The sequence below is a fragment of the Globicephala melas genome, chromosome 2 (genome assembly GCF_963455315.2).
Source record: "Globicephala melas chromosome 2, mGloMel1.2, whole genome shotgun sequence".
Lineage (NCBI taxonomy): Eukaryota > Metazoa > Chordata > Mammalia > Artiodactyla > Delphinidae > Globicephala > Globicephala melas.
The window spans coordinates 141,114,802-141,258,980 of NC_083315.2; the positions used below are offsets into that span (position 1 = coordinate 141,114,802).

The following is a 144,179-nucleotide window of genomic DNA, read 5'->3' on the forward strand; positions in this document are numbered from 1 at the left end:
AATCAGCTATCCTGTTGTGGCCTTTTTCTTCCAACGGGTTAGTGAAATTCTGAGAAGCCTAAAACTCAACCCCTTGTCCAGCCAATATCCTGGAGCCAGGGACTGGCTCTCGGGGACGTCCCCTACCCCAGGGCTGGCTCGACTGTTTGCTTCACACTCCATCTCCTGACCAACACGGCCGCAGCTGCAGCTTGGTTCTGATGCCCAGCCTGACCAAGCCAACTGTGTGTAATATGGAATCTACAAATAAGTCCAGATATACAAAGGGATGTAGTAAAGCGCAGTGAAAGGGGAGGAAATCATACTAACTTTGAAGGCTTAGGAAATCACCTGACCTCTCATTCCCATTTTTTTCCCCTTATTCGTGTCTCTTTCCATCTTAAAAAGAATGACTTCCATAAATGGGATGCTGCTCTCTCCCAGCATCCTTGTTTTCCTTATCGCGATCATGGTTTTTGGGGGTTGATCACGTTACAAAATGCCTCTTATAAATACGATAAAGAATATATATATATGTAACTGAGTCACCTTGCTGCACAGCAGAAACTAACACACTGTAAGCCAATTATACTTCAATAAGATAGTTTAGAAAATGCCTCTTATGGAAGCATGATCCACCACCACCTGTCAACTCCCATTAACCAAAACGAGATACCATGGATTTGACATCCAATTGATAGAAGCCCCAGCACCACCACTCTAAAGAGTGACAAATCAAAGAACTGATTTGACTTCTCTCCCTCCCTTGGACTAGGAACAGCAGTATTTCCTGTCAGCCAGACAGGAAAACCAAAGCTGAGCTGTATTCTGGCCATAAATCCTTTCTTTCAAGGTCAAATGAGTTCAGGCCGGTGTTGGTCCCTAGCCCAAGTAGAGCTAACTGGATGCTGTTGAAGCCTCCTTGACTTCCAGCCCGTGGCAGCACTGCTGCCTCCTATTACCATGTCGGAACTCTCTAGAAACTGAAAAGTCCTAGAGCATACCAGCCACCCCTGGACTGGACGTTTCGTTACCAGGAGAAACCCAAACTCACAGCTCTGGGCTACCAATTCCCCAAGGGTCATTTATTTAGCAGGAACTGGATCCAGAAATGTTGCCCTGGGTAACCCCATCCCTGTTGGAGCCTTAAAAGCTTCTATCCAATGAGCGAAGTCACCACCACCGGGTTAGCTACCTTCCCCTGCCCAGGCTGCACTGAGCCCTTAGAGCACAAAGGGAACCACTTTGTCTTACGGTTGCTCCCAGCCTGCAGGCTCCTCTCTCAGGCTCCCACACAGGCCCAGCGGCCCTCAGGGGGTGCTTCCCTCTACCAAGATATCTTGGCCTCTGCCGGGGCAAGAAGACACCACCACCAAGAAGGATAAAATAAGTTTTTATTTATAGTCTTATAGTAAAGGGGAAGCCTTAACTTGCAAGACAATTCTTCAGCAGTATGTACAACATACTTTTTATCTCCATGGAATGGAATCAAACACGGACTGAGACTACAGAGTATACACTAGAAATCAGCAAATGCCAGGAACAGAGTAGGAAAAAGACAAAGAAATGAGGCCTAAACACACAAAACCCTTCACTGGGATCTGCGGACCGCAGCCAGAACCAGGGCTGGATCACATAATGGGGACAGGTTCCAGGACAGCTGGAAGGGGAGAGGGACGAGGGTGGGGAGGGGTCTGCACTGGGGTGTGGGTTTAGTATGAGGTGAACCGCTCTTGGTATTTACATAGAAAATCAGTTGGCTCTATTTCTTAGAAATACACACGGAAAGAAAGGAAGATTTGATCATTACTTTATGAATCTGTCGTTTTGCAATACTGACATCATCAGAAATAGGGACAATTCACTCAGATTCAAATTTCAGTAGCAGGAAATAAATATCAAAACATCATCACTGGCCCTCAATACAAAACCTCTACCCCACCCTACCCTCCCTCCTCGTCCCACCCCCTCCCACCCCCTGGTGGCTACCGCCTCACTGCTGCTGTCCCCCAACAAACCACACGAGTGTCACGCGGCCCTCCCTAAGGCTGGCTGAGAGAAGCAGGAGTGAAACAGGCCAAAGACTCTGCGCTGCAAATCTGTCCCCACTTCCTTTTATACCACAAACTTCTTCAAGGATCTCTGGTCTTTCAACAGGAGCGATAAATAGCCTTTTAGGGGAAAAAAAAAAATCCTTAAAAAGAAGGGGGAATAATTCTGATTACTCCAAACTGGTCATCTTCTTAAAGTAGAGCAGTCCACAGATTCACAAAGTCTATCAAACAGAGGTGAGGGTGGCCCGGGAGGAGAGGCCTGGGAGGGGCAGGAGTCCCCGGGGCACATGCGCCCGGCAGGGCTGGAGGAGCTGGTGGGTGGTCAGGACACCATGTGCTCAGAGGTCTGGCCGGCCGTCTGTCCTCCACAGAAAAAGCTGCCAAGTTGGGGTGTTTTGGTTTGAATATTCCTGGTGGGGACAGGGAATCCCTGAAGGGAAACGTTAAAAAAAAATAGTGGAAATGGGGAAGGAGAATGAGAGCTGTTGTCCAAGAGCTTCTACGTAAAAATAAAATTAAAAAAAAAAAAAAAGGAGGAGAAAAAAAAGAGTCTCTTAAATGGTTCTGAGGGTTTTAAAGATGAACTGAAAAGAGGATAAGACGATGGAGGAGACAGACAGTTTTTATTGCTGGCCTGCCCCGTGGAGCTTAGCTGGCCTCCATCCGGAGCTTCTTCCTGCTTTGGGGCTCTTCGGGCTCCGACTCCGAGCTGGAGTCTGAGCCCCCATCGAAGGCAGAGATGGTGCTGCCCTTGGCGTTGGTGTAGAGGCTGTTGTCTGAGGAGGGGTAGTTGGTCTGCAGTTGGGCACTCGACCTCGCCTTCTCCAGTGCACGGACTGAAAGGCAACCAAGCGAGCGGGTTATAGCCTTCTGGAGACTGGGGGAGTAACCGAGTCTCAGGTTAGGGTCCAGCCTGTTCTTCCGAAGGGCTTGCTGGCCCCCGAGGCTCAGGGTGGCTCATAAGTAACTCCCTTCTGGTGGCTGTTCCACCTGCATACTTCATTTCCCTCTGCCTTTCCCAGCCAGAGCTGAGCGCTCAGTGGATGTGGCCAGCCACTCTGCAATGCCACCCAACCCTAAAGAGAAGGCTTGTGATGTCACTGTCCTGCTGTGGAAGCCCAGTACAGAGACAGGAGCACGAGCTCCCTGTGGGACCCAGTGGTGCAGTAACAGCGAAGCTGGCCTGGCAATGCCAGGCTCCACAAGGGTGTGAAGGCCACACATCAACAGGAAAGGATGACAGAAGATGTATCAGCCAAAGAAAAGTTTTGGCTTAGCTCTCATGTACAAGATCCACTTGGAAAGACAAGCTGGACACTTGGAAGCAAGTCACCAATACACACAGAATACCTGGGCTTTCCGACACACGGCCCCTACATGCAGGCTGCTCGGCCCGGTGACCAACCCGCTGCCGCCTCCCACTGCCCAGCCCTCGTTTCAGCTCATCTTGAGCCTGGAAGGTCAGCCCATTTATTTTAGTTTAGTTTATTTGAGGTGTTCTAACCCAGGTGGTTACTTGCATTTCCTTTTACTTGCATCTTCCATGAGGGAGGAAGAGAAGTGAATTCCCCAGGAACAAAGAACTTGATCAGCTCTCGCTTTCCCCTGTGGTTGTAGGAAAAGGCGGATGTGAGCATTGGAGAACAGCATGGGCCTGGCCCATAGGCTGCCCTGATTGGACTACCGTTGACAACGGGGAGCGCTCACTGTCCCTGAACACCTGGAGTCTCTGTGGCGCTTACACAGCACACTCCAATTCAAGGACCTCACAGCTCTTTTGAGACACCTGATGCCAGGTGTGACCCCTACGACAAGCAGAGCACCTGAGCCCCAAGAAGGGGAGAGAGAGCAGGTCAGAAAAAAGTCTCCAGTGTCTAACCCCTATACTCCACTGTTCCCTCACCGAGGGCTCAGGTCCTTCCTCAGGATGGCTCTACACTTGACTACTCAGGCCCAAGAAGCAGGGCCACAGCTGCTTAGGAGCATACGCTCCGTAACTGGTTCTGACTCAGCAGGCCTGGGTGCGAAGCCCTGACCTGGCTGGAGCACAGCAGGGCCAGATGCCCCACAAGCTCTGCTGCTCACCTTGCTGCTCCAGAAGAGCATTCTGCCGCTTGAGGTCATCAATATCTTGCTGGTGTGTGTGGTTTTTCCTTCGCATATACTGGATATACTCTGTGGCTTTGTCTAGGATTTGGGCCCGGGATGCCTGTTGCAATATGAGAAAAAGCAAAGGGGACAAAATAAAGACCTAGTCCACGCAGTGAAGAAACCATGCCTTTCAGCAAAGACGGCATGAGGGAATGGAAGCAGGAGGGTGAGGGGGCACAAGGCTGAGGAAACGGCGCAAGTGCTATCAGGAATCTTGTTTATACCAGTCAAGGCACCAGCTGCTTTACATAGCTTACCTCACTGGCTCTCTCTGAGAGAGGGAGCTCCACCAGGAACCCAAGGCTCAGAGAAGTTTACTGGTTTATTCAAAATAAAAGAGTGCAGAGCCTGGATTCAAACGCAGGTCCAACTCACTCCTGAACTTGTACCCTGCCCACCCGCTTTGGTTCTTTAGGTTGCTTTCATGTCTTCAGCCAGGCTATTCTGAAAACATTAAAATGCTACTTAACTGAGACCTTAGGCCATTCACTCTCTGCTAGGGCCTGGCTACAGGCAGCTGGTCCAGAAAGACAAGATCAAGATCTCAGCTGGAGGTGGCTCAGGATGGGAATGGGTACAACGCTGTCAGGATGCGAATGGGTACAATGTTGTTCATCAAGGTCCTAGATTTCAGACAAGCTTTCAGACCGTTGTTAACTAGTTCCAACTGAGCCATGCTGCTTTGTCATGATTTCAGCGTAACTGGCTAAAGAGAATTTTGTGAAAGCTGTCAGAGCTTGATGTCAACACAGGAAGGGCATGAGATTGGGCCATTTCAGGAAGCAACCACACCTTTACCATGGCTGTGAGTAGCCTAGGCACTGCCCTGTCAGAGGAACAAGTTAATGAGCTAATAAAATGGATGTCAGGTTACTCGGCCCCTGGAGGTCAAAAGTACCTGGAAGATTCCCTCCAGGTTGCAAACATGGCCAGAGTTACTCATGGCCAGGCAGCCAACCAGCTGAACTGGTGGAATGGTACAAAGCCAAGAGAACTGAAGCTCAAGGCAGGGTAGTCTAGTAGCCGAAGTATGGTGGTGAGGCATCTCAGGCACCTGAACTGCAGTAAAGCTTCTTAAGTGGCAAAGAAAACAGCCGCACTCAGGCGAGCAAAACTAAATCCACCTGTAGTATATTCTGACAATCTCAACTCATGGACTTCAGCAGGGCTGGGTATCAGAGAGGTTTGGAAGGCCTGGGTTTATTCACCAGTTCTCACAAGTACTAGAGTTTCCAGGCTTTCCTCTTATAGCATCCTTAAGGCAACTTCCTCAAAGGGAAATTGTTCATATTCAACCGTTTTTATCTGGTGCGAATTACATACAAGGCACGGAGCAGACACTGTGGGGAAACAAAATGTATTAGTCGTGGCTTCTTTTGCCCAGAAGCTAACTTACTATCTAGTTGAGGAGATAAATGTATTTATATACAGACAAATCACAGGGCAGTACCAACAAGTGTAACTTGAGTAGTACAGATTAGAAAGGCCATGGGAAAGATGGCTTCTGGCTGGGGTGATCACCTTCTGAGTGCCAAGCATTAGCCTCGGCTCTGCACACACAGGCTCCTATCTGAACCAGTGAACCCTGGGTTAGACTGAGGTGGAATCTGTGGGAAAGGGTTGCTCTGGGCAGGGAGAATAGCACAAGCAAGGGCATGAGGGTGGGGACAGGACCAGGCCTATTTCTTTAGTTGAGTAAGTCAGCTTATGTAGAAAAGAATGAGAGCACCTACCAACGGGGGCTTGCAACTCTGGCTACAAGGTCGCTTCAGAAGCTGTTTCCCATTTCTGCCAAAGGGGACTTATTAGGGTTAATTACTAGGTGATAAAATGAAAGAAAAAAAAAAAAGGTGGGCACATATTTAGAAGGGACTAATTAAAATACCCTGCCTCTCTGGATGCTAGAGATGGGATTAAAAACAAGTATTGTAGGATAGGTGGCAGAGTGGAGAGAAGAGTTTAGGAATCCAGGAGACGGGTGCCTCCTAGGTCCTGTCTGTAATGGGCTCTGTGACTGCAGACACAGTACTTCTCTCCGTGGCTACTCCTTATCTGACAAGAAATTCTCTCAGACCCCACCCAGCCTTCCAAATTCTATGCACTCCATCACTGATCTAATTGTTATGCATATTTACATCCCAGTCTCTATATTTGTCTATTTTTTCAACTGTTGTTCCCAGAAAGCAACATTAACCCTTATTTAACTCCTCATTTGCATCTGGCACAAGGGAAAAAAGCAAAATCTCTGAACAAGAGAGCACTTGCGGACTTCCCTGGTGGCGCTTGCAAATGTTCAGAGATAATTTTTAACAAATGACCACACTGAGTAGCAGCCTGAGCGCTCCCGGTTTCTTCTTCACATATTTATACATGAAACCACGAAGTGAAAAGGGAGAAGCAAGCACAGCACAACAAACCAAAGAGAAAGATGCCATGAGAGATGGAAGTTTTTCCACCTCAAGGCAGTTTTTGGATGAAGATAAAATTCACAGATGCTCAGAAAACAGTGTCTTGGGATCAAGAGGTCTCCACAGAAGGCTAGATTGGAATAAACCCAGCACAAGGCCTCCAGAATGCTAATCAGCACCGCCCTTCCTCCACACAGCCCCTTGCCTAAGTAGAAGCACCTAGGCCACTTGGGGTGTCCCTGACCCTCACTTACTAGTCCAAAAGCATGGTTCATTAACTTTATTTTGCCCCCTCCAGGGTACTCAACAAGAAGTCCCACAAGAAAAAATTTAAAGTACGAAATACAGAATTCCCCCAAATTTACATGTGCATCTAGTCCAGCGAAGAAAAAGCAAAAGGTTGAAGGTAGAAAATGCTAGACTCAACTAAAATCCCCTCTTCCAGTTTTACAAACCATGCAAGATCATGTGACCTGCCACAGGGTTAAGGTGTGGGCAGGCCCTTGCCTTTATGAGTTTATACTGTGAACAGCAGACATGAAGCCAGCAAGAACCCTGGGCTTTACAGCCTGGACTATGGAGTGGCCCTGGGCTTTTGGTTTCTGTTTTCTAAACCGTGCCCAGTTGGCTAAGTCAGCAATCTTCGTGTGAGTGTCCCTGAGCAGATAACACTTGGTAGGTCAACATGTCCACAGATTGACTGTTGCCTTTGGGTACCCAGTAAGGACCTGAATAATTTCTTTCCTGCTAGTTTTTACAATTAGAAGGTACCAATTCTCATTCTGCCTTTCTAAGCAGAAACATATCTCTTTAATGGTTTGGACACAGGATGGCCCATGGCCAAGGGCACTGAAAAGGCATTGGGCCTTCTGGGTAGTAGTTTAACGCACAGCGGCAGTCAGGCTTCTCTTTCCCTCTGGGAGCCACGCAAAAGGACATTGGACCCCTTGCCCAATCGCGTTCCAGAGCCACGGCTGCACAAAGCGATACAAATGATGATGATAATGGCAGCAGCTGAGTACTTACTAAATGCCAGGCACCCTCATACAATATTCTGATGTGTTATTTCCCCTATTTTATAAAGGAGGAAACTGAGGCACAGAGCTGTAACTTGCCTGATATTACATAACCAGTGGGTAACAGTGAGTCAAGATTTGAACCCAGGCCTCCAGAACACCCTATTTTGGGACCACAGAGGAGGCTGTGGAACTAATGAAGAAGATCAATGGAATTTGGAGAGTCTGAGCAGGAAGAAAAGGACAATGAAAGAGTCACCCAATTTGTCTATAAGGATGTCAATGAAGAGCCTGGTGAGGGTGATTTCCTTGAAGGAGTGATTTTAGGTAAATCATCTTCACACAGGTAATGGGTGCAGGAGTGAGTTGAAGCTGAAGCAAAGATGAAGACTGGTTTTTAGAATGAGGCTGAAAAAATAAGAAATGGAAAAAAAGTAGCGTGTAATAACAGCAGCATTGAAGGAAGACTGTTTTTCTTTTAAAGGCAGGTGAAACTCAAAGTGATCCCTAGCAGAGAAGAAGCAAATACAGAAGAAAAGCCAGAAGATGCAAGTTAGCTTGAAAGAACTGTCTGAACCTGGGCCTGGGCCCCCCGCACTGCTCTGGCTTCATTACCTAAGAAGGGGAAACCCGAAATGGACAGCGGAGAAGACCCAGCGTGGCAGAGGGACCCAGCGGTTCCTGTGCCACCTCTCCTGCTCGTACGCAGTTGCTGGCCTGTTTGCATCCCTGCCCAGAGCAGCAAGGAGATGGAGGAAAGGGCCACCCCAGCCTCCAGAGGCCCCCACTTGAACAGAACTCTGTTTGGGAACAGAGTGTACTCACCTGGTGTGCTGCAGCAAGAATCAACTACCTATTTCACGAGAGGCCCCAAACCCAAGAGTTTGATTCTAATTAGCACCTAAAGGTCCCAAATGATTCTTGAAGTAGTTAACACTGATATTTAGGATGACATCCAAGGTCATTAAATCCCATTTAAGGTAGTGGTTCTCAAAATTTTTCATATAGGGCAAGAGTCCCACACATTTCCGGAGCTGTAAATCTTTGTTTAGACAAAAATCCAAGTTGTTTAGAAAGCAGGTGGGGAGAGGTGAGGAAGAGAAGAGTCGTACTAGCTTGTTAACATTAGGAACACCGTTGCTCTTCCCTAGGGTCCTAATGCTGACCTGAGAAACAGTCACCTTTGCTGTATTTATCATTTTTTCCTCCTGTCAAAATCAGATCCTACCAGGCTGCCCTGGTTCTGCCAAGAACCAAAACGCCACATCCTGGGGAATGAAAAAAGAACTACTGCCTGACTCACCAGTTGACATGTTTTGTTATTTTAAAGAAAATAAAACCATTATTTTCTGAAACCTGCACAAAATTCTATGCATAGTAAGGTAAAGGGAGGCCTAGGGCAAAGCTGGTGTACATTTTCAGTTGAATAAGCCATGTTCTGGAAACAAATATCAAAGCACAATAAATTCGGGTCTGTATTAAACTAGTTCATTCCAAAATGGAACCACCATCAATGCCAAAAAGGGAGGCTGGAAGGCTGTGGGCTCAGAGCCAGCACAGCCATGTGGCCCCTCAAAGGCTTCTTGTGCCTGGCCCTTCCAAGCCCAAAGGATCATTTTCTTGATTACTAGGGAAAGGCAAAGCTATCATGCCCCATTAAGGGCTTAAAGCTGGGAGCCAGACATTTGTTTAAGGGTCAACACAAATCATGTTTCAAACTTTGTATTCTTTTATCTTGAGCCCTTGGTAGTCTGAAATGAAGGTGTGACATTTCCCCATCAAACTCTGACCACAAGGGACGGGAGCACAGGGTTTCCTCAAAGAAGAAATGCAACTAGTAAATAAACATGCGGAAAAGGATTTAATCTCACAGGCAATAAACAAAATACAAAATTAATTACTACCTTTTGCCTATTAGTCACCCCCTCCAAAAAAAAAAATTCCAGTGGTGGTAAAATTGGTACTCTCAAAACAATACCAAAAGACTACTCTTTAGAATTTGCTTGAAAAAGAAAGAAAAGAAAGAAGACATGAAAACAATCCTCCTGGAAAGCATTTTGGCAACATACAGCAAAAAATCAGATGTTCTTACCACTAGACCCAGCAATCCAACTTCTGGGAATCTGTTTTATAGAAACAGCCACATGCACCAAGATGTTCATCACTACATTATTTATAAAGTTAAAAGACTGGAGGCAACCTGAATGGTTAAAAGAAACATGCCTAATGGCTAAATATGAACACTCTATCACTTGGGGAAAGGGCACGTTATGTGAAAGCATCAAGCTATAGCCTTTACCCATGTAAAGCATGCGTATGAAGAGACCAGAGGGGATACACAGATTGATAACACCATTATTCTCTTGTCTCCTAGACTCCATCAATAAACACATGGACTTAAGAGCAGCCTTTGCCGGGGGAGGGAAAAAAAAGGGGCGAGCTTTGTTTAACATCCACTTTAAGATGGCACCCAATTTCAGTCATGTTAAAATGGGGTGTGGGATGGGGAGAACCGCAGTGTCCAGCACAATAGCCACCAGCCACAGGTGGCTAATAAGTACTGAAATGTGACTAGTCTATAACGCACTGTGGTATCCTAAATGGGCGGGAAATCCAAAAGGGAGGGGATATATGTATGTGTATGGCTGATTTGTTTTGCTGTGTGGTAGAAGCTAACACAACATTGTGAAGCAACTATACTCCAATAAAAATTAATTAAAAAAAAGAAATGTAACTAGTCTGAATTGAGATGTGCTGTAAGTATAAAACACACACTGGATTATCAAAACAGCGCAAGAAAATAATATAAAATATCCCACTAGTAATTTTTACTATACTGATTATATATGGAAGTCATACTTACTTCTGTATATTAGGTTAAATAAACTATATTATTAAAATTAATTTTACCTGCTATTTGTGGCTCACATTAAAATTCCACTGGACAGCACTTGTCTTAGAATCTTAGAATAAAGGAAAGGTTGTAGTTGTGTTAGAGGAATGGAAGTACTGTTTTTCTTCTTCCCATTTTTCCAAAGTTTCTGCAATTTTGTTAGAGGGGAAAGAAAAGAGAAATGCTGGAGGGAAGGCCCAGTAACCAATTCCTCTTCTTTCAAATCTCCAGATGGAAAAGCGGTGGGTTTCCCGACTCTCTAGTCTTCTCTATGGGAGTGAGCCCTCCCCTACTCTGTAGTGCAGAGACTTCCAGAAGGATGGACAAAGCTTCTGCCCTCAAGGAGTGCACCCTTCAGTTAGGTGATAAGAACTGTCACAGAAAAAAGGAAGACACAGGAGAGGCCCCATAAAGGGCCAGCGGGGTGTCAGGGAGAGTGATAATCCAGTGTTCTCAGGATGCTGAGGCATTTGATACAGCCCTTGAAAATGGGCAGGTGGAGACTGGCAGGGGAGGCCTCATTGGGGAGAAACACAGGAAGGCAGGAAACATGGGGAGCTGGGGAGCCCTTGTAAGTGGGTCTCTTCATTGTGAAACCCCAATGTCATCTGGGTGGTGAAGCTGGAGTTGAGACCTTGGTGGAAGGAAAGAACTAAGATAAACCTGAAGATGACATTCCTGGGGAAACAGAGGAGGGTGTACACTGCTTCACAATAAGGGAAGGAGCAGAAAAAGCAGGAGGACAAGTTGGGTACCTTATTCAGAGAACATGGAATGCCAGTCCTTACCTTGATGGGCACTGAAAAGCCCTTGGAGGCTTTGGCAGTGCAAAAATACAGTTAAACAAAGAATTCAATGAATCAGTACATTTACAGTTGCTGAGCCTGGAGCTTAAGGGAGACCTGGACAACTATGGACAACAACTTAAGATGTAGAAAATTTAAGAATAAAAGAACTGCCCAAGTTGGAGTCTGGCCAGGTAATAACACTGTTGAGTAATAAGGTGAAATGGGTAGGGCTGTAGTTTACATTTCATTTAAAAGACAACCCCTTTAGCAGCCCAGATATGATGCAGAAACACTGCTGCTGAATGAACTGCCTGCCTTAAAGGGTGTCCACTAGAGTGAGCTCCTCCCAGTGTAACAAGGCCAGGTGGAGAGAGGGCTTCCTTCCTTCAGTCAATAAACACTCGCTCTGCTCCCTACTGTGTGCCAGGCACCAAGGGAAGAAATATGACCAAAGATATTCTCCCTGCCTTCAGTACTTACTACAGTGTAGTATGGAAGACGGGTAGACAGTCATCAAGTAACCACACAAATATGTATACAGTTACACCTGGGATAAGCCCGGGTCACAGTGCTGAGTGAGTTTAACAGGGAGACTGACCTTCAGCAGTAAGAACTACTATGTTCCCTGGTATAAGGGGCTATTTGGTTTCAACATCTACCTGTTAAGGACACTGGGCTTTAATGAAGATGAAACAAATTAGCTCAGTGTTTTAACCTCTTACTTGATGCTCAGCATGTTATCTTATTATTGTTAATTGTTAGGTATAATCCTCTCCCCCAACAAGAGAGCAAGATCCTCAAGAGTGGACACCATGCATTAAACCTCTTAAATCTCTGCGGTGCTCACATATAAAAACGTGAGCACAACCATGTGGGCTGTGGCGGTTTTCGTCAAAGAGCTGAGCAAGCCCACCGTTTCCTCTGGCACTCTCACTCCTCAGCTCCTTTCTGGGAACCTACCACGAGCTGGAGTCTGTGACAGCAGCCGGCAGAGGCAGTGCCTTCATAGTCTCACCTAAAACAAAGGGACTGACTCACTGACTATAAGAACTCTTACTTGCTGACTAGAAGAAACACTTTTCTTCTTTATTTTCATCTTAGGTTATAATCTCTTTTTAACATAACATAGCTCTATCCAGAAAGGAGAAATTCAGAGCACAACTGCCTGAGAGAGCAATTAAGTATGATAAATAGGCATTTAGGAAGAGACCTAGAAGAGGAAAATTTACTATACACCACTGTTCAGCTACACATGGCACTACTGAAACAGAACCTTCTTTCACTAAAGTCAGCCATGCTAAGGAGACACTGTGATTGGATACAGTCACTCCGGTGCAGGTGCTGGGGCTAACTCACCGGGGGTGGGCACAGAATTACAGCCCCACGCAAAGGCAGACTGATGGGCTCGCCACCACGTTTGCCCCCCACATAACAGCGTGAGCTCAGTGCCAGCAAGCCACTGGGCAACACTCCCTAGCACCCAACCAAGGACCCTCAAAACAAGGAATAATTCTGTTCAAGAACACTAATGTCTTCCTTTGAAAAGTGGGACCACAGCCGTTCCTGCCCTTGCTCCCTTACTCTGGTTGACTGGCTGACGGTTCTAACGCCATTCCATCTTTCCTGTGGGCTCCATGTCTAGCTGAAAAACTATGGGAAACAAAAGGCTCAGGCAACAAGAGTTCAAGAGTCTACTTGTGAACAATGTGACCTACGGCAAAACCCAGCTGGACTGCCAACTATAATGATCTATTTCTCAGAACAGCTACGTGGACTCAGACAAATTTATAAACTTTCAGTGACCCTTAACTCTGCACTTTGGTGTTGTCTACATATGCTACTTCAGGGGACAGTATTTTAGTAGCAACCCTAGTATGACATACTGCCAAGATTACTGACTCTATCCAGGGGAAGCTCCCAATATAAAGACAAGATATAAGAATTGAAGCAAGATTTCTTTAAAATATCCTTAAATTGTTTACCCCTACGGTGTGGTAGAAAGATTGAACTTGGCAACCAGCAGTCCTGAGTTCTAGTCCCTGGCCAGCTATAGACTGATCTTGAGCCTGTTTCCTCATCTCTGATACATGAAGGATGGCAGGAGCCCTAGCAGTAGTAATTGTCCAATTATAATAGTGTAGTACTCACCTCAGAGAACTGGTGTGCAGATTTCATTTTACATTGCAATACAGATATTAGTTAATACTGAATTTTTTACTTAAGCAAAAGGTGACCATTTTATAGTAGAAATATAGGGAACAAAGGATAAATAGAGTTTGAGTCTCACGTTTAAAGGGGTTTTTTTTGTTGTTGTTGTTGTTTTAGTACAAGTACACCCCATTCTTGGTTAGGATCCAATTCAATCAGTATTAGTTTCTCTTTAAAAAACAAAAGGCTTATTAGAACACATAGGACAGATAATCCAAATACTAAGTGAGAAGTCACCTGGAACATAAAGGTGAACAAGTCAAAGGAGACTGGGGGCCTTCGCTTCAAGAAACTGATCTAAGCACCCCCAAACCTCACAGGGCAAAATGATCATTTCATGATTATTTACATAATGTCAGAACCTTAATTACTGCAATCCAAATCAAGAATTACTCAATTCCCTTTGGTTCAAATACCACTTTAAAAAAAACTGCAACATTTAGGGAGAACTAGGAAGTCTGAGGGACCAAAGTATTCTGTTAGACTCACTGCAGCATCTGTGAAACAGTGTTGGCAGGGAAGGAGAATAATGAAGATTGTGGAACTTAGTGGGAAGGGGTTGGGGTTCAACCAGAGCTAACAGCCACTTACTTCCTTTATTCATGCTCAACATGAACATTTGCACTGCAACACACAAAAGCATTCTGAAATCAGAAAGGCACCTGGTTAACTTCCACTGGGGCCTTGATCAGCTAGAAAGAAACCTGGCCCCTCAACCACTCCTTTCCCCTAGTCGTGCTACTTCTCTGACCTCATCTCCTGCTATGGTCCCTTCACTCACTCTGCTCCAGCCACTCTGGCCTCTGTCTCCTTGAAAGGCCCAGGAATGCTCCCAGGTTCCTGCCCCTGGACTATTCCACTCGCCTTCCCTGGCCTGGAATGCTAATCACCAGATAGATGCATGGTTCTTTCCTTCACTTCCTTCAAGTCTTTGCTCAGATGTTGCCTTGCCAGTGTGTTTTTTTGTCTGCCCTAATGAAAACTGCAACCCTTCCTTCCCTGTTTTTCTCCATAGCACTTATCTGACATACTATATATATATATTTATTAGTTCATTTTCTATCTTTTCCTCACCACACTAAGAGCTTCTGCTTTTGTCTACTTTGTTCACTGCCGTATTCCTAATATCTAGGACAATGACTAGTATGTAGCAGACCCCCAGTAAGTATCTGCTGAATGGAGTAAGTGAACAAACGAATAGGCCACAAAGAATGACAACTGTTTGGTTTGTAAGGTTACCAAATTCAAACTGTCATCTTCCTTGAAGAAAGGAGACAACAGGATTTAGGGTAATGTGATTTTAAGGACTTAAGGAAGAATGTTATGATAATGTAAAATAGACTGGATAAAGAAAAAGGTATAGTTGAGCTCTTAAGACTGACCTCTCCCAAAGTGTTCTTGAACTTAAGAAAGCCTAAGAATCACCTGACTGCAGGTTATAAATACAGACCTCTAGGCCTGCCTCCAGAAAGACAGATTCAGTAGTGATTCTGATGGGGGTGATTCACAGGCCATTTCTTGGGATACGCTGCCCTGGCGCCACTCCTGATTAGATGTGAGACTTAGAAAAAGGTAGCTCTTGTCCATTTACTTCACCAAAGCCATTTTAATTGATACCATGGCATATGAATAAGCACCTACTGTCAATAGTTCAGACAAACACAAGAGATAATCCTTTGTACATGTGTACTCTGACTAAAAGCGTTAGCCTCTCCCCCCATCATAAAGATTTCCCGTGGTGCTTAACAGTGTTGTACCCAGGAATGTTGTTATTCCAGGTAAGCACGTTGGTCCAAGGCCATTAAGCCAAGTGCACACTAAGTAGGCCTAACCTAGGGCAAATTCTGGTTTTGCAATGCTAGGTATTTACGTGGCCTATTTTATGTTTTGCATAAAGGTCAGACCTACCCCATCCTTTATAGCCACACAGCCACACCTTAGATAACATATAAAGCAAGTGGCTTACCAGACTGGCAGTATAAATAAAATGAAACCATAATGGTCCCAAGTTTAATTCCGGATAACCAAACAAAACCAGGACTCCTACCACAGAGCTAAATCTGGAAAGCCATTCAAAGCCCACCTGAAAGCAACAATTTTTCTTAAAACGGTTGCTTTTTTTTTCGGTTGCTTCTTTAACACTGTATTATTGAACCAAAAACCAAAAACACACAGGTCTTCTTCCAAGTTTCCCACTTATACACTGAATAGCTGCAGAGAGCAGCCAGTTATATTGTGTGTCAAGGATGGAACGAACTGTGCAAACACATATTTTCTCCAAATTCCAAGGAGTGACCCTAACCCACAGACTTTTTACTCAAAGCTTCGGACTTTGTTTTGCAAATGTAGAAACAGCTGGTGCCTACCTCTCCAGGGAAAACAGTTTCTGGAAGGCCACCAGTGGGGTAGGGGGATGGTGGAAGAAGAGTAGTTATTTTTTCTTCCATTTCGTATGAACACGTCTCTTTACTCAAGTCCCACATTAAAAATGCTCTTTATATGCCTTTGAAATAATAACTGTTGGACTGGGAGATCACTGGTGTCCAGATTGGTTCACATACATTCCTGGGAAGTTTCATTTAAAATAAGTACTCACTTCGAACCATATAAAAAGAATTCTCATGGAGGTCCAGAGAATCACTGACCTCTGGAATCCTTAGCATTATCCCAAACGACTATATGCTACTCTCTACATTACACTGTATAGTTATAATTTCTTGAATGAGTAATTTATTATACATAATACTAATTTTAAAAGAGAGCTCCTACTGATGTCTTAACAAGCAGCTCCATTACATCTGACATCGTTTGCTAAGGATGAACTACAGTAGGTAAGGTGTGTGATGACTCTCTGAAGAATCAAAGATTAAGGAAACCATGTCATCCAAATATCGCTGACTCCATTTCTTTCCAGAATGGTGAATGCCCTGCTAAGCCCCACAGTGAGTTCCAAGTTAGTGGTGGCTAAGCTCATCAGCTTTCTCAATAAACTCACCTTCTCTCCTTGGAGTGATGGGACCGAGTCCCGCAAACTGTGAAAGCTGTCTTTGATGTGGTCCCTACGTTTTCGTTCCAGTGCATTATGATGAGCCCGTTTGTCAGCCTGGAAGAATGGGAGAAAGAGCACGTTAGTGATGTCAGTCCTTCTGCTTGGTACAGGTGAGTGGGTACAGCCTGGAAGTATATGCTGTCAGCGCTGTCCCAGGTGACTGGACTGGGAAGGATTTGTCGAGGTGGGCAGTTAGGAGTCTCCAGAATTAGGCTCTGCTAAAGGGGGAGAAAGGGGTGAGCAAGGCTTTCGACAGGAACATCCAAAGTAGCTCGATGCATCCAGTTCATGCATAAGTAAAATAAAAGTTATTCATGGGGACAAAGTGTGGCTCTCCTGCAGCATCAGTTTTCTCCCACAACTTACTTATGTGACACAACAGCTGCCAGTCCATGGCTGGGAGGTGACCAGGGAAAAGCTGCAGTGGGCCCCTTCGTAAGATGTGATCACCCCCACTGTAAGAGATTCCCCACGGTGGGTACCCAGAAAAGGAGTTAGGTCAGTGGTGCACTGTTTCTTTCCATGTGAAACCATCACCATGAGTCCGCTCTGGTCTCCAGCTCGCTAAGAGGTACTAGTTTTAAGACCTTCTTGCCAAATCATACAATAGAAACTAAAACCTCTAGAAAACCCAGATGCATGAATCTGCAATCATTATGACAGAGCTGATATAGACACCAACTGCATTCTGAGCTCCTACTTTTTAAAGTGCATCTAAGGTGATATTCAGCCAAGGGCTTCCCTCACACAGGCTGCCAGAAAGGCAGCTCTCAGACAGTAAACCTCTGACACTCACATATTCTCAATACACCTCCTCAGGCACCTGTGGCGGTCATTGGCGGTATCTAAATACCCACAGACCAAACTCCTTATCCTGTCCTGCTTAGAATCACAAAGAACAATCAGCTGGAGAGGGACAGGGATGCCAAGTAATCAGTGGCAAAATACACTGGCTTCAGGTGGAAGTGACAGTGCTGGAGAACACTGCAAGAGAGTTTCGGCAGGTCCCCATTAAAGGGGTGGTCCCTCCAATGAAGCACAAACGCTCACTTAACCTAAAGCAAGAACTTCACATCTGCACTCCGGGAATTATGGGAAATACTATACTCTGAGAATTTACCCCCAATACACAAGGTTGCACTGGGCTAACCTAAAGAGGAAATCTGTACAGAGGAAGTTCAGGTAGCTTTAATCTACCCAGACACAGCACCAGGAATTTTAAAAATGAAGCAACAGGAGTAAATAACTTGGCTTAGCACAAGAATGCCTCAAATGAATCTTTATACTAGACAAGATGTTCGGACAAAAGTCTATAGAGACAAGAGTTATAGGAATGAAAGGACTTGAAATTCTAGTATCTAATCCTAAAAGTCTGAGTCATTACAGAGGAAGAGGCTGTGAGCAGCTGTGGTAATTTTAGTCACTTCCTGGTCTCTCGAGCACAACACCTCACCTATAGCTCTGCTGAACTGGAAACATGGTTCCCATCACAGCCATGATTCTCCACGGCATAGCACTCATTTTCAGGGCAGATGCCTGGAACACTTCTAAAGCTCTCCTAATCTTACGCCTGGATTCTCTGTAAAAATGTGTATCTGCCGAACTCCAGGGATATGTGGAATTTACAGGGAAACTGAGGGAATGATCAGATAACCTGAGGCTAGAGGAAGGTATCATACAGCATTAGAGCAGGAAAAGTGCAGGTTCCTTCTATCAGCAGTATGAAGAGCCTGAAAAAATTAAACATATTTAAGTATCTAGTCCTTTTCTAACTTACCATTCCCTCTAGTCATCTGTTGATACATAGGTAAGTTGGCTGGGTCTTAGACTAAAGACTTAGAGGGCTGAGAGATGGCATTTGGCACCTATCTGTCTCTCCTGTGTTTGCTACACACTCCCCAGGATGGTTTATTTACATGCAAAATAATCGCCCAGCTTTGGTATCCAGCAGCAGCCCAAGATACTCCTGTCTACTAAATCACCCTGATTCCTGGCCCTCCTCCCAGCTTAAGAGCTGTGCACAGAAGCAGTGACACCAGTTACCCACAATCCCTCTTGTTGATACAAATAAAATTCTAATTGTCTGTTTTCTTTCTGGGAGAGCCCTGCAAATCTCAAATGGCTAGAATCAAGTTGGACTTGGTTTCACTCACGCCTGCACTAGAAGGGTGGAGCTAAGTATAATCTAACACCAAAATCATCCCCACAATGCACTACCCCCTTCCCATTCACTGAGCCCTGAAAGGACTCAAATGGACAAGTCTTCGGTTAGAGGATTGTAAGTGAACTTGGCTGTGGACCATCAGCAGAAATCTTGGCTTCTCATCTGGGAAGCCAGCCAAGTTTGAGAAGTTGGCTCAACAAGGAAAGGCAGCAGTCCACTGCCTGGTAGAAAGCCTGGGCTGGGGACTGTTGTTCTCAAAGCAGTGGATGGAATTTCTGTGGTGGTTCCAGGCCCAATTTAACCAGCAGAAGAGCGGAATCTTAGACCATTCCCTGCTGCCATGTCCATCCCCAAGCTGCTACACTTAACCAGAGTCCATTTTGAAGCTCTCAGAGACAATGGCAATGAGGCATTTTTCTTCTTCTCCAGCCTCATTTGAAAGAGCAAGTTAAAAACATGCAGAACTAACATGCCTAATTCCAGGCAACTCTGAACTAACTAATACCTCTAGTGGCTTGAAAGACCTTTACACGTATGAAAAACCTTTACACAAGACTGAGAATTCTGTTTGGGAAACATTTCCAAACGTCCAGCCGGATGAATTCCCTTCCCCCGCAACTCATCCAAATGGAGGGCCAGTTGCCAGGCTTATCACTGCTTTGTTAACTATCTTTGCTTGCTGGCAACCCTTTTTGAAAGGGACAAGATTTGAAGACTCCCAGTGTAAGGCACCTGAGATCCTCCCACAAACTCAAAACTAGTTTAAAAAAAAAAAAACAACAGGTGGGGAAGGGCCAAACAATTGCTGTGTCTTGAACAAATAAAGCTCAACTCAGATGAGTCAGCTTTCTCTCAGCTATACTGAGAAAGATGTTTGATAATGAAAACGGGTGATACCAAACAAATTCTAGGAGACAACAGAAACATTCTTGGGCTGAACAGCAGGCCCACAAATACCTCCCCTATACATCCTACAGGAGCAGTGGCTGGATGCTGTCACTCTTTAAGTACGCTGGATTTGCAGTTTCCAGCAGACAACCCTTCCTTCAGGGCATCCTAGGCTAACAGAAATACTAAAGAGCCGTGTGATCTTAAGAGTGGCCCACAGATGCTCAACAGGAACTCCGACACCAAATCGATTCCAGCTTTGACATCTCTGCCAAGGTTTTTATTCAGCCTCTCAGTATTATTTCCACCAAACTTTCCATACTGGCAGCCAGAATAAAAATCTTCACCTACAATTTGTCCATCTCTGACACTAACAAGCACATGTTATCTTAAGTGTTGTTAAATATTGAAGGCAAATGTTATTTTCTTAGCCAAGAAGTTGCTAAACTGGCAGTAGGTCATTCAAGCTAAGGAGGGCTGTTCAAAACTGAAGAAATCTCTTTAAATTATTTCCTTCCAACTTACTGCATAGAGAATACGTCTTCCTTAAAGGCATTACATCAGTCAGCAGCATTATTTCCTGCAAGTTCTAGGTAGGCAAATCACAAGGGGAAATGAATGATCCATTATTCAAGTATGACCAAGGTTCTCCAGAGCAATGCCCTCTCTTGCAGGTCACGTGACACCTAACCCCATCTGTAAGGGGAATCTTCTCAATTCCAATATAGAAAATTCCCACCATATATGGAATTAGAGTTGCCCAGTAAACATTTACTGCCTTTAAGAAATTTAAAGGCTATATTTTAGAAAGAAGATAGTGTTGCTTACGATTACTTAATAAGCTACTCTTATTAAACACTAACACTGGAAATACACAGGCTCAAAATTCTCATCAGAAAAGATCTATTTACTACTTCTGATGGGAAGCAAATAGGATAAATAAAAACTGAATAGGAGATACAAATTGCAACTTCCCAACACCTCTCCCGTTTGAAGCCGACTGCCTGGTATACATTTTTAAAATCCAATACACACATGTGTTTTCCAGGCTATTCAAAAAAATCACTTGGTGCCTAAAAAAACTTGGGAACGCTATCATCCAAATATGCCATCATACTATACCCATTTTCCTTGATCAACTATTTTACCATTACTGGAATCTTGAAAAAAGACTTTTAAATATAAGAACACCCTTCAACAGGTATTTTTAGGAACCAAACCTGGCATCCACATCACTGTCAACACTCTAAGCAGACACAAAGTACATGTATCATGTAGCACTTCTGCCATGCAACTAATTCCGGGTAAAAGACAGTAGTTTCCTGAGTAAATTCTGATCTCAAAGATGACCAAGCTCATTCCCTTCTGAATACATTGCAATTTCTAAAGAAACAAAGAGCTCTGAGAAGTTAGAAATATTTCATACCAGAAAGGTCCAGAAACAGAATTGTACAAATCTGTTTCTAACCCCCCCAAAGATATACTGTAACTGAAACACATGCAGCTGTCATGAAGGATAAGCTGAAAAAGGTCTTAGGCTTCCGACTAACACACTAACCCTACGTTTCTTGTATACGTTCATTCTTTAAAAAAAAAAAAAAAATCTCAAGCAGAAATAAAACAAAGATCACCTTGCATGAAATATACCTGCCCCAGAAAACTGTCTTTGAAATGCAACTTTTTCCCTCCAAAAAAATAATAAAAATAAAATAATATCAGTGGGATTCTGAGACATATTGAATTTAATAATATAAATTATTGTTTGGGATTACTTCCTTTAACAAAGCTTACTGGTCACCGGAGAAGTTGTTTTCTGTTCACACTGAGGCAACAGAAAAAAATACTCGTCAAATCAGTTTCACTTTCTGTTACTGTTAGCCTCACTTCCTAACTCTGTTATTGCTGAGTATCCTACATTTCTTATGTAGTAAGGCTGTAGCTATTGTAGTGACATTATAAAACATGAATGAATACCTTTTTTTATATTAGGACCCACAGGACCGTTTCAAAATAACTTTTTAAAAGTTCTTTTGCAGTTCTAAATATTTGGTTGTTCACAGTCCACACCCTTTTCTGAACGAAGGCAAAGCTTAAGAACAGTTTCCCCAAAATTAAAAAATATATATATTTATCTATACTAAATGTCAGGAAATAAACATAGTCACACAGAAAAAAAAAATCCTTTTTACCCTACGTGTTCACAATAATTGCTTGATATGCTATGAAATTTGTCTATTGCTTCTTCTCTCTACGCCATTATGATTATCTTGTAACAGATAATATTTAAATGTCTCAGCAAGTAGATGTGTCAAATTAAAAACAAAGGGTCAGAACCACTCCCTGTGCCCACCCTCCAAAATCAAAGGGAAAAATCCTAAGTACCTTAACAGCGAACTGAAAGCCTCCATACCAGACAATGAGATGAGCACTCTAGGAGAGTGGGGACATTTTCATAATTTAATAAAACGATTTACATCAACAGCCATGAGGACGAGCATTCTGAAAAGCAGAAAGCGCTCAAGAACTGGAAGCCAAAATTTCACAAAGAAAATCCTTATCTCACTGGAAAGCCAATATAATTCCAATTTAAATAATGATTCTTCAAAGCAAGCCTAAACAATCCCTACCCTCCAATCCTGATCAAGCCCTAGGGCAGATTTTACAACCGGAGACTTGGAGGAAAAAAATGTTTTAAATAGACTGTGTTCCAAACATGAAATTCCATGTTTACATTATTAAGGATAATAGTAACTGAAAAAAAGGAATTTAATTTTCAAACGTATGTATAAATATTAAGTATCTGACAATACTTCAAATATTCAAAGTATTGTCTTCAAGGAAATACTTCAAGGAAAAATAAAACAAAACAAATTCTTTTTTAGTGACTAGTACCCAGGGATAATTTTAAAACCCCTGGAACAACTGCATTCTTGGATTTTATGGAAATATCAGCATTCCATAAGTAAAGTTTTTCTAAATGCCTAATTCCTTTGACAACCTTAGAATCTGTGCTCTAATGAAAAGCAGGTACAATTAAGAGGGCTTGCTTTTATCCTGTGATAATGAAATTATTAGACCAGAGGTCTCAAAGTGGCATCTGGCAAACTGTAACAAGCCCCTAATCAACTTGATTGTCTCATACATTATTTTAAAAATCAGAAAAATAACATCAAAGTCTGGATTTGTAATCTTTCTTTTAAAATAGGAAGATAAGACAACACTAAGCCCTCATTCCCACATAACAGCAACCCACTGGACTTTAGTGGCTGCCTTTTCAGAAGAGGCATGTGCTCTCTAGTACCCCAGTCCTCACCTCTGCTCTCTATTCCTGACTATCTCACTGCCTGGGCCCCCTAGAGACATCTAAATTTTGGACCCACACTTCCTACTGCTCCCATCTGTCAAATGTTAGATGCTATGGTTTACTCATTTCTCTTCTCCTCTGATTCTGATTTATTTTGTCTCTATTCCTTTTTCTCCCTCTAATCTATTCATGGAACACCCATAGTACTATCTCAGACTCCAAGGACATGAGATTTGTGTCTATCTTAATCCACAGAACCATCCACTGAGAACATTAATATCCAAACTCTGAGAAATTACTGACAACACGGTATGGTCTCAACCATCACCTCTTAGCAAACCTCTCTCTACAGTGCCACTTTTCTTCAACAGTTCTTTTTGTCTTTATACTGCTCCTTCAACTCAAATAGTCAGACCACAATAAGCAGCTGAATGTGACACGTTCACATTCAACCTTTGGCCCCTCTACATTTCCAATTTCTGCATTAGAATAATACCAGGTTGTGCTAGATTCCATAGGTCTAAAGCAGTCACGTGACTTTTGGTTAAAGGTGATTACTGCATGGGCCTTCAACTTCACACAACTATGCAGATATGGTTTAGAACCTACTTGTTCCTAAGTAAAGCTGGCCACTTTTCCCTGAAATAATACTACAATTTACTTCAACATGATGTGTTTCTCATTTCCCACTTCTATAGTGACAGCTAGAGCCCCCAGTGGAAACCTACAGAAGGATTCATTTCATTGCATACAAATTCTCACTCACCTACAGTCACTGAACCTCACCACCTGAGAACCTAGAATTATGAGGTTCGCAAGCCCGCCGCCCCCACCTAGAACCCCAGAACAAGGCCCCACCTCACCTTAGCGATAACAGGAGAGTTTACTACAATATTAAAAGTAACAGAACGATCTCTTTTTCTCTCTGACCCCAAAAAGGACTAGAATTGAACGGAAATGAAAATGAAACGGAGAGTAGGAGACGTACCGCTGATTGAAACCTCGGTTGCTCTTCCTGGAATAAGAGAGAAAAAAAAATAGAAAATATAGAAGTTATTTTTACACTTCACATTCAATAATAAGAAAGAAAATGCCGGCGGCAGAGGAAGCGGCGGGTGGGGAGTCAGCCCTACCCCCCCTCCGCATCCCACGCCCCCATCCCCCCTAGCGGGATCCGGTAGCGGGGCAGGGGGGTCCCGAGCGCCGCCCCTCCTTCCGGCATCCGACCCGGGACAGAGGGAGGGGGTCCAGAGCACTGTCTCCTCTCCTCGCACCCAGCTCAGGGCGTCTGGGCACTCCCAAGCCCTCTCCGCCCTCCTTCACCAGCCAGGATCCACCGCGGGTCACGGGAGGAGGGGGTCGCGGGCCGAGAGAGCAGGTCCTAAGCGCGGTGCCCTTCCCCAGGATCCGGACAATGGGATCCCGGGCGCACCCCGTCCCTGTCCCCCGGATCCTGAACTGGATAGGGTGGGAACGGGAGGCCGCAGCACCTTCCTCCACCGGGGGAGGTGGGGGTCCCAGAGGCCGCGTGTCTCCTCCCCACCTCCAGTCCTGGAAGGCCGCTCCGGCCAAGAGCCCGGAGGAGAGCGAGCCGGGAGCGCGACGGAGGCGGTCCCGGCCCAGGGTGAGGAAGGGGAAGGAGGCGGCGGCTGCCCGGCCCCCTACCGCCGTCGCCCTGCTGAGAACCCCGGCCGCTGTCCCCGCCTGACAACCCGCAAGGGAAGGAAGAAGCCCCAGGACTCACGTCGCTCTCCACCTCGATGTCATCGTTATCGCTCATTTCCTACGGCCCAGGGAGCGGCCACTGCAGCGGCGGCGGGGAAGGGGGAGGGGTGGAGGGGAGGGGGAAGTCACCGACAACAACAAGCCGAGTCCCCCCACACACACACTCACTCACTCGCTCTCTCACTCACTCACACACACACACTCACACACACACACGCACGCACACACACACACAACACGGGCGAGAACCACCTCCTCACTGCAGCACCGGATCAACGGCGGCACGCACGCCCGGTCGGCCCCCTCCCACGTGACCAGGCTCGTCACGCTGGGGCCGCCGAGACTTGTAGTTCTTGTCCCTTTGACTGACAACCCAGCTAGCTCCAGAAAAACTACAAATCCCATAAGGAACTGTAAACAGTCGTCGCCAGCCCGGCTTGTTGACGGAGCCCAGAGCGCCTGCGTGCCCCGTGGAGGGGGGCGGAGAGAGAAGCGGCGCGGTGCCTGCTGGGAGTCGTAGTCCGCAGACCGCGAGTTGTCAGGAGATTTTCCTCTCGAGGCAGCAGAGGTGGCTGCTGGGAAGACAGGACACGTGGAGGGAGCTGGGGCTCTTGGAGCCGGGCACAGGCTGAGCGCCGGGCGCCGGGCCCAGGGGACAGGGTGGAAGCTCTGGAGGAGTAGCCGCCTGCCTAAATAACGCTGCCTCTCCTTGGTGCGACTGGTTTTACTCTGTCTTCTAGATGTGTGAGTCGCTCTGCCTTGCGCCCTGGGGCGTAACGCCCCTGCTGGGGGGATGCTGCTGCGGCGAACTTGGGGGCGCGGCTCCGGATGCCCACGCGGACCTCTGGGATCTGGCTATGGGGAGGTGTCAATAGTAGGTGTTAAATGGTATTACAGGATAGGCAAGATGACCGGCCTCGCTGAGGGATCACTCCAGCCACGAGAATCGTGTCTTCCATTCATCCGGGAGTGACCATCTTGTTACTCACGTGAGGGTCGTCCATTCACAGACAACCGCCCCTCAACAATCGGTTACGTGGAAATAAAAGCTCCTTCTGAATTTGTTGTAGCCTAAGCAGTTTGAGGAGTGCCCCAGTTCAGAGCACCATAATTAAGAATTGTGAAAAGTATCAAAATGGAAAACTGGTGCAGCTCCCTATCCAGTTAAAATCTTATTTAAGTACTGTGGCACGAGGTGTGATCGTATCCATTTCACTAATATATATTGAACGTCCAACATGTGCCAGCACGGGAATGCCATAATATCTAAGACTGGAACGGACCCTGTCTTCATGAAGCTCACGGTTGTGGAAACAAAAGTGAGACTGCCCTGCTGCCATTTTAAGAGTGTACATCAAGTCCCACAGGAGGAAGAATACTACTAATAATAAGACACTTTCAACCCTAAGACAAAGTATCCGAACTACTTTTTTAAATCTGCTGTCTAGAATGAATGAAATCTTGAGTTTTTCCCATCAGTTACTGATTCCCTAATGAAAACTATTTTATCCCTGACTTTTGAATACAGAAATTTGGGAATATGTCATTTGTGACATATCTTCCCATGTGAGCATACTGTCTGCTGAAGAGATAAATGTAAACATTGGTAATCTTTACATTTTTCCTTTAAATATCTGTGGTATTTCTTATTCAGTGGTCCAGTCCTACTGAAGTCAGCACGTCTTTGCAAGTAAACTTATCTTTTCTAAATGCTTTTGTCTCAGTCTTCCTTTTACACTAAGTGGGGGAGAGAGACATAAGCAAATCATTATAGGAGCTGCTGGGCTAGAAGGGAGACAGGGAAGGTAGTTCTTGAGTGAGTTAATTAGCTGGTACCTAGGGCTAATTCATGATTACAGCAATTACTGAGTGGCAGTTATGTGCAAAGCACTAGAAGGCAACCCAGGCTACAAGTTAAAATCCCTCTGGGGGCTTTTACAAATTCTGATGCCCAGGCCACACCCCAAACCAGTTAAGTCAGAACCTCTGGGGGTGAGAACCAGGTAGCAGTATTTTTTTTTTAAAAGCTCTACAGGTGATTCCAATGTGCAACCAAGATGGAGGACCCCTGCTACAGAGGGTGCCAAGATAAATAAGATAGTCTTCCACTGAACTGTACACTTTACAAGAGTGAATTTTGTGGTTTGTCAATAATTTTAATGCAGCAGTTATATAGAAAATAGGAAACTCTTTGCTCATGTGGAGTATAAAAGCTGGAGTAAATTATGAACACAAATAATTGCAACGAAGACAGAGTGTTAAATTAGCTACACAGGCAGTGAATGACGTAAGAGCTCAGAGGAGGGAGAATTATTTCTAGGTCTGAGGTGAGGAGGGGAGGTGTTGGTGACCAGGTAAATCTTCTTAGACTGTCAGCTCCACGAGGGGAAGGACTGGATCTGCCGAGATTGGGTCAGATTTTGGTCACCATGAGTCCCCAGTTGTTGGACGGAAGACTGGGCAAGTAGGAGAGGTGAGGAGGAAAGGCTTTCCAGGTGGAGAGACAGGTGATTTTAACACATCTTTTCTTAGTAATTGATAAAATATGAAGACCTGTCAATCCAGTTAATGAGCACCCAATGGTAGAGTATGTTCTTTTCAAGCACTCATGGAACATTGACAAAAACTCACCATGCTTTGAGCCATAAAGCAAATATTAACAAATTCAAAGGACTGTGATCTTAGCATGTTCTTGGGCCTAATGCAATTAAAGTAGAAATAATAACTAAAAGATAACTAGAAAACCCTAATAAGTTTTAAGTGACCCAAGTGAAGGGACCTTCATGAGGAAGGCACATATGTAGGACAGAGCTAGACATATGAGTGAAGAAATTTCCTTTAGTTTTCCTTGTTAGTAATTTTCTGATGTGAATAATAATCTAAGACCCTAAGAATTCATTTTTATATCTGTACACTTGAGTGTCTTTGGTAAAGCACTTATCAAGACCGGGGCTTGGCACTGGGCAGCCCAATCTAACCCCTTGCTTCAAGTTTGGTTCAGTGGTATCCACATCACCAGGGAGCTTGCTAGAAATACAGAGCCCACCCCAGACCTACTGAATCAGATCTGCACTGTAACAATATGCTCAGGTGATTCATACACACATTAGAGTTTGAAAAAGCTCTGATGAGGGAGGAGGGGGACAGCAAATTGGGGGGCAGACTACCTCCATTTTCTCCTCAGCTCTTTTACAATTTGGCTTCCACTCTACCACTTGACTAAAATCACTGTTTTTTTTTGGCCATGCCAAGTGGCTTTTAGGATCTCAGGTCCCCAACCAGGGATCGAATACAGGCCCCCGGCAGTGAAAGCGCCAAGTCCTAACCACTGGGCCGCCAGGGAATTCCCAACTAAAATCACTCTTATCCAGGCTACCAGCTACCTTTTTACTGCTAAATCCAAAGCCCTTAGCTCCCTTGACCTGACAGTGGCCTTCTTCACCGTGGACCACGCCTCTTTCTCAAAGGCCAAGAACTCTCCTTTCTCTTACTTCCTTAACTGTTCCTTCTCTGTCTCCTCTGGTTCTTCTTGAACTGTCAGTATTTGAGTTCCAGTGGCTCTGTGGTGGCCCTCACCTTTTCCCCTCCCACCCTCTGCCTGATGGGATCCTCTGCCTCATGAGGCTTTCATGACCATCTCTCTCTGATGGCGACCTCAAGACTTGAACTCTAGATGACTATATTCAGTTTGTTTCCTGACAGGTCTACTTGGATTTGTCCACCGGCAACTCAAAACTTGAGGCTTCTGGATGAGAAAATGTAGGTTTGATTCAGCATTTGGAGTATGATTCATTCATATGAAGTCTAACGTATCTGTATGAGTATATATGTATAGAGAAATGTGTAGAAAAATATTCAGCAAAAATGTTAACAGCATTTGTCTCTGGGAGGTGAAGTTTCCAAAGATTTTTCTTTTTCTTTCCTTTTTAAGTGAGCAGCATCATTCTCACCAAAACAGTAGGGCTATTAAAAGACAACCACAGGGCTTTGCTGGTGGTGCAGTGGTTGGGAGTCCGCCTGCCAATGCAGGGGACACGAGTTCGAGCCCTGGTCCGGAAAGATCCCACATACCGCGGAGCAACTAAGCCCGTGCACCACGTCTACTGAGCCTGCGCTCTAGAGCCTGCGAGCCACAACTGCTGAGCCCGCGTGCCACAACTACTGAAGTCCGCGCACCTAGAGCCCGTGCTCCACAACAAGAGAAGCCACCGCAATGAGAAGCCCACGCACCGCAATGAAGAGTAGCCCCTGCTCGCCACAACTAGAGAAAGCCGGTGCGCAGCAACGAAGACCCAACACAGCCAAAAATAAATAAATAAATTTATTTTAAAAAAAAAAGACAACCACTATCTCAGTAAGACCATTATCTTTCTTAAGCAGCAAACTTTTCCAGGCATAATCCTGAGGAAGATGTCCCATCCTTTCCCCATGTCACTTATACTTGCTTTCTCTTTTTCTGAGGGGCGCAGGGGGGATGTAACCACAAAGATACCAGCAGGAACCATCTGGTGTACTCAAATTAGGATCATTTGAGGAGTTTTAAATAACAAAGTTATTTATAAATATGTGGGCAGGGTATAAAGAAACTACAAGGGATTGCACACTACCATTGGGACTCTGTGCCCGCTCCTCGGCCTGTAGGGGAGAGGGAATGAGTGGTTATTAGAGCTGGGAGGGGGGCTGTATGGAGAGGGCCCTCTGACAGGAGCTCAGACCCAGGGCCCAGGACAATTCGACCTGGAGGGCCAAAAGGAAGATCTCTAGCACAGCAAAGGACCCTTTCCTCCTTTTATCACATTTTCAGAGAGGGCTGGGAACTTCCAATCCTTCTTCTTTTCTCTACCCTGCAGCCAGATTGATCTAGCAGGAATAATATATCTTCACTCTCTTGATTAAACCTTACTATCCCTCTCAGTGCCCTCAGGATAAAGCCTAGACTCCATAGTTTGGCACATAAGGCCCTTCATGATCTGGCTCCTTTGCTAGCTTCATCTTTCAGCTGCTGATCTCTCACCCTCTATACTCCAGCCATACGGAAATTCTTGCCTTTCCCCCAAAGGACCATGTTTTCTTTTGCCTCCAGGAATTTCCACATTCTGGCACCTCCCCCAAACTACTCTCTCTTACTTCCCTTTTATTTTCAGCCTTTGGGGCTTAACCATCACCTCCTCTGGGAAGTCCTCCTGGATTCTCCAAAGCTGGGTTAGTGGGAATGGGGTGAGCCATGGGCAATCAGTTTCTCCTCTTGTTCTCCAGGCTGATGAGTCACTCCTCCTCCATGGGGTAATAAAGGAGGGAGCACAGAACCGGAGTATTCCTACTATATTTTTTTCTCTCTGAAGAGTAGACTGTTCAGTGCCTTGAACTTTCAGCCTGCAGAACTGTAAGCAATAGATTTCTGTGGTTATAAATCATCCAGTCTTGTGGTATTTTGTTATAGCAGCACAAATCAACTAAGACGATCACCATCTGTTTTTATTTGGTGTTTATTTGCTTATTTATGGACAATCACCCCACTGGACTGTAAGCTCTGTGAGGTCAGGAACCATGCCCATTTTGCTCCTAATCATATCCCTGGCACGCAGCACGGTAGCTAGCACGTGGTGGGTACACAATAAACAGTGTGGGACTGAACCTTGCAATTGTTTATTTCCATGCCATCATACTTTATAGACTGCATAGATAAATGTTAATTCATTCTTAGAAGTACCTGGAGAAAAAACACGAAGATGGTTTTACCTTTGCCAGAGAGCTGAGTAGCACTTCCCTACCTGACCTGAACACCCAGGGTCGATAGAAAACGATGAGGCTATTTGTTTAGGTTTTGCTCCACACATTGTGCTTGGCAGGGCAGTCCCTGCTAATAATGCCTGGCTCTGAATTCCTCTCAAAATGTGTTTCAACAATTCTGAGGACTTAGGGGTCAGCGTGGAGAGGAGGAGATTATGTCAAGGGCCAATCTGTGTTTAGCCATGCCTTACTTGTAGTCCTTGAACTAATTTGACTCCTTTGTCAGAAAACGAAAGGCATCTGTTCACAGCTTTCTTAAGAAAGGGCCAGCAGAGGATGTTTTTTTGATAGGGTTAGTTTCCTTATAGACTTTGGAAGTTTGTTGATGGAATTTGTTCCACTGATCACTTTGGCTACTGTTAGTGATATACAATAGTTTATATTAGGTAGGAGAAATTTTAATATAATGGAATAATGTTTCTCTATGTTTGATCATATGATCAAAGCTCAATTTAAAAAGGGTAAACAAGCAAAAATCACAGATCTTCAGTGGAGATGTTTGAGGTTGAATGGGACAATAGCTTTTATTTAAAATAATAATTCAATCAGAGTCTTCATTGTGAGGCTCTCCAAAAGCAAAATGCATTCCTCAAGGCACTTTGGAAGTCACTGCTAAGTGTGACAGATTCTGCGGCTTTGATCTGTCTTCTTGCTTACCATGCCAAGAGTATTTTGCCTACCAACCCCAAGTTCCATATGTATGCCCCAGGGCACGTGGTTTCTTCAAAGAAGTGTCCTTTGTCTCCTCCCTGTGACAAAACTGGGGACCTTGGAAGGAATATGGCTCTCTGAAGCTTCGTGGAATTCAGATACCCACCACTAAACATTTAATTAACAACTTAATTGATTAATTCTTGGTGTTATTTAAACATATGGCTCAAAACATTAGACATTTATGGGAAAGGAAAGATGGGAGAGAGAAATGACTGCAGGGGCTATAATCTTGGAGCACCTCACAATCAGAGTGGATGTAGCTCTAAGTAAGGGGGCTTGTCCTGATTCTACTGGAGCTCCACGTCCCTCTACAAGCCTCACCTTCCCAGAGCAAACAGGAGAGAACCCGCCCTAGGTGATGGAGCTATGCAGATAAAATATTATGCATGTGCCAGTATTTCCTTTTTTTTTTTAAGAATTGAGGTATAACTTACATAAAGTAAAATTCACCCTTTTAAGCATGCATTTCTGACAGTCATGCAACCTAGTACCACAATCAAGCTGTAGAACAGTTCTACCACCCTCTAAAATTCTCCTGTGCTGCTTTCTATCTAGTCAACCTCTCCCACCGCCCCCAGTCCCTGAAAACCGTGGCTGACCTATTTTCTATAGCCATAATTTTACCTGTCCTAGAATATCACAGAAACGGCATCATACAGTATATAGCCTTTTGGGTCTAGCTTCTTTCACTTTGCATTTGGGATTCATCCAAGTTGTTGCATATGTCACCAGTCCATTCTTGTTATTGCCAGGTAGTATTCCATTGATGGATATACTAGTTTGTTTATCCATTCACCAGCTGAAGGACATGTGGGTTGTTTCCAATTTTTGACAATTATGAGTAGAGCTGCTATAAACATTTGCATACAGGTTTTTGTGTGAAGATAAGTTTTCATTTCTCTTGGATAAGTACCTAAGAGTGGGATTGCTGGGTCGTATGGTAAGTTAATGTTTAACTTTATAAGAGACTGCCAGGCTGTTTTTCAAAGTGGCGGGTACTATTTTGCATCCCCACCAGCAGTATATGAGTATGTATGACAATATTTTGAAAAATAAAAATTTCTATGCATCACATAAAAGCAGGTAGAGAGTAACTTTCCCAGGATTGTGAAGGGCAGCTCAGAGACAGCTCTAAATTTGTGTGCTAAACTAGCGAACAGAGGCCACAGGAATCAGCTGAGAATGTTTACTGAGTATTTGGAGCAATGCTGCAAAGGAGAGTGTTTATTTAGAATAACAGTTAATACTGGCAGACATTTGTTGAGAAATGTCTTTCCGTGCCCTGGGCATTGGGCTTCCTGCTTTACATGCCTCTTCACAAAGACTGTTGTTATTTTCCCACCTTACAGGTGAGGGCACGCGGCCCAGAGAGGGTAATGACATACCAATTGCAACCCAGCTCATAATAGACCTGACAGGAAATAAAATCCAAGTGTGCTGGATTCCAGACACTGTACCCTTATAACTGCTCCCCTATGCTAGCCTCTTAGCTACTAACAATTACTACTAGTTATTAATGCTCCTCAGATTGTACCTTCTGCTTTTCTTTGCACACAGAAACCAGGCCAGAACATGGGCAGATATAAAGTTTTCTGCCAGGTAGCCCTGAACTTTTCTGCTGCTGCTCCTTCAGCCCAAACCTACAGGTCTTCCCTGCCAGGCTCAGCTCTCAACTCTCAGCCTTACTGGCTTCCTCTGAATCATGCTGTAAGTCGCACATCATGTCTTTGGCGATTTGGAGAATATTCTAGGAAGAAAGCCTCTTGCCATTGAATGTGGGGAAGTCCAATGGAATGACGTTTCTCTTTCAGTTTGAGAAGGTCAGGCTGAGAGTCTGCTGCCAAGCAAAGATCAGGTTCTTCCTGTCTAGCTCTTGCTTTGATGTGAGTCATTCCCACCAACACACGGAAGCACAAGGAGGCAGAGTTTTTAGGGGGATCTTCTTGTGCTCCAAATGTTGGGTGCCTCAGAGTACCTTAGAATCTTAAATCCTCAGATCCCATACAGCCGTGATTCAGAGCTGACAGGGACCCCGTCACATTCGGACCCCCTTGGACCCATGAATTAAATTGCTACCAGAATTCTGACTCTACCACTTACTGGCTGTGTGACCTTGGGCAACGTGATTAACCTCTCTGTGCCTAAGTTTCTCTGCCAGAAAATAGGGAAGTGATACTTACACACAGGGTGTTTTAAGGACTGAGTGAACAATGATTCGAATACAGTGCCAGGCAAATTGCAAGTGCTTAATAAATGATAGCTTAATATTAATACAACCCAGAGACTCTGAGTGACACTTCTAATACCAAGGTATCTCAGAGCACAGTTAGAGTTAGGCAGCCTGGTGTCGCAAGCAGGATGCTTGACTGGGACACAGGAGAAATTTGAGGTTAGGAACAGATTGGCAAATTAATTAGTTTTGTGACCTTGAACAGTCATTTAACCTCCCCTCTCACTTTTCTTCAGTAATTACCTCTGAGAACCATACCTTATGGTAATCACTCTGACCTTTTAAAGTAAAAAAAAATAAAAAGAACCGTCTGACCAGTCCTCTCTTTCAGATTGTCACATCCTCGTTTATTCTACTCAGTAACAGTTTCAGAAGGAAGGATCCTGGTGTCTAGAAAAACTTTGTGTGTTTTCCCAGAAAGAGACATTTCTTAATAATGATAATAATAATAATGGTAGCACAGTACTGTGCATTTTTGCTGTGCCAGGTGTTGTGCTAAGTCCTGCATCATCACAGCCCATTGAAGATGAAGAAATTGAAGTTGAGCAAGGTCAAGTGACTTGCCCAACATCACTTAGCTGGTAGATGGCCGAATCAGGATCTGAACGCAAGCCTCTCTGATGCCGAAATGCGTGATTTTAACCACAGCACTGCTGCCTTGGCTGGGAACATAATAGAGAACTTTAGAATGGGAGGGAACTTTGGAAATGACCTAGCCATATGATCCCAAACCACTCCTTTTAATCGAGCTCAGCGTAGTTGTTGCCACCTCTACCAAGTTACATAAGCTTCCTGCCCGCTCCAATTGGTAGCGTAGTGAGTTGGAGAACCCCGGCTTGCAGATTCCTTATGTGGGGACCCTTCTGTGATCAGCACAGTCTGAAGTTGCCACACACTTGACTGAGACGGGAGGTCAAGGGTGTCAGGGCAATGAAAGGCAGCAGACGGAGATGCTCAGGCTGTGACGTAGACAGTTATGTGTCTAGAGCACTTGGGTGCTCTCTTTTAGGGCAAATAGGGAAAACGCTGCTGAAGCTGTCCTTTACCTTTCCAAAATCTAACCGTCTCTTCCAACTGCCAACACCGAAACCCAAGCCTCTGGCATTTCCCTCTGGGTTTGAGGGATGGCAGCTCCTGGCACAGCCTTTCTGCAGGCTGAAGTCAGCACAGCCACCTTGCCCCCTTCCTTCCCATCAGTGCCAGTGGCTTGTTTGACCTTGAACAAGTCTCTCAAGGATCAGTTGACTTGTTTAAGCTGTAAGCATGTTGATTCAAATAAATAAATAATTAGGAACGACGATGTTCTGTGTTCATAGGAAAACTTTCTTGCGGGGCCACACTCCCCCCTCCCCCCACCCCTGCAGCGCAATTACAGGCCAAGTGCTGTGGCCATTCAAGAAGTACGAGAGGAAATTTGCTTTGAAATAGGAGGAGAAACTGACCTGGCTGGTTTGGTAATAGGTCCAAGGAACACAGTGTCCTCTGGAGGCTGACAGCTGCTGGTATAAGTTTGTTCCTCTTGATGGTCAGGACGACCCTCTCTGGCCAGTTGACTAATGGCAAGAGGAAATGGTCCACAAACGTTATGGAAAGCCTACTGCATCCTGGACAGCGAGGTATGCTGAGGTGGGAGATGAGAGAGATTTTTACGTACTGATAAACAACAATGAAAAGTGACATGCATGAAGCAGGTTCCAAAACAAGGCATAACATGGTATCACATTTCCGTATTTTTAAAAATGTAAGTGAGTATGCATAAAAGTATTTGAAAGAATATACACAAACTCTTAATAGAAGCACGATGGAAGAAGGCAGAGAGGGGATTTTCATTTTTTATTATGTATTCTTTGATATTATTTGAATCTTTCTAAAGAGAATGCATTGTTTCCCTCCTCCAATATTCTTTGGTATTTATTACAATATCATTGTTTAAAGTCAGGTTTATTGAAGTGAAATTTACATATCATTATATAGTAATTATACATATACGATAGTAAGATCACTCTTTTTAAAAGTGTATGGTTAGATGAGTTTTGAAAAACGTACACAGTCATGTAAGCATCACCACAATCAAAATATAGACCATTTCCACCACCCCCAGAGAGTCTCTTCTGTCCTTTGGCAGCCAATCTCCTGCCCTTACTCCCAGACCAAGTGACCACTGCTCTGATTTCTATCGGTACCGTTTAGCCTTTTCTAGAATCTGAATAAATAGAATCATACAGTAAACACCTAGTTTTTTATGCCTGGCTTCTTTCATACAGCATAATGCTTTTGAGATTCATCCATGTTGTTGCTTGTAGTAGTTTATTCCATCTCATTGCTGAGTAGTATTCCACTGTACTATAGTTTGCCCATTTGCCAATGTGGTTTGTTTACTGCTTTTGGCAATTATAAATAAAGCTGCTATATACATTTTTGTATAGTCATCGTGTAGACATAAGTTTTCTTTTGGGTAAATACCTAGGAGTGAGATTGTTGGGTCGTAAGTTAAGTATGTGATTAATTTTTTTTTTTTTTTTTTTTTGCGGTACGCGGGCCTCTCACTGTTGTGGCCTCTCCCGTTGCGGAGCACAGGCTCTGGATGCGCAGGCCCAGCGGCCACGGCTCACGGGCCCAGCCGCTCCTCGGCATGTGGGATCTTCCCGGACCGGGGCACGAACCCGTGTCCCCTGCATCGACAGGTGGACTCTCAACCACTGCGCCACCAGGGAAGCCCATGTGATTGCTTTTTATAAGAAACTGCCAGACTGTTTTCCAAAGTGGCTGTACCATTTTGCATTCCCGCCATGCATATCCCAGCTGCTCCACATCTTCTTCAGCCTTTTAGATATGGGCAGCTTTGGATCTGAGTCATTCTAATAGGTGGGTAGTGTTATCTCATTATGGTTTTAATTTGCATTTCTCTAATGACTAATAATACTGAACTAATAATATTTCATGCACTTATTGGCCATCCGTATATTATTTTTGGTGATGTGTTTTTTGTCCACTTAAAAATTTGAGTTTTCTTTCTAATATTGAACTGTAAGAGTTCTTAACATATTCTGGATATAAATTCTTTATCAGAGGTGTGCTTTTGCAAATATTTTCTCGCAGTCTGTGACTCATCTTTTCATTTTCTGAACAGTGTCTTTTGAACAGTAAAACATTTTCATTTTGATGAAATGTAACTTATTTTTTTAATGTAGTTTTTCCTTTTTGTGTCATATTTAGGAAACCTTTGCCTAAGCCAAGGTAACAAAGATTTTTTCCACATCTTCTTTTAGAACTTTATAGTTCTAGCTCTTACATTTAGGTCTATGATTCATTTCGAGTTAATTTTTTAACAGCTTGAGATAAAATGCACATGCTACACATTCAATCTATTTAAAGTGTACAAGTCAGTGGTTTTTAGTATATTTAAAATTGTGCAATCATCACCACAATCTAATTTTAAACATTTTAATCAAACTGAAAAGAAACCTCATACCTACCAGTAGTGACTTCATATTTACCCTCCCATCCCTTCAGCTCTAGGCAACCACTAATCTACTTTCTGTCTCTACAGATTTGCCTACTGAGTTAATTTTTATATATGATAAGTGTAAGGTTCATTTTTCATTTAAAGTTCATTTTTTGTACATGTATGTCCAACTGTTACAGCATCACTATTTGTTGACAAGACTATCTTTTCTCCACTGAACTACTCTGTCAGCTTTGTCCATAATCAATTGACTTACATGTGTGAGTCTATTTCTGAACTCTTTATTCTTTTCCATTGATCTACATGCTATCCAGATGTCAAAATCACCCTGTCTTGATTACACAATAGATCCATAAAAAAATTGAAATATGGTAACGTGAGTCCTCCAACTTTGTTCTTCTTTTTCAAAATACTTTTGACTATCTTGTGTCCTTTGCATTTCTATAAGTCTCAGAATCAGCTTGTCAGCTTCTAAAAAAAAAACCCTGCTGGAATTTTAATAAGGATTGCTTGAACCTTCAGGTTAATTCAAGGAGAACTGACATTTTAACATTTGAGTCTTCTGATTCACGAACATGGCATATCTCTCCATTAATTTATGTCTTCTTTAATTTTTCTCAGCAATATTTTACAGTTTTTAGCATTAAATCTTGCATATGTTTTATTAGATTTATTCCTAAGAATTTCATGTTTTTTATGCTAATGTGAATGTTATTTTTAAAATTTCAATTTGTAATTGTTTACTGTTAGTATGTTGAGATATGAATTTTGTGTAGGGACCTTGTATTCTGTGACTTTACTAAACTCACTCATTAGTTCTCTTTGCTGTTTTATGGATTCTTTGGGATTTTCTACATAGATGATAGTATTTTTATTTTTTCCCAAACGTATGCCTTTTATTTCTTGCCTTATTGAACCGGCAATGAGCACCAGTTCAGTGTTGTATAGAAGGAGTGAGAAGAAACATCTTGCCATGTTCCCAATTACAGGGGGAAGATATTCAGTTTTTCACCATTAAGTATAATGTTCTTTATCAGTTTGAAAGTTCTCTTCTGTTCCTAGTTACCTGAGTGTTTTTGTCATGAAAAGATGTTGGATTTTGGCAAATGTTTTTTGCCTTTTTTTTTTTTTTGCATCTATTGAGATGATCACATAGTTTTTCTTTTTAGTTTGCTGATAAGGGGAATTACAATGTTGATTTCTTTAAAAGTTGAACCAACTTTGCACTCCAGGGATCAACTCTACTTGGTCATGATGTATTATGCTTTTTATATATTGCTGGATTTGATTTGCTAATATTTTGTTAAGAATTGTCACATTTAGCTTCATAAGGATATTGGTCCAATATTGGTTCTATTTTCTTGGTGAGTTTGTGTAAAATTGGTACTATTTCTTATTTTCTTCCTTATTTTTTAGTTTGAATACTTCTATATTATTTAAATTTCTTCTAAAGAGAATATAATATATTTGACCATTGAACACGTGGGTGTGAACTGCCTTGGTCCATTTACATGCAAATATTTTTCAATAGTAAATACTACAGTATTACATAGTCCGTGGCTGGTTGACGCCACAGAAGTGGAGGAACTATGGCTACAGAGGGCCAGCTATAAGTTATACATGGATTCACATCCGAGTTGTTCAAGCATCAACTGTACTTAAAAAAATTTCTATATTGAAATAATTTTATACTTATAGAAGATAGTACAAGAATAATACAGAAGGTTCCCACATACCTTTCACCCAGATTCCCCAATGTTAATATTTTACATAGTCACAGTACAATGATCAAAATTAGGATATTAACATGGATATAAAGTTACTAATGAATCTATAGATCTTATTCAAATTTCATTGCTTGCCAAATAATGGCCTTTATCTGGTCCAGGATTCCACACTGCATTTTGTTGTCATGTCCCCTCAATCTCTATTCTAAAAAAATTTTCCTCAGTCTTTATCTTCAATGATATTTGCATTAATTTTTTAATTGAAAAATAATCAGGGACATGTTTTCTTTATCTCCCTCCTTCCTTCTGAATAATTTTCGCCTATTAGGTTGGGCCAAAACAAAGTATGGACGAATGGAGAGTGGGTAGTGGTAGTTTCAGTGGCCTGTCACAGGTATAGGGACCCAAATGGAGTGAGGCATCATCTATGAATAGGGGGTAGTGATTGCCCAACAGGGTTGTCAGGATCTGAGTTGAGCGAGAAGGGCCTCTATGCCAGCGTATGGGAGAAAGGGGGCCAGGTGAGGTGATGAGGGCATCTGTGAAGGGTTGTGATGGCAACAGAAGATTGGTTATATACAGGGGTCTTGATCAAATAAATGTATCAAGAATAATGAAGGACGGGCTTCCCTGGTGGCGCAGTGGTTGAGAGTCCGCCTGCCGATGCAAGGGACACAGGTTCGTGCCCCGGTCCGGGAAGATCCTACATGCCGCGGAGCGGATAGGCACGTGAGCCATGGCCGCTGAGCCTGCGCTCCACAACGGGAGAGGCCCACAACAGTGAGAGGCTCACATACTGCAAAAAAAAAAAAAAAGAATAATGAAGGACAGGTGTCGCCATATCAGACAGAGAAGTTATGATATATCTATATCTATATAGATATATAGATATAGAAATATAGGTCTCCTTGGCTCTATACTCTGAGAAATTCAGGAAGGAACAACGCTGTAACAGCAATGAACATACCAGTACCCAGGTCTCGTCTTCTAAATAACATTCTCCACTAAAAGAACTCTTTAAAGAAATGGCTAATTTCAGGGCTGGGGCAAGGAAAGTACAAGAGGAGCCTAGAATCCTTTTTGTGTCAGAAATTAAGGAAGATCTAGAAGAAGAATGGAGCTATGTCAAAAGAACAGAGAAGCCAGTTTGAGGGACCCCAACTTCCCAAATCTGGGATAATTTGAGTGTCAAGGTAAATAACAATAGTTACAGATTATAACCCACTTAATAAAATGAGAATCGATGAGTCTATACTGAAATAAATGAATAATAAATGGAGAGAGGAGAAAGCTTTTTTATTTTTAACCATGAAATGCTAACTAATGAATATGAAATAAAGATAGAATTAGAAAGTCACTTTGGCAACTAAAATAATAAAAATTCAGCCAAAAAGCATGAAGCGGGGACTTCCCTGGTGGTCCAGTGGTTAGAACTCCTCATTTCCAATGCAGGCGGCAGGGGTTCAATCCCTGGTAGGGGAACTAGGATCCCACATACTGCGTGGCGTGGCCAAAACATTAAAAAAAAAAAAAGCATGAAGGGATGTTTAAGTAATGGATGAAAGTCGAATGAGGAATGGATATTTACATAACTTCAAAGTACCTCCCAACAAATATTTGATGATTACAAAAAAAAAGTGTAACTATGGTGGGAAAGATGGGCAGATACTACCTGATCAAGTGATCAAGGTTAACATCACAAGCAATGGGACAAATCAACATCGAGCACCTCTTGATAGAATGTGATGAGAAGCACACAGCATCTTTTCTGTGATATTCCTGACAAAAGTTCATAAACTAAATTTAATCATGAGGAAACAACAGACAAACCCCATAAAAGGAACGTCTTGAAAACAACTGCCCTATAATCTTGAAATGTTTCAAGGCCGCTGAAGACCAGGAATGATTGGGGAACTATTTCAGACTGAAGCGAGTTGAAGACACATGACAATAAAATGCTATGCATGATCCTGGATTGAATCCTTTTGCTACAAAGGGTGATATTGGAACTATTAGTGAAATTTGAATGGAACATGAGGATTCAATAACAGTAATGTGTTGATGTTGGTTCCTGATTTTGATGGTGAGATTACTGTAAAGAGAAATAATCAGAGAATTATTTATCTATCTACCCAAGATAGAATAATCTATCTACCCAAGACCTGCTACTTCTCTGGTATTCTCTATCTTAATTGGTGTTACCACCATCTATCCAGAATTACAAGCTTGTAATAAGGGAGTCATCCTTGGCATCTTTCTTATAACCTAAAAGTCCATTTGGAACAACCTAAGTATCTACTGATAGACTAATAATATTTTGAAACATCTATGCCTTGGAATATTATATTGTTATTCAGAGGAATGAAGTACATCTGTGCAACATAAAAATAAAAGGAGAAAGTTGTGAAATAGAATAGATCCCCAATCTTGTCAATTTTTATACCTGCAAAGACCAAGTGTGGTAAAGGATATATTCCAAAATGTTAAAAATATTATCTCTTTGGGATGAAATTATGAATTTTCTTCTTTACTGTTTGGATTTTTTTAGGGTGATGCATTTAAAAAAACACAATAGGGACTTCCCTGGTGGCGAAGTGGTTAAGGATCCGCCTGCAAATGCAGGGGACATGGGTTCGAGCCCTGGTCCGGGCCACAGCTACTGAAGTCCGCATGCCTAGAGCCTGTGCTCCACAACAAGAGAAGCCTCCACAATGAGAAGCCCGCGCACCACAACGAAGAGTAGCCCCTGCTTGCCGCAACTAGAGAAAGCCTGCGTGCAGCAACGAAGACCCAGTGTAGCCAAAAATAAAAATAAATTAAATTAAAAAAATTAAGAAAAATTTACAAACACAATAAAGATATTTTACTTTTGAAGAATCATTTAATATAAGTGATATGGTAGAGATTTAAAAAGGAGATAGAAGCTATTCACCTTCAAGGAACTTCAAATCTAATAGAACAATGTAAAAATTATGTATATGGTACAGAATACTTATAATAACAAGAGGAAACACAAATTTACAGGCAAACTGCAGCCATAAAAAAGAAGAGGACATAAGAAAGAAGAAAGACTGGACTTCCTTGGTAGTCCAGTGGTTAAGAATCCGCCTTCCAATGCAGGGGACACAGGTTCCATCCCTGGTTGGGGAACTAAGATCCCACATACTGCAGGGCAACTAAGCCCACGCACCACAACAAGAGGGAAGCCTGCGCACCACAACCAAAGAAGCCCATGCGCCGCAACGAAGACCCAGCACAGCCAAACTAAACTAAACTAAACTAAACTAAAATGAAATAAAATTTTGAAAAAAAGGTAAGAAGGAAGACTGATACTGGCAGACTTGGACAGACTGAACAAATGGGGCACAACTGGGAAGGTCTTGGCTATGTGATGATTTTGAAGAAAAGAGGCTCATGGGAGGCAGAGGGAAGGCTGTTTCTGAGAGTGGGGAAGTCGGCACCTGGTTCAGAGTTTTGAGCCAGGGTGAGGAGCTAGAGGGAGAGGCTTAGCTGGCATGAGAGGCAGTTTTCTTCCTGAGTTTTTGTCTTTCCTTTAATTTCTCTCATTTTTGATTCCTCCTTCCCTACTGTTCAGGGCCCTGGGGGTAAAACGTACCACCTATTCACTCCAAGGAAAGCATGGACAATACTCCCTTAATAGAGTTGAAAGAGTTAATGGGAACAAAAGTTATTTTATGAAAAACCAAGGGAATATATAAAGAAAATAATGTCTGATAGTACAACGTAAAAACAATTAAGCCACCTATGTCTGGTTTTTTATTCTAAAAAACTCTGTGAAAATATCTAAGACCTGTACCTAGCCCTAAGTTTCTCTGCTCTTGAAATAATTTCACGCTAACTCTTCAAGGCCTAGCATAACTTTGCAGGCACCTGGTCTGTTTTCCTATCCTCCCAGTTCCTCCGCCTGCCTCTTAGTCACGTGTTCTCTGGGTGCCATCTTGTTTCCTAGTGCAGGGAAGCTGGTCCAACACATACATCTTGCTCCACGCAGGGACAAACACCAGCTCCGTTAAAATTCAACCTGCTGGAATCTCCAGAAGCCTCTCATGTTCTCCTAGTACAAGTTAGTATCCGGGCACACCTAGGTCACAGCTGAGCTTTCAGGCAATACGGATGGACATCTTTAAGCCCTTCCTACTGAAGTCTTTGGCTCTACCTACTTTAGAAACATTGATGATTCACTCAAATGAGTCCCTACACACAAGGAAGGGTCTTGTAAAATCTGCCTATTATAGTTTCACAACCTGATAATAACCACATAGTAAACATACCATTCATAGAGTGTGAATTAGTACATTTACAGCACGAGGAATGTCATTCTCATTTACTAAGACAGGTGGTAAAATCTTGCCTGGAGGGCACATGTTGGGGAGGCTTGGGAGTAGCTTTGCAAGCAGGTAGAAGCCGGAGATCCTCTTTCCAGCTATTCTCTCAACTAGGTGGTTTACAGATTAAAAAAACAATTAAGTGAATTCCACCTCAATAAATTATTTTAAAAAATTGTGTCTGTATCCAACTCAACATAGGGATAGCTATAAAACCCACCTCAAAATATAAGTAGATTAAATTCCTTTGGTTAAAGTAATTCTGTTTATAATAGTTTCAGGGGAAAGTTCATTTTGTACTGGGCTTATTGGAGAGTGGTTTTTGTAAAGATTTTTCTAAGACAAGGGTCTACAACTGGTGTAACCTCAGCTCATGATAAGTTTTTGAGCTTCTGTTATGCAAGACCCTTGGGAAATACCTTATGGGGCCTGAGACCTTCTAACACCACCAAGAAATGATTTTATGTCTTTGTGGGAGGCATATGAGATGAATAGACTTTATTTACTTCACAAACTCTTTTACTTACTAAGTGCTTAGTATTGCACGAGTAGTAACTCGTGTTAGCCTTCTAACAGCCCTCTGAGGCAAGACTATCATTAGTCCAGTAAAAACGAGGCCCAGAGCGGTTGAGTGATATACCTCAAATCTCACTGCTATTAAGTGGCAGAGTCAGGATTTGAACCCATCAGTACAGTCAGGCTTCAGAGTCGATGTTCTTTACACATCGTGTTGTGGCGCTTATCTACTGGGATTAAGCAGTGGAACTCCAAGATCTGAACACCCTTTCCAGAAGATAGGCTGACAGTTGCAATAAAGGAAGACAACAAAAAACGTATACACATTTCCTGTTAAAATAGGTCTTTGTGGGCTTCCCTGGTGGCGCAGTGGTTGGGAGTCCGCCTGCCGATGCAGGGGACACGGGTGCGTGCTCCGGTCTGGGAAGATCCCACGTGCCGCGGAGCGGCTGGGCCCGTGAGCCATGGCCGCTGAGCCTGCGCGTCCGGAGCCTGTGCTCCGCAGTGGGAGAGGCCACAACAGTGAGAATAGGAATGCACATCCTCTCAGGTCCCGATGTGTTCCCCCGTGACAGGATAGTGCCATGGGAGGACTATTTCTGCTCTGAGGAAAGAGGTAAACAAGAGGCAGACCGTCTTCCCTCATCGACAGATGCCCCACTACGGGTATGGGCTGCCCCCTCTGTCCTCTACCCCAAGTCCCAGTGAGCTGCCCAGTTTGGGGGCCAGGGGTCATTCAGATAATGGAAGAATCCTACCCTCAGGCAGAGGATAGGGAACACTGTGGATATTGCTTGGGGCTGCATTTAATAGGAAATGAAGGGAAAGTAAAATTATTTTGGTCAGTCTTAGTCTTTAAGGCTCTATAATTACCTTATTGCTATAAATGGAAATGGAAGTACCATCTGGACCAGATGGAAAAGTAGTGTCTAATTTTGCCAGTCCTTAAGAAAGCCACGCTGAACGTATCAGCTGACACTTAGAAAAGTCTTTATTATGACGTGGTATACTCATGCGCACAGTCTGTCTGAACACACTTCAGATACTATTCAGAACGTTTAGAGTCATCATTTTTGCCCTCCCATTACATCTTACTATGGAAATAACATGTATGTATTAAATATGATTATTGATAATGCCTTTGTCATAAAGGTTTTTCTATGGCTCCACAATTATCTTCACCTGTTCTCCTCGCTACTGAGCAGAGGAGTTTTTAGAGCAGGTGAGTTGAGTTTTATTTGAGAGATTGAAGTAGAGCTTTAAAGGCATTTGATGAAGACACAGGTATCAAAAGAAGAAAAGAATGAGCTCTGAAAAGTCTGACTACTGCACTAAAATAGGATCAAGTGCATGGTTAGGGATACCCAGTTCCTTTAATTTCCCCTTATGTGGTCGACCACACAAACTGTCCCATAAGCAGCAGAAGTCCCATGCTCTCCTGCCATCAGCAGAGATGGCTGAAGTAGCAGCTCCTCATTGCTTCTGACCCACACTCTCAGTTTCTTGGGAAAACATATGTTCAGAAGGGGCTTCCTATTAGGGGCAAAGGGTTGTATCGGCCCCTTTTGAGGGCAACCAGCAAAAAGGAAAGATCTTCTCAGTAAACGTGGATGAGAAGGTAAAATGGGAGTCAAATCACCACATTGTGGAATGACACGTGACCCCCTTCATAATCCAGAGACGCTGGCATCTTCCTGGGTCTGTCTTTTAAGAGATGTCACTGCAGAGGTGGGTGAGACTTTGATAGATCCCTACAGCCTTTTTCAGGTTTTAGTTTAAACCACTCTTTCCTTTTCCCAGATTCCTTGACAACACCAAGCCCCCAGTAGCCATTAAAGGCCACATCCATGTCCCAGTAGTGCCTGCCTGACAAGATCCCACAGTGCCCAGCACACAGAGGAAGGAGAACCTCTCCAGGTTGGAAGGCACAGATAGCTTTTTCTGTGTTTATTCTTCTCACGTCACCTACTGCTTGGAGGTAAGCACTGGCACTTTCTGGGCCCAAGATCACATTGTCTGGGGAGAGGCGACCAGAGGCAGTGCTGGGTGGGCGGCTTAGGGCAGGGATGGGGTCAGTTTGGGAGAGCAGCCTTGAGTCCAAAGAAGGCTGTGCCTGGGGCGGTGCCCTCCACATCTCTGCCAGGGAAGGGGCGCCTGCCTGCCCCAGGCTTGGGCGAGCTCACCAGCCATTAGAGGACCGCGTACCTGCAGCAGGCCTTACTTTTCCTCTCTCAAGACAGGGAAAACCTGGGGGACCCATGTGTGGCCCAGTTCAGCACGTGCCTCAGAACCACCTGCCGCGCCTGGTGAGGAGGGCGGGGCAGACAAGGTGCCAAAGGTATAGAGTTAAAGAGGCGCTTGCTCTTAGGGTCGGGCAAGTACCCCCTTCCCTGGGCTCTGGCCCTTCTCCCAGCACTGGGCTGAGCGGTCAGGAGCCAGCCTTTCTTAGGCTTAAGCTTCATTGCCATCCTGAGGCCGCTGGCCAAGCTCAGCCTATCAGCTCTCCCAGACCCACTGCTCATCACTCACCCCTCACTTCTCCCTCCTCCGGGGGACTGACTCCTCTCTCTCCACGTGCATGTCAATAACCGTACCCAGGTGTTTTCCTTAAGTGTGTTGAAACACTTTAGGATGACAAGGAATGTGATAAGGGTTCCTGCCGGGCACCTTCTCTGCACACTCAGGGCAGCTGACCGCTGACAAACCTGTCTCAGTCTCCAGGGTTTGCCAGGCATATTATCCCTTCCATAAGTAACACGGGCTGGTGCCCATTCAGATGCCTCACTGGACTTGTTATTCTGAGCAATTTACCTCCCATCTCCTCCAGGGCTGTCGACAGGTTCTTTAGGGACAGAAAAAGGAAAATGCTTTGAGCTCCCAGCCAACAGGTGCTTTCCACATGTATCTTCTCTTCACACTAAGAAAAAGCCAGGGCTGCTTTCCAGCTGCAGGGAGAAGCCTGCCTCCCTCCTCTGTTCCTAGACTAACAGTGACCGCCCCAGGGGGAAGCAGGACTTTTCATCACCTTTTAGCTCCTGTGGGATATCACTGAGTTGTTCACCCTTCCTGGAGAAAGGTTTGGTTCTCTTGCCCAGTTCAGTTAACTTGGAGACTAATGGTTTAGCTTTAATGTTTTCACCTCTAGGAATCAACACAGACTTTTTTGCAAAACAAGGATGAGTTGATTTACTTCTTAGGTATAAGCAGGAGGGGAACTGCACATTCTGCTCCCCAGAAGTGGCAGCTGGAGGAGAAGGATGCAACCTAGGAACAAGCCCTCCCCTGACATTTGCAAGGCCTGGGGGGAAAGGACAAATGGAGGCCCACACACCACATGTCTACATCTTCAAAAGTTATAGATCAAGCCAGGGAACTGCTTAATAAAATAAGTTGTATCCTCCTACTTTGACATGTATGCTTTCATAATAACCTAGAAGGTCAAGTTCAAATTGAGAATTCTTGGACTTCTGCCCACGGACATGGCAGTCCAAGGAGTGCCTGCCCAGCCATTCCCACCCACCTTCTCTTCCCGTTGTGGCTTTGCTCTTTACCGAGAGGGGCCTGTGCACACACATGTGGACACACCAGTCTGCATGTCTGAGCTCCATCCATATGTTGCCCTTGGCCACCCTTGGGTTTTGGGAGCGTTAACCAGAGAAGGACACGATGCAGTCCCTGGAAGTAAGCTCAGGACTGTTTGGGCAGGAAATTTGGGGACTGTTGTCTAGAAGATGGGGCTGGGGCTTCGTTGTGTGTGTGTATGTGAAAATATCACTTTGGTCCTGAGGGAGGGCAGCTCCCAGTGGAGGGCCAGAGAGGGAACTGCTATTACTGCTATTCTGTAAAGAAAACAAAGAGGGATCAGGTACTCCCCAAATGCCGGCCCAAGTCCTGAATGAGACTCCATGACTTTTCCTAGATAATCCACAGCTTCCTTAACAAAGTGGACCAGCATTCATCGTGCGCTGTTGTTTCATAGGCTGTTTTATGACTGGAAAGAACCTGCTTATTGTGAATCTCTCTTGTGGGATTTACAGAGGTGGTGTCTGTTCTATTTTCCTGACTCTTCCACACATTTATTTAGCTTCATTTATTACTTGGCAAGAACATTTTGTATTCTAAACCTTAATCATATAAGAAAGAAATATTGTCCAACAGACACAGCTGTCAGTGTACTTATTACGGTTTTATTCATTTAAAAGGTGGGGTTTCTCCCCCTTGGTAGTTCTCCAGCTTTTAAAATACATTTTCTCTGTGAAGCCCTAGAAATGGCTCATAAAATTGGTGTGTTTGAGTTTGTGGGCTTCCAAGGGTGCAAAATGCTTTCTTCAAGGAATAAACTCAAGTTTGCTATTGCTCCGGAGTTTTACAAACTATCTTCTTTGCAAGGGAGGGACAAAAGTACATTCTAATTTTTGTTTTTCTCAATTGCTGACTCCTAGGTTGGTCCCTGATTTCCCTATCCGTCTTTGACCTCAGGGAGTTTTGGGGCCCTTCCAAACTCTCTCCTGGCACTTTTTTGTTGTGTGTGTACATAAAATCTACATAATGCATAATTTACCATTTTGAACATTTTACAGTGTACAGTTTGGTGGCCTTCACTACCTTCACAATGTTGTGTAACCACCACCACTATTTCCAGAACTTTTTATCACCCAAACAGAAACTCCGTACCCATTAAGCAATAACTTCCCATCTCCTGGAATTTTGATCCTTAGCTTGTGTAGTGTTTATGCTCCTTAGAGCCAGGGAACCTGACTTGAAATATTTGCTCTGCCCCTCACTAGCTCTGGGATGTTTAACAACTTGCCTGATCTCTTTAAATCTTGGTTACTCATCTGCAAAATGGAGCTAATTAGGGCTTCCCTGGTGGCGCAGTGGTTGGGAGTCCGCCTGCCGATGCAGGGGACATGGGTTCATGCCCCGGTCCGGGAAGATCCCACGTGCCGCGGAGTGGCTGGGCCCGTGAGCCATGGCCGCTGAGCCTGCGTGTCCAGAGCCTGTGCTCCGCAGCAGGAGAGGCCACAACAGTGAGAGGCCCACGTACCGCAAAAAAAAAAAAAAAAAAAAAGGAGCTAATTAGAATCAGAATAACAGCCTTCACAGAGTTGTTATGTGCACATAGTACCACACGTAAAGGAACATCATCACCCCTCAAGAAGCATGTTGACTTCTCCTTGTTGTCAGGGCCTCATTGCATCAGATGAGGATTCTCTGCTATTATCCCTCAAATCCCTAGATCCTCACTGCCACCTGGGCTAGACCTGGCTCCCTCTCTACCCCTGAGGCAGGGCTAGGAGGGGATAAGGGCATTTCTTAATCTTCCCAATAATGACTAACATTCGTCAAGTGACATTTGTCAAAAAGAGGAAACTTAACACAGAGACAGGTGCTAAGGAACGTCAAGAAGGTCTACCAGCTTGTAGGTGAAAGACAGGATTTGAATGCAGTCTGGCTTCAGGGCCCATGTTCTCAACCACTGGACTCTAAGGCCTTGATGTGCTTCTAAGCATCTGGTGACGATGGTGGCAGAAGCAGAACTTGGAGAGGGAATTTCAAACTCACCCAGCAAGTCAGTGGCACAGCTAAGAAGACAGTCTGTATCTTCTGACTCGCCACCTGATGCACCAGCCACTGGCTCTGGCTGTGCTGCAGGGGTAAATATTCTAAGAGTGTTATGTCAAAAGTAAGCAGGGAATCAGGTAATCAACTTCCCCTTCCTTAGAATGAGGCCTGAGTCTTTAGGGAGCTTTTAGACATGAACAATGGCTTTCCTCCTGGAGTATTGCTTTGATGGCTTCCCTCATATATCTTCCAAACCGTATGGCTGGAGTTGCCTAAGGATGAATGTCACCAGCCACCTACCCACCCACTGCCACCATCCTGATGGTCAGTTCTCCAATACATCCCATCTTTAAAACTTTATTGACCGAGCTTGGGTAGTTGAGGAGTAACTTCTCATTTAAGACATTGTTTATATTTTCATGTTTGTTTCTTAAAATGGTTTTGTTGAAGTCTCTCAGTTGGGACAGAAGACTTTTTCCCTTATCCTCTAGGAACTGATAGAGTTTCTCAAGCTCACAGGTGACTTTCTGTCATTCAATTTCTGTTTCTAAATTAGATAGAGACAAGTGGTCACATGAACACTGAAGTAATCACATGCATTCTTTCCTTTTCATCATTTCCCACAGATGCTGCTCTATAATTTCTTCTTTGTTTGATTCTATTCCCATCACATACCCACTGTAAAGGAATTTAAAAAGGGAGACAAAACACGAATATATTTAGAACTTTAAAGTGTATATCACGCAATGGAATTTCAAACTGAGTTTTTGCAACTCCAAGGCTACCTTCAGTGATCTTAAGTGATAATCTTAATAGCTTCTCAGAAAATTAATTTTGATACACCTTAGTTCAAAAATAGATGTGCCCATGTATTTCTAAGGGAGAATGGGACATGTCATGAAGTCAAGAACATGTGTCTGTGGGTGTAATTATGAAAAGACTGGGAATGAGTAAGTTATTCTGTAAAGCATGTGGGTGTCTGCTTTGTGGTTCAGTTCCTTGGCTCTGGAGTTGGGCTCTAGGGAAGTATATGTATCTTAAAACGTGAAAATGGAAAGAGTTCAAGGAACATGACTGGTTCTACTGCATCCAGACTCTATCCTTGACAAGTATCAGAGTGACTGCAGAATGGAGAATGAAGAGGGAATACAAAAGACAGAGGGCAGGTGCTTCGGAGAGCTAACCTGCTTGGATCAGGAGGGTGTGTGCTGAGAGGTAATTAGTAGATAATTAGCAGCAGACATGAGATAATTATTTATCACCAAGAGCTGACGTATTGGGAGCAGAACCATTTGAACCACAAGTGGTAATAACACTTTTTAAAAATAGCCCAAATATAAAACGCTCAATTAGAAAAACTTCAGAATCAGTAACCGTTAAGGTAGAGAAACGGTACTCAACTTGTGTTTACAAGTAACTTTTTTTCTTGGGCTTCTTCTAAGTCAAGAATTGGCAAACTACTGCCTGCTGGCCAAGAACCACCCACACCACCTGTTTATGTTTGGCCATTGAGCTAAGAATGGTTTTTACATTTTTTAATGGTTGAAAAAAATCAAAAGAGTATTTTGTAACATGTGAAAATGATAGGAAGTTCAAAGCTCAGTGTCCATAAATAAAGTTTTATTGGCACACAGCCACGCTCAGTAATGTATTGTGTGTGGTTGCAGAGGTCAGTAGTTGCACAGAGACTAAACGGCCCTCAGAGCTTAAAATATTTATTAGTGGGCCATGTTCAGAAAAAAGTTTGCCAGCTCTCAGGCAGTTCTTGCAAAGTGGGCAGTTAGTAGCTCTTCCCCAAGAAATGAGTTCCATTGATAAATAAATTGGGAAATGCTATTTTAAATAAAATCAAACCAGTTTCTTTCTTTTTTTTTCTGCTGCAACGCTGGGCATGTGGAAACTTATTTCCCAGACCAGGGATTCAGCCGGCGCCCCCTACAGTGGAAGTGTGGAGTCTTAACCACTGGACCACCAGGGAAGTCCCCAAACCAGTTTCTTTAATAAAGTAATGCCACAAGGACATCTACAACAACAACAACAAAATAGTTGGGAGGAGGGAAGCAGAGTATTTGGTGTTTCCCAAATACTTATTGTCCCTGGAATTCTTTTCTTTTTCTTTTTCAAATGGGCTCTTCTGTGGGACTAATGATCCAGGGAATATGACTTGGTAACTATTGATGAAAAGAAAATGGTGATTTATACACACACAATCGAGGAAAAAAATCCTGCTAATTAAAAACTGATGGTAGGGCTTCCCTGGTGGCATAGTGGTTAAGAATCTGCTTGCCAATGCAGGGGACACGGGTTTGAGCCCTGCTCTGGGAAGATCCCACATGCCGTGGAGCAACGAAGCCAGTGTGCCACAACTACTGAAGCCCCAGCGCCTAGAGCCCGTGCCCTGCAACAAGAGAAGACACTGCAATGAGAAGCCTGCTGCACTGCAAGGAAGAGTAGCCCCTGCTCACGGTAAATAAAGCCCGCAGCAGCAACAAAGACCCAATGCAGCCAAAAAACCCCCCAAAAAACTGATGGTAGAATTTCTCTCAGAGGGAAACCTGTTTTTTGTTTCACAAAACATTTTCTAGGTTATTTGGTCATGAAAAGTTAGGTTTCAGGAATTGGATCTGGTAGGTGGAAAATGGAAACAAAGAGTGTTAAATAACTCTGCACAGCACAGTGAGGACAACTTGGGGTTTGGGGCCGGGCACGGAGGAGGGATTGAGAGGTGAACAGGAAAAGACGGAGATGAGCAGGCTCCATGGGAGTCAAGAAGAATCAAAGAAACGTGGTGAGGAATGTTGACGGTCAGAAACGCACTGAACGACAGCCGGGACCGACTGTAGAGTTTGTGGAGCCCGTTGCAAAATGAAAACGTTCAAAATGCAGCAAAAGTTTACGTTAGAGGTACTAAAATATAAAGCCTTTTTTCTTTCAACTGCAGTCTCTCTCTGTCTCGCTGGTTTTAATTTGCTATTTAACCCGTGTTCCCTCATGCATAGGGGACTCCACAAGTGCAGATCCTTGTGGGCGCCCGGATTCAGCTGCGACTCGGCGCATGCGCATGCCGCCCACCATCTGTAAGCTCCCCGCTCCGGACCCGGCCTGGGCCAGGAATTCAGACCAAACTTCTCCAGTTCCCACGTGCCCACCATCCCACCCCGCCGTGGACATGTGAGAGGCTGGGTGTAGGTCACAGGGTGAGGGTGGGAAGGGGGGCCTGGGGCACCATGCAGAGGTGGGAGGTAGTTGCAGGGGATGGGGATTGGAGTAGGGAGTGCAGCTGAGAACCTGCCCCAGGAAGGCAAGGAGTTGGCGGGAGGACTGCGAGTGAGTCCCAGACGCATGCTCTGTTGATCAATCAGACTTCACTTACAAGAGCACAAATTCAGAGATAAAATTTCAAGAATTTGGAAAGATTTTCAAAGACAAGTGACCACAAAGCATGAAACCCTAAGTGCAGGCCCCTCTGAGCACCGGTGCTTGTGGGACGGCATGAGTTGCACACGTGTGAAGCCAGGTCTGGTGCTGCGTAATCACGTCTACTTTCTGAAAAGAAATTACTCCACACCCTTGGTAAAAAGTGTTGGGTCATCAGTTGCCTTGGCAAATTAAATGCAAAAAGGACCGATTTCCTTCTTTGGGTCCATGCCAGCAAAGGGAACAAAACAGTAGTAAGGAGGCAGGGCTAGAAGGAGATTCAGATTTCAGCATAAACAAGAAATTGGACCAGAGGTGGCCATGAGAACACAGTCCCAACTCGGAGCATGCGGACATTTTTGGTTTCCAACCATGCAAGTGACCAGAGCCAGCTGGAAGGCTTGGAAACAGACAGATGGCCCACACTTGGGCTTCCCATAGTATGACTGATGTTTCATGGGGAACGTGTTGAAAATATGTAAAAATCATCTGAGGATATTTAATAGTCCATTTTTACTGTGTTCATTTCCCTATGCTAGAAGTAAATCTAACTGTGGTCTTGTGCTCCCTGAATTTGTCACTATTAATCACTGGTGACAGGAATCAGCAGAAAATGATGGTGATAGATCTTAGCTCAAGTGCTGGTTCCTACTTCATGCCTCAACTCCCATGTGACTTGGGGGAGAAACTGCCCATAGGCCAAGAGGCACTCTTCGCAAATAAAGAATACGTAATGCATCTTTTCCAGAAAAAATTCCAAGACAAGGGGGAGCAGAGCTGCTTCTACCCAATCAACCTGCCTTTGATCAGAATCGAATGATGGAGAATATGGGGGAAGAGAGGCAGTGACCATATCTAGCTCACTTGCCCAGCTGACAGCATTGAGTAAGTCAGTAATGAATAACTGATATAAGCCACTATTTTTTTTTTTTTTTGGCGATACGCGGGCCTCTCACTGTTGTGGCCTCTCCTGTTGCGGAGCACAGGCTCCGGACGCGCAGCCTCAGCGGCCATGGCTCACGGGCCCAGCTGCTCCGCGGCATGTGGGATCTTCCCGGACCGGGGCACCAACCCGTGGCCCCTGCATCGGCAGGCGGACTCTCAACCACTGCGCCACCAGGGAAGCCCTAAGCCACTATTCATTGAACACTTTCCAAGTATCAGGCATTCTGCCAAGCCATTCTCATGTACTATCTCACTTAATTGATTCTACCAGGTAATTATCCCCTGTATTACAGGTGAGAAAACCGAGGCTCAGAGAGGTTACACTTGTATACTATAATGCAGCCATAAGTGCCAGAACCCTGATTCAAACCCAGGTCTGTCTGCTTGCTAAGCCCAACCTATTCAGTCATATCTAAGAAAGTGAGCTTCTACTGGCTTTTGCTGAGAGGTGAAACTCCTTTTACTCTTTCTTAAGTGTACATATCCAGAAGGTCCTGAAGCTGCTCAGATATTTTGTTAATCGTAGTAGCCTGAGATAAATCACTTTTCCAAAACCAGACATGAAATAGTAGAGGGGATTGATGGCATTGGTATCTAATGTTATTTGTTTGATTTAAAATGTTTTATCTCAAGGATTGAGGACTGAGGTCATATTTCTCATGCCTCGTTTTATCATCAATGTCTTACACGTAGCAGTCGCTCAGTAAATACTGGAGAACATAATGCTTTGACAAGAATCTTAAGATTGTTGTTCATCTTCTTGAAACTTTTGGTAGCTAGTATGATAAACAGCTGTTTTAGGCCAGCTGTTTAGGACTCATCGGTTTGCCCCTTTGCCCTTTTCCTATCCTCATTTTCTGTGGCTCACCACTCCACACTCTGAGCTCCAACTGAACTGCTTGCTTTTTTCTATATGCACATACTGTGTTCTTTCATGCCGTTTCTTCTCCTGGAATGCCCTATCCTGCTTTATTTGCCTGGCAAAGTTCCTACTCAACTTACAAGATTCAGCTCAAATTGCTTTTCCTCTGTGAGACCTTCCTGTACAACTTTAGGATAAATTCATATTTCTCCTCTGGGCTCCCACCAGGGCCCTCACACAACTCCAGGGGGCACCATTTACACTGGAGCCTATGTGAATGGCACCTTCTGGATTTGTGCAGTGCATGGTCTATGCAGCCCTCATGGTGGTCAAAGTCCAAACTTATATACATGTTGCTATTTTGATGCAATACTTTTATTGAGGACATTGATTTATTCATGTCCTCAGGCACTGGGTTTGGCTTGCATATAACTGTAGTCTTTTGTTTCTATGTCCTATTCCTGTGCCACTCTGTGCGTCCTGCAGGAAGTGATCTTGTATCCTAAAAACCTGGCTTAGTGCCTGGCACATAGTAGAAACTCAATAAATCTCCTTCAAAGCGGGGGCTGGCAAACTACAGTTTTTGTATAGCCCGTAAGCTAAGAAGAGTTTTTACATTTTTAAATGGTTAGAGAGAAATCAAAAGCAGAATACTATTTTGTGACATGTAAAAATTATGTAAAATTCAGATTTCCATGTCCATACATAAAATTTCATTGGAACACAGACACATCATTTATTTAAGTATTGTATGTCCCTGCTTTGGCCTCATGCATGCAGACTCGAGAAGTTGCAACAGAGACCATGTGGTCAACAAAGCCAAAAAGATTTACTGTCTGGACCTTTACAGAAGAAGTTCGCTGACCTCTGTGTCAAAGGAACACAGAAACAGACTCCTTCCCCCTCAGAGCTCAGATACTCCTTCTCCTATCTTTTCCTCCTCACCACCTGCTTCAGAACAGGATGTGGCCCTGGTGCCTGCCAAGCCCCACATTACAGGTCCTCACTCCCTGGCCTCCTCTGGTACCTTGACCTGTCACTGGTGCTGCTGTCTCTTATTCCAGGTTATTCTTGCCTCCCACTGTATGCTCCAGAAGTATAAGATGGCTCGAAGTTCCCCCCCAACATGTATTTTCGGCCTTTCTTTGATAGTCTTAATACACAAGATTCCTCTTTTCCCTCCTCCCAGTTTTTAATCCTCCCCCGCACGGCAAACACATATATATCTGCCCGGGGATCTTCTGGGAACCAGAGCAGATAAAACAAAACTCCAGAAAATCTTTCTCAGTCCTTTGCTCTCTTAGATTTAATCACTGCTCTCTGCAAGTTCAGACTCTTCACATACTTGGCCTAGTAAATACCACACTATGTCCTAGTGAATAGTGTGTGTCTAACACGCTTCCTGCATTTCATTCATGAACCGACTCATACACATGTGCCAGGCCCCGTGCTACGTGTTGTGGTTGAGTCAGATGTGGTCCTTGCTTTGTCTGGCTGGGTAGACAGTGATTAAACATGAAAACAAGTGCCTGATTATACATTGTGAGAAGCGTCATGGAGGAAACATAGGGTGCTATGAGCAGCGTTATCTGGCAGGCGTCGGAGACATTCAGAACTGTTGCCTCGATTGGTGCTGAGTTGAAAGAGATGGGCCGGTCAAACCCTTTCCTTTCCAGTGAGGAACTGAGGCACAGAGATGTGACGTGGCTTGCCCAAAGTCATCCAGCCCCTAGCAGTCCGTATAGCCACATGCAGCCCATTAATTAGTTTCATTTGGGCCACTCCAGGTCTGATGGTCTTTATGTTACCCTGTTTACATTATTGTCCATGAATATTCTTATCGATAGTCATCATGTGCCTCTGTGAGAACTTTATATTCGTGTTTTAATAACTCGCTAACCTAAATTTGATCCCAGCTAATCAGACATATTGATTAATTGGTGAAAGGTGCCCAAACAGTGACAGTAATAATTTCCAAAGGCTTCAAAGTGTGTACCAAGCTATCATATATTCCCGCAACCTTTTCTTCCTTCCACATTGCCCTAATCCTCCTCGAAGCAGATGTGGATATATTTTGTTGTAGTCTTTCCCGGCAATGGTGCTGGAGAGCAGAATGGCCCCAGAAGCTCATTCCACCCATACCTCATTTGGCTGGAGGATGTCGTTCCTGTCAGAAGGCCTTCCTCTGACTCTCGCACGTGATGACAGTTTCACTGGAGTCAGGTGGACATGGACTCATCAGCGGCTGATATCGAGAAGCCGTTGGATCGAGGCAACCAGAGTGGTTTTGAGCAACCTCAGGTGAGCAGACGGTGAAGTGCAAGGCTGCAGAGAAACGAGGACTTGGCCTGCTTAAAAACAGCTCTCTCACTGTGCCCCTGAGTGTGTTCGCACTGTGCAGGGTGGTGGCAAATGCGCGTGTCTGGGGGCTGGGATTGAATTCTGGCTCCTCTGCGTCGGGTGGGTGACTTGGGCATCTCACTTAGCTTCTGCGGGTCTCAATTTCCTCACGTGTCAAGTGGAAGTACTGAGGGCCGCTGTGGAGGTTAGATGAACTCGTGTGTGTAAAGAGATTAGCAGCCAGCACAGGGTGAGGACCCAGTGGCTAGACCGGCTCCATACAGAGCGCCACTCTGCCCCAGGCACTGTCCTGTATTAACATACTTAATCCTCACAAAGCCCCTCAGAACCAGGCACCCATCCCCTCATTTTACTAGATGAGGAAACTGAAGCACAGAGAGGTTAACCCCTGTGTCCAGGACACACAGCTAGTAAGCATCAAAGCTGGGATTTGAACCCAGGCAGACTGGTTCCAGCATCCATGCCCATCAGTGCTACACTAAACGGCCTCTCAATAAAAACGGGCTAGGGTGTGTTCTTACACTGACTGTCCCTCCCTTTTGCTTTAACTTGCCAGTTCCTTCTACTCACGTATTCTATGATTACCTTATTATCTGAGCCCCAAATTTGAGATCCGTGTTCAAAGAAAGGATTTTGTGCTGCAGAAGATAAGAGGTTTAGAGGAGAGAGGCCATTTTGAAGATGTGGTTTGGATACTGCAAAGTTGGGGTTTCTAAAACATTTGTGATAGCTCAAGGGGACAGCAGGATAGAATATTTGAAATCAATATTGTCCTGAAAAAGCCAGCATGGTAGATGAAGATATTCTTTTCTTTGCCCTTTAAGTCCTTTAAAAACTAGACAGTATGAGATTCAGAGCCTGCGTACAGAGCCCGCTCTGAGCATGAGTGACTGGCAGACTACGAGGTGGGATAGGGCGCTGCGGAACTCCCTTCCCCTCCTCTCCCCTCCCCTCGGGAGTCAGGGCCCTCTCTGAGCAGCCCTGTTGGCCCATTCATCCTACCAGGAGTTCTTGGTTCTCCATTGCTCCTCCGTCCTCAAATTCCAAAGCAAACTCCGTTTCCTCATGGTATCCAAGTGGTTCTCAAGTCCCTGGAAACAAACAAACCCAAGATAATTTTTAAAGAATTTCGTGCTTTTATTATTTGTTGTACTCCAAAATTTTCTATAACCCAGGATTCTGACCCTGTTCAAACTTGAGTTTTAGTAGATACATGAAAGGAGGGGCAGGTGGTATGAGACGTTCTGGGACAGCTTCAGAGCAGAGGGAGAAGAAACTGGTACCCTTGGTTGCCTCTGGGGAGGAGAGGCATGGCTGGAGGAGAGGATGATGTAGTCCTTTGTACATTTTGAATTTTAGCTTATGTGAATGTATTACCTATTCCAAAAGAAATGGAAAAAAATTAAGAAACAAATGTGGTGTTTGAGGCTGCACACCTCTTCCTCTGTGATCAGGGAAAGTGGTGATAACTACTCTTGTTGGAATGATAATCTTCCTAGGTAGGTTGGGAGGGAGAGGCAGCTGTGGTGGACTGGCACACACGCTGCCACTTTTATGAGCCACATGACACGCTCCCCCCCCCAAAAAATCACTCTTTCTCATCTCTACCAAAGGAAGTACAGCATATAAATTTAAAACACAGACTCAGCTCCACCACTGCCAGCTGTGTGACCTTGGACCTTTTAGCTCTTTGTGACTCAGTTTCCTCATTTGTAAAATGGGAACTAATAGTGGGGGTTGGGAGGATTATAGGTTAAAGCACTTAGAATAAGGCCTGGTATATAACAAATAGTCAAACATCCATTATTATTACAGGCAGTCCTTGCTTTGCATAGTTCCAATATGCAAACTTAAGTTACCACATTTTAAGGAACATCAGTCCCCCAATAACATGTGTCCAATTTCAGTTACCACTGTATATTAAATGTAATTGCATAAAGTACAAACTTCACTGCTAGCTCTTCATTCCACAGATCACTACATAAACAACAGATGCACATCGTGATCAGTGACCAGTCATGTCACTTATTTTAAAGCCTATTGGTTATTAAACCAATCTGTTTATTCAATTCACGCACATCTGTTATTCGGTTCATGCAAAGACAGCAAAGCACTTGGTTGCGTTGCTTCCTTGTCTTCCGGTCATAAACCCACATGCCATTTTACGGAGATAGTTAATCAAAAAAGAGAATTGGCCAACAAAGATGGAAGTGGAGCAAACAAATGAAAAGGGATAACACTGGAAGTAAAACTGTATGTGACAAAAAAACCTGAAAATGGCAACGTCAGAGCAAAGGTAGGATGGGATCTAAACCTGCACGAAGCTATGGTGCAAATTATATTGAAAAAGTCCAATGAATATAAAAGCAAGCTCAAGTCCCTTCAACCTCTTGTAGTTTATTTTATTATTTTTTTAAACATCTTTATTGGAGTATAATTGCTTTACAATGGTGTTAGTTTCTGCTGTATAACAAAGTGAGTCAGCTATACATATACATATATCCCCTTATCTCCTCCCTCTTGCGTCTCCCTCCCACACTCCCTATCCCACCCCTCTAGGTGGTCACAAAGCACTGAGCTGATCTCCCTGTGCTGTGCAGCTGCTTCCCACTAGCTATCTATTTTACATTTGGTAGCAACATCTTGTAGTTTAAATTGTACTAGGAACAGAAAGCTGCTTATGGTTGAAATGGAGCATTTATTTCTACTTTGGATTCTGTGCAGTGTGGCAGTAACTTTTACTCCACTGTGCAAATAACTTTGCAGAATTTGAGTCTAATGTAAATGAAGTTAGAAAAAAAAAATAGATGGCCATAGGAATGTTGACACTGCTGCCATTACAGAGACTAGATGTGCAGGCAGAGGAACCTAGTGAAGGTGGGCATGTCAGTATAAATGAGGAAAGTGGTGGTGACAAAAAGGATGAAGTCTCAGAAAAAAGTGACATCAAAAAACATTTGAGTAGGGCTTCCCTGGTGGCGCAGTGGTTGAGAGTCTGCCTGCAGATGCGGGGGACGCGGGTTCGTGCCCCGGTCCGGGAGGATCCCACGTGCTGCGGAGCGGCTGGGCCCGTGAGCCATGGCCACTGAGCCTGCGCGTCCGGAGCCTGTGCTCCGCAGCGGGAGAAGCCACAGCGGTGAGAGGCCCACGTACCGCAAAAAAAAAAACCAAAAAGCACACACACACAAAAAAACATTTGAGTACTTCCCTGGTGGCACACTGGTTAAGAGTCCGCCTGACAATACAGGGGACACGGGTTTGAGCCCTGGTCCAGGAAGATCCCACATGCCACGGAGCAACTAAGCCCATGCACCACAACTGCTGAGCCTGCGCTCTGGAGCCCTCAAGCCTCAACTACTGAGGCCCGCGTGGCTAGAGCCCGTGCTCTGCAGCAAGAGAAGCCACCGCAATAAGGGGCACGCGCACCGCGGTGGGGAGTGGCCCCCACTCGCTGCAACTGGAGAGAGCCTGCGTGCAGCGACGAAGACCCAATGCAGCCAAAAAATAGAATAAATAAATAAATATTTGACACTAAAGAACCCCTTAGATCTATTTCACGACATTGAATGTTCAATGGGTAAAATGTTGGAAAGATCCAAAGGAGCATGAAAATTCATGAAGGCATGCAAATGATGCTTGCTCTGTATTGTAAATTATGTGAATAGAAAAAGAAGGCAAGCACTGTTCAAACTACTCTTGATAAGTTTTTTACCAAGAAATAGAACAATTAACTCTCAAAATTCCTAATGTTTTAAATAATGGTATATTATACAGAGTTACTATTTTTTCCCTCTACATTTATAATGGACAGTAAGAGGGTTTTTAACGTTTTGACAAAACATTTAAAGGTCATAGAACAATCATCATTTTTCGCATTGACTATTTAGGTCAGTCTCAATGATGTCAGCTTGCACAGTCATGTTTAGGGTCCTGCACTGCTGTGCAAAGTGAGATTACCTCTACTTCCTCATGGAAGAGTACAGAACAGCTTTTTTGTTGTTGTTGTTTTAAATTGTGGTAAAATATACATGAGTTACCATTTTAACTGATTTTAAGCCTGCAGTTTAGTAACATGAAGTGCTGTCACAGTGTTGGACAACCATCATGTCCAGAATGTTTTCACCGTCATAAACTGAAGCTCTGTGCCTGTTAAACAGTAACTCCCCATTCCCTTCTCCCCCTTGCCTTGGTAACCACCTTTCTACTTTCTCTCTCTATAGTTTTGCCTATTCTAGATAAACTTACGTAAGTGGAATCATACAATATTTGTCCTTTTGTGTCTGGTTTATTTCACTTAGCATAATGTCCTCCAGGTTGATCCATGCTGTGGCATGTGTCACATTTCACTCCTTTTTTGGCGAAATAGTATTCCATTGTACATACATGCCACATTTTGTTTATCCATGAATTCGCTATTGCGAATAATGCTGCCACAGACATGGGTGTCCTATGAGAGACTTTGAAGAGTAGTTATCTCTGGAAAGTGGGGCTGGGGCTTACTCTTCATCTGAGACCCTTCTGTACTATTTGATTTTTTTTAAAAAAACTATGAGCACAGGATAATTATAATAAATAGGTCAATAACATATAATATTGGAGAATTTGGAAAATCCTACCACGTGGGAGTGGGTTAAGTGTGTCCAGCGTGTGTGAGGGCACCAAGCTTGGAGCTGGAGCGTAGAAGGTACGCGATGGCTGCTACTTCCAGTGCAGTCAGAATTTTGTATGCTTCCCTCTGGGCAGAGAGCATGGGAGTGCCCCAGACTGGCAGCAGGGTGGGGCTCAAAAGGTTGCCCTAGAATTTGCTTTGGTGACCCATTTGGAGGCAGCTACCTTCCTTTAGGTCCCTTCCCAAGAAACCCAAGGCCTGGGGCTGCTCCAAAGGCACCCAAGCTTCCCATCTGCGCCCCCGTCTGGGCTGGTCCTCCTCAACCACCAGCACCATATCTCAGGCTGCATGCCATTCTCAAATCCCCTTCTCAGAAAGTCCCTGTTCTGACTCCTGTGACCTCAAGGCCCTACTGGTAATGGTGGTTAGTCATCACAAGTTCATGTGTTCTCGACTGGCGTATAGTTGCACTGTAAATGTAACAAGAATTCTTTTAAGGATGACAGTCCTGTGCAAAACCATTGGCGCTTCTTTTCCAGTCTCCATTGCAGATACTGCTAATGGATTGCAAACATGCTGCTGAGACCAGAAAAGGCCTGAGAATCTTTCTGAAACAAAATCCAATCTCAATAATTTGGAATTGGCACTTGCAATGAAACCTATTTGTCATTTCTGTGACACAAGGAGTGACCTTTTTGGTCTAGATAGCAGGTGTTGGGACAGGGGTTTGGAAGGGAGATTTGGGGGGCGTGGTTTGCAGCACCTCTGAACTCATGCCATGGAGCTAGGATCATACCTGGATAGCTCAAGCACCTGCGATCTTCTCTGATTTGAAGATATAAAGGTGACCTTGAGAAAACTGAGCTTGTAGGGTTGGCCTCAAGGTGGCCACGATGAGTCCATCTCCTGATACCATGGGTCAAGTCCTGAGAGGTGGATTGCGTCATGGCATCTCCACACCTTCCGTGTACCCTCAGGGGAGGAACAGGAAGGCTCGTAGCCCAAGTTACAGCCATGAGCAGGTCTGGGGAACTGGGCCATGATGTGTCAGTGCTCTCCCCGCTTCTGTTGGCCCTTCCTGTGAATTAATAGGCCTTACAGATCCAATCTTGGAGGGAGGCAGAGAAAATTCATTATAAGAAAAAGAACCAAGAAATAGGGAAATCAAATTGTCTGCTTTTGTCAACGGAGCATGTTTGCAGTGAGTCTGGCTATACACTTCGTAGATCAAGCCGTATCCACTGAACACTATAGATGGAGCCATTAGCACCCGAACACTGGCTATTTTGAAATTTGTTCTTCTGGATCTTTGTTGTCCTAGGGCTGGACATGCATCTTCCATAAGGTTTAGCTGTGGAAAACCTTGTTCATTCAGATGCTTATCTACCACTCGTGACAATAATAATAAAAAGAGTAGTAATGGAGAGTTTACTATGTGCCAGGCACTGTGCTAAGTGCTTTATAAACATTACTTCACTTAATTCTTACAGGAACCCTAAAGGTAGGAACTACTGCCATCATTTTATAGATGAGGAAATGGAGGTTTAGAGAAGTTAAGACATTTATCCAAGGCAACCCCTGGGGGAAGAAGCAGAGCATGGATTTGAATCTATATGACTAACTCTAGATCCCTAACTCTTAACCACCAGGCCACTTGAAAAAATGACTTTCTCCTGTAAAGCTTTTAAGAATAATTCTGTGAACATGATGGTGGCTTATACTGGGAAAATATTCCACTCCACTAAAACTAGGCATTGCCTGCCAGGTCCCCTCCCCTCTCTTCCCTTCTCTTCCCCATCCCTCCTCCATCCCTCCCCCACTTCCCTTCCCTTTCTCCGATCATCTCCAGGTTAAACCCCCTTCTCATCCCTCTGCCTTAAACCCTGCCAGCCCATGTGAATGGGAATCGTCACTCTGCTCCGCTGTCCAGGCAAACCCCGCAGAGGGTGGGCCTCCTGGTCCTTCGCACCAATGGCTTTAGTCCTCCAGGTGCTGCTTCTTTTTTTTTTTTTAATTTATTTATTCATTTATTTTTGGCTGTGTTGGGTCTTCATTGCAGTGTGTGGGCTTCTCGTTGCAGTGGCTTCTCTTGTTGCGGAGCACAGGCTCTAGGCGTGCGGGCGTCAGTAGTTGTGGCTCACGGGCTCCAGAGCGCAGGCTCAGTAGTTGTGGCTTGTGGGCTCCAGAGCGCAGGCTCAGTAGTTGTGGCACACGGGCTTAGTCACTTAGTTGGTCTGCCGCATGTGGGATCTTCCTGGACCGGGGCTCGAACCCGTGTCCCCTGCATTGGCAGGCAGATTCTTAACCACTGCGCCACCAGGGGAATCTCCTCCAGGTGCTTCTGACAGACCGGAGAGGCAAGGGCCCTGCCTCCTGCTCCAGCAGCAGTCTGGTGACATCCACGGTTCCCAGCTACCTGTTGCATTTGAAGCTCTTGGCCTGAAGGCTCTGGTGGCACTGGAGGCAGGGGGGCAGGAGGGCAGGTGAGGCCCGCTTCCAGCAGCAGATGAGGCAGGCCTGGTGGAAGCTGTGGCCGCACTCTGTGATTACGGGTCTCGGCAGTACTGGAAGCAGATGCAGCAGTGACTTCTTCCTTGGGTGGCGAGTGGATCAGCAGCGGCCATGGCAGGTTCAGTTTCACTTTCCTTGTCTCCACACTCTCTTCATTGTCTCCTCTGAGCGGAAAGCTTGACCGTGGCCTCCCAGACCAGCTACAAGTAATCTGAGCCTTTTTACTTTGGTTCCTTTCACTTTCCCGGTCACAAGCTGCTTCTCTCGGTTCTGCAGCTTTCCTCTCAGCAGGCCTGCGGGGGGGCCCCCTGTATCAGGGGAAGGAGACTGTTTAGGGTGGGGAAGCCAGCAAGGGTTTTAGCCCCATGGCTGTTCTCCGGCCCAAGGGGCTCCCCGTTTGTCAGATCAGGATGTTGGGAAAGTGCCTTGCCGTAACCACCGTGCTGGCCCCGAAAGATGTGAACCCACGGGAGATGTGACGGCTGTTTCCCAGAGCGATCCGACGGAGCCCACAGGACTCCAGCTGCTCCCAGGGCTGGGGGAGGGGCCGGAAGGCTGGCTTCCTGAGACTTACGAAGGACTCTAAGAAGTTGGCAGGGTGACATTGTCTGAGTCACATCTCAAGAGAATTTGGGAAGAGAAGTGCTTTTCTAAAACGTTTCTACAGGGAAGATCAGACTTTGCATTTAATAGGGAATTGGGGACAGGGGATGGTGAGGGGTGTGTGCTTTTCCAGGGCTGGCCTCACTGACAGGTGACATCTGAGCCTTATGGAGAAGAGAGTCAGGGATAAGGGATGAACTGGATGTCCTGGGCTCTGGTGGTGAGGGGTGAAGACGTATCTAAGTTATCTGGGTGGTCTTTGGGCTTGGAGCTCCTGCCTCTACATTGACTTCTGCCCCTGGAAAGGGAGGCTGCATGCATGCTGGTGGATGGGGAGGAGCCGGAGAGGTCTTGTCCTGCTTTGAAGTAGGTTCTGGAACCCTGGACTTCTGTTCTTGGGTGCTGGGAAGTGAGCCTACAAAGAGGAGATCATAAAAAGGTGATGCGCTTTACCAAGAGCTGGTGATGGCCCAACACCTTTCCCTTTCCCTTTCCCTTTCCCTGTCCTGGTTAAGAGGTGGGAAAGGCCTCGGGGTTGGCCACTCAGAAGCACAGCTCAACCAAAGAGAAGAGTCCTGACTGGTAGGTGCTGACTTTGGAAGGGCCGCAAGGGGACTGTGAAAGTTCAGTGAAAAGAGACAGTTGCCAACAGGGGCGTGAGAGCCGTGAGACTACCTTTGCTGAGCCTAGCTAGCTTGTCCTACTGCTGCAGCTTTGCTTGAGAGCGAAGTGTTGAGCGGCCTGTTTCAGGAAGGAGCCCCTTATCCCTCATCACCATTCGCTGAGCACCTGCAAAGCGTTCTTTCACGAATGACCTCTGGACACACTCACAGCCCCTTCTTCAAGCTCACAAGGTAGAAACACTCGCCTGAGGCCAAACTTCCTGGGAAGAGGTGGAGCTAGCATTCCAGCCGAGGTCAGGCTGAGTCCCAAGCTCAGGTTTTTACCGTAGATACGAGGTGACCTCTCACAAACAGTAAGGGACCCTGAAGGAATATGACAGGACCTGTCCTCTGGGTGGGGCTGAACATTCTCTTAGGAGACAGAAGTCACCGAGACCTTTGTTCTGGCAGCAGCAGAGAGGACCAATGGAGGGGGTGTCCTTTGCTCTTTGCACTTACTGTGTGTGTCTGGAGAGAAGCAGTGGCAAGAAGCTGCTGGACTTATCCTAGGCATTTAGGGGAAGAGTGCCTGTCCTGGTTTTCGCACTCTCTAGCCTGAAACATCTGGACTGGAAATACTTAGTCACAAGCTCTTCTAGTACATGCAGCCACACAGAAGTGACATTCGGGACATGGCTCTTTGGACGCATTCTCCCATCAATGCACTTAAGTCATGTGAGCATCTCAGGCCCCTCCCAAGTGTTTGGAGACCTGGAGTTACCTCCTACTCCGAGTTGGATTGGAATCTTGGAGAAGTCAGGGTGAGTAGGACTCAGGCAGGGGGGCCCAGCCATTATCATTATAGAGGAAGAGAGACCCAGGTCGTTTCTGACAGCCAAAGAAACACCTGTTTTAGGGCAGAAGTGAGGGAGAGGATCTTGGTAACGTCGATGAAAAGATGACATTTTGTCAGATACCGAGAGAGAGCCCAGCGGAACAGATTTGCATTGATGTTCTACATGGGTTCCTCTGGTGATTCGTGGGCCAGCCACAGAAGACGGTGAGGTTTTCAAAAGTATTTCCTACGGCAAATTCAGTTCCACATTGAAAAGTGCCCGAGAATCAGCATTTGAACAGCACGACTGCAGCAATATATGCTTTACTCGTTGAAAATCTTCCCAATTTTAATTTTTAAAAATTGATTTTACAAATCAGGATAGGCAGGCAAGGAGATCCCTAAGGCCATGTGGTCTTTCCAAACTGGCTTGGAGAACAAAAAGTTTGAAGGCCTCTATCAGGAAGAACAGGTTCGATTTCCGAGGTCTCTTTATTTGGGATCCCAGCAGGCCTTGTTTCTAGTGAGAGACTAACTGCCCTCTTTCATACTGCAGGTATGAAGAGAAATGCTGTTGTCAGGCCTGCAGGCTGGAGCAGGGAGAGACCACTACCCCTGAGTCATTAATATCCTCATCCTTTCTTTTAACCAAGGTGTATCTATATACATAGAAAAAAAGACTGGGGGAGATACCAGATGTGCATGGTGGCTCACTGTAGGTGATTTGAATTTTTTTTCTTTTAATACTCAAATGTATTTTTCAAAATTTCCACAAAAAATATGTTCCTTTAATAAGAGAGAAAAAAACCCACCCCACATAAATACCTCTCTGAGTAGAGACACAGATGTAGAGAACAAACGTATGGACACCAAGGGGGGAAAGTTGGGGGGGGAGAGGGGGGTGGTGTGATGAATGGGGAGATTGGGATGGACATATATACACTAATATGTATAAAATAGATAACTAATAAGAACCTGCTGTATAAAAAAATAAATAAAATAAATAAAATTCAAAAATAAATAAATACTTCTCTCAGGTAGAAAAATAACAAACATTTATGGAACACTCTGATTTGTCAAGTCCTTCTCACATACATTCTAATTTAATCCTCTCCACAGCACTCTCTGATGACTTTTTCTATTTTGGCTTCAGAACACAAGCCTCAGGAGGTTTAGAAACTTTCTCAAGGACCCATGCAAGCCAGAGTGGAACCCAGTCTTCTCACTGTGGGTTTCCTCATCCGTTAGGATGCCAGAACCTGGGGATGAGGGGACTGCTGCGGAAGGAGATCTGAGGGCAGGTCAGGGCAGGAAGCAAGGGGCAATGGTAACCTCATGGGAGGTGGAGGTTGGTAGCTGCTGTCTGGAGAACTGTGGTCGTCATTCTTCTGGTTTTATTTGCTGGGTCTCAGGGATGATTTCTGGGCTGAATAGAAAGCTTGCCCTCAGGATATGGGTCCTCTGGAGCTCCCAGCAGCTGGGTTTTGCTCTGCCTGGCTCACCTCTCTAGTTGGATACAATGGGGAACTGCTTCCCCAGGTCACCCATGGCCCCATACTTTCCTCCTTCTTTCCTGGGTCCAAGGCAGGGCTTCTTCCTTGTGTTGGACAAAGTGAGAGGCCTGTGCTGGAGTGGAGGCTTCCGGGCTGAGGCAGGGAATCTGGAGATGAAGACAGGAAGGTGGAATGTGAAGGAGGTTCCCTTTCAGAGCGGGAAAGAGGGAAGGTGAAGTGGACCATTGGCTAGAGCCACCAGAGGATGCTCAGGGAACACTCCAGCTGGCAGTCCGCCCTTCTCTGTTAGATGTCAGCCTTGCTGGGGTGAGGCTGATCTGTCCCTGATCGTTAGTGTGGACCAGCTGGAAGAATTCTCGAGTCCAGTTGATTGGGAAGGAAGATGAGAAGGTCTGTTTTTTTCGAGAGATGAAAGAAGCGGTGTGTTGGGGCCAGCTCCTGCCGGCTTTTGAGAGGCCAGTTGTTAAAACTTTAAGCATCTTGTGAATCGTCATGCTGGTAGCTCGAAACTGGTCATAGTGGGAGTATTTCCACCATCGAAATGGACAAATGCCACAAATCAGAGCTTCTCCCTGCCAGAGAATTGACTGTCAAACATTTACCTGCATATCCCTGGGCAGGAGTACCCTTTACCTCATGGTTTGGGGCTCACTTTGTCCTTTTAAGGGAGATAATGACAACGCTGTCTGGCTTTGGGCTCTTCTCTGTGATGTCAGGATGGGAAGTGGGGTCACCCTTGCCCTGTGGCTTTCATTTTCCTATACCTAAATCACAGGGGGCAAGCTGGGCTGGAATGGGACCTCCTGTGTCCTCTAGGCCACGTGACAGCTGTTACAATGCCCGGGACAAAGTATGTGCTCCAGAAATAGTTGTTCAAGGGGGCCGAGGGAATCACTCTCACCTATTATAATTTCATAATTTTCCTGACTGTTGCCAGCAGAGGGCACTACAGGACTAATGATGTTTGAGTTATGGCTTCCTCCGATTATCTTAAAAAAAAAAAAATCATTAATTTGAAAGAAACAGAAACGGCCCAAACTGACTTGGTAATTTTTAGGTGAAGCACCAATTTTGAAAAAAATTGCAGTGCTCAAGTGATAGATAATAGTGAACATTGCTATATCACTTTATAGTTTATAAAAGCACTTGACCTACATCATCTTGTAAAATTCTCAGGACAACCCCGTGAAGCAGGTGGAAGCGTCACAGTGTAGGAGATACACGTGTGGGCTCTGGAGTCAGTGTCTGGGCTTCAAATCCTGGCTGTGTCAATTACGGACTCTCTGACTTTGGACAGGTCACGAAGCCTTCCTGTGCTTTGGAGGTAACACTGGTACTTGACTTGGAGGCTTGGTGTGAAATGGGAGGAGGTTCGCAAAGCACTTAACAAACTGCTTTGCAGGTAATGAGCGCTCAGCAGACGTTAGCTCTTATTATTCTTGTTATAACACCAGGCACCTGATCTGAGCGTCAAGGAAACCCTCAAGATCGTATCATGGGTAAGGGCAAAGCCAGGACAGAAGTCCCACCTCTTCTAATACAAGGTCTCTGCCTCTGGTCGTCACCCATCCCCAAACTGTCACTGCTGACAAACCTCCCAGCTGGGCTAATAATGCTCATCATTCCTGCTGGAATGCTTGAAAAGTACTTCAAAAAAATTCCCTCTTGAAATCCTCAATCCCAAATTAATTTGCTTAGTAACTCATTTTTCTTAAGGAGCTCACAGCTAACTTCAGCCCAGTGCTCTCCAGGCCTCATGATCTGAACCTGAGTGCTCAAAATCAGGGAAGTTTACTGTCCTGAGCAGTATAACCCTGGCGTCATGAACTCAAAAGTCTTCAGGGCCAGCAGGTGTAGTAAGATAGCAGTAGTGGGGATTCCGGCCCTGTCTGAAGCAGGAAGTGGATGTGCAGAATGAGCATGGCCAGATCATCTGATTTGCAGCAGAAACAAGGAGTCCAGATGTTTATGTAAAATATCCCAGTTGATAAATCTTGTCAACTAATTTTAAGTTTTATAAAAATCACTGTGGGGAGCAAGTCAAACATGGTTGTAGGCTGCATCCACCGGTGCTACCAGTTAGCAATCACTGGATAAGCCTTAAGGTGCGGTGGGGTAGTTGTGACGCATGCTTCCAGGGGCAGCAAGGGCAATCCCACGGCAGTTTGGAGAGCCTTGTCAAAAGCCAGTGTATTGATACTGTGCTTAATTGATCATTTTTTCCCTTTGGTTGAGTTAAGTCTTTGCTCTTTCTGTAAAGAATCAATTCCTTGCCTGAGTAGTGTGGGAAACATCTGGATGAGAATTAGACTAACTGGAATCGATCTGCAACCCTGCAGTGTGACTCCAGGCAAGTTTCAGACCCCTCCCCCGCTCCCTCCAACACACCCAAAGCAGCTGGGTTTCCACCCTTTTAAGATCAGCACTGTTTTGGATTTTTTTGACATGTACACACTGCTATATTTAAAATGGATAACCAACAAGGACCTACCGTATAGCACAGGGAACTCTGATCAATATTATGTAACAGTCTAAATGGGAAAAGAATTTGAAAAAGAACAGATACATGTATATGTATAACTGAATCACTTCACTGTACACCTGAAACTATCACAACATTGTTAATCAACTCCACAACACTATAAAATAAGGGGACTTCCTTGGTGGCACAGTGGTTAAGACTCTGTGCTCCCAATGCAGGGGGCCTGGGTTCGATCCCTGGTCAGGGAACTAGATCCCACATGCATGCCCCAACTAAGAGGTCATGTGCCGCAACTAAGGAGCCAGCGAGCTGCAACTAAGGAGCCCACCTGCCGCAACTAAAAGGGAGCCCACCTACTGCAACTGAGACCCGGTGCAACCAAATTTTAAAAAAAGACAAAACCCCCCCAAAAAACCAAAAAACAATATAAAATAAAAAGTTAAAAAAAAATAAGATAACAGTCTAAAGTGAAAAAAAAAATCACTTCAAGATTTAAATTAGGATAGAATATAAAATATGGCTTAATTAAACCTCTTCTAAAACTACCAATTTTCATTCTATATACTGGTTTTTCTTTTCAACAGATTCAACAGCAAACTAAGAGGCAGATTAGTTATGAAAGTTCAAAATGAGTTTACCAAAAAGTGCCAGTGTGGGCTGAGTATGAGACATATAACTAAGAGGATTGAAGCATACACTTTGAAACCAAAATGCCTGAGTGTGAATCTGACTCCTCCAGACTGTAACTGTGTGACCTTGGACAAATGACTTAACCTCTGTACTTTAGAATGAGAGTGACTTAGTATCTACCTCCTCAAGGTGTTATGAGGAGTAAATTAGTCATTGTGTCTAAAGAATATACAGCAGTCTAAGCACCCTGGAATTGTTTGATATTACCATTCTTAAAATTATTTTGGCAATACCAATGTTGTACTCATTGAAATTTGTTTATTTTTAGTTGTTGAATTATAATGCTGTACATCTGAAACTTGTATAATTAAAAAAATCTGGGACTTCCCTGGTGGTGCAGTGGCTAAGAATCCGCCTGCCGTTGTAGGGGACATGGGTTCGATCCCCGGTCTGGGAAGATCCCACATGTCACGGACCAGCTAAGCCCATGAGCCATAGCTACTGAAGCCTGTGCGCCTAGAGCCCGCGAGCCTCAACTACTGAGCCCATGTGCCACAGCTACTGAAGTCTGCGTGCCTAGAGCCCGTGCTCTGCAACAAACCACCGCAGTGGAGAAGCCCGCGCACCGAAACGCAGAGTAGCCCCTGCTCGCCGCAACTAGAGAAAGCCTGCGCACAGCAACGAAGACCCAATGCAGCCAAAAATAAATAAATAAATAAATTTATATTTAAAAAATCTATTTTGAGACATATTAAAAAAAAAAAAAAGATCAGCAATGGCTGTTGTTCTCTATTTAGAAACTTGCTCAGAGAAGGAGCCTCCACTTTTTGAGTGTCAGGCCAAGAGCCTCCTCATTGCTCTGCATTAGATCCGCCCCACCCCCAATTTTGAATTATTCTTTTCATTGCTTGCTTGTTTTTTAACACTCAAGAATCTTTGGAAACATGCATACCTGTGGTGTAGTCCACGCAGTGAGTCAAAGCAGGTACAAGAAGCATGTCATTTGGGGGCTTCTGAGAAACAGACACCAGGATGGAGTTAGGTATGCAATAAACGAATATCTATGAAGGATAAAGGGCAGGGGAGCAGAGGTCAGTGAGAAGAGCCTTCAGGCAACAATGCAGGTCTGAGACTTGCCAAAGGAGAGAGGACAGGAAAGAGGGTTGGGTAGGAAGAACCTTAGACTGGAGCCCAGCTAAGCTGAGAAAGTCTTGGCCAGGCTGATCGGAAGCCCAAGAGCTGAGGAGCGTCCTGGCCTGGCTGAGGTTCCCCTGCTGTGCTCAGTGTGCGAGCTGCAGGGTCCCAAAGGTGCCGTGGCTGGAGGCGGCTAGCCGGCTACGTCCCTTGCAGCAGGTTCCCTCCCTAAGGGAGATCTGAGTGGTACTCTCTTGTGACTGCCCCAATCAGCAAGAAGAGTTCCACGATCCCACAAGTGTTTGGCTTATTTTTACCCAGCAAAAGGGAGCGGAGTGTGGCGGTTCAAAGTTACTCCTAGGTTGGTGGCTCCACTGCTGCGCTGGCTGTGACCTTAGGGCCAGGAGCCGAATTTCCTTATCTGTTCAGTGAAAACAGTGAAAGCATCTCTCCCATGGAGTTACTGTGACAATGATGATAAAATGTATGTAGCGTGCTTAGCAGAGTGCCAGGTGCCTGAAGCAAGTGCTGAATAAATATGTTTACTTTGGAATGTGCTGTGAGATGAAATATAGGCAGCTGTACAACTTTTTTTTTTGCTTTGATTTTTAAAGGTCTTCTAAGATGGCATTGTTAGGGTGAGTCTGGTCAGTAGGCCAAGTGAGGATGCATTTATGGAAAATGGCTACCCGCAGCACTCTTCCACCAGCCCTGTGAGGTAGATTCTACTGTTATGTCTATCTTACAGAAGAACAAATTGAGGCCCACAAAGGTCTTGGTGATTTGGCAGAGCAGGTGACTCAGGTAGGACCAATCAGAGCACTGTATTGCATCTCCTTGGTTCAGGAATAGGTGGGGGACCCACCAGAACCAAGGAGATTTAATGAGAGTGGCCAGGGTAGCTGCAAAGAGATTGGGCTCTTTTACAAATGAGCTTGGACCAGAGAGGGTGTCAGGATGGTGATGCTGACGCTGTCTTACTTCCTCAAAGGTAAGCCTCTCTGAGAATAAGACAGAGACAGAAATGGTTGGCTGGCTCATCCAATACCCATTCAAACCCTTTCTTGCATAATTGCTCTGGGGGAGATTGCTGACTGTCCCCCAATACCCCTCCCTTTCTTTGTGTTAGTAACAGAACTCTTCAAGTTTTAGGTGGGCACATGGCTACCCCAATTCTACATTTCCCAGATTCCCTTGCAGCTGGTTCTGATCGTGTGACTAAATTCTGGCCAGTGGGATGCAAGCAGAAGAGTAGTAATCAGTGCAACTCCGGCATCACATCCTTAAAAGGAATCTTCTTGCCCTTCTCTTCTACTTTCTCCCTTCCTGGCTGGGAAATGACAACAATGGAGTAATCAGTCAGACCCTGTAATGAAGAGGCAGAACCATTCCACAATACTGGGTATGGCTTTTCTTTGACTATTAGCTGAAGCAAAACAAAAAACACAGCGACAATGAAAAACCCTGCCTCTGCTGTAGGAACCAGAAAAACCCAAGACCATGCTTTCCTAGCCTCCTTAGTGGCTAGGTGGCCATGTGGCACGTGACACTTATGTGTCCAATCAATTGGAAACAACTAGGGGCTTTGGGGAAGGATTTCTTTTTCTGGATAAAAGAATCAGATGCAGCTAGCCTCTTCTTTTTGCCTTGAATGCCTGGAACTGGAGCCGTCCTCCTATGACTCTAAAGATGGCGGAGCTGAAATGAAGAAAGAGGCTGAGTTCTTTTTTTTTTTAAATTAATTTATTAAATTTATTTATTTTTGGCTGCACTGGGTCTTCGTTGCTGCGTGCGGGCTTTCTCTAGTTGTGGCGAGTGGGGCATACTCTTTGTTGCGGTGCACGGGCTTCTCGTTGCGGTGCCTTGGCTTGTTGTGGAGCACAGGCTCTAGGCACGCGGGCTTCAGTAGTTGTGGCACATGGGCTCAGTAGTTGTGGCTCGCGGGCTCTAGAGCACGGCTCAGTAGTTGTGGCGCACAGGTTTAGTTGCTCTATGGCATGTGGGATCTTCCTGGACCAGGGCTTGAACCTGTGTCCCCTGCATTGGCAGGTGGATTCTTAACCACTGTGCCACTAGGGAAGCCCCAGAGGCTGAGTTCTTGATAACATCACCGAGCTGCTGCATGGTAGTGTCATCTATGCCTATTCTGGGCTACTTCTTATATGAGAAAAATAAACCTATCTACAGATTTCTTGTGTGAGAAAAAGAAACCTCACTTCCTTGAAGCCTCTAATAGCTGAGTTTTATGTTATTACAGCCAAAACGCCAAAACATCGGTAGAACTTAGTGTGACAGAGGGCCCAGATGTTGATGATGTCATCTGGCCCCTGCAGACAGTAGTGCCTAAGGCTAGCCCAAAGCCCTGGACTTTTCAGTTATAAGAGACAGTGAGTTCTCTTTCTGCTTTAACAGTTTAGGTTGGGTTTTCTGTTGCCTGAAATGAAAAGGCTACTGATACAACTATTAACAACTAGCCAAGCAGACCGATGGAGTTTTCTATTTCCTCTCAGTCCCTCCTCCATATTTTATGGTGAAAAAAAGGAGTAAAATTAAAGGAAGGAAAGAAGAAGAAAGGAAGAAATGGAAGGAATAACACACAGCAGTAAAACTTGAGCTAGACTGACAGAAGGTTAGTATGCTTTCATAGTTCCTTGTCCAGAAACCTGGGTCCTAGCTTCCCTCTTCAGGGTGTTTGTTACTGACTCATGGGGTTTGCCCTTGACACCATGTGAGCACCCTGACTGCAGTGAGTACTGTGATTCAGTTTCCCATTCCAAGCAACCCAGTGCCACATTTCTGGGGCCTTTCATTCTCCACTATTCTTCCTTACATGTGGCATGACCCACGCTAGGTGACCCATGTCCTGAACCAGTCTGGCTGTTCTCCCAGGTTACCCTTGGTTCATGGGCCATAACCCTCTTGTACTTACTGGTCTCCAGGGTTTTCATCACTTTTGAGAAGGGACGGTTTAGTCCAGTCTAGGTGTGGACCAGCATTAATAGGCAATTGCCACACGGAGATAACACAGGAAGAAAAATGGCTAAAAACATACAGTGAATCACAGAAAATTACATCTCTTAAACCCTACAGTGTATTCCTATTGCCATAGCAACCCCCAGCTAGTAAAGACAGAGCTGATTTATTGCCGGCTTTCCCCAGCGCTCAATTCTGCCGGAAGCGCCTCCAGCCTGTGATGCGCGTCCCAGTGAGGAGAGAGATGCGGACATCACAAACCCAGTGTCTTCTCTCCTCCCTCCCTTCTGGTGGTGTTTCTGGGCTGAAGAAACCCGAGTTCCTTCCATACAACCCAGATTGTCTCCCAGCGCCTTTTGTGAGTGAAGGTGACTGTTTCTAACCTCTGACAAAATATCCTTCATTCCGCCAACACGAATGCTCATGGCAGCAGAGGGCTGACTTCCTGGAGGGGGTCAGTGTGGATGTGGAATGGTAGGAGGCTGTAGGTGCCAGGCTGGTCTGAATGAATAAGGAGAGGAGAGGAGTCCCCCTCTTTCCTTCTTTCTTTTCCTTCTCTACCTCACTCTCTCCTTCCCTCACCTCCCTGACTCTTCTCTCTCCCCTGCTATTTCCTCAGTAGGTCCACTGTGACATGGACTTGCCAGGAGATGGGGGAAGGAGTCAAGCCCTCACTTATAGAAACATGAGTCTGGTACATAGAGAGGCAATAAAATGTATTTAAATAAACATTTTGTTATTCCATTGGCACTCTAAAATTCCTTGGTGTATAATGTTTGTTTTGTCATAATGTTAAAAATGAGATTCCTGATTGCTACTGAAATTTTCATAGTTTGGAGAAATATTCTGGACCAGTTCTGGAGCATCCTCTCTCAAAAATAGCCCTGCCTGGACCTGTCAAAAGGACAAAGAAAGGGCTTCCCTGGTGGCGCAGTGGTTGAGAGTCCGCCTGCCAATGCAGGGGACACGGGTTCGTGCCCTGGTCTGGGAGGATCCCATGTGCCGTGGAGCGGCTGGGCCCGTGAGCCATGGCTGCTGAGCCTGCACGTCCGGAGCCTGTGCTCTGCAACGGGAGAGGCCACAACAGTGAGAGGCCCGCGTACCGCAAAAAAAAAAAAAAAGGAGATGATGGCTGGAAGGAGCTCCCACTGGCCAAATCTGGGACAATCTGAACTTCAAAAACAAAAACAAAAAAGATAGTAGTGGTTTGTAATCCATTGAATAAAATAAGAAAATATAGGTTCATACTGATATAAACAAACAAAAAAATGGAGGAATAGAAAAAGCCCTTCCTTACAGTAAAATTCCAACCAATAAGTGTAGAAGAAAGGATAGGATTAGAAAATCACCATCTGGCAGCCTTCAGGCAAGAACTGTCAATGGATGTGTAAACCAGTGGGTAAAAGTTTGATGAGAAGCAGTATTTTTATACAATCTCAACATACCTCCTCATAAAATATTTATTGATTTCAAAGAGAAAAATAATAACTTTGCAGTGGAGAGGCTTGACAGACCCCACCTGAGCCAAATGATCAAAGTTAGCATCACAAGGGACAAATGGGACAAATCAGTATCATGTCTCTCCGGATGTGATATGCTAAGAAGGACACAATATCACCTTTGTGGTATTCCTGCCAAAAACGCACACCCTGACTCTAACTGTGAAGAAACATCAGAAGGTCCAAAAATAAGGGACAGGCTATTCAATAAATGGCTTATATTCTTCAAAAGAGTCAATTCATGAAAGACAAAAACTGAGGAACTACCCTAATTGAAAAAAACCTAAAGAGATCTGACAATGGTGATCTTGGATCGGATTCTGGATCAAATATTTTTTTGTCTATTGCTATAAAGAACATTGTTAGGAAAACTGATGAAATTTGAAAAAGATGTGTAGTTTAGATACTATTTTTTTTTTTTTTTTGGTGGTACGTGGGCCTCTCACTGTTGTGGCCTCTCCCGTTGCAGAGCACAGGGTCCGGACGCACAGGTTCAGTGGCCATGGCTCACGGGCCCAGCCGCTCCGCGGCATGTGGGATCTTCCCGGACCGGGGCACGGACCCGTGTCCCCTGCATCGGCAGGCGGACTCTCAACCACTGCACCACCAGCGAAGCCCCTAGATACTATTATTGAATCAAAGTGATTTCCTGATTTTGATACTGTATTGGGGTCATAAGAGGGAATGACCATTTTTAAGTATTTAGGGATAAAAGGGCATCGTATCTGTAACTTAACATTCAACCAGTTTAGGAAAAAAGTATACAGGATAGACTATAGATAGATAGATAGATAGAAAATTATAAGCAAATGAGGTGAAGCATGTAGAGGAATTCTTTGTACTTTTGTATTTTTCTGTAAAAAGTACTTTTCTATAAGTCTGAAATGATTTCAAAATAAAGATTAAAAAATAGCCCATCTTCAGACTCAAAGTCGTTTTAAGTGAAATTTCCTTCCATTCTTTTCTTTCCTGCACACCGATGCTACACTGTAGTGTTTAGGTCCTCACAGCTCCTGCACAGAGCAGGAAAGTACTGCCATGATGGGGGAGTGTGAGGGGGGTGTACTTTATTTGTGCCTGTGTGTGTGAGGAAGATGCAGCGTCTCCCTCAGGGTGTCACCAAAGGCCAAACATAAAGCCAGGATAAAGTCATTTGTTACAATGCCCAGATCAGACCGGGAAATGAAGTCAAACGCCCCTTAGTGACTCCTTTCAGGTTTCTGAGGGAAGGGAGGGCGTGGCCTGGGTGGGATGTACTGACCCAGCTCAGTGAGAGCTGAGAGCCAGCCTACGATGTGAGAAAGCCAGGGAATGAACCCTCATTCTTTCTCTCTCTCTCTTTCACACCCACCCCCCCTTCACACACACACACACACACACACACCTCTTTCCTCTTATTTCCTAGAATCTTTCCAAACACTCTGGTACCTGGTGAACGAGCCCTTTCTATCAGGGACAGAACATCTCTCCACAAAAGGGGGCGCTTTCTTCCTCTGGGAGCACGGAAGGAAGCTCAGTATGTGGAAACCTGCTAACTTCAGACTTAGAAGATGGCAAGGTGGATGGGAGGACCATGTGAGGCCCAGTGCCCTATCTTCCTACATTTGGTTCAGCCTGTCCAGAGCTTGTATCCAGGGCCAAGAACCTGGTATACAAGTCCCAAAGCACATGCCCCAATGTCTACACAATGGTCATGACATGACAAGATTCCAAAGGAAGGTCTTCCATGCGCTGCATTAAAATTCACTCCACTGCTTTCTCTAGTAGGCATTTACTTTAATTCATTCATCTCAATATTGTGAGCTGCAGTGAAGCAGAAAATGGTTCTGCTATTTCTAAGTGATCCTGATCAAATGAAATAATGTCTTGATTTCTTCCCAGTGGTCTAGGGACAATAACAAGAGAAGCCTAAGGGATGGGTGGGGTAGAAGCTCCCCTCGCCCCTGGAAGTGGGCATCTGTTCCACCCTCAGCTTTTAGACCACTGCCTTGTGATTGGAGGGAGGCACAGGGAAGGAAAAAAGTGGAGTCATTTTCAGTTCTGAAAAGATGATATTTGTCTCAATCAACCATCAGCTAGATATGAGGTATACAAGTCAAATAGGCACAAGGCTTCAGGCTGGACCGTGAAAAAGAAACTTTAAATATTTAAGAGCTGGTCAGCTCTAATCTGATCAGTTTAGAGTGAAAAGTAAAGACACTAAGTGTAAGCCCTTTTTAAAGAGGCCACAGTCTGTATGTTTCTGCAGAGAAGGTAGACCTCCATGGCTGGGTCTGAAGCTGTGCACAGATTATAGAGGGTCCAACTTCCTGCCATCATGTGGCCCATTTGCCCACATACTACCGCCACATGGCTTTGTTTCAGAGTTACTATACACCAGGTAGCAGCATTTTTTTTTTTTATCAGTCAAGTGGGAATCAGGCAATAAATGACTTGATATAAAATTTAGACCATGCTCAGCACTGGGACAAACCTGTAAGAAACTATAAAACTAGCTCTCAGATAGAAGTGGGAGTGACCAAGAAACTCCCTGTGCCATCACAATAACTGTGACGGGGATAGTCAGGGTCCTTCCATCAGACCTCTAGGGCCCAATGACATGAGAGGGATTTTAGTGTTTTTTTCAAGTCTCCTATACGGAAAAATATTATTTTAAAATATTATTATTATTACATAGGAAATTCATTATTTTCATAGGGCAACTTATACCTTCTTTTATTTCACCAGTCTGAGGAAGCATATCAACACTTTCAGAACCAATATTTGTAATTTCAACAAAAAAAAGTTCTTACTAAGATCTCAAAACTCATATAACATAGACTTGGGAAGGAACTGCTATATTTAAGGAGTGAGGAAGGAATCTGCAAAAGGAGAAGCAGATGCCTTGCTGGAGCCCAGGGACAAGGAAGCTCCATGGCAGAGGGAGGAGTTGGGAGAGATGCCCATGGCCCAGTACCCTTCTCCAGCACTGTGGGTGGGGACAGTGGGTCAGGATGAGTGTTACTGTTGTCTCCTGTGAGTTCTGCCAGGGATTCCATTTCCCACATGCCACCCTGGTAAGAGTCTCTTTTGGTTAATTGGGGCAATTAACCAAAATTAAGAATTGGGGCAAAATCAGAATTGGGGCAAACTCTTTTAGCTGGTTGAGTCCATACTTGGGACTTAGTGATTTGCAACATGATAATGTTGCATTTTTCTTCATTACAGATGAAACCTATAACCTTTTGTCCTCATGATATTTACTGTGGTAGGTTAAAGATGGATGCAAATTCTCTGCCTCTCCTCTCACCAAGAGGTAGAGTCTATGTCCTCTTTCTTTGAGTCTAGACTGATCCTAAGACTGGCTTTGACAGAGTGCACTAGAAATAATACAGTGTAACTTCTAAGGCTGGGCTTAAAGACATCAGCAACTTCCAATTTTGTCCTCCTTGGAAGCAGTTGCCATGGAAGAAGTCTGGCTACCCTGAGACTTCCATGCTGTGAGGAAGCCCAAGTTAACCACGTGGAGAGAGAAAGACCATGTGGTGAAGTGCTGAGGTGCCCCACATGTGAGTAATCTTCTTAGACCTACCTGCTCAGCCACCAGGTAAATGAAGCCAAATGAGTGACCCCAACCAGTGGCATATAGAGCAGGATAACCACCCAACAGAGCCCTGTTTGCCGACCCACGGAATCATAAGCAAATGAGATGGTTGATTTAAGCCAGTAAGTTTTGGGGTGATTTATTGTCTAGTTAGTTAACTAAAACATATACAATCAAAGCTCACGGAATTAGTGACCCATCCATTATTACCAGATGGAGATAAGGGGACCCAGATGGATAAAGCTTCTTCAAATAGCAAAAATTCCACTGAGCTGGGAGCAGAGCCCAGAAAAACTCCAGGATTCCAGCTGCGGTCTACATGATGTCAGACAGGAATAATATTTTTCTGAGAACAACTCTTTTTTCTCATAGTTCCTTTTCTGTACTGAGCCCCATATTTCCTACCCTAGCTGTTTGGCCATTATATCTCCCTTCTGTAACCCCATTATCTAGGTGTGCATTCATTTTACTTTTTAATGTCTCCAGAGAATACCATAATAGTAACATTTGGAAACAATCTAGCTGTCCAACACTAGGGGCCTGTATGAATAATTTGTGGTACATTCATATAATAAAAAAACTTGAATTTATTAAAATTGATGCTATAGGAGGGTGTCATAAGCATAGAGAAGTATTCCCAGTATATGTTATGAAACAATATGATCTCACTTAAAAATCTTATGTACTGTATTTATATATGCCTGGAAAAAGATGTGAGGATTTGCAACAAGACTGAGTAGTATATGGGAACTTGATGCTTTTATTTGAGTTTCCTGAAATAAGTATGTACATTTTTTTCAGGAAACTCAAAAAGTAATATAGCTTTTCTAATATGATAAAACAGTAAAATAAGTGTTATTTAGGAGGCAGAAGTAGTGAGAGGATGGCAGGGTCTGCCAGGCCCCTACGGGAAGTGGAATTGGGCTGAAATGATGTTGTGACTTAGACTGAAATAACTGTGGTTTCATGGGGCCCCCACCCAGTATTTGGCCCTCCTGTGCACAGAACCTGCTTCAGGCAGCCTGCCCAAAACATGAGCTCTATTAATAGCAGCCGGAACTCTGGGGTCATGCAGATTCTTAAGTGAAATAGGAATCAGAGTCAGAATCATGGTTATTAAGTGAGTGGCCTTGTCAGAACTTTATCATCAAATACTATTTATTAAATACTCTCTTGCTTTAATGAGTCAGGAAATAGGTTTCTCTTTCCTTTTATCATTCACCATTGTGTTTCTCAGCAGGAGGAGGGTTCTCTTCCTGAAATGGGCTGGGACCTTCATTTCCCTGAAGTCATATTACTAGGCAGAGTTTTCCAGGGAAAGAAACTGTTGATTCAACCACATACCACCAAGCAAGTGTTTGGTTGCTCTCTGTGATTTTTTGTTTGTCTCTTACTTCTTTTTCCTACGTCGTACCAGAAAATACAAGAGTAAAATCTGTGTGTGGTGGACATGTTGTTGTCCAGAATCTCCTTCTCCCTTCTGTTAGCAACATCGCCCTGCCTTGCTTCTAAGGGACCACCTCCTCTCATTCTGTTTATGTGGTTGGGGTGGAATGACCTCATCACCTGGCACATGACCCAGGCTTAGCATATTCCATTCTCCTGGCCGCAGGTGAAATGGCCATAAACAGGCACAGGACCTGGGTCAGGCCCCTGAGACTCAATTCTGGGACTTTTGCTTGATCTTTCAAGGAAGGGGTGGATGGTTTCTGTTTGGGTTGCTGAGCTGATAGGTTGCAAGCCCAGAGCAGCTTGTGGCTGTCTTTGCCACCTCACAGGAAGAGCTTGCCTGAGAATAAAGGCAACATAGAGGAAAGCAGAGCTGAGAAAAGCAGAGAACCAGATTTCTGAAAAGCTTGTCTTTTGGGAACCTGGTGCCAGCTACTTCAGAATTTTTTAGTTGCAAGAGCTAAGAAAATCTTTTTTTTCCCACTTAAGACAGTTTGAGTTGGATTTCACTCAGAAAAGGTGGGGCTTGAGTGAAACCTATAGGATTGGGTAGGATCATAACTTTTAATTTTTGCAGAACTTTACAACTTTTGAGGCATATTCACACATAATCACATTTGAACCTCATGGCGACCTTATGAAGTAGGCAGAGTCTTTATGACTATTTCCATTTTACAGAAAAGGAAACTGAGGTTCAGAGAAGTTAGGTGATGTATGCAGAGGCATAGGGCTGGGGAGCGGCAGAGCTGGGGCACAAATCCAGGCTCTTTGCACTCCCTGGAGAAGCTTCTGAACATAAATCAGATTTGGTGGGCAGAGAAGAGACAGGGTGGGATGTTGGAGAACGTATTTCTCAGTGACAGTGACTATTTCTGCTCTTTTTGCCTCTCCCATGATTGCTTAATACAGCACTAAATACATAATAACAATAATAACTAATATTTACTGTTTGCCATGTGCCCAGCATTGGGCAAAGTAAGCACTTTACTTGGATTATCCATCTCCTTTTGCTTTTCCCAACATTTATATGAATAAGGTGTTTTTGCCTTCTTTATCACCATTTAATTAACTAAGATGAATAAACTAAAACTCTGAAGAGTGAAGCCACTTGCCCAAAATGACACATCAAGTAAGTGGCAGAGCAGGGGACTGGAATCCAGATCTGATCCCGAAGAACCCTTTTTTTTTTTTTAATCAATATATTTATTTTATTTTTGGCTGTTTTGGGTCTTCGTTGCTGCAAGCAGGCTTCTCACTGTGGTGGCTTCTCTTGTTGCGGAGCACAGGCTCTAGGCTTGCGGACATCAGTGGTTGTGGCTTGCAGGCTCTAGAGTGCAGGCTCAGTAGTTGCAGCGCACAGGCTTAGTTGCTCCGCAGCACGTGGGATCTTCCCAGACCAGGGCTCGAACCAATGTCCCCTGCATTGGCAGGCAGATTCTTAACCAATGCACCACCAGGAAAGCTCCCAAAGAACTTTCTCCCTCTTAATCACCAGGCTGAATTGGCCACTTTGCAAGGAATACAATGAGGCTGTCAGCAACTCCTGGTTGGCCTTTTGGCCTTTCAGTTGGAGTTGGGGAAGATGTTCTAGATTATTCTTTTTTTCTTTCTTTTTAAAAAATTGAAGTACAGTTGATTTACAATATTATATTAGTTTCAGGTGTACAGCATAGTGATTCAGTTTTTTTTACAGATTATACTCCATTAAAAGTTATTACAAGCTAATGGCTATAATTCCCTGTGCTATACAATACATCGTCGTTGCTATCTATGTATCTATTTTATACGTAGTAGTTTGTTTCTCTTAATCCCATACCCCTAATTTGTCCCTCTCCCCTTTTCTCTTCCTTCTGGTAACCACTAGTTTTTTTCTATATCTCTGAGTCTGCTTCTGTTTTGCTATGTTCATTTGTTTGTATTATCAATATTTTTTAGATTCCACATATGTGATATCATAGGGTCTTTGTCTGACTTATTTCACTAAGTGTAATATTCTCTAAGTCCATCTACGTTGTTGCAAATGGCAGAATTTCATTCCTTTTATGGCTAATATTCTATTGTGCATATATATATACCACATCTTCTTTATTCATCTGTCTGTTGATGAGCATTTAGTTTGCTTCCATATCTCAGCTATTGTAAATAGTGTTGCTATGAACATTGGGGTCCGTGTATCTTTTTGAATCAGTGTTTTTGTTTTTTCCAGATGTATACCTGGGAGTGGAATTGCTGGTCTAGATTTTCGTTTTTTGTTTTTTTTTTTTTTTTTTTGCGGTACGCGGGCCTCTCACTGTTGTGGCCTCTCCCGTTGCGGAGCACAGGCTCCGGACGCGCAGGCTCAGTGGCCATGGCTCGCGGGCCCAGCCGCTCCGCGGCATGTGGGATCTTCCCGGACCGGGGCACGAACCCACGTCCTCTGCATCGGCAGGCGGACTCTCAACCACTGCGCCACCAGGGAAGCCCTAGATTTTCCTTTTTAATCCTACTTCTCCCCTCCTATGTTCTCTGAGGCTCCACAAGGACACAGTCCCTTTCGTTCCATCTTCTCACGGTGGCTCTGCCTGGTTGGTGGGCAGCAGCAAAGCCCATAGACGTTTCCAAATGACTCCAGGCAACTTCCTAGCTTCCAATTTTCTGGCTCCTGCTGGCGCTCAGAAGCCCAGTGTAGCACTGTAGGGGGAACAAGGGAAGGAAGGTCCTGCCAAGAGGGAGGCCTTGCACCCTGCAAACCCTCAGAAGGCTTCCTTCTGTGTCTCCTCCCACCCATTCCTGCTTGCTTCATCTCCATCCTGCAGGGAAGCAAATACATTATCTATTTATTTTATAAAGTGCTGCCCTTGGTGTTCCAATCACCTCAGGGCAAAGAGCACACAATTTAGAAACAATTAAAAGGTGTAAAACAGGGATTGGCAATGACTGGCAGTTTTTAAAAATCAGCAATAAAACGCCGGTTCGAGGAGCCCCAGCTCATCCTGGGCCCTGCAGATCACCTGCAGGGACTCTGTCACCAGGAGGGGCCGGGAGTGATCTTCCTACAGCCTCTGAGTTGTTTGCTCACAAAGCCCAGACGATCCAGTCACCTTCCTTCAGACTCTGCGGTCTGAGTCTTTATGACTCAGCTCAGGCCAGCATCAACTCGTTTTTTTCTTCCTGTTCCTGGCTGTGGGAGGCTTGCAGGAGGCCTGCAGTGTCTGCCAGGGGACAGAGGGGCTCTAAGTGCCGGGCAGGGGGGGACCAGCTCAGTCGTTGGCCTGTCACTGCCTGGGCCTAGCTAGTAGTTGGTGCCCAAATGATAATAATGATAATGACAGTGTTAATAACAAGAGCTAAGCTGGACCGAGGCTTCTGCTCGGTGAAGGAAGGAATGTTGGCTCATCACTAAGGTTTCTCACACTTTGAAAGAGGTGTGGTTAGAACCAGAGGGGGGAGGAAACAAGGCACAGCAGCTATGTAATCCAGGTTGGAGGAGAATTTGGGAAAAGGAAAGCACCATGGTGAAGACACCTTAGCTTGAATGAAGGTCGAGGTGCTGCTGAGGCTCCAGCCACGAGAGACAGAGACGCTGCTAACTGCGGACAGGTTTGCCTAAAGAACAAGCAATGAGCCCAGACGTGGGCAATCTGATCTATGATTCCCAGCTACTTCAGGACCTGCGGGGCCTTGGGCAGGTCACTTGACTTCTCTGGACCAGTTTTCCACCCAATAAACAAAGAGACAGGCCTAGATAATCCCCTTATAGCACTGCATTATAGATTTCTGATTCTTAGAATTCAAATAATCATGTGTAAATATCTATTGGCCACCTTCTATCCTCCAGTCATCTGTGGGATCTCCCAGGAAAACAAACATTTCCCAATCTCTCCGTATCACACAGGCTTCTCTCCAGTGGAACCTGGCTCTCTAAGGTGGAGGATGGCAGGGGGTGAGGGTGGGTGTTGAAAAGAAGCATCCTTCCACTCAATTATGCATCTGTTGATCACTTACCTCCCCACCCTCTGAGTTGGTCGTTGCCACTCAGTAGCTGTTCCATTGGATTCTCATGCAACCATGTTCTGGAATTTCCTGAGCACCACTCCACCTGAAGAGCAGCCCCTGCTTCTCTCTGGGAAGTAATGAGGTTTCCTCTCCAGTCTCACACTGGCCCACTTTCTTTCATGCCACCGGGCGTCCCCATGGCTGCACTCATTTCTCTCTATGCCTGGGTTTATTCAGCTGTGTTCTCCTCCGCTCCGCAGGCTATCTTTCACAGGAGGCTGTCACAGCCCACTTGGAATTCACTTGATCCTTCCCTCTGCTTTATTCGCTGAGCAAACGGGTGCATTTGGCATTTCAGTCATGGAGATTCTCTGACACCCCTTTGCTCTTGCCTAAAATGGAAACCTCAGTGGTTTTACAGAAAAATTACACATTCTCCTGCAACCTAAAATCAACAGCTATTTGTTGAATACTTACCATGTGCTGTCATGCCCTCAAGAAGCTTATGATATTGTTGATGAAATGAAACAGACACATGTGAAACAACTTGAAAACAGCAAAGCACAGTAATGTCAGCATTATCGTTTTTGGTGCCGAAATATGTGTTACAATAATACCACCACAAACACTAATAATAGATGCTGACACACACCCAGCACTTACGCACATCTCGTTTAAACCTCATAACAAACCATTGAGTTGCGTATTACTGTCCCCATTTTACATATCAGCAAAATGAGTCACAGAGAATTTAATTGGCCTACAGTCTCATGCATGGTAAGACAACTCAGCTCTTTTCAACTCCAAAGTGTGTGCATTTAAAACCCTAACTTTATGCTCAACGCTGCTCTGTAAGCTCCATGAAGGTGGGGTCTATGTGTTTTGCTCATGGCTGTTTTCCAGAGCCATTTTCTCAGTGCTTTCCATAGTAAATGCTCAATTAAAAAAATATATATTGCATACTGCACCTCTTATGGACAGAACGACCTATAGGAACAGCTAGATGAAATGGTCTGTTTTCTGGAGTCAGAGGTGGGGGAAATGTTGAGGGGTTTGGAGGATTATGAAGTTCAAGCTCGGCCATCCCGTTTCCTGGGGGATGGGCTTGATGACAAGAAGAGTAGGGGAATAGAAAATGAAAGAAAGTAAAAAAACCAAAACAACAGAACAAAACAACACAATAACAAAGCAGACACACAATAACACTGCTCCTCTTTTTAAATCCAGCTCTCATCGCTGCCCTGTCCCCACCCCCTTCCCCGTGCACACAGCTCCTCTCTGTGAGGGCAGGCCTGCTTTGTGCTGCTTACATCTGAGTCTCTCACAAAACTGTGGGCATCAGGAGGATGGGTGCTGGCTTTATCCTAGTTTGTATCCTCCAAGTTGGGTTGATTCCTCAGAGCATATGTTTGTTGAAATGAATTGAAATTAGAAAGTGTCCCGTGCAGCTCAGCTTATTTTTTGTTTTTTATGTGATGCTTTTTGGGAAGTAGCAATGATATAGAAAGAAGAAAGAACAGTAGAGAAACCCCCTGGTAGTTATAAGGGGAAATGAATGTGGTGGCAATTTTTTTTTTTTTTAAAGCCCTGGGTCTGACCTGTCTCAGATTGGATTCCCATTCTTAGAAGGAAAAAAGGGAAGTCAGCCTGGAGGGTCTGCCTCAAAGAGCATTGAGGGGGAAATGTTCAATTTTATTGGTTTGTTCTGCTGGGTCCTTCTCTCCAGGACACTGTTTAGTGCACTGAGTGAAGTGGAAAATAAAGAACAGGTGAGCAATCAGCCGTGCAAAGCTTTAATGGACCCGGCACCCCTTTGGGACTGAGACAAGGCTCTTGCTGGCACTCAGGACCACTCTCTTCCAGTTCAGTGGGCTTTGTCTTTGTAACCGGAATTTAACTCCCTCAGGTGGCCCCGAATGGAGGAGCATTACTGTCTTCAGCAGCAGTGGGACTGCAGCATCTGGAACAAGAACCAAGGCCACTGTCCTGGAAGGCGCCTCTGGCTCATTGGGTGCTTTGGAAATCTTGAACTTCCTGGGTGGCCAGCAGAGTGGGTCATGTGACCCTGCAAACAGAGTGATGCTATGATTACCTGGGGCTCCTAAGCAGCAGAGCAGAGACTGTTCCTGGAATCGGGAGACTGTGAGTTGGTGTGGATCCAGCCCCAGGGGACTTAGGACCACCACAGTATCTGTGTGGGAGCAGTGGAATGGGCAGGCCTCTTTTAGGCTTTTAAGCTTCCTAGAGTGTTCTATAAAGAACGAGGCTGCAGATTTGGGCTGGGTGGGTGGGAAAGGATGTCTCCCTAGTAGCAGTCATGGGGAGGAGCTGGGGTAAGAGCAGGTGTGCCCTCTGTGTTTACTATATTCCAGACCCTGGGCTAAGTACCTTCTTTATGAATGTGTGAGAGTGATGCCTTCACTCCCTAACCCCGACAAAAATTTACTCTTTGACAGTTAGCTTCTTCCTCTCTCCTGACTTCTCAGAGTTTTCCTGGCTACTGAGCTTTGGAAGATATAGAATCAGGGTACGGAGAGGCAGGACCGGAGAGGCAGGAGGGAAGGGAAAGGACTCTTCTTGCTGGGACAGCTCCAAAGCTTTCCTTTGCTGTGGACAAGGCTGCTACTGGGGAAAGTGTAGAAGGAAAAAAAAAAAAAAATGAAGGGAGAGAAACTTAGTGAGTTAACCTGTTACTGACCTTTTCAAATTCGGACCCAATAAGGATCCCCCCTGCCCAGTATCACTGGAGCCAAAAGAATAGACTGAGTTTGGTTCAGAAGCAAAGGAAAGCCTCATTCTTGGATCCAAGAATGGAGAAGCACAAGCTTGTGCTCTAGACCAGGGGTCCGCAACCCTCGGGCCGCGGACCCGTACAGGTCTATGGCCTGTTAGGAACCGGGCCACCTAGCAGGAGGTGAGCGGGCGAAGCTTCATCTGCCGCTCCCCGTCGCTCGCACTACTGCCTGAACCATCCCCCCACCCCCGTCCGTGGAAAAACTGTCTACCATGAAACCCGTCCCTGATGCCAAAAAAGTTGGCGACCGCTGCTCTATACCACAGTCTCTCCCCAAAGGCCCCGGTGGGGCTGCTTTATAGCGATCTCATCATCAGGGAGGGAAGCGAGTTCTCGCGGGATCTGTTACAGCTGGGCTGCTCAGACTACAGCTCGCAGTGCCGAGTGCAGCGCCTCTGCGCTCGGCCCGCTGCCGCCATCTTGAATTGAACGTCGTGCTCAGCGCTTCTGCGCCCAGCCCCGCCCAGCTGAGGTGGTGGTGCAGGCGTGTCACACTGGGAGCTGTGGTCTGAAGTGCCGCGCGCGAGACCTCTTCATATGGCACCCCGTGAGCAAGGGAAACTAGACGAAGCACCAAGGAAAAGAAAAAAAAGAAAGGTTAGGCTTTATTACCCAGTTTCTATTTTTATTTCCCAGGAGTTGTTAATGGGCTTTGCTGTGACAAACCTACATAACAAACATGGGATGGGGAAGAATGAAAAGCAGAAAAAAACCTTTGTGGGTTGGGTGTTAGTTGGGGTTGCCAGATAAAATACAGGACACCAGTTACATTTGAATTTCAGATAAATAACAAATAATCTCTGAGTATAAGTACGCTCCCATATATTGCTTGGGAAATTTTTATACTAAAAAAAGGGATTTGGGGCTTCCCTGGTGGCGCAGTGGCTGGGAGTCCGCCTGCCGATGCAGGGGACGCGGGTTCGTGCCCCGGTCCGGGAAGATCCCACATGCTGTGGAGCGGCTGGGCCTGTGAGCCATGGCCGCTGAGCCTGTGTGTCCGGAGCCTGTGCTCCGCAGCGGGAGAGGCCGCAGCGGTGAGAGGCCCGCGTACCGCAAAAAAAAAAAAAAAAAAAAGGGATTTGTTGTGTATCTGAAATTCACATTTAACTGGGCATCCTTTCTCTTGTTTGTTTTGTTTTGCTAAATCTGACAAGTCTAGTGTTGGGAGAGTTTTGTGAGATTTCTAGAGTTGAGATTCTGACGTAGTAGGTGGGTGAGAGGTAGGGGAATTGGGCAGAAGAGGAAAAGATTATTTTTATGCTGTGGTTTATAAATTGGATCCCCTTTTATGTTCTTTGAGTGCTGCTGGTATGATTAGAAAACTTTATAAATTCCATTTGGTTTTAGAATTGTCTTCTTCAACTGTAACTGTGCAGAGCCTGGGGGATATGAGATCCTGGCTTACGTCCGGGGTACATAGACATTATCTCATATCATCCTTACAATTGAGCAAGCTGGGAAGCATTTTCTTGCTTTACAGATGAGGAACTTAGGCTCAGAGAGGTTAAATGACTTGCTCAGGGTCACCATTAAGTAGTGGAGCTGGGTTCCAAGCCTAAATTCATTCAGTCTCCTGTGCTCTAAACCTGAAGTCTAAATAACCCATGTTAAACTCAATCTCTTCTTCCCAACTAGATGCTGCTCTGATATACTTAAAAAAAAAATACTTGAATGTAACATTCTAAATGCATGTAGAATAGACTCATGGATCTTTAGCATTCCTTTTTCAGTTGAAGAAATCATTATCTGAAGAAGATAAGGTTTGCACAGGTGGTTAGTGGCAGAGCCAACATTAGCAGTTGGACCCACAGAGGGGACAGGGATTGAGAGCTCCAGGGAACAGCTGCGAAAAAGTAACACAAATCGAGTTGACCGCCCCTTTATTGTCAGCCTCGTCCTGCTTCAGATTCACCCCACCTCTCCCCCTCCTACCTCCTTCCCTCCTCTGGGCATTGAGCCATGTCCCATTTCTACACGTTCTTTCTCTGAGCCAGCTGTCATAATCCCTGCAAGGTGTTAGCTGATAACAGTCTGTGGAAGGATCATACAGTGTTAGCCCAGTGAAGGATATTAAAGGCTGTGGAAGTCTAAAAGCAAGTGTGTGCCGAGACAGACATCACAGGAGACACCAAAAGGCCTGGCTACCAGGAAACCTTGCAAGGTGGCATTGACCTTCAGCCATTTCCTGTGGTCCAGCGTCTGGTCTGTTTCCAGCCTTGCCAGTCCAGACACTCTGTCTTCTCATGCCCCAAGTTTGATTGGATGCAACAATGATGACCTACAGTAACATGGCTCAAAGAGAAATATAAACCAAAAATAGCTGATTTATTAATGTATAGTAAGACACAAACCTGCTAAGCTGACTTTAGCCCAATGGGTGCCTTCTCTCTCGTGGGGTGAGAAGCTACGTGAAGAATCAAGGTATCAGCTGGTTGTTCAGGGCTTCCGGAATTGGCACAGGGGAGTTAGGTAAAGACCAGAGTTTAATGGCATTGAGCATGAAAGTCTGGGGCCACAATGGCTAGGCGCATGCTCCCGTCAAACGGGGCAGTGCTAGGACACGGCAGGTATCAGACTAGGCCCAGGAAGAAAAAAAAACTGCACACTCAAAAGGCAATAGTAATTGCAGAGAGTTTAAAGAAGGGATTCTTTTCAAACATATCTCAAAACCAACAGGGGATGTTGAATCACCCCCAGTCTATCTCCAATCTGGCAACTCTGGGAGTAATTACCACCTCCAGGGTGAAAAAAGAAGCAGTACCAGAACCTGGAGAGAGCTGTAACTGCAGCTGTAAGGGAGAGCATTTCCACAGGATCCATGGCCTTTGGTGGAGGAATACGGCCATTGCCAAAACAGTCTAGCAGGGAGGGAATGGGGGGAGGAAATACTCTGGCCTGTCTCTCCTACTGTCCCCTGATCCTGCTTGTGGCCTCCACAATCTGAACACAGCTGGAAGATGAAAAGCTTGAGAGAGGCCAGCCTCTCAGATCACAGAGTGAGGTAGAGAAGGAAGAGAGTGGATCTGGACAGGTAGACAGAGAGCCTGGGCGTGTGGGCCTGTGAGCATTGTGCCTCTTCTTTCCCATGCTTCCTTATTGGATCACCTTGCTTCTGCTTGAGACATTCCAGAATAATTCGTTTGATCTGGTTACACAGGGATCTTCCTGCTCGTTTTCTTTCTTTACGGTGACTCTGGCCATCTCTGTCTGATCAGTTAAGGGATGAATTCACCTATATAATCTTATCATCTTATTTTCCTCATTGTCTCATGGTTTTTAGGGCCAGGGTGGTGGCTTCCATAAACCAACATAATTCAGCCTTATTGGGTAGCAGAATTAAGGGCAGAGGGAACTCAAGAGCAGGCCAGGTCTTTCTCAGATACACTTGGCATCACCTTTACCAGGAGTGTTTGCATTTTATTTTTTATTTTTTTATACATTTATTTATTTATTTTTGGCTGTGTTGGGTCTTTGTTGCTGCATGTGGGCTTTCTCTAGTTGTGGCGAGCAGGGGCTACTCTTCGTTGAGGTACGCGGGCTTCTCATTGCGGTGGCTTCTCATGTTGCGGAGCATGGGCTCTAGGCGCACAGGCTTCAGTAGTTGTGGCACACGGGCTCAGTAGTTGTGGCGCATGGGCTTAGTTGCTCCGCAGCATGTGGGATCTTCCTGGATCAGGGTTCAAACCCGTGTCCCCTGCATTGGCAGGCGGATTCTTAACCACTGCACCACCAGGGAAGTTAGCGGAGTGTTTGCATTTTAAAAGGGATTCTTAAACAAATGAAATTTAAGACCCAAAGGAATGTCTCTCAAATGGCATAATTTCAGGTTAGTAGTAGGGAGGTGTGGTGGGCTGAAAATGGCCTCCTAAAGATGTGCACATCCCAGTCCCCAGAATATGTTGCCTTATGTGGGAAATGGGACTTTGCAGATTGATTAAATTAAGGCTCATGAGCTATGGGGATTATTCTGGATTATAGCGTCAATGGAATCACAAGGGTCCTTATATAAAGGAGGCAGGAGGGTCAGAAGCTGAGAGGGGAGATGTGATGCCAGAAGCAGAGGTTGTATTGATGAACTTTGAAGATGGAAGTGAGGGGTCCACAAGCCAAGAAATTCAGGAGGCCTCTAGAACCTAGAAAAGGCAAGGATTCTTGCCTACAGCTTCCAGAAGGAACACTACCTTTGCTTTTAGCCCCATAACACCCATTTCGGACTTCTGACCTCCAGAACTGTAAGATAATAAATTTGTGCTGTTTTGAGTCACTAAATTTGTATAATTTGTAACAGAATTACACGTAGAAAACTAACACAGAGGATATCTTTGGGGTAGAGGCTCCTTTCCAACATCCTTTGATCACAGGCTACACTAAGACCTGCTTAGCCTTTTTGCCAGCCAATGTTGGGTCTCTACACAGACACCAATGGACTGGAATCCTGAGCATAAAAGCCACCCTGGTTATGTCTCATAACATGCACAACTGATTCTAAAGTGAGTTTCTGCCCAGATAAGCAGGTTCCCAGAAGTCGTCCTTCACTGCTCACCAGGCCCTCCTCCCATCCCCAAAACCTTGAGGTGAGAGCACTGCATTCCCAGAAAGGCAAGTAAGTGGGCAGACAGAGGTGGCGAGGAGGCCTCTCCAGGGAGGGATGGTTGGTGAAAAAATTAAAGAGTGACACAAAGGGCAACTTTCTTCTTGGGCTTTTGCAAAAATAGCCCAAGGACAGGGGTTTGAATCTGCTTTGAACTAGAACACTTGGGGGAAAAAATCCACAACATGAACTTCATGTCAGTGAGCAGATTTTCTTGGTTATATTCTCCACCCCCGCAGTGACCCCAACAGGCTCTCAGGAAGAGTTCCTTCTCTGTAAAGCTGTTTTCTTTCTTCTTCAATTAAGTCACACACATTAAATGGAAATGAAGAGGACATCAGTTAAAGTGTGTCTTTAGAGTGAAATGGAATATGAAAAGGCTCAAATCCATTTGAGAGACGGCCTCTTCTGTCAGAAATCAATACAGCCCTTGCTTTCTACAGTGTGCCAGTTCATAAAGTGAAAAAGGCTCAAACTTCTCAATTTAACATTTTCAAAGCTGATGTTAAATTCTAAGATTTTACATCTGCTCTTGCACATTTAGGTCCAAGTTATAAAGCTGCAGTCTCTCCCCAGCTTACGAATCTGACAGCGTTTGATAAAAACTTTTATAATCAAGTTCGATAAAGAATCACAAATCTTCCTCTTGTAATTTTTAGCTTACGACAATCTTCGTTAATAACATCTTCCTGCTTGATGTTTGTCAATATTTGTCATTTTAAAAAGGGATAAGATAGAAATACTACGTAAACTCTTACCTCTTAGACGGAAATTACTGTTAGTAAAGGATTCCATAATAATATGATGGAATAAGATGTCTTCATAGTGGCATTTATAAAGAAAGACTGTGAAAAGCCAGAAGATGGTATCTTTAGTGACAACCATGGTCTGCTGCTGCTGGCTTTCACAGGGAAACAGAAGACAGGCCATCATCTGGAAGTCTTAGAAAAGACTCCCCTTTGCTCGTTAGCATTTATTCCAGTCCTGAAATGGGCGGTTGTGCACCCACCCTTCTAAATTGTCCTTAGGCTAGAAATAAAGGGGCCAGTTTCACTACCAAGGCTGTTTTGGGTGAGCTCTTTTCTTCAGACACTTAAGGAAAAAGTTAATAAAAGAGATGTTTTTATTCAAGCAAGGTTGACTCTGAGTTCTGTGTTTTCCTATCTGTAAAAAGAGACTAGAAACATATGTACACATACATGTATATACATACATACATATATACTATGTAATATATGTACCATGTACTAAAATTATGAAGATAAATGTGGGAATGGTAATCATCAAGTTCAGGCCAGTAGTCCCCTCTGAGGAGGAGGGAAGGGGATGTGACGAGGAGGATACACAGAAAACTTCAGGTGAGTTTGACATATTTTATTTTTCTAAACTGGGTAAATCACAAATTCTCATTATATTATTGTCTGTGCATTTTTTATTTGCACATCTGCCAAGTTTTATAATTAAATTAAAAAAATCTTTTATTTATTTAACTTATTTATTTTTGGCTGCGTTGGGCCTTCACTGCTATGTGTGGGCTTCCTTCTAGTTGTGGTGAACAGGGGCTGCTCTTCGTTGCCATGTGCAGGCTTCTCATTGCGGTGGCTTCTCTTGTTGTGGAGCACAGGATCTAGGCACGCGGGCTTCAGTAGTTGTGGCTTGCAGGCTCAGTAGTTGTGGCTCGTGGGCTCTAGAGCACAGGCTCAGTAGTTGTGGCACATGGCCTTAGTTGCTCCGCGGCATGTGGGATCTTCCCGGACCAGGGCTCGAACCCGTGTCCCCTGCATTGGCAGGCGGATTCTTAACCACTATGCCACCAGGGAAGCCCTGAAACAAATTTTAAAGAGGAGTTTGGGGTTGTATGACAGTCAATTTTATGTGTCAGTTTGACTGGGTGAAGGGATGCCCAGATAGCTGGTAAAACATTATTTCTGTGTGTCTGTGAGGGTGTTTCTTGGAGAGATTAGCATTTGATTGAGTAGACTGAGTGAAGAGGATCTGCCTGCACCTATGTAGGCAGGCATCATCCAATCTGTTGAGGAACCAAATGGAATAAGAAGGCCAAGGAAGGGCAAATTCTATCTCTGTCTTCTTGACTTGGGATGTCCATCTTCTCCTGCCACTGACATTGAAGCTCCAGGTTCTTGGGTCTTTGTACTCTGGAACTTTCAACAGTGTCCCTCTGGTTCTCAAACCTTCATCCTGGGACTGGGAATTATACCATTGGCTGCCCTGGTTCTCAAGCCTTTGGACTCAGACTGCCTTAAACTTTGGACTCAGACTGCCTGGCTTTCCTGGTTCTCCGGCTTGCAGACAGTAGGTTGTGGGATTTCTTAGCCTCCATAACCATGTGAGCCAATTCTTGTAATAAATCTCCTCTTCTCTCTCTCTGTCTCATCTTTCTGTGTATCTGTCTGTCTACCATCTATCTATATCCCATTGTTTCTGTTTCTCTGGAGAATCCTGACTAATACAGGTTGTGTCATCAGAGAAGTAGGGAAATGAGGAAACAGTCCAAATGCCATTCAGATTCAACATGGTATTTTCACTCTGCCCAAGGTTGCTGTCCTGACTCTACAGTGAAGTGGGGATTAAAGACATGCCAGTGATAGGGGAGGGTGAAAGGCAAAATGGTGTGCTGTCTCGTACCAGCTCATGAAAGCTGATTGATTTTCAGAAGTTTTGCAAGCCGTCAAACACGTGTTATTAAAAATTAAATTATGTAAGCTTATAATTAAGTAAATTATATTAAAATGAAAGGTAATAAATGCATAAAACTTATCACATCGTAACTATTTTACTCTGTTATGCTATTATCCATGCTCTTGAGGTTATTTCTGCCTATTGTATCTGTATGGTGGAAATATTATATAATGCACATCTCTTTACAACTCTGCATTCAATGACATCATGTTCATAGCTGGAAATTGGCCATGATGGGAGTATTCACACCATAGAAATTGGCAAGTGCTACTGCTGGGGCTCCGGCTCCCCCAACCCCACACATATGAGAGCCTGTTGTTAAACCTTTACCAGCACACCTTTGGGCAGAACCCAACTTCCTCAGCTGCTTCTGGACTCTCACTTGGTTCTGAACATGCTAAATGCTCAATCGCCACGAAAAACTCATCCTGCCACTCAGTTTGGATGACTTTGGCAAAGCGAACTGCGTAGATTCTGGAGGTGTTAGGCAACTGGGGGGAATTTTCAGGAGAGAAATGCTCTGTTTCCTTCTATACTCCACTAGACAGACTCCAGAGTATCAACTGTCAGTGTCCCTGATAGTCCCCTGTCAATGGTGTATTTGTCTCTTGGGATATTCCAATCCTAGATGTCACGTTGTTGGGCCAGAGGCCTCTGCTTGACTATCCCTGTTCTAATTCTCTTTCCTTTTTCAGTCCTGACTTGTCTTCAGTTGGTGACTCCCTGGAGGCCTGAGACCTTGATTTATATAAAATGAGGAACTGGCAAAGGGGTGGGACACTGGCCTGCAGGAACTCGGGGATGTGTAGGCTTGGGCATCTGCCTGATGACCAGATCCCCTGCTGGGCTGTATCCCTGCGGCTGGCAGCTCCCGGGGCATCTGGAGTTTAGCAGGGGGCAAGCGGAGCTGGTTGACAAATTATTGCCCTGCCCCCGACCCGCTCCTTTTCTGACCTTGAACTATCCCTGGGCCTGGGGCTTCAGCCCCCTGAGTACTAGTGACAGTCAACGAGCATCAGTTCTGAAGATGGTAGGAGGAGGTCAGCAGGATGCTGCTAAGAACAGTCAAAAATAGAGGTTATCGCTTGAAGTGGATCTTGATTTTTTTTTTTCTCTCCCAGCTCTTCTCCAAGCCATTTCAAATATAAACTCCATGAAAGATGGAAAAGAATCTAAATATCCATTAATAGGGGACAGATTAAGTACATTCTATCTTAAGAAGGAAAATTTTGAATCAGTGAAAAATCACCTTTTCTTTTGCTATTGTATCATGTCCATATAATACTGATTTGTATTTATAATACAAATAGTTTTTTTTCAAATGTTAGAAAGGTAACATTTGAAAAATAAACTATAAATAATTACGTTGTAGAGATCACATGGCACATGAAAAATCTACCTTCTATTATTTAACATTGTATTTAAAAAGAAAAACAGAACTGTTTTAGGTAGAATTAACTGTTCTACTTGTGTTTTAGGATAAAATTTCCAGTAACAGCAAGTAGATTCAAAAAGTGCTATAACTCGAAACAATTGAGATGGAAGAGGAGGTAATGTACTACAGAAAACTGTGAGATGACTCAAAAAGTGGCTCAGGGGATGACAGAGACACTAAATGTGAAAGAGACATGGGAAAACTTTGAATACATTATGTCATGAAATGTGAGAGTGGAAGAAAGTCGTATTTCTACTTTAGTGTGTTATTTTATACAGTACGTGATTTTAAAGATGTATGTGCAACTAAACCAATATGTGGCTTAAGTTAAAAATCATGTTTTAGAAGACCAGCGACATGGGGGAAAGGTCGTGGCAGTGATAAATCAGTATAAAAATTCTTGGTTTATAAAAACTACCCAACTGTGAATACAAATACACATGAAAGAAAATAAATGTATATTGATCCTGAAGGAAAGTCACTGAAAAGTGGTTGTATTTGTATGTAAGAGTACAGGTGACTTTTATTTTTTTCTTTATATGTTTTCATAGTTTCCAAACTTTACACAATGAATAGTCATTACCTTTACAACAAAAAAGAAACATTTTAAAAACAATATGATAAAACATTTGCCTGTAGTGCCTGCCTCCACTGTGCCCTGTGATCCTTCTAAGTACATTAGTGTGGAGTAGAATTGAAATAACTAGATTTTATTGAGTGTGAGTCACGTACCCAGAACCATGCTCAGCACTTTGTTATTACAGTTGATTGTTTTATGTAATCAGCACCCTCGTCCTATGAAGTTGCCATGAATACCCTGATTTCATAGGTGAGGAAACTAAGGATCAGAGTGGTTTGGGTCTTTGCTTAAGTCACACAGCTAGTGAGTGGGGGTGCTGGCATCTAAGCCCAGGACGACCAACTCCAGAGGCCACATTCTCAGTCTCGGCTTTTTGCTGTGCTGCCTCCCACCATCCCAGTACACGTCTGGCAGGATTTCAGAAGTTGTAATGGGCCAGACTGTGGGAGAAATTCTAGCCAAGTGTCCTGAGCATTTCTTCTCAGCTTTACATATACTTCAAGGAGTTTGGAATTTTAATTGAGTTATGCATGTTTCTTACCTGGGACTATCATGTTTGCATGAGTAAAGGGGTGGGATGAGCTTGTTGGGAAAACATGTTTTCACCCACTCCATTAGGCAGGAAGACTTCTAAAGGAATGGGACAGTTGAGTGTGCTGGTTTAGACGAGGGTCTGTGAGGTTGTTTAGGGGGCTACTTAGGTGGCAAGGAAGAGATCTAGATTGTGAGGACTTGACCAGACCCGTGGTGAAGCACCAAGATAGGGAGCTCTACATAAGAACAGCAGAACAGGGAAGTAAAAGGAGGCTGGGAGAGGGGCCAAAGACCAGCTTTGTCCAGCAAAGGAAAGGGAATTAGGCCTTATTGAGCATATACTGCATGCTGGGTATTCACGTTTGCTCTTTCTTTCCATCCTCCCAACAACCCTATTTGGTAAGGGTCATTTTCTCCACCTGCTAGACGAGGAGGCTCAGAGAGATGAACTTGTCGGAGGTTGTTGAGTGGTTAAGTGGTTGAGTGGTTATTGAGTGGTAAAGCCAAGACTTGAACTGTGGTCTTCCTGCCTCTAAAGTGCCTCTAAAGTGTTTCCATTTGTATCAGTCAGTGTTCCAGCAGGAAATGCTCAAGTGGAGTAATTGAGGAGAGTTTAAGAAAGGAGATGCTTACAAAGGTGTAGGCAGGGATGGGGTTCAGGACAAGCTACCCTAAAACATGACACCTTGGCATTTTGAACTCCCACGTGAAAGGTACCCTCCCTGTACCAGGAGGAACATTCTTATCACTAGAGATGGGAATTTGGGGCAGAGAAATCTGTACAAACAAATATTGTTAATCTAGCCCTTATCTTCCTAGATACTTCTTCACTATGGACTACCCCAAGCCCAAACCCCATTGTTTTCTCAAATCTTGACAAATTTACTGTTTGTCTAAAAGGTATAAAAGCTTCCTGATCTATCCACTTCTTCATATCTTCATTCTCTTGTGAAGGCTCGCATGTACATGTAAAATTTTAATAAAATTTGTATGCTTTTTCCTGTTAATCTGTCTTTGTCCATTTAATTTTCAGACCCAACCAGGGACCCTAAGAGGGTCCTAGGTGAGGTTTCCTTCCCCTCCTCAGGGTTAAGGGAAACAGACATGCATGGTGCAGTATCTGCAGGCTAGGGTTAGCAGGGAGCCGTTATTGCACCTAAATGTGAAAGGCCTTAAGGTGCATGAGGGTGAGCCGGTTACCAGACCTGGAAATCATAGAGCCATCTGACAGGAACTGTCATCTTTGGTAGAGGTACAGGCAACCTGTGGCCCTGCAGGTCTCCTGATGATGTCTCTTCTTGACTTAACCCAGTTGGGAAGCAGAGGGCAAGGGACCCCTACATTGCTGTACCTGGAAGCCAGCCACCTAGTGACGGAAGCAGGGTGGGAAAGGTTGGAGAGTGGATCTGGGTTGGGGGGGACCAATGAAAAATATCTTGCACCCTTTTTAGGCATCAGTAGTCTGCCATGTTAATATTATTTCTTGAAAAACCTCCCCACCATGTACATCAAGGACACTATCAAGAGAGTGAAAAGCAAGCCCACAAAATGGAAGAAGATATCTTCAAATCATGTATCTGATAAGGGATTAATATCCAGAATATATAAAGAACTCCGAAATGCAACAACAACAAAAATGCAACTCAAAAATGGGTAAAGGGGGCTTGCCTGGTGGCGCAGTGGTTGAGAGTCTGCCTGCCAATGCGGGGGATGAGGGTTCGCGCCCCGGTCCGGGAGGATCCCACATGTCGCAGAGCGGCTGGGCCCATGAGCCATGGCCGCTGAGCCTGCGCGTCCGGAGCGTGTGCTCCGCAACGGGAGAGGCCACAACGCTGAAAGGCCCACGTACCACAAAAAAAAAAAAAAAAAAGGCAAAGGACTTGGATATTTCTCCAGAGGAGATACACAGATGGCCAATAAGCACGTGAAAAGATGCTTAATGTCAGTAGAGAATTGCAAATCAAAACCACAGTGTGATACTACTTCACACTCATTAGGACGTCTGTTATAAAAATGAACAAAAAACAAAACAAAAAACTTGGAAGGTAATAAGTGTTAGTAAGGATGTGGAGAAATTGGAGCCTTTGTGCTGGTGGGAATGAAAACTTACGGAGCTGCTGTGGAAAATAATTTGGTGATTCCTTAAAAAGTTAAACACAGAATTACTATATGATCCAGCAATTCCACTTCTAGGTATATACCCAAAAGAATTGAAAGCCGGGACTTGAACGTATACTTGTATACTAACGTTCATGTCAGCATTATTCACAATAGCCAAAAGGTAGAAACAATCTACATGTCCATCAATAGATGAATGAATAAACAAAGTGCGATATATACATACAATGAAATGTTAGTCACTCATAAAGAGGAATGAAATTCTGACACATGCTGCAGCGTGTATAGTAAGTGAAAACATTATGTTAAATGAAATAAGCCTGACACAAAAGGACAAATATTGTATGATTCTACTTGTATGAGATACCTAGAATAGACAAATTCACGGAGACCGTAAGTAGAATAGAGAGGCCCAAGGGCTGGGAGGAAGAGGGAATGGGGAATTATTGTTTAACGGGTACAGAATTTCAGTTTGGGATGATGACAAAGTTCTGGAAACGGATAGGGGAGATGTTGCACCACCAAGTGTGAATGTACATTTAAAAAATGGTTAAAATGGTTAGACTTTATGATATATATGTTTTACCCTCCCTTCCCCCTCAGTGCACAGGCTTTCCCATCTGCCCCAATCAGAACCCACTGAAAGGATGAAAAATGCCAGAACCCTTAGGTTTTTACCATGGGGTTTAATGACTCTGAGCTACCTCACTGTCCTTCTACTTTTTTCAGTCAGCAGATAAACAGAATTTCCTAGCCTGACTCAAAATTTTTCTACGTCTGGTGGCTTTTTTGATAATGCAGTTTTATGAACTGATGGCCCTAGGGAAGGGATGAGCCCTAATTTTTTCTTTTTTAGTAGTGACACCCCATCCCCCCAGCCCCAAAATGGCTGCTGGCAGCCCCCTACCCCTGTAGCTGGATGCTGGAGGTTGAGTGGGTGGGAGTGCTTGCCTGGGAGCAATTCAGGGCCTCAAGAGGTTCCCAAAGAAACTGCTGCTCTGAGGTTATTCATCTGATGGGAAGACTGGTGAGAAAAGGCAAAACTTTCTGGTAAGATTTGGCCAGAATGCTGCAAGGAGAGATGGCCTGGGGTGGATTTTGACAAAAGTGGAATCCACGCATTCCCAGCTGCAAGGGTGGGGCTGGGCTGCCCTGGAGCCCCCAAACCTTGTGGGCCGAGCAGGCTTTGTGGACTTGCAATCTGAGCAGTCGCACAGGGACCCACCCTCAGAAGGGCCGTACCATTGGTTTAATGCTCTGTTGTTGCCATCTTGAAATTCTTAATCATTTGTTTAACGAGGGGCCTCGCATTTTTATTTTGCACTGGGACCCACAGATTATGTAGCCAGTCCCTCCTGTCGGGCATCAGAAGGGAGAAATTTCACCTGGAGTCACTGGGCCAAAAGGCCAGGTAGGAAGGGAGAGGGACCTCCAACGTGCAGGTCCAATGACAGCAAGCAGAGCAGAGCAAGTGTGCCAGAGATTAGGGATGTCAGCTTCTCTGTCAACCCCTTTAATGAGAAAGCTCTCAAGGCAAACGCCAGACTGGGGTCGGGGAAGGATGGGAGGTGGTGAATCAGCTCCGTAGTCTCCCTGTCCAGGTCTACTTTGTTATCTCTTTGGCTTGGTCCTTAGGTCTTGTTTCAACCCCACCTGGACCTATGCCCATTATTCAGTATTAGAGTTTTCATACATAACATTTCTACTTGTTCTTTAAATTTTTTGTTTAATATCACTTCTGTCTTATCTGTTTCGTTTTACTTGTCTTGTTTTAGATGTTTTTCTGTTTGTTCATATTCTAATGCTTCTTCTTCAGATAGCAGCGTGTGTAGTTTGCTGTTTTTCTTCTGAAGGAGAGACAGTGCCCTGTTTGGGGGCACATATTCCCTGGGAGCACTGGCTGCTTGTCTGGTGAGGTGTACAGGAAATGGCTCAAGGCCAGGCCCTTCTCTGAGCCATCTCTCCAGGGGCTTCTCACGCCTTGTTGCTATTGTTGTTAATTCCTGGAATCCCTGTTTTCCTCTGTAGTTTCTCTAGCCTGGATTTGGGAAAGGGAGCCAGCAGCCCTCCTGATCTGCCAACTTGGCAGGGACTGGAAGTCTCTTTCTGGCTCCCTTCTGTTTCTTGTGTAACCTCTTCAGGCTGCATCCTACCTCACATTGTAGATGGGTAAAACCTATTCTATTGTAAGTTTCTAGGTATGGATATTTCTCCATTTCAGCTGGTCCATTTCAGTTCATTTACAAAGGGCCAACCAATTAACTGTTACTGCCATTAAATTACAGGATCCAGATAACCTAGGCTTATAAGCAAGGTATTTGTAAGGGTAATGCAGTCATTCCTGAATTCTGATTGGCTGAATTTTCTTGCTGTTTGGCCAAAATGTCAGGCAATTAGGCAGGAAAGTGTTCTTACTTTTTAGAGAGGGTATTTAGGGGTGAAATATCATGATATCTATAATTTATTTTAAAATACTTCAGCATTAACTAAGCAAGCTTAAAAACAAGAGTTGTTAGCTCATGGTATTACATTCACAAAACCATATGTTGCAGGAATCATTCTTGCAGGGAAGTAATGTTTCTATTTTATATTACATATAATCATAAATATAAATGCTATGATCTGAATGTTTTTGTCCCCCCAAGATTCATATATTGAAATCCTTAGCCCCCAAAATGATGGTATGAGGAGGAGGGGCTTTGGGAAAGTGCTTAATCATGAGGGTGGGACCCTCATGAATGGGATTAGTGCCCTTATTAAAGACTCCAGAGACATCCTTGGCCCCTCCCACTGTGTGAGGACATAGTGAGAAGATACCAGCTATGAACCTAGAAGTGGGCCCTCACCAGAATGTGACCGTGCTGGCACCCTGATCTTGGATTTCCAGCTTCCAGAACAGTGAGAAAGAAATTCCTGTTGTTTAAGCCACCGAGGCTGTGCTATTTTGTTACAGCAACCCGAACAGACTAAGATGGTATATATTTGGCAATATCTAATTTAATGAATTCTGCAGAAGTAATGCTCATTTGACAGATGAGAAAATGGACCTGCTGACCTTGTGACTTGCCTGAGGCCACATACAAGTTGAGATCTTAGTTCTCTTGGGCACAGATTCAGGGCTGTTTCCACCCTGCCCTACTCCATCAGGAATCAGGAAGGCGTCCAGGTTGACCTGCTCTGCTCAGCCATTTTGCCTTTAGAGCCACAATGTCTCCTTTCACAGCTTCATCCCCAGTGAGGTTAATAGAACATACGTTGCAAAAGATGATTCAGATGTTTCAAGTCAAACGTCTCACAGAGTAGTTGTAATTGATGGGATGTCCATAACCCAGAATGGTGGGTGGCTGTCCTTTTCTTTATTCTTTCTAGTCTTTTTAATATATTATTTTACATGTGCTTGTTTGGATATACAATAATATAGGTTTATTGAAAAATTTGAAGATACAGATAAGACAAAAAATTAAAAATGAAAATTCCCATAATCTCACTATGGCTAACAGTTTAGGGATGTATTACTCATCTATTGCTGCATAATAGATTACCCCAAAACTTAGTTGTTCAAAACAAAAGACATTTATTATCTTACGGTTTTTATGGGTCAGGAATTCGGGAGCAGCTTAGTTGGGTGGTTCTGGCTCAGGATCTCTCATAGGTAGGAACGATATGAATGGTTTGCGTGGGGCTGGAGAATCTGATTCCAAGGTGACTTACTCACGAGGCTGTTGGCTGGAGGCCTTAGTTCCCCACCATGTGGACTTCCTGCAGGATTGCTTGAGTGTCTTCACAGTATGGCAGCTGGCTTCTGCCAGACCAAGTGATCCAAGAGAAGGAGCAAAGAGGAGGCTGCAATACCTTTTATGACCTTCTTGGAAGTCACACCCTGTTCCTTCTGCCAAACTCTGTTAGAAGAAAATCACTAAGTCAAGTCCACACTCGAGGGGAGAGGATTTAACTTCCAACTCTTGAAACAAAAAGAATCAAAGAAATTGTGGATGTATATTAAAAACACTACAGGGGATCTCCAGTCAGTTTTTTGTTTTTTGTTTTTTGAACCAAAATGGGATCTTATCATACATGTGGCTTTGTATCCTACCTTTGTGTGTTTATAAACTCAGATCTCCTGGATTCAATAATGAATCCACTTAATAATGGATTCACTTAATAATGCTATAATCTTGAGTAAGTTTCTCAACTTCTCTACCTCAGCTTCCTTATCTGTAAAATAAGGGTAAAATTAAAATATACCTGGTAGGGTATTGGTGTGAATCACATGAGTTAATATAATTAAAGAACTTAAATCTTGTCTGTCATAGGATAAGCAATATGTGTTAGCTCTTACCATGTCAGCAAGGCTATTTAAAAATATATGAATGGCTTCTGAATACATTATTATATGGACATTCTATACTTAATTCCATTATTAGACATTTAGGTCATTTATAATGTTTTTATTACTGTGACATAATAAAATATATATATTTGGTCTTCACAAACATTTGGAGTCAGAAGTGTGAGCAGAGAGAGAGTGTTCTCTTTTAATTGCTAATATTAGTAATGCTGTGATAAACTTCCTTGAAGCTGAATCTGTGAGCTGGGGATGGAACTCTTTGGAATGTATACACAATTTTTCATGTATGATGCTATTTATGGAGAAGGGGGTCCATAACTTTCATCATATTCTCAAAGAGGTCCCTAATCCAAAAGGTGTTAAGAGCTGTTTGTCTAGGTTATTGTCCTCAGCCATCTAGGTTCAGGTCTTGGAGGAAAGGATGAGAGATGTGGTCATCAAGGTCAGGAGCACTGATTCATACCAACCAAGCTCCCAGGGGAGTTTTGGAGGCACCTTAATCACATCAGCAGTGCATTCACCTGTTGGATTTCATGGTAGTTTATTTCTAGGACAATCTCTAGGTGACTAATCTGGCCACCTTATTATTCTTGTTACGAGATCAGATACCTATGTGGTCTCAAGATCTGCGGTTCTTTGGTCCCTTGTGTCTGGGCTGATTCCACTCAGGGGTTAGGTTCAATTACTCTAGTATGTATTTGGTACGTACTAAGTATTCTATAATATTTGTTGAATAAATGGAAGTATTGTAAAAAATGGAAATCTGTACGAGGAAATGCAAAGAGGAAGTGGCCTGTGTTTGTCAGGCTTTGGAATGATTGAGTTTTTGTGACGTTGGCCTACAAGAAGCTCTAGAAAGGAATTGGGGCCCCAGTATCCTGGTGGGAAAAAGAATATAGTCGGAGATGCTGCAGGGAGATGTTCTGAAGTATGGGCTCCCAAAGAGCAGGCTGAGTGTGATGATGATGGCCTGATGCCTCAGATAAGGAGTAGGGGTGCCAGGGGCAGGAAGCACCTGGCCTAATGTGTGGGACCAGCTGCTACAGTCATTGCACTCATCCTACCCTGCTGCCGAGAACTTAGCGTTACACCAAGGGCAGCAGCCCGGTGGTGCTTCAGAAGCTCACTTCCCACAGGTGGCAGCCTTTTCTCTGAGTCTTCACTGCAGCAGCTGCTCAGGAACTGTCAGTCTTCCAGGCCAGTGGCATCTGCATCATGTGGGCAGGTCATCCGCAGGGTGGATCCCCAGCCCCACCTCTGAGAGTCTGGCTCAGCGGGCCTGAGGTAGAGCTCAGGATCTGCATTTCCAGTGCTGGTGGCTCACAGACCACCTATGTTCATTCAGGTCCACTGAGAATGAGACACCAAGATGGGATTGAACACAAAAGAAATTTGGTGGGGAAATGTCTGTGGATGATGAAAGGGTGGGAGCCCAGGAAGGGGGTGAGCTTGGGCCCCAGTGCAGGGACTGGGAAGGAGAGGCATGGGCAACTGCAAAATTTAGAGGGAGCAGTTGCCACAAGACTTCCCTCATTTCAGACACCAATTGCAGGTTCGGAGGCCCCCAAGACCACCCTCAAGTTTCAGTAATTTGCTAGAAGAACTCACTGAAAGCTATTTTACTTGTGGTTACAGTTTATTGCAGGGAAAGGATACAGATTAAAATCAGCAGGGATCAAGTACATAGGATAGAGTCCAGGGAAGTACCAGACTCTGAACTTCCATGGTCTCCTCCCTGTGGAGTCAAGATGTATTACTTTCCTGGCACTGATGTGTAACAATATGCGTGGAGTATGACAAACCAGGGAAACTCACCTGAGCTCTGGTATTCAGAGCTTCTACTGGGGCTCCGTCATGTAGGCATGATCCATTGATTGCCCATGTAGTTGATCTCAGTCACCAGGTTGACTGATACTGCATGACTCAAAGCCCTACCCTAAATTAAACTGTTGGTCTTTCTGGTTTGGCCAGTCCCTACCGTAAGTCACACTGTTACTCTCTGGCCAGCCCAAGGCCCCAGGCAAACAGATTATCTCCTGGGAGCCAAGGGCAAAGGCCAGACCACTTTGGGGGCAAGGTTAGATTCTTCACTGTACAGGTAGGAAGAGTCTCAGACAGTAGTGCAGCTCTGAGAAAGGTTCAGGCAGGTGGATGGGGAGCGCTCGAGCCAAAGCTGCCTGTTGAAGGACTCCTGGGGACCTGGGGGAGAGTCCTCCCCCACCCCCATGCTCAGCATCTGCTGGGAGTAGGCCTGGGGAGTGTGGTCTCAATGTGGATCTGGGGGTGGACCCTGGGGGGCAGCAGCGGGGGCCTCCAGCCAGGCCTGCTCCCTGGAGGAGGAAGGCTGAGTGGTACATATTATGGCTGCCCTGTGCGTGCCTCCGGAGCCAGGAAGGGGCAGTGGCGGGGGAGTGGGGGGGTGGGGGGGGTGGGGGGTGGGTGGAGCTGGCCTCCGCCTTCCTGCTGCAAAGCACTGCAGGCCTTCTGTGCCAGAGACGACTGTGCCTCTTCCTCCTCTTCTACCTGGTCTCCTGGCTCCTGCAAACAGGAAAAGGGTTAGGGCGGGGCTGCCAACACTGCCGTATCCACATGGGCCAGGCCCTGGATGGTGTGTTCTGCGTGTTCCCCTCCCGCTGCTGTGTTGTTGGGGACCTGGGGCACAGGACACAGAGTAAGAACAAAACAAGAACAAAAGACATTGGCGTGTGGATGATAGACTGGCTTCTGTGCGTGGTCTCTCCTGTGGCTTCTGCTCTGGCTGCAGCTCTCTCGGGGTCCCAGTAGCTGCGCCTCAGCCTCACACAGGTGCACCCCAGGGTCTATGGCTCAGGGTCTCCCACGGTGGTTGTTAAAGGTACCCAGAGCTACTGACTGAGGGAAGCGTGTGCTCAGGAGACAGCTGGGGAGGGGCCCTTTGAGTCTTCTGTTGATTTCTCCTTCTTAAACTCCACAAGCTGCTTGGGGAAGAAACCAGGTGGGGGAAACTGAGATTATAGAGAAAGTGTGGTGTATAGACCAAACATGTGAAACCAGGAAGGGGGTGAGTAGAACCAAATACCAGCGCGGTGTGTGTGTTTTCTGCCTGGCACAACTGTGCTTGTCCCTTGCTCTGAAGCCTAGTTCCTACGTCCCCTTTGCTTTCACGTTGTCTTAGTGCTTTCCTTTCTGGTGGTCAGATCGCAGCCCCTGGGATGGTGCACTGTGCTTTTAATTGAAGAATGAGGATGAATCTTTGCACATTTAAAAAAAGTCCATTTTGGGGACACAACACTAGACATGGATGCTGGAGTCCTGGGTCCTGTCCTGACTTTGCCCTTGACTATTATTACTGCCTTTCCCAGATTCTCAGACACCACTGATTGTAAGATCCATCATCAATTTAATAACTGCTTTTAGCGTGGGAGAAAGAAACATGGTCACGTCATATGTACACGTCAGTTCAAATACCCATCCTGATTCCATGGCTGTTAACATGTAAAAAATACATTGCATTTTAAAAATGAAGAAAATAAAAAGCAGAATTTATAACAAAAAACTAACAAGAGGAGACTTTTTCTAATTCTGGGATTAAGATGCAAAACCAATACCCATATTTTGGAATAATTGTATTAATAAGCTTTTTACCATGTGTCATTGCTATTTTTTTGACAGGAAGAGGACATGAGTTGACTTGATATACACTCATCTGAAAGAGTGTATATTAGTGATATTTATATTCAGCAAGCCATGCAGGCTTTAAACTGGTTACTAGATATTTGCATCTTCTAACTACACAGCTGAAATAAGAGAACTAAAAGATATTTCAGTTTTAGAATAATAATAGCTAATGTTTGTGCAGTGCCTTTTATGTGCAGGCACTGCTCTGGGTACTTTACATATATCAACTCGTTTAAGCCCATGGAAGTCTTGTGAGAAGGTGCTATGACTACCTCGACCTTCGAACAATGAAGCACAGAGATTTCACAGTGTGCTCAGGGTCCCACAGCTAGGAGGTAGACTTGAACCCAGGTGGTGTGTTTCCAGAGCCCACCTCTTTACTGCACTGTACAGTCTCTCTTAAAGCATAAGTGAGAGTTTCTAGTCATTGTCTGGGTTCAAAGGAAAGGTTGGGTTGGGCTAAAAACAGTGGTATGCTGGTAAGCTGCCTCCCCCTCTTCCCCCGTATAAAGCCCTGGTTTATAACATGTGTCAGTTTCCTTGGTGTAAATACTTCTACCTGGGCTAATTTCAAGGTACCTACTCGCTGGTAAAATTCCAGAGTGCTTAACAGTTGCTTCTCAGGAATTGGCACAAGCCAGCTCCCACACACCACTGGCTGAAAGCATTTGTTCAAGTTGGTGTGGGGCAGCCTGGCCAGGAATGTGTCTTGCGTGATGCTCAGTTAAGCCAACCACGGGTGGGACTCGGCATGTACATTCAGGGCTTGAAAGTGGTTTTTCCCCCTCTGTTTCCCCACCTGCCAACCAGGGAAGACAGCTGTTTGCTGGACTCTGAGTGTGGGAGGCTGAGTGCGTGCTCGCCACACCTCGCTGGCCTCTCTGCGGGGTCACAGATGAAGCTGAAGTCCAAGTTTCCCACTCAGAGGGAGGCAGTTGCCTGACTCATGCTCAGGAAGGAGCATTCCGTGGCTGCCCAAGGGCTCCTTCCTGAAGCAGAGTGGCACTGGTGACATGAGATGTAAGAGAAGAGAACCACCAGGTTAAACAAGAGGAAAAAGGGTCTCTGAAGTGTGGAGCTGAAGGCTTCAGAAGAGGCCCATGAGCTCTGGTCAGTGAGGGCAGAGAAGAACAGAGCAGACCCTACAAAACGAAATAACTGGAAAACATTTAGGTTACTATCAGGACAGCGCTAGAAACAGTCATGAAGTAGGGGTCACAAACTCAGATGCCTACAAGGGCCAGGCAGCTGACTCAAGTGGGCAAATCAGACAAGGTAGAAATGGGGAGTGGTAGAGACTGTGGTAAATTACAGCACACGCCCTGCCAGAAGACACTGAGGTACTGTCTGTTGGGGTTTATATTTTTATTTATTCTTTTAATATTACAGGCCCCCCAAAATAGGTCTGTGACCTGGATGCAGGCCTCTACTTTGTGAGTTCTCACCCAGACTTTCCTTGCAAGGGTTTTTTCTTTTTTTTCAAGATTTTTTTATGTGGACCATTTTTAAAGTCTTTATTGAATTTGTTACAATATTGCTTCTGTTTTTTAGTTTTGGTTTTTTGGCCTGGCGGCATGTGGGATCTTAGCTCCCCAACCAGGGATCAAACTCACACCCCCTGCATTGGGAGGGGGAGTCTTTACCACTGGACCACCAGGGAAGTCCCCCTTGCAAGGTTTTGAATGCAAGACTCATAGGTTGACCCGCTATTGGCCAGGGGCTGCAATTATCCCTGCTGCTCATCTGAGCAGTGGGGCCCCAGGGGTGGAGCAGACAGTGGGATCTGTCCATCCCATGTGCAGCCAATAAGCGATACATTGTAGCAGATTTTAAAACAATAAAACAAACTAAAATTCAGTCTACCTTTTACGATCAACATGTGTTGGCAATCCTGAACAATGTCAGTGATAAAAATAGCCCCCTTGAAAAAAAATCTTTTGTTGGTCTAAGTTCTAAATAATTGCTATGGTTCTTGTTGAGTTTTAAATATATCTGTATCTATATCTAAATATATCTATATATGCTTCAAATTAACACATTTAAATAACTTATCTATTGATGAATATTCTGTTCTACATGGACGTTATTTGGAGAATTAGCCCCTAACTCAAGTGGATTCACCCACAGACATTTGTTTCCAGAATAAGTACCTAATGATTTGGAAACCCTTCAGTTCCAAACTCTGTAGAACTACATATTCCTGTGTGTAAACAATAGAGTCAAAATAACAGTGATAGCAAATGATTGTAAACATGCAGAAACAGAATATGAGATAGTTCCATTTTGTTGTCCATGTGACCATACCAGAAGAACTCAAAAGAACAATGTCTAAATGACTTGATTGTTTTCATCAAGAGCTGGATGCTCGTTCTAAAGCAACATATCAAGTAATTCCAATATTTACTGTCATTCAGCCATTTTCTCTGATTTAAAAAAAAAAATAAATTTATTTATTTTATTTATTTTTGGCTGCGTTGGGTCTTCTTTGCTGTGTGTGGGCTTTCTCTAGTTGCGGCGAGAGGGGCCTACTCTTCGTTGCGGTGCGCAGGCTTCTCATTGCGGTGGCTTCTCTTGCTGTGGAGCATGGGCTCTAGGCACGCGGGCTTCAGTAGTTGCAGCACGCGGGCTCAGTAGTTGTGGCGCACGGGCTGAGTTGCTCTGCGGCATGTGGGATCTTCCGGACCAGGCCTCGGACCCGTGTCCCCTGCATTGGCAGGCGAACTCTTAACCACTGTGCCACCAGGGAAGCCCTTCTCTGATTTTTTTACAGAAGAAAAACTTCAGAAGTTTACCAACTATAATAGAAATTTATGGTGAATTTTCTGATGAAGATATTTTAGCTGAATTTTTTTTGACTGTGGAGACCATTTGAAAGCAGCTAAAATGGATCCCAAACACACAAATATATGGACAGCATTACAACTTCTGAAATTAATTGTGAAATGGGATTTTTATGAATCTCTGAAAAACCTGTCCTTTTCTGGCCATTATTATCATTTGTTTCATTTCCTGATTATTGCTCAAAGTTGTCACGTGGAGGAGGAGGAGGATGTTAAAAATGATCTGCCCGTGGTGCTAACACGCCACTGCTCTGAGATCTGCTTAGCCTCTCAGGTGGAGATGGCCTCTGGGCTGCAGGAACTCCTGGGTCTCCTTAGGACAAAGACTCGACATTTTATTTGAAGGTTTTTCCAGCATAGGAATCGTTTTAACACAACCTGATCTTGACCATTTAATGGCCTGGTTGGAGAATCTGTCTTGGCAGCACAGAATGGGTTTTGGAGCAACCATGGAAATACCAGTATTTAAAAGTTTGATCCCGGGGACTTCCCTGGTGGTCCATTGGGTAAGAGTGCGCTCCCAACACAGGGGGCCCAGGTTTGATTCCTGGTCAGGGAACTAGATCCTGCATGCATGCCACTACTAAAGACCTGGCATGAGCCAAAAATAAATAAATATAAAATAAAATAGAAGTTTGGTCCCATGGCTGAGGAGTGGTGGGTCTTGTTCCCACTTAAGAATGAAAATAGTGTGGGAGCCTTTCCAGCCACCATCCCAGATGGGTGGCTTGGGGGTTTTCATGGGCATAATGCCCTGACATTGGGCATTGAGCTCCTGCTGGCTCCTGGCCCCTAGACAGACCATTTCACGTCTGGCTCCATTGTGGTTGCCCCTGCAGAATAGGGAAGTGGAGACTCACCAGCCTGATGAAGGGACAGAGTTAAGGCAATGAGGCTGACCCTTAAACCAGTCCTGGCAGGTAGGGCCAGGCTGGGCCCTAAGTGTGCAGAGATGGTAACTCTCTCTGAGGAATAACTTGAAAGGTTACTGGCCCAAGATAGACTCCCCAGCCCACGGCCTGAAAACCTCACCATTGCAGTCACTCCACTGAGATCTTACTACTATGGCTATTACTACTACTGCCATCTTCACTCTGCTTCCTAGATACTCTTGTAAAGACACAAAAGTGCCACATGGAGGGACTATAACATCCACCCTGAAAGTGACAAGGAAGACCAGCTCCTTGGTAATCAGCCTGGTCACACAGGGTTCTGGAAGCCAGGGATGCAGAGCAGGGGTGGGTTTATGGGGAGTCTTGGTTGGGGAGAGATCTGGGACAGTGGGACAGGAGAAAGAGAACGTAAAAGGAGGGGAGAGGTCTGGCCTGCCAGGGCTGGGAGGAGGGACTGGTGCCCAGGGACAGGACAGGCAGAGGTATTAGTCCTCTCTGCTTTGCGTGGTTCAATCCAGGAATCTAAAATTGTCATGTGCCGGGGAGAGCAGGTGGTGGCACAGAGACACTCCAAAGGCAACTGATTTCTTCTTGGAAGCTGTTAAGGTTATTGATTTAAATCAGGACAGGCTCAAGGACAATAAGAGATTCTCTCGAAAGGAAATCAAACTGCTTCTCTTGGTGAGTATTGCTTTTTGTTTAGGCAGGGGTCTAAATCTATTGAGGTGAGAGCTACTGGGTCTCGCCTCTGGAGCAATCTGGGGAGGCCTATAAAATTTATTGATTGGACTTACTTAACTTACACTGGCTAACAATAAAACAACTAGACCCATCAATCAGTTCCCAGCCCTCCCCCCCACCCCAATGATTACAGCGTTGATTGATTCCTCCTCGGAAGTTTATGGAGAAAGTACTGAGGGGATCAGGACATAGATGCTGCACAGTGACATTCCAGGGAAGCACACCAGGGAAGCCACATCTCACCCAGGTGAGAGTCCTGGGGGAGGGCCAGGAGTTCTCTGGGAATAGGCTGCTGTGACTCCTCTGGGCAGGAAAGAGCTAGGCAGCCCATCAGGAAGGCGGTAGAAAGCTGCCAGGTTTCTGTTTGCCAGGTAAGAATGGGCAAGTGAGTGAGGATATTGATACAGGGCAAGGAAGGAGAGGTGTATGGAGAGGGGCAGCCACCAAGATAAACCAGTGGCCAGCACGGCTACCTTGAAGTCTGGAGCAGGGCCCTTTGGAGGGCACGCTGCAGGCTCGCCTTTGTGCCAACTTGGAGGAGGAGTTATTCGTCCAATTCACCAAGTATTTCTCTTGCCTTGAGAAGTAAGACATGTCCTTACCTGAGGTCGTTTGCAGCCTTGTTGGAGAGACAAGATGTTCCTTGAATGAGATAATGGCCTGAGACCTTGGATGACGAACTGTCATCAGTGACTTGTGCTTTAAGTGCTGTGGGAATTCAGGAAAAGGGGTGCTCTGTGAGGGCTGGAGGAGTTGGGGAGGGTCTCAGAGGTATGATGAGACTTGAACTAGGCCTCCCTAATTCAAGAAGAGCAGAGGGGAGTTGGATAAATCCATCTTCTAGAAACATGGCATCCATTGTCTAATTGGGCAAAGCAATACTTGAGGACTGTGGGATCATATGCTTAGTGGTTAAATGTTAGCGCTCTGGAGTTAAAGTTTCAGTTCCAGCCTGGGCTTTACCAGTTATTATTCATAGGGGCAAATAATCTAGCATCTACAAGTCTTAGTTTCCTCACCTATAAAATGGGGATAATAATAGTACTCATATGGTAAAGTAGTTGTAAAGATTAAATGAGACTAACGTGTGTAAAGCACTTAACACAGTGCCTGGAGCAGAGAAAACATTCAGTAAATGATAGTCATGAGCACTATTATTATTATTAGTGGTGGTAATAACAGTATTCAGATCACCACCAGGTTCTGGGGTGCTCTGGTTCCTTAGAGACTACTTGGAGGAATGAATAAAGGGCAAGAAGAGATTCTCTCTCTGTCCTGAGGGAAATCACATAGGGAACCATATTCAAAGTTAGAACTTGCACTCACCCAATGGAAAGAACTTCCATGGAGTTCCGTGAAGTTATTTCTTTACCTTCTTGGGCCCAGAATGTCCTCCCTGGCCAACTGTCCCTCCCATCCAGAGCCCATTCAAGCTCCCCTCCTCACGAAGGCTTCCCTTACAGCTCTGGCCATCAGGCTCTCTCTTTCCCTTACTGCCCTTGCCTCTCCAAGGGCATGAAGTCAGAGGGCCGACTCCTGTTCTGTTGAGTCTCTTTTGTGGCTGTGTTGCATTTCTCCATAAGGTGCATGTGTCTCAAAAGTAGAAACTGAGCAGAGCGCTTGCTCCACAAACCTTGGAAGAATTATTGAATCTCGTCGATGCTACAAACTTTCTTCTCTGCCCAGGTTGACGTTTCTGTGCTCTCTCTCCCAACCCACCCCCATTCCTTTTCACCAAGCCTCATGCTCAGTTCCTGGAACCCAGGCACACTGTGGGGTTCTGCTCTGGACCTCTGTGAACTTCTCAGGCTGCCTGAGCCTCACTGGTGAGGAGTCCCACTGGGTGGGAACGGTGCTGCTGGCCAGGCTGGGCTTCTGTGAATGACCGGAAGGGAAGCAGCTGCTTCTGCTCTGGGCCCAGACTTAGATCTAATATCTGGCTTCTCTGGACTGGAAGAGAAGTTCCCAGAGAGGTGGCCACTCTAGTGCCAAACAGGTCTTGATAAGTTTCCCATGGAGAGATCTGAGTCCCAGTTGAACCTGACAGCTGAGACAGATTGGGGTCTGTGCTGGGAGGATGAGGAATGAGACCACTGCCTTGCATTTCTTGTGGCTTTCCTTCAGGACTGGGAATCCCCCCCCCAAATCACTTTTTGAATCTTATTTTTCAATAGTCTCCTGTCTGGGAAGCAGATTATTGGAACCATTTCTGTTCCTCTCATCCCTGTTTTATTCTCTAACCCACAGGGTTAGGCTTAGAGGGAAGATTAACATGGAGATAACATGGCTGGGTGACGAGAGAGAGGCTCTGGACCACTAAAAGAGAGGAAAACTAAATGGGCAGCACCTGCATCAGGAATAAGTCATCTTAAACATCATGCAAGGACAGGTACACGTAGGCCAAGGACAACCAGTCATATTAGAAATGATAAGACTGAGGTCTGGCTTAAGTCTCTGCTTCTTTAAGGAGAGGCACTTTGGCCCAAATGTCATGGTGATTGCTCCATATACAGTAGATATTTCTGCAAGTGCATGCTGTCCTTTTTTGATTGATATCTGTGGCCCTTATCTAGAACCCGAAGGGCAAGGACAAGAGGCCAGGAGCCCACTGAGGAGGTGAACAGTGGTGTAGTGCAGCCAGCAGCCAGCCAGTTTAGGGTGTGCAGGGCAGAGATAAATGACCCCCAACTCCTACAGGGCCTCCCTGAAAGGCACCACTAGAGATTGGGCAGGGCTGTAATGAGAGTATGCAGCTTTGATTTTTGAACTTGAAGAAACCTAGAGAATAAATAGGTTAAAGAAACTGTAAGAGAAGACAATCCTCTGGGTATCCAACAGAGACATATCTAGAAGTGCTGGCTCTCCACAGCAGCAATTACATAAAGGGACTCCTAACCCTTTGTGAGATGAAAAATAAACCAATCTCCAGTGCAATACCAGACTGCCTTGGGTGGTATTTACAACACCTTCAGAGCTGGGAAAAGGAGCAAGGGTTCCTCACTTATCCTCTAGTTATTTCTCCTTTGCTTTTCCCTGTGCAGACAAAAGTTGCGGGACTAATGAGCCCTCAGAATGGGGGAATATGGAACTTCCATCAGCAGTACTTTCAGCAAGTTGGGAGGCATAAGGCAGGAGCTCTCAGAGATCAAGAAATACATGGGCCACTTTCATATTTTAAGGCTCCTGGTATATTAAAAAGAGGAGAAATATCAAAACAGAATCACAAAAATTGTGATTTTTTTAAAACCTTGCATTTAATAAATTGGTATAATCTAGCACCAAAGGCACTGAGTTATTCACAAGATAATTATAGGACTTTTAAAATATATTAATTTGTGATGTATTACAGGCAGTGTGATTTGGATAATGGGGACACGTGTTTCAGTTGTATGACGAACAGCATTTTCTTTCAGTGTTGTTGCAGTGTAGCTCTGAGACTGTATGTATAACCTCATTTGGAGATGAATCAAAATCTTAACTCTGAATCAAATCTGAACTCTTGGGTATCCCCAACACAATACTCCCCTCCCTCATAGCCCTTGGATTAGCAGAAGTAAGTAGTTTATATAAGTGCAGCATCTTATAAAGATTTAGAAATCTTAGGTTAATATTTAATAAAGATTCCTTTGTTGAATTAGATTTAAAGAAGGGATTATTATGGCTTCTGGGACAGTATTTTGGGGGACCTTTTTACCTATAAGGGCCTAAATATCATGAAAGTATTGCCAATGAGATTTAGTTATACACACGTATCTTCACGAAAAGCCTAAAAAGACAGATAAAGTGGTAAAAGGAGGGAACTGTCCTTCCCCGCCAATGTGTGTGTATGGGACACCACTTGTGAATCACTTCAGAGGTTTGGATCTCACCTGTCCCTTGTTCCTGCTGTGCCCAGTTCTGTGGGGTGGCAGCCAGCTCCCCCAGGTGCAGATGACCATGACCCACCTCAGGTCCACTCTGTGGCCTCACTTTCTGCCTTCAGGCCTCTGAGTAATGTTGTCCATGGGGCCACATGGTAACATGCTTGGCTCTCACACACGGGCAACATAGATGTCCACGGGGAGAACCTTCGCCCAGTGGTCTGGGGGCAGTGGAGAGCTGCTGCCCCTCCCCCTTCCCCCCTTTTGGTTGTTGCTGAGACACTTTCAGACAGTAACTCCACGGTCTCCTGGGATTGTATTACACAAGCAGTAGCCTGGAGGCATGGCCAACTCCAGACATAACTCTGTCTTGGCTCCTTTTTCTTCTCTTTCAATCCCCTCCTTCCTTACTTCTGCTCCTTCCATCACATTCCCCAGGGAAGAGCTGACACTTAGGCCTCTGTTTTAGGATCTGCTCTTTGCAAAACCCAAAACCCTTTGTATGGGAGCGAGTGGTACACTTGATCTTTTTACTGTTTTCTTGCACTTGGTGTTTGGAACCTAAATGCAAGACCTGACATGGAGATTTGTCACATGCCATCTATTGAAATGTTTTTTATTTCTGATTTTGTCATTTAACAGTGTTTGCTCTCCTTCCTAGCCTTGAGTCATCCACAAATTTGTTCATAAAATTTATTGGCTGTTCAAAAAAAGCCATCAACAACCAACCTCTGTAACCTCATCTCAGGCTTCATTCTTGATAACTACCCTTCTGCAGCCTCACCTACAAGTGCACGAATGGGCCAAACTTCTCCCCCCTCAGGGTCTTGTACTCGCTCTTCTTTCTGCTTGGAATCCTCTTTGCTCAGGCTCTTCACGTGGAGGTCGGTCTGTCATGCTTTAGGACCCAGCTTAACGGTCACTTCTCAAAGAGTACTTCCGTGACCACTGTGTTTCTCTCACGGCACTTATCCCAGTCCATGGGCACCATGGATCCACTCATTAGTTTACTTTTTGTATTGCTCATTGTCCTAATTAGAATGAAATCTCCAGGAAGGCAGGGATGTTGTCTGTTTTCTTCACTGCTCTGTCTCCAGCACTAGCCCAGGTTCTGACACTTGGCAGGGGTTCAATAAATTTTTGACTCATCCTCTCTACTTCTCCACTGGATCCCATCCTCTCTCATCTACTCAAGGACGTCATTCCACTAATTCCCCTTCCTTTCTTCTGTATCATTATCATCCCCCTATTTACAGGATCATTCCCATCAGCAGACAAACATACTGTAATTTCTCCTGTCTTAAAAAGCAAAGCAAAACAAACAAGTGCTCTTAGCCCACATCCTCTTTCAGTTGACACACTATGTATTTTATTTGCTGTCTGTCTCCTCCATTAGATGAGAATCTCCACAAGGGAAAGATTTGTGTCTGTTTGTTTATGGTTGTATACCTAGTGCCTGGAAAGTGCCAGACACATAGTAGTCATTCAATAAAAAAAAAATTGTTGAATGAATGAATCATTTTGCATAATGAATGAATAAAACAAAAAAGCCTTTTTTAATCTACAGAGAAAAAAATCAGTCTACATTTTGAGCAGTGTTTAAATAACTTAAAAGATAACATTCAACTAAGAAGCATAGACAGCTTTGCAGAGACATATGGTGGCTATCTAACTGTGTAAGGGAAGAATTCTCTTCTGTTCTATGGTGCTGCCTTCTAACGTGGAAAGCCCGATAGGGCAGTTTAATGGAGAAAGGAAAACCAGCGATAGACTTCTCAGCGTTATGGTAACAGCCAGCCTTGACTCAGAGATGGAAAACTGAGGCCCAGAGGTACTAACTTTTTCCAAACTCTGTGTTCTCCCCTTTAATGGCCTAGGGCATAATTATCCACAAAACACATCCAGATAACTAACTCACAGTAAAAGGGAAGCTGTTATCCTTAAAAATTGGACACCACCAATTGCTTTCTGGAAAATTGGCATGCAATAATAGCGCCGGCCAGGAGATGGCGACTCGCCTTTCTCTCCAGGACGGCTGCACTCTAGGTGGTCACTGAAGGGCTGAGAGCTACTGGGACCCGGCCAGGTCAGCTGGCTGGGTCAGCCAGGGCCTCTCTGGAGAGTCCCCCAAACAAAGCTCTGCCTCAGAATGCCTCATTCTTGTTGGCTAGACCCCCATAAGTAAAATAGTTGTTGCTGAAAAAGATACAATTTTAAGGCTTCATGCGAAAGCAACTGCAAATCCAGGACGGTTGGCAGGTCCAGTCAGGATATTTATCTCAAATTCAGAGGGTTTGAAAATCTAGGAGAGCTCCTTGGCAACCCAGCACTGATGGTCCTTTTGTTAGACTTTTCTTAGGCTCAGGCAACAGCCTCTGAGAGCCAACCAGATTTTCTCCAAGAGGGCAACTCAGCCTAGCGAGCATTCTACCGCAGGAGTTATAAACCTGAGATTTGGGGTCCACCAACCACTACAACAAGGCTGTGTGCGAGGGCTGGAGGTGGGGACTGTGCTGGCAGGTACTTACAGTTTCTAGAGAGAAAGGCCATTGTTTTCATCAGTCTTTCAGAGAGCTCCATGGTTCAAGAAAGATTAAGAAACTGCTCTAAGCATTTTCCAGCCTTTCCTCCAGAGACCTCAAAGATTCTTCACCGCAACCTGTCCCCTGAGATACTCCAGTTCTCCAGTTTTCATTAAAACGGGTATCCGTCAGGGACTGGCCAAGAGCCAGAAACATCAGTTATTTGAACAGAGAGGGTCATCTAATGATTGTGAACTAAGTGTAAACTTGTTAACTAGGTAACTGAAAAGACAAAAAGAGTGCACTAAGGTATCACCAAGGTAGAAACTGCAGGAGCAGCCCCCAGCCCTAGGACCAGGTGTGGGAAGAGGTGGAAACTGTTAAAGTTTAGAAACCTGAACGACTTTGAGGAGGAGGATCTGCTCAGCTGAGCTGGCATCTCTGAGCTGCGGAGGGGCCTGGGGTGTGTGTGTGTGGGGGGCACCTGGTGTCTCCTGGGAGGGGGGAGTGTGATGAGGCTGGTGCTGTAAGTGCTGGAAAAGTGGCAGACTGCATACAAATCCTGCTACAGGGAGCTGCCACTGCCAGGGTGAAGAGGGGAGACTGAGGTGACACGGATAGGAACAGGAAACCCAGACCGGAAGAAACAAGCCCCTTGCTTCTCCTCCAGCCATGCTGTCTCCCTCTAGTGCCTCGCAGTGGAAGAGCTAATCTGGAGCCAGCTGGCAAAGCCGAAATATGATTTGCAGAGTCCCAGCTCCAGATCACAAGGCTGAGCACAGAAGGCTAGGTTTGAAGCACCAGCTGTCATAGCTTCCTCCCCTTGACCTTCCCTCTACTACGTAATCAAAGCCATAGTCAGCCCATCACTTGTCCTTCAGATTTTTCTATACCTGTGCACTGGGTCCCCTTAGCTACAAGGGACACATGTTAAGCTCTCTCAGTGGACAAGTCGAACCCCCCTTTCCTAGGCTTCCTAGGCTATACTCCCTTCTCTCCCCCAGGGGTGGGAGTGGACTCACAACACAACAAAAACTTTGTCCAGAAATCCTCTTTGCTCATCTCCAAACTCCTGGCTGTTTTGTCACTATGAATGAGGGGTACAAGAGTCAAGAAACTGATTTTCTCTGCCTTCCTTTCTTCCAAAGCCTGCACCGTGGTCTGGTACCTCTTCTTGGAATGTGATCTCTATTGCCTTCAAAACTTCTAACATCTTGTTACATGTGTACTCAGAAAAATGAATAAAGTAACTGGGTTGCTTTACTATTTCAAAAGCATAAATATGCTTAAAGCTTTCAAACTGGAGGAAAATGGCCAGAATGATTCCTTTCAGGTCCATTAGGGACTGTTCAGATAGAGGAGAGATGCTGTGAAACTTCCCTCAGGGCCTTGGAATCATCTCTCAACTGAAATCACTAACCTGTTTCTAACCCCTTGTAGCAGGATTGAAAACTGGGATTGCTTCGGAGGACTGTCATTCACCTCACTGGTTTACCATGAGGATTAAATGAGATCATATATGCAAAAGTATTTTGTAAAGTAGAAGGCACAATGCACAGGCAGGAACCAGACTGTCATGATAATGGATACTTTAAGGGGACCTTGATTATCCAGAATTTCTGAAGACATTGCTAAGCACTTGCAGTTCTGAGAGGAAACTTTGCTCTTTAAAACTAGACCCAGAGCAAACAATAGGACTGTTTGGCAAGTGTTTCTGAGGAAAAAACAAAGAACACCTAGAGTGTTAGCAACACTGAGAGATTACTGTGTAGCTGGCAAGCAGGGCCCACCCATAGGTCCTTGGCCTGCCCCAGCGTCACCTGCAACATGTTCCTGTTGTACCAACAGCTGCCTGCTTCTTGTTGCCTGCAGGTGTGCCCAGGCCCCTGGAGCATGCTTGAGGTCGACAGGGACCGAATGCCTGTGGTGTCTGTGTGCCAGGGTCCTCAGGGATCCCAGTACGATAGAGCACCCCTCCCACCAGTGGTAAGCTGCTCAGTAAAACCCTTTATTGAATTGCTTCCCCTCCTGTCTCACTTTCCCCATTCTCTCAAAGGGCTTTCTGGAATCACCACCCTCATCAACTACTTGAATCTTTGCCCTGGAGTCTGCTTTTGGGGAAGACTCAAGCCAAGGCAGAGAAGTCTGGAGGGCTTCTCTTTGGCAGGAGAATGTAACTTATATTAACAGAAATGAGAGTTTCCCTGTAAATCCAGCTATTGGGTGCTAGCCGGAATTGCTAAGTAGCAGTAATAACTTCTGTTTATTGATAGCTCCCTTCATGCCAAGCACGATCCTAAGCACTTTTCAGATACCTCATTCATAGTGACCTTAGAAGTGGGTACTCTTATTATCCCCTATGTTATAGGTGAGGAAACTGAGGCACAGTGACTTGTGAAGGTCGCATCACCTATAAGTGAAAGAGCTGGGATTCTGACTCTGGCAAGTTGATTCTAGAGCCCACACCTTTATCTATTCACTGTACTTTTCAAACTGTTGACCACGGAGTAAACAAAGAGCCCAAGAGCCTGGCCCCATTCCTCACACTGTTTTAAGAGGCCTAACTCAAGGGTTGCTGAAAGACAGAGAATATAGTAAGATAAGTGTGGGTTTGAGAATTGGAAGCCGAAATTCAAAACCACATTCCACCTCCACTTACCAGCTTTGTGACCTTGAACAAATCACTTCTCCTCTGACCCTCAGCTTAAATCTTATGTGTAACATGGGGTGGCAGAGGTTGGTGAAAAATAATGCCTGACTCATGGGGCTACGGTGAGCTTCAAATGAGATGATGCTTGTGGAGCACTGGGCAAACTCCAAGCGTGATGGACAATTTTGGATGCTATGACATCAGCCACAGGCTCCCAGCTTCCTCCTCTGCAGATCACTATCCCTTTTAGCCCACCTCCTAGGAGCCAGGACTCTACTCTCACCTGCTGCTTCCTTAAAGGAGTTAGTATGTAGGTGATAGAGGATGGAACTTTGGAATCTGACAGACAGGGATTTGAATGTCAGAGTCTTTGCTGTTTCTACCTTTTTTTTTTAAAAAAAAAAAACTCTGGGCAGTTATCTAATCTGTCCAGGCCTCTATTTTCTCATCTGTAAAATGGGAACAATAAAACAGGACTGTGGAAAGGATTAAATAAGGCAATGCACACAAAGTGCTTAGCACAGTCCAGCACATCTTAGTGTGCAAAACATGGTACCTACTGTTGTTACTGTTGATTTTATGAGAGAAAAATATGAGCCCCATGTACAGACAGGAAAAGTCTGTCTGTCTGACTGATTTTACATGCTATATAAGAAAAGAATTATTAGAGGTATCCATCTGCTTAAGAGAAAGTGAAAAAGCCTCAATCTGTCTTTGCATTCCTGTTTACATATGAATTCTGTACATCTTGCTAGAGAAAAGGATAAAGAAGCTTTGAAGAGAAAATAGTTTTGAAAGCCATTATTATTATTTTTAATATGGTTAATTATTTTATTTTTTTAACATCTTTATTGGAGTATAATTGCTTTACAATGGTGTGTTAGTTTCTGCTTTATAACAAAGTGAATCAGTTATACATATGTCCCCATATCTCTTCCCTCTTGCATCTCCCTCCCTCCCATCCTCCCTATCCCACCCCTCTAGGTGGTCACAAAGCACCGAGCTGATCTCCCTGTGCTATGCGGCTGCTTCCCACTAGCTATCTATTTTACATTTGGTAGTGTATATATGTCCATGCCACTCTCTCACTTTGTCCCAGCTTACCCTTCCCCCTCCCCGTATCCTCAAGTCCATTCTCTAGTAGGTCTGTGTCTTTATTCCCATCTTGCCCCTAGGTTCTTCAGAACTTTTTTTTTTTTAATATTCCATATATGTGTTTTAGCGTACGGTATTTGTTTTTCTCTTTTGAAAGCCATTGTTGAAAGAAACAGTGATGAAACACAAAAGATAAAATCTATAACAGTAAATGCACATGTATGCCTTAAATGTGAACAGAAGCTTTTCTTTCTGAATCTAGCTCCTTTCCTCCACCCCTCCGCCCAAATCAAACAGTGTGTGTGTGTGTGTGTGTGTGTGTGTGTGTGTGTGTGAAAGCAGGGCTAGAAATATCTCCTTCCAAAGCCAGGCATGGACTTTGAAAGGAGCAGGGCACGGGCAGAAGTGTGGGCAAGGAGGGCAAGAAGACTGGAGACATGGGCAGGAAATGGTGAAAAAGAAAGCTGGCGTGGACCTCCTACCTTGCGGCTGGCGCCTGAGGGATTGATTCCCTCCTCCCCGGCCCCAGTGCCTCATGGGAGTGGACCCGCTGGGTCTCCTGACTCCAAGCTTAGGGGGGCATAAGTGCCCGTTGGAGACTCAGCACTTGTTAACTTGTCACGGCATGTAAGAAGGGAGAGAGGTCTGACATTTCCCCAACGCCTGAAAGTGAAAGAAGAAAGGATTCTTTACTTTCAGGGCCATATCCTGAATGACAGAGGTCAGTGTTTGCAACTGATCCGTGTGGGCGCAGGCTTCTAATTATTTCCGGGATAACCTGTTATCTATTAGCCGTCAGGCTGCTTGCCAGAATATGCTAATGTCTCCAGAGTTCCTGGTCTGGATTCTGAGGAGCAGGTTTTTTGTTTTGTTTTGTTTTTAAGGGGATGTAGGAGTTCGGATGCAGACAGCTGCGAGTCCCACTGGCAGAAACGCTGTCCTCTCCTCTGCCCTTAGCTGTGCTGAAAGAGAGAGAATGCCCTGGAACATAGGGCACAGTCCGTGCTGGTGCCCATGCGGAACCCGGCAGCATCTCCTCTTTCTCCTGGCTCCTTGATTCCACACCTGTAGGAGATTTGGCTTTATTGGAATGTTCTAGAAAAGCTTCTGAGAAAAGTGTTATTTGAAGTTGATATCATTTGCTTAGAGAACAAGGAAACTCTTCAAGTAATCTTTTGTTTGGTGAAAAGAGGGTAAGAAGGGTGTCAGAATTCAATAGGCCTGTTCTTCTGTTGTGTAGGGGCAGAACTTGGCTCATCCAGGTGAGTTTAGTATCGTCAACCATCAGTTACACCTGTGGCCTCTACATTTGTACTAAGACACAGTGAAATGTTATATGGGAGGGGTACACAAATATAGGGCATCATTCTCATTCTTGTTAAAAAGGTAGCACATGTTCATTATTTAAAAATTTAGAAACTCTAGAAACGAAAAAAGAAACACTCAAAATTTCATTTCTGTAAGATAATTATTGTTAACCTTTTGGTGTACCTTCTTCTAGTTTTCTTTTTCTGTGCTAATTTATACCTATTTATGAAAAAGTTTTTTTGATTAAAAAGTGCAGTGGTGCTCTCTGATCTTTTGGAAGGGTCTGAAGGATGTATCCTTTAGCCCTGGGGTTTGTGATTAGCTCTCCAGTAATCCTCAGAGAGTTAGTTTTATGGGGCTAAGATAGAACAGGGCTCACAGACCAGCAGGATTTAGTCCTAAAGGACTAAAATCCAGGACCTTTGGTTTTAAGCATTTATTTTCATTTATGTGCATATAGAGAAGGAGGATCAGGTAGAAGTGCCTAGAGGTAGGGAAAGTGTACATGTCAATTCACACGATCAAAAACCAAGCAGGCAAATATTGGACCAGCTCTCCAGTGGTAAACATTTAGAAAACTAGACAAAGTATATGAAACAACCGTTTTCACAAATTTCAGACATTTGCTGAGAGAACGGAAACAAATAAGGTGATCCCTAGATTGCCTCAGTTTTTTGTCTAGAAGCACATTCCAGGCCACAGCCCAGGGATGGGAAACAAGCAGAACATGGGAGTCCTACTGAGTTGAGGAGACAAAGACCAGGGGAGGCTTCGGCAATTGGAATTTGCCAGACAGAGACCCAGTGAGGAGAGAACTACATAGAGGAAGACCTCTAGAAAGCTTTACAGGAAATCTCATAAGGATTTGGCTGAATACCAGGACACGTGCATAGGCTCCATGAGTTTGGACAAAGAGCAACTATGGGGGAAAGAACAACTACTGGGGAGCTGCAGACTGAACACCTCCAGAAACTTGTACACAGTTGGAGTTATTGAGCTGTAACCAGCTAGAATAAAGAGACCTCAGTGAACATCTGGAATATTCAGTAAAGACCCCAGAAAAGAAAGACCTTAGGAGTGAGACCAAAATAGCCGTAGAGTAAAGGTTACTCTAGATCAGCCCTAACAAAGCTTGCAAACTCAAAAGTATCGTAATGATCCATAAAAGACTTAAACAAACCACCAAAACAAAATTCAAAACTCTTTGAAGGAAGACAAAAAAAAAAATTAGTCTCTCTACAGTATAACATTTATAATGTCCAGCATCTGTTAAAAAGTTACTTGACATACAAAAAAAAAAAAAAAGGAGGAAAGTCAAAAAATGAGAGATATGACGCAATTAGCAGGTAAGACCCTTAAAACAGATTTTATAAATATGCTCAGGGATTTAAAGGAAAACATAACCAGGATGAAGAGAGAAATAGAAACTATAAAAAGGAACCAAATGGAACTTTTAAAACTAAAAAACGCAACATCTGAAATGAAGAATTAGGCACTGCAAAGGAAAATATCAGTGAAATTAAAGACACAGCAATAGAAGCTATTCAAACTGAAACACACAAAGAACAAAGAATGAATAAAAATGAACAAAGTTTCAATGACCCATGGAAACATATCACAAGGTCTGACACACATATGATGGTAGTAATCAAACAAGGGGAGAAGTAGAAAAAATTCTGAAAAAATAATGGCTGAAAAATTTTCCAATTTTGACTCACATATTCAAGAAATGCAACCATTCCCAAGCAGGATATCCATAAAGAAAATCACACCAAAGCATATCATAATCAAATTGCTAAAAACCAATGATACAGAGAATTCTTTAACAGCCAGAGAAAAAAGACACAGAAAGCAAATCAGAGGTTCCCTGAGGCCAGGAGTGGTATAGGGGGATTAACTGCAAAGGAATACAAGAAGGACTTTTTGGGGTGATAAAGTGTTTTGTACCTTGACAGCAATGGTGATGTTGGTGGTTGTGGAAGTGTGTATGTTTGGATTTTAGAAGTCATGAGTTCATATTAACACATTCAATTCCAATCCAACCTATCCCATAATTGTATCTCTATGGTAAGAACACTTCTCCATGGTAAGAACCCTGGCTCCCAACAACATCGACGTATATATTCATTTGCCTAATAGTTTCAGAATTGCTGCTATACTGCTAGAGACTATACTGCTAAAAAAATAAACTTATTAAGAAAAGTTGAAGATTTTTTTTCACTAGATTGAATGTATAAAATCAAAATGTTATGCTCAAAAATTATTTGGATTAATTCTTTTCCTCCTCACTTAAGTATGATTATGTTATACAATTAAAATATATTTGTGTATCTGTCAGGGTCCAGTCAGGGAGCAGAAACCACAAAATTAATTTTAACAGAGAATTTAATATAAATATTTGTTAATTAGGTATTAAGTTGTTAAGTAGGTACCTAAACAGATTAAAAAAAACTCTAAGGCAGCAGTTCCCAAACTTTTCAGTTTCAGGAGTTCACTGAGGACCCCAAGGAGCTTATATGTTGGCTAAAGCCAGTAGTATTTATCACCAGTGTTAGAAATTAAAACTGAGAATTTTTTTTACAATATTTATTTTTTAATTCATTAAAAAAGAACAGGCAAAGTAGGTGGGGGAAATGGGTGGGGGAAATTGGTAGGGGAAAAGATGGTCGTAGGGTACAAATTTCCAGTTATAAGATGAATATGTTCTAGGGATCTAATGTATAGCATAGTGACTACAGTTAACAATGCTGTTTTGTATACTTGAAAGCTGCTAAGACAGTAGATCTTAAAAGTTCTCACCCCACATGCACACACAAAATGGTAAGTATGTGAGGTGATGATTTGTTAACTAATCTTATGGTTGTAATCATGTTGCAATATATATGTATATCAACTCATCATGTTGTACCCTTTAAACTTACATTATATGTCAACTATATCTCAATAAAGCTGAAAATAAAAACATCAAACTCATTGCATGTTAACATAAATAAAATATTTTTATGAGAAACAACTATATAAAAAATTTAGTGGGAAGAGTGGCATTTAACACTTGCAAATCTTTTTAATATCTGGCTTAATAGAAGTCAGCTGGATACTCATCTGGTTCTGCATGCAGTCTATTGTGATAGGTTGTTTTGGTCAAAATATGTGAAGAAAATCCAGCCTCACACAGATATGTAGTTAGAAAAGGGAGGAATATTTTAATAGACTTTTCAGATAATTATGATTATATTTTTGATATTACACCAAAACTGAACAAATAGTAGTTTCTTAAAGATTGATTGCAGTGTAGAATCTGAGACTATATCTAAAGAACTTTTTGTTAATCTGTTATATTAAAATCCATTGGTCTGTCTTACCATTTGGACGGACCTTTTACCCGTGCGTGACTTTGTAATCCCATGCATTGCTCATTGGAAAATATCAGTTGACTGACTGATGCAGATATTTCAAATGTTGACATATTTCATTATTCACTTTTTAAAAAATTCACATTTGTTAATATCACCACCAATCTCATCAGAAAAGTTTTTAAGTATTGGAAACTGTCAAGCTCACAATGGCAGATGCATATTTTCCAAATTTCTAAATTTAGCTTGGAAGCTCAAATTTTATCATCGGCAACAAACACTGTCAGTGGTTTTCCTTGAAGTGAAAGGTTTACTTTGTTCACTTTCGAGAAAATGTCTGCTAAATGCCCAAGTCTGAATAACCATAGTTTGTCCATCGTTCCTGCAAGTAAAAATGGTGTTCAATGAAAAAAGTGGCCAGTTCAGCTAACAACTCAAACAATTGCACAAGTGCTATTCCTTAAGACAGCCATCACATTTCACTCTACAGCACAAGTGTTTCAGTTATCATAAGAATATTGAAGTGATCTGAACATAAGGATCATGATTTAATAAAGTTACTAATTTTACTGCTTCATCAAGTGTGATTCTTAAGTAGAACTGGATTTTTTTTCCCCTGCAAGTACATGGTGGTAAAAAATACAGTGACTGCTAGTGTGGCACTGCCTGTATTTATGCTAAAGGGCCAACAGTCTTATTCAGCATTCCTTTTGCACCATCAGTGCAAATGTCAACACAGAAAAAGGAAAATAATGTCTTATTATTATTTTGAAAATATTTTTGACCTCATGGATCCCCTGAAAAGCCTCAAGGACCCTCCACAGGGATCCACAAAACACACTTTAAGAACTGCTGCTCTAAGTTCTTCAAGTAGCAATAACAGGAAATAGTTACCACCTCTAGTGTTGAGAGAATAAAAAGAGGAAGCTGAATTTTTAAAACTTAGAAACTTACAAGGGACTTGTGGAGTTGAAACTCAGACCTCCTCTGAGGGAAAGGGGACACTTGGCTGGCACCGGCTTCTATGAGTTCCTGGGAAGGGGCCCTTAGGGTTGGAAACTTAGAGCTTGAGAAGCAGGTGCCTGCTGGTTGGTGCTGGTGTCTCTGAAGTGGTATAATGAGACTGCTTTTGTACGTGTTGGAAAAACTGTAAGCTGCATTTCACTGCTGCTTTGAGAAGGAGCTACTGCTGCCAGGGTGAAGGCGTTGCTGGAGTGAGACTCAAAGGAATTACCACCAGAGAGGAAAACAAGAAGGAATAAGCCCTTTCTCCCCCCTCCAACCTTGCAGTCCCCTCTTGGCTTTGATAGGCAGAATCCAATAGAGAGGCAGCAGGCAAAGTGGAAATGTGGTTTGCAGAGCCTTTCCTCCAACCTCACAAAGCAGAGTACAAAAGGATGGGCTTGGAACTGAGAGACAGTAGTAGGCATGTTTGGGTCTATTTGCTCTTGTTTGCATTAACATTTAGATTTTCTCCCATCCTTATTTATTAAATTTTATTTTTGAATATATACAACATTAATATGTTTCAAAAGAATAAAAAATATACATAAAAATGTGCCCAGGGAAGTGTCCTCACTTGCCTATCCCTTCAACCTGTACCCCTACTTCATTGTTTTCTCATTTATTCTTCATGGGTGTGTGTTTCAAAATTAAGTAGATACATATATTTTCTTATTCCCTTTTGTCTTTTAGACAAAAGCATATTATATATAATTATTTGCACTTTGCATTTTTCATTTACTATATTCTGGAAATCACAGTCGTTTTTATAGTTCTTCATAATCCTTAAACCAAACTCTATCATTTATTTAACCAATCTTCTGTGTTTGGCTACTTAAGATATTAATAATTTTTGAAATTACAAATAACATTGCTTGAACAACCTAATGCATGAATCATATTAAATTGTTGGAGGTGTATCTTCAAGGTACCTTCCTAGAAGTGAGACTACTGGGTCAAAAGGTGAATGTAGTTATGGTTTTGTTAGATATTGCCAAATTCCTCTTCATTTTTTGTTCCTACTGGCAATATATACGTGCCTATTTCTCCAGTTTCACTATCAGAGTATATTGTCAAGATTTTGAATTTTTGCCAACCTGATGAGTGAGAAATGCTGTATCTATATGGTTTAATATGCATTTATCTTATTATGTGATGTACATCTCTTCATATTTAAGGATGAGTTTTACATCTTTTTTTGTTGTTAATTTTCTATCCATGTCTTTTGTCCATTTTTATAGAAGATTTTTGTTCTTTTCCCCTCAACTTTAAAACATTATTTATATATTAGAAATTTTGGTCCTTTATCTGTGATACATATTGCAAATATCTTCTCTAAATTTGTTGTTTGTTTTTTGACTTTGTTTATGGAGTTTTTGCCCTGAGAAAGCTTAGTTTTTTAAAAGTAATTAAATTTATCAATATTTTATTGCATTTTCATTTTGAGACTTAATTAGAATTTCCCCATACTCAGGTTGTAGAGGGATTTACCCATATTTTCTTCCGATACTTGTGCAGTTTTCAGTTTTTGCATTTAGATCTTTGATCCATTTGGAGTCTGTGGTATCTTTTCCCAAACGGCTGCTTTGGTTCTTTATTGCTGTATTACAAACTATTCGAAAGCTTAGTGGCTTGAAACAAGATCCATGTCGTTATCTTCCACAGTGCTATGTGCAGATTGGGCTCAGCTGTGCAGTTCTGCTGCTGATCGTGCTTGGGTTCCCTAGTACAGCCGCAGTATCTGGTGGCTGGGGCTGGAGTTGTTGAAAGGCTTGATTTAGATGCTAGGACAGCAGAGCTTCTCCCTCCCCCACGTAGTTCCAGGGCTCTTCTCTCCATGTGGCCTCTCCATATGGTCTTTCTGGGAGGGTAGCTGGACTGCTTCTATTTCTCTTTCTTTTTCTTTTTTATACAGTTTTATTGTGACAGATTTTACATACCATAAAATTCATCTATTTAAATGTACACTTCAGTGGTTTTTAGTAGAGTCACAGAGTTGTACAACCATCACCACAATCTCATTTTAGAGTATTTTTAACACCCCCAAAAGAAAGTCTGTACTCATTAGCCATCATTCCCCATTCCTGCTGCAGCCCCCATCCCTGCACCAGCCTCAGACAACCACAAATCAACTCTCTGTTTCTGTGAATTTGCCTATTCTGGATATTTCAGATAAATGGGGTCATACGATACATAGTCTATTTTGACTAGCTTCTTTCACTTAGCATAATGTCTTCAAGGTTCATCTGTGTTGTAGCATGAGTCAGAACTTCATTCATTTTTACATAGAAATAATAATCCATTGTATGGAGGTAACACATTCTGTGGCTATCCAGTCATCCATTTGTGGACATTTAGGTTGTGAGACAGGAAGGGGGCAGGGTGCAACCTTTAAAAGAATGACATAGTCATTGAGGACAGGACATAAACTGGTTAGAACCAACTATCTCCAAGATGGCAGACGATCGACTTCCACTAGACCTTGAGCCTCAGTATACACTCATTGTAATGCATTAGCACATGCTAAGTGACACACCCACCAGAGCCATGACAGTTCCAAGGCCAACCATAAAAGGCCAAAAAGTGGGTAGTGCCCCAATTCCTGGAAATCCTGCCCCTTCCCCAAAATAGTTGGAATAATCCTCCCACTCATTAGGCTATGAAATTACCCACCCCTATGAAAACTGACAACCCCTTATCCTGCTGCTTCTTACCTTCTGAGATGGCTCACACTCTGTCTGTGGAGTGTGCTTCTCCCATGGCCTCTCTCACCTTCCAAGATGGTCCACACTCTGTGGAGTGTGTATCTCCCTGAATAAACCTTCTTTCACTTTACTATGGCTCGCTCTTGAATTCTTTCCTGCGTGAAGCCAAGAACCCACGCTTGGCAGCCGTCTCAGGGACTTGGATGTGACCTGGGATGTGACCATCCTCTCCGGCCCCACTTTCTTTCCTGCAGCAGTTGTTTCCACTTTTGGGTTATTATGAATAATGCTTCTATGAAGATCTTTGTGCAAGTTTTTGTGTTGACATATGTGTTGATTTCCCTTGGATATATACTGTTGTTGAACCCAAGTTCATGTGCCTAACACACAGTGAGGCCAAATAAACTGAAACATCAGAGTTTGTTGCAGAGAAAGTTTTATTGCAAGGGCCAAACAAGGAGAATGAGCAGCTTGTGCTCAGAAGACCCAAACTCCCCTATGGTTTTCAGGGAAGGGTTTTTAAAGGCAACATTTGGGGTGAGGGCTGCAGGGTGTGTGACTTTCTTCTGATTGGTTGGTGGTGAGGTAACAGGGCAGTGTTCCAGGAATCTCAATCATCAGGCTTCTGGTTCCAGCCAGTCTGGGGTCTCAGCATGTAGTTACCATCCTCATCCTGGGTGGGGGCCTTAGTTCCTGCAGAACAACCCGAAGATATGTATCAGATTGTTGTGTACATCCCTTGAGGAGGAACTAGGACTCTGTTTTGTTGCTCCACTATTATTTCCTGACTGCTTGTCCTTTGTTTCTGCATTCCCTCACTTCCCTAATTAGTAACTGCTTGAATCTGCCCTTTGGAACTCAGAGATGATCTGGGAGGCTGAAGTCTTTTCCTACAAACAAGAAATGGGGGCACAAAAAAGTTTTTGTACTCAGAAGGGCCCCACACTGCTCTGTTTCATTTCCTAACAACATTAAGCAGTGTGGTATGATGGAGAAAGTATTTTTTTGTTTTCATTTATTTATTTATTGGCTGAATTGGGTCTTTTTTTATATATAAATTTATTTATTTATTTTTGGTTGTATTGGGTCTTCATTGCTGTGCATGGGCTTTCTCTGGTTGCGATGAGCGGGGGCTACTCTTTGTTGTGGTGCGTGGGCTTCTCACTGTGGTGGCTTCTCTTGTTGCAGAGCATGGGCTCTAGGCTTGTGGGCTTCAGTAGTTGCAGCATGCAGGCTCAGTAGTTGTGGCTTGTGGGCTCTAGAGCACAGGCTCAGTAGTTGTAGCACACGGGCTTAGTTGCTCTGTGGCATGTGGGATCTTCCCGGACCAGGGCTCAAACCCATGTCCCCTGCATTGGCAGGTGGATTCTTAACCACTGCACCACCAGGGAAGCCCCTGCATTGGGTCTTCGTTGCTGCGCGTGGGCTTTCTCTAGTTGCAGTGAGTGGGGACTACTCGTCATTGCAGTGCACGGGCTTCTCACTGCAGTGGATTTGCTTGTTGTGGAGCATAGGCTCTAGGCATGCGGGCTTCAATAGTTGTGTTGCATGGGCTCAGTAGTTGTGGCTCATGGGCTCTGGAATGCAGGCTCAATAGTTGTGACGCGTGGGCTTAGTTACTTAGTTGCTCTGTGGCATGTGGGATCTTCCCGGACCAGGGCTCGAACCCGTGTACCCTGCATTGGCAGGCAGATTCTTAACCATTGCGCCACCAGGGAAGCCCCTGCATTGGGTCTTCGTTGCTGCGTGTGGGCTTTCTCTAGTTGTGGCGAACAGGGGCTACTCGTCATTGCAGTGCGTGGGCTTCTCATTGCAGTGGCTTTTCTTGTTTCAGAGCACAGCCTCTAGGTGCACGGGCTTCAGTAGTTGCAGCATGCAGGCTCAGTAGTTGTGGCACGCAGGCTCAGTAGTTGTGGCTCACAGACTTAGTTGCTCCGCGTCATGTGGGATCTTCCCGGACCAAGGATAGAACCCATGTCCCCGCATTGGCAGGTGGATTCTTAACCACTGCACCACCAGGGAATTCCCTGATGGAGAAAGTATTGACCGGGGAGACTTGAGTTCTAGTTTTGATTTGTCTGTGAATGGCTGCTTGACCTTGGATTAATTAGTCTATAACTAGATCAGTGGTTTTCAAAGTTTTGATCACCTCTGAAAACAAAATATACATTTTACACCATGGTCTAATAGTTATGTGTATATATATATGTATGTGTGTATATGTGTGTGTGTATATATATATATATATGTATATATATATAACTGAGGAAAAGTTGCATAGTATAGTACTTATCCTTACTATTGGGGTATTATGTTAGTTTTATATTGTTGTGCAACAAATTACCACCAATGCCATGGTTTAAAACATTAAACCATTACCACCAATGCAATGGTTAAAACAACATACATTTATTATCTCAGTTTTCATGGGTCAGAGTTCAGGCATAGCTTAGCTGGATGCTCTGCTCAAGGTCTCACAAGGCTGCAATTAAGGTGTTGGCTGGGACTGCCGTCTTATCTGTAGCTTGGGGTCCTCTTCCAAGCGCATATGGTTGCTGGCAGAATTTATCTCCTTGCAGCTGTAGAATTCACGGCAGCCTGCTTTTTTTTCAGGGCCAGCAGGAGAACCTCTCTTTTAAAGGGATGATGTAATTAGGTCAGGCCCATCCAGAATAATCTCTCTTTTGATCATCTCAAAGTCAACTAATTATTGGTGACTGAAGAAAAATGTGCAACTAAAAGTTGTGAGTTATGTTTTATTCGGGGATCTTATTGAGGACTATAGCATGGGACGCAGCCTCTCAGATAGCTCTGAGGAACTGTTCTGAGGAGGTAAGGGAGGAGACAGGATGTATAGGAGTTTTTGCTGAAAAAAACAAAACAAAACATGTAGTTGAAGATAAACAGATTACTGCTAATCACAAAAGACAGAAATCTCAAGTTAATGATTTTAGTCCTTTTTTATGTGTGGGAAGGTGCAAGAGACTAGGATCGTTGAAATTATTCCTTTGATATGTATCTTAACTATCTAGGGCCAGTATCTGTTTTTTTCCTTTCCGTGGGAAGGCTGCAGTGCTGATGGTGGGCAACATTCATTGTTTAGTGAAATGGCAGGCAACATTTTTTGGCCTGCATTATGAACCTTAATTATTCTGCAAAATCCTTTCCTTTTCTATATACTATCATAATCCTGGGAATGATATCCCATCATATTCACAGGTCCTGCCTACACTCAAGGGGAGGGGATCACATAAGGTCATTGGGGAGGTGATCTGAGAATTCTGCCTACCACAGATATGGTGGACTCTGATATTTTCTATTTTTTTCTTTCCTTTAAAAAATTAGATTTTTGTCACCCAACTAATGGGTTGGGACCACTAGCTTGAGAACCCTGGACTGGATGATTTTTAAGGGCCAAGAATTCATGTTCTTAAGCACATATCGGACCCATGGCCATGTGGAGGGCTCTGGCCATAGGGCAGGAGACAATTTTATTAATAAGGTGTGCGGAGAGCATGAAGGTATCAGTGCTAACCTGACTGAATTTCTTTGGCTCTGATCCTTATGAAGAACTCCTGACCTTCCAGCTTGGGAGGAGAGCCTCTCAGCATGCTGGCGAAGTTTGTCTGGGCAACTCCCAAGAGGAAGGAACAATCAGAACAAGCTCAGAAGCAGCCAGCAGTCGTGGATTCTGCCTGGCTCATTAGCTCAAGGGAGTGCCCGGGAGGCAGGGTGATGTGGGGGAACAGGAAACAGGCCCAGCCCAGCCCCAGTGGTGTGACCTGCTCAGGACAGTTCTCCTTTCTGGGCCTCCATTTCCATCTCTGAAAAAGAGGGGCCAAAGGACCCTTCACATTCAGAACCTTTATGACTCTGAGAGGAAGCAGAATTGCCACATTTCTTAGAGGCTGAGTCAGGAAGGGGACCACCTCCAACCACCTCCACCTCCAGGTGGCTTCACTCTGCTGGCCAATAACTAGGTGTTTTCCAGAAAAGTTTAGCTGTGAGAAGCCAGGCTGGGAACTCCCCAAGAGCAGGGATGAGGGCTTCCCCACCTTTGGGTTTATGCCCAGGAATGGCACCTGGCACCTAAATCTTTGTTTAGCTGAACAAGGGGACTCTGGAGTGAGAGATTTTGGTTGTTGTTTTGTTTGTTTTTTTAAGCTCTGGAGTCCCAGATCCCACTTGGAAAGGCATCATCTTGCTCATGAGCACTTCAATCAGTGGCGCTATGGATGGTGCCTTCTAAGGATTTTAAAAGAAGTCAGAATTCTGTTCTGAGGCTGTTGGGACTACGGGATGGTGCCAAAGAGAGGTGACAAGAGATAAGTGTGCTTGTTCTCTGGGTCTGTCTGAGAGCTGCAGGACATCTGCAGCATCTGCAAGACCTTGTAGCATCTCATCTCCTCTTAGAACCACTCTCAGCTCCTGTCTGGGGTAAGGAGGTGAGATAGGAATCTAAGAGGGGAGGGAGAGGACTGATGGGCTGAACTGGGAAGTGGGGAAAGAGAGGTAGGGATGGGAGGAGGGAAAGAAAGGAGTTAGAGAGAGGAGTGAAGGAAAAAAAGATGGAATTTTAACAATAGATTTTCTTCCCCCCAGGGATTTTCAAAGACAACACTCCCCCCGCCCCACAAAACCCAATATCCTATCTCTCTCTGTCTCTCTCTTTCTTTTCTCTCTTTCTTTTTTTCCTAATAAGAGTTGCTAAGCTACTGCAAAGGGAGCTGAACTGGGACACCCAAACGTCCACTTTGGGATCAGTAAGGAAACGTTTAAGAGACTGACTGTCTAGGCAGAGAGTACTTCTGAGCTTCGGAATTAGGTGGCCCTTAGACAGAAACGTATTCAGCAGTGTCAGCACTTATCAGTAATAAATATGGCCTCCATTTGTTAACTCATTTGTAACTCATAAGTCCTCAGCTGGCAGAGGACTTGGTGGGGAAGAGGGGTATTTCTTTCCAGCCCCCTCAAATGTCCCACATGGTAGGAAACCCTGCCTGCCTCTCAGGGCTGCTGGAAGGAAGAGGCGTCCACAGTGAGCCTTCGTGTAAGCAAAGGAAGCTCGGTTTATGATGGCTGTGTTCATGTGGCCTCTCTCTCCCCAGTGCCCCTTCCAAAGGAGGCCACTGTGGTGTGGGTGGAAGGCATGTGCCTTGGTCTCTGTGGGAGCAGCTGAGTCAGCCACAGACCTAGAGGAAGAAGACCCTGCATGACTCATCAGCAGCTGTTTCACTGCCCCAAGACAGTGTGAGCGCTGGGAGGAGAAATGCATGCACATAGGGGCTCAGAACCAAGCTCAGGGAGCCCAGCCTTGCAAGCTGAGGGAAATAGGCATAGAAGCCTGAGAAGAGGGAGTGTTCCAATTTCTCCGTGAAAAGGTAGAAGGTGATTGTGCAGGGGAAGGGCCCTGACAACTCTCCAGACCCCACTGCTTCATCCACTCTGGGGGTTACCCAGGGGAACTTCAGTTTTCTGGGTCTCTTGCCTCTGCTACCTGTGTGTGTGCTTGGAAATGCTCATTGCATTCAATATTAACATAAGGAAAGCTAGTCAGGAATCCACTGCAAAATAAATGCTGTGTTACATTTGCAAAGGAATGAATCATCTATTGTTTGGAATTGTTCTGCCCTGTTCTCCTTCCATAGCTTGTGGCGAGCCAAGTGTGAACCAAAGTTGTTGTTCCGTAATGGAACAGTATGTAGTAAGGGCCACAAGAGTTCTGTAGACTACATGCACAAATAGGTTTCAAGGAAGAAGAGATCATTTTAGGCAGGGGTGCCAGAAAACGTTTCATAGAGTTGGGAATTGAACTAAGCTGGGGTGATATTCTGTGACATAATTTGTCGGGTTCCTATGATTTCATTGTATAATTTTACCATAATTTACTTAATCAGTTCCCTATGGTCAAACATTTATTTCCAATTTTTTGGTATTATAAGTAACGCTGTAATGAACATCCTTATACACACATTTTTATGAACTTGACCAGTTTTTTTTTCTTATTAGCCATCAATTTTATACACATCAGTGTATACATGTCAATCCCAATCTCCCAATTCATCCCACCCCCACCCCCACCCCACGCCCCTTTCCCCCCTTGGTGTCCACACGTTTTTTCTCTACATCTGTGTCTCAATTTCTGCCCTGCAAACCAGTTCATCTGTACCATTTTTCTAGGTTCCACAGATATGCGTTTATATACGATATTTGTTTTTCTCTTTCTGACTTACTTCACTCTGTATGACAGTCTCCAGATCCATCCACGTCTCTACAAATGACACAATTTCGTTCCTTTTTATGGCTGAGTAATATTCCATTGTATATATGTGCCACGTCTTCTTTATCCATTCGTCTTTCGATGGACATTTAGTTTGCTTCCATGACCTATTGTAAATATTGTAAATAGTGCTGCAGTGAACATTGGGGTACATGTGTCTTTTGATTTATGGTTTTCTCTGGGTATGTGCCCAGTAGTGGGATTGCTGGGTCATATGATAATTCAATTTTTAGTTTTTTAAGGAACCTCCATACTGTTCTCCATAGTGACTGTATCAATTTACATTCCCACCAACAGTGCAAGAGGGCTCCCTTTTCTCCACACCCTCTCCAGCATTTGCTGTTTGTAGATTTTCTGATGATGCCCATTCTAACTGATATGAGGTGATACCTCATTGTAGTTTTGATTTGCATTTCTCTAATAGTTAGTGATGTTGAGCAGCTTTTCATGTGCTTCTTGGCCATCTCTATGTCTTCTTTGGAGAAATGTCTATTTAGGTCTTCTGCCCATTTTTGGATTGGGTTGTTTGTTTTTTTAATATTGAGCTGCATGAGCTGTTTATATATTTTGGAGATTAATCCTTTGTCCGTTGATTCATTTGCAAATATTTTCTCCCATTCTGAGGGTTGACTTTTGTCTTCTTTATGGTTTCCTTTGCTGTGCAAAAGCTTTGAAGTTTCATTAGGTCCCATTTGTTTATTTTTGTTTTTATTTCCATTACTCTAGTAGGTGGATCAGAAAAGATCTTGCTGTGATTTATGTCAAAGAGTGTTCTTCCCATGGTTTCCTCTAAGAGTTTTATAGTGCCCAGTCTTACATTTAGGTCTCTAATCCATTTTGAGTTTATTTTTGTGTGTGGTGTTAGAGAGTGTTCTAATTTCATTCTTTTACATATAGCTGTCCAGTTTTCCCAGCACCACTTATTGAAGAGACTGTCTTTTCTCCATTGTATATCCTTGCCTCCCTTGTCATAGATTAGTTGACCTAGGTGCATGGGTTTATCTCTGGGCTTTCTATCTTGTTCCTTCGATCTATGTTTCCATTTTTGTGCCAGTATCATATTGTCTTGATTACTGTAGCTTTATAGTATAGTCTGAAGTCAGGGAGTCTGATTCCTCCAGCTCTGTTTTTTTCCCTCAAGACTGCTTTGGCTATTCGGGGTCTCTTGTGTCTCCATACAAATTTTAAGATTTTTTTCTTCTAGTTCTGTAAAAACTGCCATTGTTAATTTGATAGGGATTGCATTGAATCTGTAGATTGCTTTGGGTAGTATAGTCATTTTCACAATATTGATTCTTCCAATCCAAGAACATGGTATACCTCTCCATCTGTTAGTATCATCTTTAATTTCTTTCATCAGTGTCTTATAGTTTTCTGCATACAGGTCTTTTGTCTCTCTAGGTAGGTTTATTCCTAGGTATTTTATTCTTTTTGTTGCAATGGTAAATGGGAGTGTTTCCTTAATTTCTCTTTCAGATTTTTCATCATTAGTGTATAGGAATGCAAGAGATTTTTGTACATTAATTTTGTATCCTGCAACTTTACCAAATTCATTGATTACCTCTAGTAGTTTTGTGGTGGCAACTTTAGGATTCTCCATGTATAGTATCATGTCATCTGCAAACAGTGACAGTTTTACTTCTTTTCCTATTTGGATTCCTTTTATTTCTTTTTTCTTCTCTGATTGCTGTGGCTAGGATTTCCAAAACTATGTTGAATAATAGTGGTGAGAGTGGACATCCTTGTCTTGTTCCTGATCTTACAGGAAATGCTTTCAGTTTTTCACCATTGAGAATGATGTTTGCTGTGAGTTTGTCATATATGGCCTTTATTATGTTGGGGTAGGTTCCCTCTATGCCCACTTTCTGGAGAGTTTTTATCATAAATGGGTGTTGAATTTTGTCAAAAGGTTTTTCTGCATCTATTGAGAAGATCATACGGTTTTTATTCTTCAGTTTGTTAATATGGTGTATCACGTTGATTGATTTGTGTATATTGAAGAATCCTTGCATCCCTGGGATAAATCTCACTTGATCATGGTGTATGATCCTTTAATGTGTTGTTGGATTCTGTTTGCTAGTATTTTGTTGAGAATTTTGGCATCTATATTCATCAGTGATATTGGTCTGTAATTTTCTTTTTTTGTAGTATCTTTGTCTGGTTTTGGTATCAGGGTGATGGTGGCCTCATAGAATGAGTTTGGGAGTGTTCCTTACTCTGCAATTTTTTTTTGCAGTACGCGGGTTTCTCACTGTTGTGACCTCTCCCGTTACGGAGCACAGGCTCTGGACGTACAGGCTCAGCAGCCATGGCTCAGGGGCCCTGCCGCTCCACAGCATGTGGGATCCTCCCGGACCGGGGCACGAACCCATGTCCCCTGCATCGGCAGGCAGACTCCCAACCACTGCGCCACCAGGGAAGCCCCTTCCTCTGCAATTTTTTGGAAGAGTTTGAGAAGGATGGGTGTTAGCTATTCTCTAAATGTTTGATAGAATTCACCTGTGAAGCCATCTGGTCCTGGACTTGTTTGTTGGAAGATTTTTAATCACAGCTTCAGTTTCATTACTTGTGATTGGTCTGTTCATATTTTCTATTTCTTTCTGGTTCAGTCTTGGAAGGTTATACCTTTGTGAGAATTTGTCCATTTCTTCCAGGTTGTCCATTTTATTGGCATAGAGTTGCTTGTGGTAATCCCTCGTGATTCTTTGTATTTCTGCAGAGTCAGTTATTACTTCTCCTTTTTCATTTCTAATTCTATTGATTTGAGTCTTCTCCCTTTCTTTCTTGATGAGTCTGGCTAGTGGTTTATCAATTTTATCTTCTCAAAGGACCAACTTTAAGTTTTATTGATCTTTGCTATTGTTTTCTTTGTTTCTATTTCATTTACTTCTGCTTTGATCTTTATGATTTCTTTCCTTCAGCTAACTTTGGCTTTTGTTTGTTCTTCTTTCTCTAGTTCCTTTCGGTGTAAGGTGAGATTATTTATTTGAGATTTTTCTTGTTTCTTGAGGTAGGCTTGTATAGCTATAAACTTCCCTCTTAGAACTGTTTTTACTGCATCCCATAGGTTTTGGATCGTCATGTTTTCATTGTTATTTGTCTCTAGGTATTTTTTTATTTCTTCTTTGATATCTTCAGTGATCTCTTTGTTGTTTAGTAATGTATTGTTTAGCCTCCATGTATTTGTGTTTTTTATGTTTTTTTCCCTGTAATTCATTTCTAATCTCATAACGTTGTGGTCAGAAAAGATGCTTGATGTGATTACAGTGTTCTTAAATTTACTGAGGCTTGATTTGTGACCCAAGATGTGATCTGTCCTGGAGAATGTTCCATGTGCACTTGAGAAGAGAGTGTAATCTGTTGTTTTTGGATGAAATGTCCTATAAATATCTTAAATCTATCTGGCCTATTGTGTCATTTAAAGCTTCTGTTTCCTTATTTATTTTCATTTTGGATGATCTGTCCATTGGTGTAAGTGAGGTGTTAAAGTCCCCCACTGTTATTGTGTTACTGTCGATTTCCTCTTTTATAGCTGTTAGCAGTTGCCTTATGTATTGAGGTGCTCCTATGTTGGGTGCATATATATTTATAATTGTTATATCTTCTTCTCGGATTGATTCCCTTGATCATTATGTAGTGTCCTTCCTTGTCTCTTGTAACATTCTTTATTTCAAAGTCTATTTTATCTGATATGAGTATTGCTACTCTAGATTTCTTTTGATTTCCATTTGCATGGAATATCTTTTTCCATCCCCTCACTTTCAGTCTGAATGTGTCCCTAGGTCTGAAGTGGGTCTCTTATAGACAGCATATATATGGGTCTTGTCTTTGTATCCATTCGGCAAGCCTGTGTCTTTTGGTTGGAGCATTTAATCCATTCACGTTTAAGGTAATTATCGATATGTATGTTCCTATGACCATTTTCTTAATTGTTTGAGGTTTATTTTTGTAGGTCCTTTTCTTCTCTTGTGTTTCCCACTTAGAGAAGTTCCTTTAGCATTTGTTGTAGAGCTGGTTTGGTGGTGCTGAATTCTCTTAGCTTTTGCTTGTATGTAAAGCTTTTGATTTCTCTGTTGAATCTGACTGAGATCGTTGCCGGGTGGAGTAACCTTGGTTGTAGGTTCTTCCCTTTCATCACTTTAAGTATCATGCCACTCCCTTCTGGTTGTAGTTTCTGCTGAGAAATCAGCTGTTAACCTTATGGAAGTTCCCTTGTATGTTATTTGTCGTTTTTCCATTGCTGCTTTTAATAATTTTTCTTTGTCTTTAATTTTTGCCAATTTGATTACTATGTGTCTTGGCGTGTTTCTCCTTGGGTTTATCCTGTATGGGACTCGGCACTTCCTGGACTTGGGTGGCTCTTTCCTTTCCCATGTTAGGGAAATTTTCGCCTATAATTTCTTCAAATATTTTCTCTGGTCCTTTCTCTCTCACTTCTCCTTCTGGGACCCCTATAATATGAATGTTGTTGTGTTTAACGTTGTCCCAGAGGTCTCTTAGGCTGTCTTCATTTCTTTTCATTCTTTTTTCTTTATTCTGTTCCACAGCAGTGAATTCCACCATTGTGTCTTCCAGGTCACTTATCCGTTCTTCTGCCTCAGTTATTCTGCTATTGATTCCTTCTAGTGTAGTTTTCATTTCAGTTATTGTATTGTTCATCTCTGTTTGTTTGTTCTTTAATTTTTCTCGGTCTTTGTTAAACATTTCTTGCATCTTCTCGATCTTTGCCTCCATTCTTTTTCCGAGGTCCTTGATCATCTTCACTATCATTATTCTGAATTCTTTTTCTGGAAGGTTGCCTATCTCCACTTCATTCAGTTGTTTTTCTGGGGTTTTATCTTGTTCCTTCATCTGGTACATAGCCCTCTGACTTTTCATCTTTTCTCTCTTTCTGTGAATGTGGTTTTTGTTCCACAGGCTGCAGGATTGTAGTTCTTCTTGCTTCTGCTGTTTGCCCTCTCCAGTTGTTTTTTTTTTTTTTTTTTTGGTAGTACGAGCACCTCTCACTGTTGTGACCTCTCCCGTTGCGGAGCACAGGCTCTGGATGCGCAGGCTCAGTGGCCGTGGCTCACGGGGCCAGCCGCTCCGCGGCATGTGGGATCTTCCCGGACTGGGGCACGAACCTGTGTCCCCTGCATCGGCAGGCAGACTCTCAACCACTGTGCCACCTGGGAAGCCCTCCAGTTTATTTTAAAGGATGTGCTTCTTGAAAGGGAGTTGATGAGTCAAAGGGTATACACAAATTTTTTAAATAGTCATTTCTTTTTCTGAATACCAAATTAATACACACTCACTATAAAACACACTGTAGTGCACAACATAAGTGTAAGGTTTTGAAAATGAAAGTCTCCTGTAATCCCACGTCCTGGAAATATTTTCTGTTAACAGTTTGGTATATATATTTTTAAACTCTTTTCATTGAAACACTAACATGTTGTAACAGACACACCTCCAAAGACTGACTTTCCATCACACTTAGAATGGATTCCAGAGCCTTTGCCATGGCCTGGCCCCATTGCCTGGCCTCTGTGGCTCCGTGTCCCACTACTCTCCCCTCCCATTTACTTTGCTGCAGCTGCAGGGGTCTCCCTGCTGCTTCTAGAGCCAGTTACACTTGCCACTACTACCAGAAGGGTGGCTGATCCTCCTGATTGGAATGTCCTTTCCTCAAATAGTCACAAGATTCCTGCCCTCATTTTATTCAGGTGTCTGCTCAAATGGTACCGTTTTAGATGGGTCTTCCCTGATCAACTTACCTAAGATGGCACATCTCATAGCACTTATCATTATCTGACATGTATACACACACACACACACACACACACACACACACACACACACACACACGGACACACACACGTTTACTGTTTGTCTAGAAAGCTCTGTGAGAAGAAGGACTGTCTTGTTCTTTGAGCATCCCCAGCACTTGGAGCAGAAACTGGAACATAGCAGCTGCTCAATAAATTGTCGAATAATTGAATAAGATGAAACTAAAACATTTATCATTCTGAAACCTCCTTTTTTAGTTAACAGTGTATCAAGTAGAGTTTTCCCATTAATATATAAATCTTTTTAGTCTTTCTAAGGCTCTGCACTTGTATTGTAATTTGTTTACCAATTCTCTTTTGGTAGGCATTTGGGTTGTTTCCAGTTTTTCAATATCATAGACAATGATGCATTACACATCCTTGAATACAAATCTTTGCGTGCTTTTAATGTTGTATGTCCTTTATCTGAAATGATGAAAAAATCTACACGCATAAATGTCTAGCATGATGTTGGAAATACAGGCTTGGAGCTGAGAGATACCAGCCTGTAGGTAGACTGGAGACTTCTTCACACTGGCCTGATCACTGAAATCATAGATATAAAGAAGGAAATTGAGCAAAACGCAGAAACATGATTCTTAAGCAATGTCTGTATTTAGATGGCCGGAGGAGGAGGGCAAGAAATTATTCATTCATTTGACAAATATGCCTTGATTGGTACTTTGTAAAGGTTGGGACTTTAGAAAGTACCAATCAACACCTGAGTGACATAGACCTTGCCCCTCCCTTCTTGTGGCTTAGAGTCTAATGGAAAGAAGGACATGGAGAATAACAAAAGAAATCAGAAAGTCATAATAGGGAAATAGGACAGCGTGGCACTGAAGTACAGAGGAGGGGAACTATCACAGACTACAGATTTTAAGGCAAGTGTTCCAGAAGTAACATCTAAGCTGACACTGAGGTAATAGGAGTTAGCCAGGAGAAGGGGTGGGGGTCAGGAATGAGGAAGTGTTTCAGGCTAAGGGAGGCTTGGAGGCATGAGAAAGCATGGCACATCCAGGTCACTGAAAGAAAAAGTTTATGTGACAGACGAGTTAAGAGTGGTGAGGGTGGTGGGGACAGATGAGATTGACAGGTAACAGGAGCTCTCTGGGCCTTGTTAAAGGGGTTGGCTTTTATTTTAAAGGCAATGAGGAGTTTTAAGCAGGGAGGTCATGTGATCATAGTTACATTAGAAAATGACTATGGCCACAGTGTGGACAATGTATTGAAGGTGGGATGGGGCATGGAAGTGCTCAAGACTAGAGGGACCTGTTAGGAATCAACGAAGAGCAAATGTTGGCCTAAATTAGAGTAATGGTGTTTGGCATGGAGGACAGTAGATGGATTTCAGAAGATTAGAAGGTATAATCGACAGGACTTCTTTACAGATTAGATTTA

At 44.1% G+C, this 144,179-nt stretch overlaps 1 protein-coding gene and 1 long non-coding RNA gene across 6 annotated transcripts; both read right to left on the reverse strand.

Moving 5' to 3' along the window:
* Positions 1 to 1,355: 1,355 nt before the first annotated feature.
* On the reverse strand, positions 1,356 to 24,902 carry MAX (MYC associated factor X). Of its 5 annotated transcripts, none has more exons than XM_030855243.3 (5): positions 24,647 to 24,891; positions 23,891 to 23,917; positions 16,493 to 16,600; positions 4,119 to 4,242; positions 1,356 to 2,869 (listed from the first exon to the last, which is right to left on the reverse strand). In XM_030855243.3, exons 1-5 carry the CDS (start codon positions 24,680 to 24,682, stop codon positions 2,682 to 2,684), a joined length of 483 nt encoding a protein of 160 aa, XP_030711103.1. In that variant the 5' UTR covers positions 24,683 to 24,891; the 3' UTR covers positions 1,356 to 2,681. The 5 variants fall into 5 exon arrangements, with proteins under 5 accessions (XP_030711103.1, XP_030711105.1, XP_030711106.2 ...); XM_060294918.2 differs by lacking the exon at positions 1,356 to 2,869 and adding an exon at positions 3,646 to 3,856 and having other exon boundaries at positions 24,647 to 24,902; XM_030855245.3 differs by lacking the exon at positions 23,891 to 23,917 and having other exon boundaries at positions 24,647 to 24,889.
* Positions 24,903 to 34,846: 9,944 nt separating this feature from the next.
* Positions 34,847 to 85,148, reverse strand: LOC132596774 (uncharacterized). The gene is made up of 3 exons (XR_009562778.1): positions 84,975 to 85,148; positions 57,569 to 57,657; positions 34,847 to 34,982 (listed from the first exon to the last, which is right to left on the reverse strand). It is a non-coding gene; the product is annotated as an uncharacterized lncRNA (long non-coding RNA).
* Positions 85,149 to 144,179: the final 59,031 nt, after the last annotated feature.

What these genes read in the sequence shown, in the direction of transcription:
- MAX (XM_030855243.3), bottom strand. Translation starts at nt 24,682, where the DNA reads ATGAGCGATAACGATGACATCGAGGTGGAGAGCGAC. An exon ending in AACCGAGGTTTCAATCAGCG is followed by an intron (nt 16,601 to 23,890) that starts GTACGTCTCCTA and finishes CCATTCTTCCAG; the next exon opens with GCTGACAAACGGGCTCATCA. An exon ending in TGCTCTTCTGGAGCAGCAAG is followed by an intron (nt 2,870 to 4,118) that starts GTGAGCAGCAGA and finishes GTTGCCTTTCAG; the next exon opens with TCCGTGCACTGGAGAAGGCG.